The sequence below is a fragment of the Ranitomeya imitator genome, chromosome 6, assembly GCF_032444005.1.
Source record: "Ranitomeya imitator isolate aRanImi1 chromosome 6, aRanImi1.pri, whole genome shotgun sequence".
In the NCBI taxonomy this organism is placed as follows: domain Eukaryota; kingdom Metazoa; phylum Chordata; class Amphibia; order Anura; family Dendrobatidae; genus Ranitomeya; species Ranitomeya imitator.
This window is the reverse complement of record NC_091287.1, coordinates 314,190,177-314,334,355: the sequence shown is the minus strand read 5'-3', so window position 1 is coordinate 314,334,355 and position 144,179 is coordinate 314,190,177. Positions and strand designations below refer to the sequence as shown.

The following is a 144,179-nucleotide window of genomic DNA, read 5'->3' as shown; positions in this document are numbered from 1 at the left end:
GGAGTTTTTCGCCTGATTCTCCTGGAGTCCTTGAGCCGGTTGGCATTCTTAAGGAGGGGGTGATTCTTTCTGCTATCTCCCCTGACTTGCGGTGGGTGCTTCAGGAATTTCAGGCTGATAGGCCTGACCGCTGTCCAGTGGGGAAGCTGTTTGTTCCTGATAGATGGACAAGTAAGGTAATTTCTGAGGTTCATTGTTCAGTGTTGGCTGGTCATCCTGGGATTTTTGGTACCAGAGATTTGGTTGCTAGGTCCTTTTGGTGGCCTTCCTTGTCTCGCAATGTGCGTGCTTTTGTGCAGTCCTGTGGGACTTGCGCCCGGGCCAAGCCTTGCTGTTCCCGCGCTAGTGGGTTGCTTTTGCCTTTGCCGGTCCCTGAGAGGCCCTGGACGCATATTTCCATGGATTTTATTTCGGATCTTCCTGTTTCCCAGAAGATGTCTGTTATCTGGGTTGTTTGTGACCGGTTCTCTAAAATGGTCCATTTGGTACCTTTGCCTAAGTTGCCTTCCTCCTCAGATCTGGTTCCATTGTTTTTTCAGCATGTGGTTCGTTTGCATGGCATTCCGGAGAATATTGTGTCTGACAGAGGTTCTCAGTTTGTCTCTAGATTTTGGCGGGCCTTTTGTGCTAGGATGGGCATTGATTTGTCTTGTTCTTCGGCGTTTCATCCTCAGACTAATGGCCAAACTGAGCGAACTAATCAGACCTTGGAGACCTATTTGAGATGCTTTGTGTCTGCTGATCAGGATGATTGGGAGTCTTTCTTGCCGTTGGCCGAGTTTGCCCTTAATAATCGGGCTAGTTCGGCTACTTTGGTTTCACCTTTCTTTTGTAATTTTGGCTTTCATCCTCGTTTTTCTTCTGGGCAGGTTGAGCCTTCTGATTTTCCTGGTGTTGATTCTGTGGTGGACAGGCTGCAGCAGATTTGGACTCATGTGGTGGACAATTTGACGTCTCAGGAAAGGGCTCAACGTTTTGCTAACCGCCGTCGGCGTGTTGGTCCCCGCCTTCGTGTGGGGGATTTGGTTTGGTTGTCTTCTCGTCATGTTCCTATGAAGGTTTCTTCTCCTAAGTTTAAGCCTCGGTTTATTGGTCCTTATAAAATTTCTGAAATTATTAATCCGGTCTCTTTTCGTTTGGCTCTTCCAGCCTCTTTTGCCATTCATTATGTTTTCCATAGATCTTTGTTGCGGAGATATGTGGTGCCCGTTGTTCCCTCGGTTGACCCTCCTGCCCCGGTGTTGGTTGAGGGAGAGTTGGAGTATGAGGTTGAGAAGATTTTGGATTCTCGTTTTTCGAGGCGGAGGCTCCAGTATCTTGTCAAGTGGAAGGGTTATGGCCAGGAGGATAATTCTTGGGTTGTTGCCTCCAATGTCCATGCTACCGATTTGGTTCGTGCTTTTCACTTGGCTCGTCCTGATCGGCCTGGGGGCTCTGGTGAGGGTTCGGTGACCCCTCCTCAAGGGGGGGGTACTGTTGTGAATTCCGTTCTTGGGCTCCCTCCGGTGGTTGTAAATGGCACTTTTGTGAATTCTGGCCTTGGGCTCCCTCTGGTGGTTTTGAGTGGAACTGCTGCTCCTTGGCTTTAGCTTTAGCAGCTGCTTTCACTAATCGTCTCTCCTGGCTCTGCTATTTAACCTGGCTCTAGTCTTCAGCCTATGCCACTTGTCAATGTTCTCTGGCTGGATTCACATCTCTGCTTGGATTCTCTTGGTTTCCTGACCAGTTTTGCAAAGATAAGTTCTGGCTTTGCTCATTTCAGTCCACATGTTGTGGACTTATTGTTCTGTGCATTCTATTTTTGTCCAGCTTGTCATTATGGATTTTTTTCTGTTAGCTGGAGGCTCTGGGAAGCAGATTTACCCTCCACACCTTTAGTCAGGTGTGGAGATTTTGTAAACTCTGTGTGGATTGTTTTGTAGTTTTTATACTGACCGCACAGTATCCTTTCCTGTCCTATCTATCAAGCTAGACTGGCCTCCTATGCTAAAATCTGATTTCATCTCTGCGTATGTTATTTTCCCCTCCTCTCACATCAATATTTGTGGGGGGCTATCTTTCCTTTGGGGATTTTCTCCGAGGCAAGATAGGTTTCCTGTTTCCATCTTTAGGGGAAGTTAGATCTTAGGCTGTGCCGAGGGGTCTAGGGAGCGTCAGGTACCCCCCACGGCTATTTCTAGTTGCGCTGCTAGGTTCAGGGTCTGCGGTCAGTACAGATACCACCTCCTTCAGAGCTTGTCTCATGTTGTTCCTAAACCACCAGTTCATAACAGATTGTGGGAAGAAGAGATAAGAGGGGAGTAGAGAAGGAGATCTTGTGAGGATCGGAGGTTGCGTGCAGAAAAGTACCAGGAGACGAGGTCACAGATGTATGGAGGAGACAGGTTGTGGATGGCTTTGTATGTCATGGTTAGGCTTTTGTACTGGAGTCTCTGGGTAATGGGGAGCCAGTGAAGGGATTGACAGAGGGGAGAGGCCGGGGAATAGCAGGGGGACAGGTGGATTAGTTGGGCAGCAGAGTTTAGAATAGAATGGAGGGGTGCGAGAGTGTTAGAGGGGAGGCCACAGAGCAGGAGGTTACAGTAGTCGAGGCGGGAGATGATGAGGGCATGGACTAGGGTTTTTGCAGGTTCCTGGTTTAGGAATGTACGGATCCATGAAATATTTTTGAGTTGAAGGCGGCAGGAAGTGGAAAGGGCTTGGGTATGCAGTTTGAAGGAGAGATCAGTGTCAAGGATTATGCCGAGACAGCGAGCTTGTGGGACTGGGGAGAGTGGGCAGCCGTTTACTGTAATGGATAGGTTCGTTGGGGGGTTGCGTGAGATGGGGAAAGACAATGAATTCTGTTTTGTCCATGTTAAGTTTTAGAAATCTAGTGGAGAAGAAGGATGAAATAGTGGATAGACATTGAGAGATTCTGGTTAGTAGGGTGGTGATATCTGGTCCAGAGATGTAGATCTGTGTGTCATCAGCATAGAGATGATACTGAAAACCGTGAGATTCTATGAGCTGTCCCAGGCCAAAAGTGTAAATGGAGAAGAGCAGCGGCCCTAGAACTGAACCTTGCGGGACTCCGACAGATAGGGGGCAAGGTCAGGAGGTGGTGTGTGAATGGGAGACGCTGAATGTTCAGTAAGTTAGGTATGATGAGATCCAGGATAGGGCCAAGTCTGTGATGCCAAGGGATGAGAGGGTCTGTAGTAATAGGGAATGGTCCACTGTGTCAAAGGCAGGGGACAGATCCAGGAGGAGGAGGATAGAGTAGTGTCGCTTGCTCTTGGCGGTTAATAGGTCATTGGTGACTTTAGTTAGGGCAGTTTCAGTGGAGTGTGACCGGAAGCCTGATTGTAAGCGGTCGAAAAGGGAGCAGGAAGATAGATGGGATGACAGTTCAAGATGGACGTGTTGATCCAGTAGTTTTGAGGCATAGGGGAGAAGTGATATAGGGCGATAGCTAGATACAAAGGATGGGTCAAGAGAGGGCTTTTTGAGGATAGGTGTGATTGAGGCATGTTTAAAGCTTGAGGGGAAAACACCAGTTGTTAGTGACAGGTTAAAGAGATGGGTTAGAGTTGGGATGAAGACTGTGGCGAGGTTTGGGATGAAATGGGAAGGGATCGGGTCAAGTGCACAGGTGGTGAGATGCGATCTTGAGAGTAAAGTGGAGAGTCGATCTTCTGTAATGGTGGAGAAGTTGGTTTTTGAGGTGGAGGGCTGGGTAGTTGGGAGGAAGGGCTCTGGGGGTTGTCGACTAAAACTGTCTCTGATGTTCACAATCTTCTGCTTGAAAAATGAGGCAAAGTCTTCAGCTGAGATGAGTGGGGAGGGAGGAGGTGCTGGGGGACGGAGGAGAGAGTTGAAGGTTTTGAATAACTGTTTAGGGTTGTGAGACAGGGAGGATATGAGAGATGAGAAGTAGGTTTGTTTAGCTGTGGCGAGTGTGGTCTTGAAAGTAGTGAGGGACTGTTTGAATGCGACAAAGTGCTCGTTGGAGTGGGATCTTTTCCATCTCTGCTTTGCAGCCCTGGAAGCTCGCTTCAGTTCTTTGGTCAGGCTGGTGTGCCAGGGCTGTCTGTTGATTTTGCGAGCTTTGGTATGTGTGAGAGGGGCAAGAGATTCCAAAGCTGCAGCTATTGTGGTGTTATATAGAGCGGCAGCGTCATCCGCATTGTGTTGGGAACTTATGTCTGTGAGAGGGAGGAGGGATTCAGAGAGTGAATGTAGATCAAGGTGTTTTAGATTTCTGCGAGGGTGTGCAAGTTTGTGGGGTGGGGATTGTAGACAAGGAGTGGAGAGGAAAGAGAATGTGAGTAGATTGTGGACAGAGAGAGGAAGAGGTGAGATAGAGAGGTTAGATAGGGAGCAGAGGCGGGTGAAGATGAGGTCCATTGTGGGACCATTTTTGTGAGTGGCTGCAAAAGACCATTGAGTGAGGCCGAAGGAGGAAGTGAGAGATAGAAGTTTAGTGGCAGCTGAGAGGGAAGTGTCAATGGGTATGTTGAAGTCACCTATGATGATATTGGGGATGTCCGCAGAAAGGAAATGAAGTAGCCAGGTGGTGAAGTGGTCAAAGAAGGTGGTGGCTGGCCCTGGTGTCTGCCACTTAGGTCATTGGCAAATTCTCCTGCAATTCTTTTATTTTGCAGCTTATAGACATTCAGCCTCTTTGTAGTTGTAGGCGATGGTCAGTCCAGCAGTCTGCACCGCACATGGCCCTCGTCACTATAAGGCTGGGTTCACATTGCGTTGAACCCGCCCGTCTATTGGACTATGTTACACCGCAGCATAACGCGGTGCAAACGTAGTCCGTTAATGCCGCCATTGAATTCAATGTCGAACGCATCGCTAGCGCACGCCCACAATGGGCGTGCGGTCATTGAGTAACGGACCCCAAGATGCGGGCTGCAGCGTTTCCGGGTCCATCACCGCTAGCACAGATACAGCTAGCAGATGCTCTATCTTCGCTAGCGTGCTGCAATACCAGCACTTGCATTTACAGCAGCCCGTTAATGTATGTGTTGAACGGGCTGCTATAAACGCAATGTGAACCCGGCCTAAATTCCATCTCATTCCTTTTCCTGGCAATGATGTAATCAATGAGATGCCAATGCCTCGAGCGTGGGTGCATCCATGATGTTTTCTTGCATGTGGGTAAGCGGAATAGGGTGTTAATGATGACAAGGTCAAGTGTGGCACCTATCTTGAGGAGCAGCAGGCCATTACTGTTACACTTGCCAGTGTTGTGTCTCCCAATGACCCCTTCCCAGTTTTTATGGTCTGTACCCACTCTGGCATTAAAGTTTCGAAGTATAATGAGCTTGTCTGCCTGTGGGATTGTTGAAATAAGTGTGTCAAGTTCATCATAGAACTTATATTTAATGTCATCCGGATTAGTCATAGTGGGAGCATAGGCGCTGATCAGAGTTGCATGTTTCTTGTTTGTAAGTGGGAGATGAAATGTCATCAGACGGTTGTTGATGCCCTCCGGAAGCCTGGTAAGTTTACAAACAAGGTGGTCTAACTATATATTGAAGAAAACACAAGAATACTTGCTTGAATTGATATCTGACAACGTTGTTGTTTTGGTTCACCTGGTGAGGTGGTTTCATTGAGTTGTTGATCTGGATGAGCAGGCCAGAGTTGGTGCAGCAAAATACAGGGAAGCTGGATAAGCTTGATGGCCAGTGGAAGAGCAAAGCTGAATATGCAGGCACGTAGAGCAGTGTGGAACAATGGAGATGGCTTTGCTGGATGGCATGTGGGACAGCCTGGGACTGGACATGTGGAAGAGTAGATATATATATATGATTGACAACAAGGACAACATTATGTAACATTGGAGCTGGATATACCAGGTGGCACATAGAACAATCAAGCTGTAAGTGAGGACAAGCGCCTTAATATAGCAGAGCTCGGTGTGTGGACAGGCACTTTGGAACAGTAAAGCCAATTTCAGATGCGCACCTTGCATAGCAGACCCTAGGGTGCAGACAGGCAATTTGGAACAGTCGACCTGAGTGTGCACACTTTGCAAAAATGATAGGAGAACTCATTGAAAGCAGAGCTAGGTTTATCCTTTGACGAACACTAAATGCAAGCAATGTTGTAGTCAAAGAGAATACTGCAGCACCTGAATATAAAGTAGAGGTCTAAAAAGTCCTAAGGGAGTGACAATGGAAGTGTCTGCTTGTTTACCACGGTAACCTGACAGACACAAAAGCAGAGGGAGCTAACTGAGGAAGGAAGACATAAAGCCTTGCACTGCACTTGAGATAGATGAGTAACAATTGTGCACTTGATTAAAAAGAGTCTGCTCACCTTTCCTCTTTTGGAGTGCATGGCTACTCTGCCACCTGGTTTCCTACTTGTCGGAGGTCAGTGTTCTCCTGAACATTGACAGATCAGACCAACGGAATGAACTGAATGCTCTCCGATGCTGCTAACAGAGACAACTTTGTCTCTGCAGCATTGGAGAAGTATAGGGACCCTAAATCCAGCTGTTTGTCAGGCTTCAGGATGGCACTTGGAAGATGTGAAGACAACACTTGCAAACTCACGCTCCCTCACTATGAAAAAGCTAATTTGAGGAGAATGATAATGTAGGCAGTGAGCAGTAAACTATTAAATTAAAAATGTCTCCGTTCTTGAGAATGAAGAGGAGTCTAATAGCCAAGTAAATTACAATGTTGCTTGTTTTCACAAGCGCTTTGCAAATGTAACCATTAATGAGACATTTGTAATAAGACTATGGATAATAGATGTATACAGATTCATGTTGGTCATATTCACATAATCTAAAATTAGTGTACTTAGTTTTGACCAAAATAGCATTGCAAAGTACAACACTATTTAGACAGCTCAATAAAGTACTATTGTATACTAATTTGCAACACATATGTTTGAATAGATTGGTGGGAAAATGTCAGTCAGAGACCTCTTCAACCCAGACACAGAGGATAACTAAAACCCAAGGGGGTTCAATGTAATCAAAATGTCCAAAATGCATCATAGGGCGAACATTCCTGGGTCCATGGGAAAGCTAGATTCTACTTTATAAATTTATCTGATAAACTTATTTTAACACGTCTAGGAACGCATAACTGTTCTGTTGGTTAATATCTTTTCCAATTAAAAAGCCCATAATTGAAGTATTTTGAGATAATGAATCAAAGTGATCAAACATAAAACAAAATGAAACATTCCATGGAACAAAGTTAACATATTACTTGTACCACATTGCACATAAAGATTGTAAAATAAATAAACAAACAAAAAACTGTGGTGGAATTGTTGTTTTCATTTTACAAAAAATAAGCTATTATATATGTATGTAAATAGAAAAAAGTAGAATAGGAGAAAATTCAGATACATCAGAAACTGATATTTAAAAAGGTTACATATATGATGTAGATATGTAAGAACTGAAACAGGAAATGTACTGCGTAAGTAAAGTAATGGCTAAACAACTCTGCAGGAGATAAAGACAGGACCGCCGCCTCTCAGGGCTGGTTTACACTAGTCAACAGATCAACTGTTTCATTAAAATATCTAAAAAAAAGTTGTGCATGAGTTTATTTATTTTGGCAGTTTAAGTCAGGATAATGTTAAAAGTGGATGTAGTAATCTTGCCAGAGCAATGAGATCAGACCCATTAGGCAACACATGCCAATATTCACAGGGTGAGTGCAGATTTTCATTTTATCTCATGGCAAGCTAAAAATAAAAGTTATATATTTGAGCAGGAGGCCTGGTTATAATGAAATTATGCCCATGGGACCCATTATTTAATTACATTTTTATTAGAAGACGATGACAATGTAAATTATTAGCCTATATTCATTCTCCAGAAAATAAGTACATCTTAGTCTATTGTAATACACAGTAGAAAACAGTCACTTAATGCTTGTTCAGCAGTCAACTTTTTCCCATAACTTGAATATACGCAAGCATGTACATTTCAATGTACCCGCTACCTGACAACTTTGGCACCACATACATTATCTTGCAGACTGTAAAGCATCAGGCATTCTACAACTAAAAGTGCCCTATCCAAAAAATAGGAATTGCGCAGAAATGCTTCTGTGAAGTTCTTTCCGTTTATAAAATTGACTCTATGGGCTCATACTCACTTGCGAGAAACTCTGATGAGTCTTGCACGGCAATACCCGGCACTGCACCCGGCACTCAAGACCAGTATGTACAGTATAATCCTTTCTTGCATATTATGCTTTGCAATTACAGTCATGACTAGTGTAGAGCGATACCTTCCGATATCGGGAAATATTGGACGGATTGGTACGGACCGATACCCAAAAAATATCGGATATCGACGATTCCGATACCGGAAACCAATGCAAGTCAATGGGAAACAAATATCGGAATGAAAATAAACCATTTCTTTCCTTGTAGGTTATAAAAGATCTGCGGTTATGCTGTGAGAAATGCTGCAGATCGGGAGGGGGGAAGAGTGGGTGGGCGGAGTGTGGGCGGCGCGTGGGTGGAGACTGTGTGTGTGCGGGGAAGATATGTGTGTCTGTGTGGATCGCAGGGCTGCTGAGGGTCTGTGGCGGGCTGTCGGGGGTCTGTGCCAGGCTGTGGGGGGTCTGTGCCGGGCTGTGGAGGGTCTGTGCTGGGCTGTCGGGGGTCTGCGGTGGGCTGTTGAGGGTCTGCGGTGGGCTGTCGGGGGTCTGCGGCGGGCTGTGAGGGGTTTGTGCCAGGCTGTGGGGGGTATGTGCCGGGCTGCCGGGGGTTTGCAGCGGGCTGTGGGGGGTCTGTGCCGGGCTGTGCGGTGGTCTGTGCCAGGCAGTCGGGGGTCTGCGGCAGGCTGTGGGATCTGTGCCGGACTGTGGGGGAGGTCTGTGCCAGGCTGTGGGGGGTCTGTGCCGGGCTGTCGGGGTACTGCGGCAGGCTGTGGGGGGGTCTGTGCCAGGCTGTCGGGGGTCTGCGGCGGGCTGTGGGGGGTCTGTGCCGGGCTGTGGGGGGGTCTGTGCCAGGCTGTGGGGGGTCTGTACCGGGCTGACGGGGGTCTGCGGCAGGCTGTGGGGGGGTGTGCCGGGCTGTGGGGTGTCTGTGCTGGGCTGTGGGGGGTCTGTGCCAGGCTGTCGGGGGTCTGCGGCGGGCTGTCGGGGGTCTTCGGTGGGCAGTGGGGGGTCCTTGGCGGGGTGTGCGCATGCAGGCATCGTCCGATGGGACTACAAGTCCGATATGCTTTGCGCATGCAAGCATCATCCGATGGGACTACAAGTCCGATATGCCTACTACAGTGACAGTGATTGACACATTAGCCAAAGATGGGACAGTAGTAGTCCCATCATCCGGCTAATGTGTTGAATGTAAAAAAAAACAAAAAAACACGAACATACAACAGAACATACAACATTAAACATATGACAGAACATACAACATATAACACATGACAGTACATACAACATACAACATATGACAGAACTTACAACATATGACAGTACATACAACTTACAACATATGATAGTACATACAACATATGACAGAACATACAACATATGACAGAACATATAACATATGACAGTACATACAACATGCAACATATGACAGTGCATACAACATATGACAGTACATACAACATACCACATATGACAGAACATACAACATACAACATATGACAGTACATACAACATACAACATATGACAGAACATACAACATATGACAGTACATACAACATACAATATATGACAGTACATACAACATATGACAGTACATACAACATACAACATATGACAGTACATACAACATATGACAGTACATACAACACATGACAGTACATACAACATATGACAGTACATATAACATATGACAGAACATACAACATACATATGACATACATATAGACATACAATACATACAGTACATTCATACAATACATACATATAACATACAGTACATATAACATAGATTACATACTCACCATCACTTCTCACTTTGTTCCTCGAAGCCAGCGTCACCTGTAAAAAATATTAAAATAACAAACAATATACTCCCTGATCCGCAGAAATCCACGAGTGTCCCACGATGATCTCCCGTGGAGAGCAGCAGCATCAGCTGATGCGACCGCTCTCTAGGGGTACCAGGAATACAATGATGGGAGGAAGGTATCCTTCCGCACTGTATTCCTCCGCCACCGTAAAAAATAGTCCCTAGTCTCACTTTTGGCATTGCTGTGTGAGAAAGTTCCCATGTAGCAAATGCCATAAAGTGAAACCAGTGAACAACAGTAACCTCTCAGTGATGCACTGCAGGAGCCATTGTCTCCTGTCAGTGTGTCAATGGAGGTCCTATAGAGCAGTGACATCACCCGATGTCACTGTTCAATAGGGGAGATCGTCGTAGGACACTCGTTATTAATTGGACTGTGTCGGACAGGGAGTATACGGTTTATTATTTTACATTTTTTGCAGGCGCTGAAGTATAGTAAGTATGGTTAAATTAAGAATAATAAAATACTTTTTTCTGGCTGTGTCTTTATTTTGTTTTTAACTCTTTCACTACTCTAGGATTAATAATGGATAGGCGTCTTATTGACGCCTCTCCATTATTAACCATGCTTAATGTCACCTTACAATAGCAAGGTGACATTAACCCCTTAATACCCCATATCCCACTACTACTGGGGAGTGGGAAGAGAGGGGCTAAGTGCCGGAATTGGCGCATCTTACAGATGCGCCATTTCTGGGGCGGCTGCGGACTGGTATTTGTAGCCGGGGGGGGCAATATCCATGGTCCCTCTCTAGGGGCCAATCCCCTAGATTAGCCTCAGTTACGAGCCATCGTAACTGAGGCTAATCCGCAACGTGTGCACATAGCCTTAGGCTATGTGCACACGTTGTGGATTAGCCTTTGGACTTTCTGGTGCGGATTCTGCCTCTCCTGGCAGAAAACGCACCTGTGGATTTGTCGCGTTTTTTGTGCAGTTCCTCAGCGTTTTTGTGTGTTTTTGCTGCAGTTTTCTTGCAGATTTGCTGTATTTTTTACCCCTGCGGATTTCTATAATGGAATGGGTACAAAAACGCTGCAGATTCTCAAAAAAGAAGTGACATGCTACTTCTTTTAAACCGCAGCATTTCCGCAGCGGATTATCCGCAACGTGTGCACATCTTTTTTTTTCCTCATTGATTTACATTGTACTGTAAATCAATTGCGGATCTGCAGTGTTTCTGCACCGCAAAAAACACTGCGGATCCGCACAGAATCTGCAATGTGTGCACATAGCCTAAAAACTGCTTCAAAACTGCTTCAAAAACTGCATCGTAACTGCACCAAAAACTGCATCAAAACCATCCAAACTGCATCAAAAACCGCATCAAAAGCTGCACCAAAACTGCATCAAAACTGCTTCAAAAACTGCATCATAACTGCACCAAAAACTGCATCAAAACTGCACCAAAACTGCATCAAAACGCATCAAAACCGCTTCAAAACTGCACCAAAAACTGCATCAAAACTGCATCAAAAACCGCACCAAAAATGTATCAAAACTGCACCAAAAACTGCACCAAATCTGCATCAAAAACGCATCAAAATGGCACCAAAAACTGCATCAAAACCTGCATCAAAACTACTGCAGTTTTGATGCAGTTTGTGGTGCGTTTTTTTATGCGTTTTTGGTGCGGTTTTTGATGCAGTTTTGGTGCAATTTTGATGCAGTTTTTGGTGCAGTTTTGGTACACTTTTGGTGCGGTTTTTGATGCAGTTTTGGTACCGTTTTGATGCAGATTTTGGTGCAGTTGTGATGCAGTTTTTGGTCCGGTTTTGGTGCAGTTTTTGTTGTGGTTTTGGTGCAGTTTTTGGTGCAGTTATGATGCAGTTTTTGCTGTGGGTTTTGATACAGGTTTTGGTGCAGTTTTTGGTGCCTTTCCGATGCGTTTTTGATGCAGTTTGGTGCAGTTTTTTATGCGTTTTTAATGCAGCTTTGGTGCAATTTTTAATGCGCTTTTGATGCAGTTTTTGGTGCAGTTTTAATGCAGTTTTTGGTGCAGTTTTGATGCGTTTTTTGATGCAGTTTGTGGTGCGGTTTTTAATGCAGTTTTTGGTGCGGTTTTGATGCATTTTTGGTGCAGTTTTGATGCAGTTTTTGGTGCAGTTTTTGATGCAGTTTTGATGCAGTTTTGGGTGTGGTTTTGGTGCAGATTTTGGTGCACTTTTTAATGCGTTTTTTATGCAGTTTTTGGTGCAGCTTTGATGCGTTTTTGATGCAGTGTTGATGCAGTTTGTGGTGCGTTTTTGATGCAGTTTTGATGCAGTTTTGGTGCAGTTTTGATGCAGTTTTTGGTGCGGTTTTTGTGCGGTTATGATGCAGGTTTTGGAAATAAATAAATAAACCGAAAATGTGCATGACTTGAATGGAAACATGCATGAAAAAACGGATTCGGAGGCCGGATTCATCATTTCACATCTCAGTTTCATTTGTTTTTCGCCAGATCCATCGCTGTGCGTCCGGTGGAAACAGCTTTTTTGACAGATTCGGCAAAAAAAGGGGCACTTAGCCCCTTTCTTCCCACTCCCGAGTAGCGGTGGGATACGGGGTAATAAGGAGTTAATGTCACCTTGCTATTGTAAGGTGACAATAGGGCGGGTTAATAATGGAGAGGCGTCAATAAGACGCCTATCCATTATTAATCCTAGAGTAGTGAAAGAGTTAAAAACAAAATAAAGACACAGCCAGAAAAAAGTATTTTATTATTCTTAATTTAACCATATTTGCCATACTTCAGCACCTGTAAAAAGCATGGCTAAGTGCCAGAATAGGCGCATCTTACAGATGTGCCTTTTCTGGGGTGGCTGGAGGCAGATGTTATTAGCCAGGGGGGTCCATTAACCATGGTCCCTCTCTAGGCTATTAATATCTGTCCTCAGTCACTGGCTTTCCCACTCTGGCGGAGAAAATTGCGCGGGAGCCCACGCCAATTTTTTCCGGGATTTAACCCTTTCATTTAATAGCTAGAATCACCAAATTTGACACAAAGACACTTCTTACATTACTAAAGAGGAATATGTAATAAAAGGGATATGAGATGGTTTACTGTATGTAAACCATGTCTCATATCCTGTCGGGTTTGTGAAGGAGATAGGAAAAGCCGGCAATTGAATTACCAGCTTTTCTGCTATCTAGCACTGAATTAAATATAAATGTATATATACTAGATGGTGGCCCGATTCTAACGCATTGGGTATTCTAGAATATGCATGCCTATGTAGTATATTGCCCAGCCACGTAGTATATTGCCCAGTGACGTAGTATATTGCCCAGCCACGTAGTATATTGCCCAGTCACGTAGTATATTACCCAGTCACATAGTATATTGCCCAGCTATGTAGTATATTGCCCAGTCACGTAGTATATTACCCAGTCACATAGTATATTGCCCAGCTATGTAGTATATTGCACAGTCACGTAATATATTGCCCAGTCACGTAGTATATTGCCCAGTGACGTAGTATATTGCCCAGCCACGTAGTATTTTGCCCAGTTACGTAGTATATTGCACAGTCACGTAGTATATTGCCCAGTGACATAGTATATTGCCCAGCTATGTAGTATATTGCACCGTCACGTAGTATATTGCCAAGTTACGTAGTATATTGCCCAGACACGTAGCATATTTCCCAGTTACGTAGTATATTGCACAGTCACGTAGTATATTGCCCCGCCACGTAGTATATTGCCCAGTCAGTTAGTATATTACCCAGTCACATAGTATATTGCCCAGCTATGTAGTATATTGCAGTCACGTAGTATATTGCCCAGTCACGTAGTATATTGCACAGACACGTAGTATATTGCCCAGTCACGTAGTATATTGCCCAGTGACGTAGTATATTGCCCAGCCACGTAGTATATTGCCCAGTTACGTAGTATATTGCACAGTCACGTAGTATATTGCCCAGTGACATAGTATATTGCCCAGCTATGTAGTATATTGCACCGTCACGTAGTATATTGCCAAGTGACGTAGTATAATGCCCAGCCACATAGTATATTGCCCAGCCATGTAGTATATTGCCCAGTTATGTAGTATATTGCACAGTCACGTAGTATATTGCCCCGCCACGTAGTATATTGCCCAGTCACGTAGTATATTGCCCAGTCACATAGTATATTGCCCAGCTATGTAGTATATTGCACAGTCACGTAGTATATTGCCCAGTCACGTAGTATATTGCACAGACACGTAGTATATTGCCCAGTCACGTAGTATATTGCCCAGTGACGTAGTATATTGCCCAGCCACATAGTATATTGCCCAGTTACATAGTATATTGCACAGTCACATAGTATATTGCCCAGTGACATAGTATATTGCCCAGCTATGTAGTATATCGCAAAGTGACGTAGTATATTGCCCAGCCACGTAGTATATTTCCCAGCCACATAGTATATTTCCCAGCCATGTAGTATATTGCCCAGTGACGTAGTATATTGCCCAGTGACGTAGTATATTGCCCAACTACGTAGTATATTGCACATTCACATAGTATATTGCCCAGCCACATAGTATATTGCCCAGTTATGTAGTATATTGCACAGTCATGTAGTATATTGCCCAGCCACGTTGTATATTGCCCAGTCACATAGTATATGTATAATGGCCACACAGTGCTCCATACTGTATAATAGCCCCACATGATGCTGCGTATAGTATAATGGCCACACAAGATGCTCCATACTGTATAATGGCCACACATGATGCTCAATACTGTATAACGGCCACACAGTGCTCCATACTGTATAATGGCCACACATGATGCTCAATACTGTATAATGCCCACACAGTGCTCCATACTGTATAATGGCCACACAGTGCTCCATACTGTATAATGGCCCCACATTATGCTGCGTACAGTATAATGGCCACAAATGATGCTCCAAACTTTATAATGGCCCCACATGATGCTCAATACTGTATAATAGCCCCACATGATGCTCCATACTGTATAATGGCCACACAGTGCTCCATACTGTACAATGACCCCACATGATGCTGGGTACTGTATAATAGCTCCACATGATGCTCCATACTGTATAATGGCCACACAGTGCTCCATACTATATAATGGCCCCACATGATGCTCAATACTGTATAAAGGCTACACAGTGCTCCATACTGTATAATGGCCACACATGATGCTCAATACTGTATAATGGCCACACATGATGCTCCATGCTGTATAATGGCCACACAGTGCTCCATACTGTATAATGGCCCCACATGATGCTGGGTACTGTATAATAGCTCCACATGATGCTCCATACTGTATAATGGCCACACAGTGCTCCATACTATATAATGGCCCCACATGATGCTCAATACTGTATAAAGGCCACACAGTGCTCCATACTGTATAATGGCCACACATGATGCTCAATACTGTATAATGGCCACACATGATGCTCCATGCTGTATAATGGCCACACAGTGCTCCATACTGTGAACATGGTAGATAAAAAATAATAATAATAATTGTGGAATTGCAATTTTTTTTTTGCAATTTCTTAGCACTTGGAATATTTCCCATTTTCCAGTACACTATATGGTAATATCAATGGTGTATTTCAAAAGTACAACTCATCATGCAAAATACAAGCCCTCATATGGCTATAGATTGATGGAAAAAAAAAACTTATGGCTCTTGGAAGAAGGAGAGCAAAAAACAAAAAACGGAAAAATTGCCCGGGGGGGTGAAGGGGATACAAATGAAGGTGTTTTTTTGTTTTAAACATGCCTGTAAAAGTCTGATCATTTTTTTTATCTTTGCAACTCTGCAAATAAATACAATAAGAAGTGATGTATCTACCCCAAAATTGTGTGTGATACAAACATTACACAGCTTCATAAATTAAAAATGAAAGTGTCCCGAGTATCAGTAAAGTTTTGTATCACCCTAATCATACTAACCTGGAGAATCATGTTGTGTGGTCATTTTTGCCAGACAATGAACATCGTTAAAGGCATACCTCCCAACTTTTGAAGAAGGCAAAGAGGGACAAAGGCAGCGTCGCGCGCAGTAATTTTTATGCCACGCCCCTGACCACACCAATTTCACAACTAGTTACAACCATATCCATACCCCAACCACACCTATTTAGCACTGCTGATCACACTGCTTCATAAACAATAATTATAAACAGAAAAAAATGTATAATGGCCACAAATGATGCTCAATACTGTATAATGGCTACACAGTGCTCCATACTATATAATGGCCCCATATGATGCTCAAAACTGTATAATGGTCACACAGTGCTCCATACTGTATAATGGCCCCACATGATGCTCCATACTGTATAATGGCCACACATGATGCTCAATACTGTATAATGGCCACACAGTGCTCCATACTGTATAATGGCCCCACATGATGCTGCGTACAGTATAATGGCCACACATGATGCTCCATTCTGTATAATGGCCACACAGTGCTCCATACTTTATAATGGCCCCACATGATGCTCAATACTGTATAATAGCCACACAGTGCTCCATACTGTATAATGGCCCCACATGATGCTCAATACTATATAATGGCCACACAGTGCTCCATACTGTATAATGGCCCCACATGATGCTGCGTACAGTATAACTGCCACACATGATGCTCCATACTGTATAATGGCCACACCGTGCTCCATACTATATAATGGCCCCACATGATGCTCAATACTGTATAATGGCCCCACAGTGCTCCATACTGTATAATGGCCACACATGATTGTTGTGAATTCTGCTTTTGGGCTCCCTCCGGTGGTTGTAGGTGGTAATGCAGTTGTCTCTGGGCTGCAGTCCTGGACAGGTGTATCTACTGATTACAGTTCTGACTGGAGTTTTTAGGTTTGCAGGACTCATTAGTCCTTGCCAGTTGTCAATGTTTCTTGGGAAGTATTTGATCTCTGTCTGGCTTCTCCTGCTTAGCTGCCAATTCAGCAAAGATAAGTGTCTGTTTCTTTTTCTATGGCACACAAGCTGTTTGCTTATTTTTGATTGTATTCCTGCTCTGAGTTTAGTAGTCTCTGGAGTTGCAGATATACGTTCCACATCTTTAGTTAGATGGAAGAATTTTTGTATAATCTGCTGTGGATATTTTTGGAAGGGTTTTAATACTGACCGCACAGAACTCTGTCCTATCCTTTCCTATTTTAGCTAGAGCGGCCTCTTGTGCTAAATCCTGTTTTCTGACTGTGTATGTCTTTCCTCTCCTACTCACAGCCAATATTTGTGGGGGGCTGCCTATCCTTTGGGGTTCTGCTCTGAGGCAAGATAGTATTCCTATTTCCATCTTTAGGGGTATTTAGTCCTCCGGCTGTGACGAGGTGTCTAGGGCTTGTTAGGTACACCCCACGGCTACTTCTAGTTGCGGTGTTAAGATCAGGATATACGGTCAGTATAGTTACCACCTACTCCAGTGAAAGTTTTCATGCTGCTCCAAGGTCACCGGATCATAACACATGATGCTCAATACTGTATAATGGCCACATAGTGCTCCATATTGTATAATGGCCCCCATGATGCTGCATAAAGTATAATGGCCACACATGATGCTCCATACTGTATAATGGCCACACAGTGCTCCATACTGTATAATGGCCCCACATGATGCTTCAATACTGTATAATGGCCACACAGTGATCCATACTGTATAATGCCACACATTATGCTCAATACTGTATAATGGCCACACAGTGCTCCATACTGTAAAATGGCCACACAGTGCTCCATACTGAATAATGGCCCCACATGATACTCCATACTGTATAATGGCCACACAGTGCTCCACACTGCATAATGACCCCACATGATGCTCAATACTGTATAATAGCTACACATGATGCTCAATACTGTATAATGGCCACACAGTGCTCCATACTGTATAATGGCCACACAGTGCTCCATACTGTATTATGGCCCCACATGATGCTGCGTACAGTATAATGGCTACACATGATGCTCCATACTGTATAATGGCCACACAGAGCTCCATACTATATAATGGCCCCACATGATGCTCAATACTGTATAACGGCCACACAGTGCTCCATACTGTATTATGGCCACAAAGATGCTCCATACTGTATAATGGCCACACATGATGCTCAATACTGTATAACGGCCACACAGTGCTCCATACTGTGTAATAGCCCCACATTATGCTGCGTACAGTATAATAGCCACACATGATGCTCCAAATTTTATAATGGCCCCACATGATGCTCAATACTGTATAATAGCCCCACATGATGCTCCATACTGTATAATGGCCACACAGTGCTCCATACTGTATAATGGCCCCACATGATGCAGGGTACTGTATAATGGCCCCACATGATGCCCCATACTGTATAATGGCCACCAGTGCTCCATACTGTATAATGGCCCCACATGATGCTCAATACTGCATAACGGCCACACAGTGCTCCATACTGTATATTGCCCAGTGACGTAGTATATTGCCCAGCCACATAGTATATTGCACAGTCACATAGTATATTGCCCAGTGACATAGTATATTGCCCAGCTATGTAGTATATCGCAAAGTGACGTAGTATATTGCCCAGCCACGTAGTATATTTCCCAGCCACATAGTATATTTCCCAGCCATGTAGTATATTGCCCAGTGACGTAGTATATTGCCCAGTGACGTAGTATATTGCCCAACTACGTAGTATATTGCACATTCACGTAGTATATTGCCCAGCCACATAGTATATTGCCCAGTTATGTAGTATATTGCACAGTCATGTAGTATATTGCCCAGCCACGTTGTATATTGCCCAGTCACATAGTATATGTATAATGGCCACACAGTGCTCCATACTGTATAATAGCCCCACATGATGCTGCGTATAGTATAATGGCCACACAAGATGCTCCATACTGTATAATGGCCACACATGATGCTCAATACTGTATAACGGCCACACAGTGCTCCATACTGTATAATGGCCACACATGATGCTCAATACTGTATAATGCCCACACAGTGCTCCATACTGTATAATGGCCACACAGTGCTCCATACTGTATAATGGCCCCACATTATGCTGCGTACAGTATAATGGCCACAAATGATGCTCCAAACTTTATAATGGCCCCACATGATGCTCAATACTGTATAAAAGCCCCACATGATGCTCCATACTGTATAATGGCCACACAGTGCTCCATACTGTACAATGACCCCACATGATGCTGGGTACTGTATAATAGCTCCACATGATGCTCCATACTGTATAATGGCCACACAGTGCTCCATACTATATAATGGCCCCACATGATGCTCAATACTGTATAAAGGCTACACAGTGCTCCATACTGTATAATGGCCACACATGATGCTCAATACTGTATAATGGCCACACATGATGCTCCATGCTGTATAATGGCCACACAGTGCTCCATACTGTATAATGGCCCCAAATGATGCTGGGTACTGTATAATGGCCCCACATAATTCTGTGTACAGTATAATGGCCATAATGGTCACACATGATAATACCAGTGTACAGTCGGGGCTGTCGATGTGTCCCAGCAGCTCTGCTTACAATGCAGGCAAAGATTTCACCACATGTTGCTGTCCACACTGTTGCCTCACAGATCCTGCACATTGCAATGTAGCCCAGCTCTGCAAACTCTGCATACACTCAGACAACACCACTATCTACTGGCTCCACTCCATTACTGCTGTAAATAAAATAAAATAAATCTTTATTTTTATATAGCGCTAACATATTCCGCAGCGCTTTACAGTTTGAACACATTATCATCGCTGTCCCCAATGGGGCTCACAATCTAAATTCCCTATCAGTATGTCTTTGGAATGTGGGAGGAAACCGGAGTACCCGGAGGAAACCCACGCAAACACGGAGAGAACATACAAATTTTTTGCAGATGTTGTCTTGGGTGGGATTAGAACTCATGACTCCAGCGCTGCAAGGCTGCAGTGCTAACCACTGCGCCACCGTGCTGCCCATAGTATATGAAGGATATATATACAGTATATATATATATATATATTTTAGGCTGTGGGAAGTCTCCATGGCCAGAACGTGTTATCATCACTTGCAGTATCTCCAGCCTTGTCTCCCATTGAGTACATCTAGGACATCATTAAACGGCAAATGCAAAGAGAGCTGCCAGCTGCGGATCTTGATGATATGTACCCATGTGCATTCAGTGTTACAGCTAAATCTTCAGACAACCATAAATAACCTTAATGATAACATGCCAATGTGTGCAAGTGAATTTATTTCTGCGGGTTGTTCTTATACTTTATACTGAAAAATTGAGATGTTTTAAATATTTTATAAAGTACAGGGTGGGCCATTTATATGGATACACCTAAATAAAATGGGAATTGATGGTGATATCAACTTCCTGTTTGTGACACATTAGTAATATGGGAAATGGCCCCACATGATGCTCAGTACTGTATAATAGCCCCACATGATGCTCCATACTGTATAATGGCCACACAGTGCTCCATACTGTATAATGGTCCCACAGGATGCTGCGTTCTGTATAATGGCCCTACATGATGCTCCATACCATATAATAGCCATACAGTGCTCCATACTGTATAATGGTCCCACATGATGCTGCGTTCTGTATAATGGCCCTACATGATGCTCCATACTGTATAATAGCCACACAGTGCTCCATACTGTATAATGGTCCCACATGATGTTGCGTTCTGTATAATGGACCTACATGATGCTCCATACTGTATAATAGCCATACAGTGCTCCATACTGTATAATGGCCCCACATGATGCTGGGTACTGTACAATGGTCCCACATAATGCTGCGTACAGTATAATGGCCATAATAGCCACACATGATGATGCCAGTGTACAGTTGGGGCTGTAGATGTGTCCCAGCAGCTCTGCTTACAATGCAGGCAAAGATTTCACCACCTGTCGCTGTCCACACTGCTGCATCACAGATCCTGCACACTGCCATGTAGCCCAGCTCTGCAAACTCTGCATGCACTCAGACAACACCACTATCTACTGGCTCCACTCCATAACTGCTGTAGTATATAAAGGATACATATACAGTATATATATATTTAGGCTGTGGGCAGCCGCCATGGCCAGAACATGTTACCATGACTTGCAGCATCTCCAGCCTTGTCTCCCATTGAGTACATCTAGGATATCATTAAATGGCAAATTCAAAGAGAGCTGCCAGCTGCGTATCTTGATTATATGTACCCAAGTGCATTCAGTGTTACAGCTAATTCTCCAGACAAACATAAATAAGCTTAATGATATCATGCCAAGGTGTACAAGTGAATTAATTTCTGCGGGTTGTGCTTATACTTGATACTGAAAAAATTGAGATGTTTTAAAAATTTTATAAACTACAGGGTGGGCAATTTATATGGATACACCTAAAGATAATGGGAATTGTTGGTGATATCAATTTCTTGTTTGTGGCACATTAGTATATGGGAGGGGGAACATTTTTCAAGATGGATGGTGACCATGGTGGCCATTTTGAAGTCGGCCATTTAGGATTCAACTTTATTTTTTCAATGGGAAGAGAGTCAAGTGACACATCAAACTTATCGAGAATTTCACAAGATAAAACAATGGTGTGCTTGGTTTTAACACAACTTTATTCTTTCATGAGTTATTTACAAGTTTATGACCACTTATAAAATGTGTTCAAAGTGCTGCCCATTGTGTTGGATTGTCAGTGCAACCCTCTTTTCCCAGTCTTGACGCATTGATAGTCCAAACTTTTGGTCTGTACTGTATATATACTGTGCCTATGATTAACAAGCTGCACTGGATTGCTCTAACTGCTACCACTACTCCTGGTTATAATGCCTTGTACTGTAAGCACAGTAGGGCCAGCTGCAAGTATGTGTGCAGTACACACACACACATACCTCAGAATGTCCTCTCTCCCTCTTTGAACCACTGCCCCAGAAGCAGAAGATTACGGAGGGGGCATGGCCTAATACAAGGGGGCGTGTGAGCTGCTTTTCCTGCTGGCTGTGTGGGAGAAGTAGAGTCCTGTGCGGGACTGCGGGGCACATCCTCAAAATTGGGACAGTCCCGCAGTATGATGTGCAGCATAATGTGGAGACAGAGACCCCGATTACCGCGATTCATAACTTACTGGTCGGCTTTGTGTAGTTTTTATAAAATCACTGCTTTATCAGCAGGACATTATCATTAGAAGACTAGTAAATCTTATGTCAAGTAGTCTAACCACACACCGCCACCCACCAATTTTGATATGCAGCTTTCTGTCTACATTATACAGGGCCAGAAAGCTGCCAGTAGTGTGGGCGGCGTTATACAAAGCTCTACATTCAGAGAACTGCTAGATCTGCAGCAGATAAAACAGTGATTTTATCAAATCAACAGTAAACAACCCAGTAAGTGATACATTGCTGATATCAGGGTCTTAGAGCCTAGATCATGCTGCAAAAACCTTAAAGATTTCTTTTAAAGTGAAAACCCCAAAACAATTGTGGGATTGCAATTTTAAATTTTATTTTATTTTTTATTTTTGCAATTTCACCAAACTTGGAATTTTGTCCTCATTTTCCAGTAATATTGCATGGCAGAATGGATGGTGCCATTTAAAGGTACAACTTGTCCTGCAAAAAACAACACATCAGTGTAAAAAAAAAAACAAACTTATTATGGCCATTGTAAGAAGGGCAGAAAAAATACAACAGCACAACAATGTAAAAAAAATTACCTGCTCCTTAATGGGTTAAAGATCCCTTTCGGAAATATCTCAATGATATGTCAAAAGACTCCTAAAAAATGTCAAACACTTTTTGGTAGGGAGTACCTCCAGGCTATGTGCACACGTCAGGATTTCTTGCGGATTTTTCGTTTTTTTTTTTAGCATTTTCTCGCTATAAAAATGCTTAAAATACGCATACATATGCATCCCATCATTTAGAATGCATTCCGCAATTTTTGTGCATATATTGGACCCCACCAAACGCTAAGGAGATAAGGAAACAATCCTAGTTGGACCAATCATAGTTTGACCCCACCAATCACTAAGAAGATAAGGAAACAATCATAGTTAGACCAATTGTAGTTGGACTCCACCAAACGCTAGGGAGATAAGGAAACAATCATAGTCGGACCCCACCAAATGCTAAGGAGATAAGGAAACAATCATAGTTTGACCCCACCAATGGCTAAGAACATAAGGAAACAATCCTAGTTGGACCAATCCTAGTTGGACCCCACCAAGCGCTAAGGAGATAAGGAAACAATCATATTTGGACAAATTATAGTTAGACCCCACCAAACACTAAGGAGATAAGGAAACAATCATAGTTTGACCCCACCAATGGCTAAGGACATAAGGAAACAATCCTAGTTGGACCAATCATAGTTGGACCCCACCAAGCGCTAAGGAGATAAGGAAACAATCATATTTGGACAAATTATAGTTAGACCCCACCAAACACTAAGGAGATAAGGAAACAATCATAGTTGGACCCCACCAATCGCTAAGGAGATAAGGAAACAATCATAGTCGGACCCCACCAAACGCTAATGAGATAATGAAACAATCATAGTTGGACCCCACCAATCGCTAAGGGGTTAAGGAAACAGTCACAGTTGGACCCCACCATGACTTTTTATGGCTTAGTAAACTTTAGGAATTGTAATTTATTCACTTGCATATAGCAAGAGCATAAAGCATCTTTACCCAAGGATCACATGTGTATTTAGCGAAATCTACATTGCTTACTGTTATATTTTGACTGTAAAAAGAAAGTGCATTTTAGAAAATAACTTTATGATTGTCCCTACTACTCATGTGAATATCCAGCATCTAACACCTGTTCTGAATATAATGCTGGGAAAGCTTGACCTTTTCTAGACTTTACCATCTGGATCCCAGCGGATTCTTATTAGAACATCTTTTCCATGAGAATCCACTATGCCTTACAGGTATATTTATATTAAAATATTTGTCTGACTGGTGACATAAGGCTGGGTCCATCTTGAGAACATCTGACATCCTTAACTCCTGCTGTTTCCCATTCCCCTCCAGAAAATTATTCCAGATGAAATGGTGGGAGGTAGAACACAAAGGTAGAGTCAGGTGTCTGGACTTGCTGGGGGCTGATACTTGATGCCAGCGTACAGTATGTAACTCTGTGTCCAATGTATTTTTGCAGCTGAGAGCACAGTTTGCAGTCTTAGTTCAATTAGAGAAAAATGAATAGCCAAGGATGACCTTTACTGCCCCACAAAGGGAGATGGGAGGGGAAATGTGAAATGTTACAATTCAGAATATTACAAGTTCTCCAGGCAAGAACAAAGGTTAAGCAAGATCAGGAAGCAAGAAAATGAGTTACATCAAGATGTTATTACTATAACTAGACACATGGCAGTAAACATAGAAACACTGCAGAGAACACTGCCATGTCTACAGCGATTCATGGTGGCTCAGTAAAGTTTATTACCTTTACGAGAAATACAATGATAGTGGATGCAAAGTGACAATTACTAGCATAGATTCTGATTTCTAACACTTTATATTCAAATTTCAATTATAAATTAGCATTCTACAGAGTTCCATGTATATACTACACTGCTCAAAAAAATAAAGGGAACACTAAAATACCACATCCTAGATATCACCGAATGAAGTATTTCAGTTGCAAATCTTTATTCATTACATAGTGGAATTGGTTTAAAAAAATATAAAACATAAAAATGATCAATGTAAATCAAAATTAATATCCCATGGAGGTCTCGATTTGGAATTATATAAAAATCAAAGTGGAACTTCAGTGGAAATGCCTCAAGACCAGGAAATGATGTTCTGTTGTGTGTGTGGCCTCCGCGTGCCTCTATGACCTCCCTATAATGCCTGAGCATGCTCCTGATGAGGCAGTCGATAGTGTCCTGAGGGATCTCCTCCCAGACCTGGACTAAAGCATCCGCCAACTCCTGGATAGTCTGTGGTGCAACGTGACGTCGGTGGATGGTGCGAGACATGATGTCCCAGATGTGTTCAATCAGATTCAGGTCTGGGGAACGGGCGGGCCAGTCCAAAGCTTCAATGCCTTCATCTTGCAGGAACTGCTGACACACTCCAGCCACATGAGGTCTGGCATTGTCCTACATTAAGAGGAACCCAGGGCCAACCGCACCAGCATATGGTCTCACAAGAGGTCTGAGGATCTCATCTCGGTACCTAATGGCAGTCAGGTTACCTGTGGCAAGCACATGGAGGGCTGTGCGGCCCTCCAAAGAAATGCCACCCCGCACCATTACTGACCCACTGCCAAACCGGTCATGCTGAAGGATGTTGCAGGCAGCAAATCGCTCTCCACGGCGTCTCCAGACTCTGTCACATCTGTCACATGTGCTCAGTGTGAACCTGCTTTCATCTGTGAAGAACACAGGGCGCCAGTGGCAAATTTACCAATCCTGGTGTTCTGTGGCAAATCCCAAGCATCCTGCATGTTGTTGGGCTGTGAGCACAACCCCTACCTATGGACATTGGGCACTCAGACCATCCTCATGGAATCGTTTTCTAACCGTTTGTGCAGACACATGCACATTTGTGGCCTGCTGGAGGTTATTTTGCAGGACTCTGGCAGTGCTCCTCCTGTTCCTCCTTGCACAAAGGCTGAGGTAGCGGTCCTGCTGCTGGGTTGTTGCCCTCTTACAGCCCCCTCCACATCTCCTGGTGTACTGGCCTGTTTCCTGGTAGCGCCTCCAACCTCTGGATACTACGCTGACAGACACAGCAAACCTTCTTGCCACAGCTCACAATGATGTGCTATCCTGGATGAGCTGCACTACCTGAGCCACTTGTGTGGGTTGTAGAGTCCGTCTCATGCTACCACGAGTGTGAAAGCACAACCAACATTCAATAGTAACCAAAACATCAGCCAGAAAGCATTGGTACTGAGATGTGGTCTGTGGTCTCCACCTACAGAACCACTCCTTTATTGAGTGTGTCTTGATAATTGCCAATAATTTCCATCTGTTGTCTATTCCATTTGCACAACAGCATGTGAAATTGATTGTCAATCAGTGCTGCTTCCTAAGTGGACAGTTTGATTTCACAGAACTTTGATTTACTTGGAGTTATATTCTGTTGTGTAAGTGTATCCTTTATTTTTTTGAGCAGTGTATATTACTTTGTGTCTAGGAAGGGAAGCTGCATGTCTTAATTCCACACATAAGGACATAAATGGCGTATACAAGTATTATGGAATATCTTTTCTAAGGGGCTTTTTAACATAATGTAATAGTTTAAAGGTATCATCAAGTGTTGCGTTTTGCAGCATACAATATGCATTTTTGCTACATTTTTATGTGCGTATTTTACAGCGTTTTTACTTGTATTTTTCATTCATTCTTTGTATGCATGAAAAATGGTGCAAAAGAATTAACATGCTGCGTCTGGGCTAAAATTCAGCAGGGATCAATTACGAGTGGAATAAAAAACCACCGTGTGCATGAGATCTCAGAAATCTCATTGATTATGCTAGTACTGTAAAATGCGGTATACATGCTGCATAAAAGATGCAGCAAAAACGCCACGTGTGAACATACGCTTACTAAGCAAAAGTCCAGCATTCTGTTACAATTCAGTCTATTGGCGTACGCATACAGTCAGTGGGCACACAGGCACAGTCATATTGGAACAGGAAATGGTCTTCCCCAAACTAATGCCACAAAGTTGGAACTAAGAATACCATTACCTTAAATGTCTTTGTACTCCCCTAACATGTATAGCATGAAAATGGGGAACTGAGTGTTGCACCTTAAGGTATTCGTTTATTGATAAGCGACACATAAATATGTAAAGTTTCATTCATGACCTAAATTCCATTATGGAAACATCACAACACGATGAGTGCAGAGGTCTCTAAGTAGTTTTTACCTTAGTTATTTTACATTCTGGTAGGGAGCATTCTCTAGATAACTGACAAACCCAAATTTGTAAAGATCCATAATGAAACATGGTCCATCACTTCCATGGATGAATTTCCACAGCTCCAGTCTAGTTGCATGCTTAGCGCCTCTACAGTCGATTCTTGGTACTGCACATGGTGATCTGCGACGTGTGTGTACAGTAGCTACTGTCAGTTTTCTCACTTATGTGCATTTTGATGAAAATGCAGCAGACGATGCAGATGATACAAAACTATGTAAAGCAGTTAATACAAGAGAAGATAGTATTCTGCTACAGATGGATCTGGATAAGTTGGAAACTTGGGCTGAAAGGTGGCAGATGAGGTTTAACAATGATAAATGTAAGGTTATACACATGGGAAGAAGGAATCAATATCACCATTACACACTGAACGGGAAACCACTGGGTAAATCTGACAGGGAGAAGGACTTGGGGATCCTAGTTAATGATAAACTTACCTGGAGCAGCCAGTGCCAGGCAGCAGCTGCCAAGGCAAACAGGATCATGGGGTGCATTAAAAGAGGTCTGGATACACATGATGAGAGCATTATACTGCCTCTGTACAAATCCCTAGTTAGACCGCACATGGAGTACTGTGTCCAGTTTTGGGCACCGGTGCTCAGGAAGGATATAATGGAACTAGAGAGAGTACAAAGGACGGCAACAAAATTAATAAAGGGGATGGGAGATCTACAATACCCAGATAGATTAGCGAAATTAGGGTTATTTAGTCTAGAAAAAAGACGACTGAGGGGCGATCTAATAACCATGTATAAGTATATAAGGGGACAATACAAATATCTCGCTGAGGATCTGTTTATACCAAGGAAGGTGACGGGCACAAGGGGGCATTCTTTGCGTCTGGAGGAGAGAAGGTTTTTCCACCAACATAGAAGAGGATTCTTTACTGTTAGGGCAGTGAGAATCTGGAATTGCTTGCCTGAGGAGTTGGTGATGGCGAACTCAGTCGAGGGGTTCAAGAGAGGCCTGGATGTCTTCCTGGAGCAGAACAATATTGTATCATACAATTATTAGGTTCTGTAGAAGGACGTAGATCTGGGGATTTATTATGATGGAATATAGGCTGAACTGGATGGACAAATGTCTTTTTTCGGCCTTACTAACTATGTTACTATGTTACTAAACACGTAAGCAACTCATTAAAAGGCAATCTGTCACTAGGATTTTTCTTTCTCATCTGAGAGCTGCATGTTGTAGGGACAGAGACCTGATTCCAGTGATGTGCTACTTACTTGGCTGTGTGCTGTCTCATTGTTTTATCTACTGCCAATCTAGCAGTTCTGTCAATACTGAGCTCTGTATAACCCCGCCAAACTATATAGTCTTCTGTATACATTGTGCGTAAGCAGAAATCTGTCAACCAGTGATGGGGGTGGGGTTATACAGAGCTCATGAATATAGAGGACTACACTACATGGCATCACTAGTCTTCTAGTAATAATCTCCTGCTGATAAAAAAGTAATTCTATCAAAGCTACAATAAGCAGATCAGTAATTAAGACAACGCTGGAATCGGGGTATTTTTTCCTACACTATGCAGCTCTCTGATGAGGTAGCAAAAAAACTGGTGATAGATTATAGTGACAAGCGAACGTGCTTGGATAAGGTGTTATCTGAGCATGCTCATGTGCTGACCCAGTGTCTTCGGCGTGTTCCAATAATATATTATCCCAGCACATTTGCTCGTCACTAATCGATTCCCTTTAATAGTATAACACAATGTTCACAGAATACTTTGCGTTACCTTTTAAACAAAACCTGATAAATTGTATCCCTGCACCACTTGACCTTGTTGCCTTGTTCTCAGTAAGTATGGCAGGGAAACCTATGTAATCAGACAAAGATGGATAAAAAAAGATTCTGAGTGAGTCTATGAGGAAAAGACTTTGGTTGCCTTTGTGCAAATTCTGAGTCACACAAAGGTACAACATGGGTGCGTAGAAAAAGCATAGAATTCTATTGGTCTATCCCATAGATATGTCATACAGCCATGTGCATGAGGGCTCAGGTAATAAAGGGTACAGGTTGAACTAGATGGACTTATGTCTACCTTTAATCTTAAAAACTATGACACGACCCCATAACTGAATCTGTCATCACTAGCAAAATAATCCTTATGTACATAATAAGGTCCTATATTTTATCATTGATAAACAATATTAATGGAAATTTCTATTTTTAGTTAAATTAATATTGGTTATTATTAAAAATCCAAACAACATTTTCACGAAATAACAGCCAACGTCCAGCTTGGATCTATGTAGTTAGATCAATAATATCCTTAACATCCCCATTTTACATGATGCCTAAAAAAAATGAATAAAAAAGGAGTTAAAATTATTGACCATTAATTTTTTTTAAAGCCCTAGGTGCCTTGTCAGAGCTTTCTTTTTGCAATTGTAAAAGTACTTGGTGTGATGCAGAGTCCGTTATAACCGGTATACACTTACACCAGATGGAACTGGGGAGAGCCAAACATATTACAACCCGACTATAAACCCATTAGGTATACATGAGGTAACCTGACCATTATTTGCTTCAATTTCTCTTTATAAGTCTTATACTGTATATAGCCCCCGAATGAGAGAATATATTGCATAAAGGGAATATAAATGGCTTTATATTTTCAAAAAAGTCAGAAATCTATACGCACAATCTATCTTACATTTTCATTAATAAATGAATTGTACCTGGCATCCTGCAGCTGAACAAACTTACAATACACACGTTCTAATGACTTGATGCATTGTATAACCAGAGTGCCGTTATGAATAACGCTGAAGCTGCCAGCGCATTATTTCTCAGAAACAGTGCGCTTTGTATTCAGAGCAACACCATTATGCAGCAGCAAATCATATATTACATGTATGAAAATGTTATTTAGAAGTTGTTGTCCACTGATAGTTAGATTTTGGAGCAGGGGTCTCAGATTTCGCTAGGTAAAAGGATTGCACATAGAAGAAATGTGAGGCTTATAGGCCATATTCCTTGTGGGACGAGTTTACATTTTCAGTGATGCCATTTTTTTTCTATATGACTTCTTAAACACTTTTTATCCCATTTTGTATTCCAATTTTTTGTGTTAAGACAGCCGTCTGTCCTCCAGCGCTGTGCTCTGCTCTCCTCCTGTACTGGCTGTGAGCGTCGGTCAGCCGGAAAGCAGAGCGGTGACGTCACCGCTCTGCTTTCCGGCCGCTGTGCTCACAGCCAGACCAGAGAAGCAGAGCACAGCACTGGAGGACAGACGGCTGTAGGTAAGTATGTACTGTTTGTTTTTTTTTACTTTTAGGATGGTAACCAGGGTAAACATCGGGTTACTAAGCGCGGCCCTGCGCTTAGTTACCCGATGTTTACCCTGGTTACCGGCATCGTTGGTCGCTGGAGAGCGGTCTGTGTGACAGCTCTCCAGCGACCAAACAGCGATGCTGCAGCGATCCGGATCGTTGTCGGTATCGCTGCAGCGTCGCTTAATGTGAAGGGGCCTTTAATACAGCACATGACTGATAAACCACAGAGGTGCTGAGGCACATCATCCCTGACAGTGCGCAAACAAAGACCAGTGGGGGGCCCTTGCAGGAAAAGTGCTAATTCAGGAGGGTATTTAGAGGTGAGGATTTTAGAACATTTGCTGCTTGACTTTACAAACAATCAGAAAAGCCCTTTAACTGTTTAGAACATTTTGCAGGAATTAACATAAATGTAAGCATTACTTTTAATCCTTGAGAATCAGTTATAATCAGTGGGAGAAATTTATTGAGACAGTGCGCCAAAATTTTTGACAGGAAAAAACTTTTGTGCTATTCTTTCCACAAAATAGTTGGTGGGAAGGGACCTTTTATAAGTAACAAATTTAATATAATTTTACCACATTTTTAAATAGAAATTATATTTAAATTATTATTAATAAATAAATAATAAATTATTATTATAAATTTATTAGTTTTAATTTATGGTGTAAACCTATCTCATTCAACAACTAGCATAGATTTGACTTTCTGAATATCCAGGGATGTACACAATTTTGCTCTCTTGAGATGCTTGGCCTTTACTGCAGCAACTCTATTTTCAATTTGGTCTTCAGTAGGTGAAGTGCAGGAGCAACCAGGTTGAGAGAGGTGACTTAAAAGGGACCGGAAGCAAGGTCAAAAGTTGCCAGTTATTGTTCTTATTTTATTCCCGCTGCTAACCAGAGTAATCTAATTTTTGGTTTGTTTCTGTTTTTTTTTTATTCTTTAAACCTGCTGGATGGTTCCAGAGATATGGACCTTTTAAATTGCTGATTTTTATGGTCTCTATTAAGGGGGGGGGGTGTTCATAGAATTTTGGGGGGGCATGTCTCTAGGCTCCTGAGTATTATTACAGTATGAAGAAAGCCCCCTTGATAAGGCTGATAACCTACATTTAGACCAGTATTCCACACATCAGCCTGTGGCAGTTTTAATCACTGCAGGATTTATTTACCCATATAAATGTAGGAGAGGAAACACATAAGGTTTGGTCCCAAGCAAAGAAGATCACCTTGTCATGGCTGCTGGGCGTACATAAATTTGCCAATTTATGTGCTAAGTATATTAGTTTTTTCCCATTTTCTTGAGCAGTAATGAAATTCCAATTTCATGTGTTTCATGTTTCCATGGTACAGCGCTGCAGAGTGCAACTTTATATGTTAGTTTTGTATTTATTTTGTATTGATTCTGGAGTCTGTACTTTTAGTGTATGTGCACACATTGTGGATTTGGCTGCGGATCCGCAGCGGATTTGGCCCTGCGGATCCGCAGCAGTTTTCCATACATTGTACAGTACCATGTAAACCTATGGAAAATTAAATCCACAGTGCACATGCTGCGGAAAATTCTGAGCAGAAACGTAGCGGTTTATTTTCCGCAGCATATCAATTCTTTGTGCGGATTCCGCAGTGTTTTACACCTATTCCATAATAGGAATCCGCAGGTGTAAAAACGCAGGCAAATTCCGAACAAAATCTGCACAAAATATGCAGGGAATCCGCAACGGTGTGCACATACCCTTATTCTGGAGACTTCATTAATTTGGGAGAGTGCTGAATTACATAAATAATATCTGTGATTAAAACATAGTAGGTTATCAGTCTTTGGGGTATGGCTTATGTAGATCTAAACCTGATCCCACTAGTCAAAATTGGCTGTCCATCTAGTGGGATTCCTGCATGCTCAAGTCTAGCTGTGAACTATTGACTGGTTCCCCAGACTATACTGGACAATTAGCTCACTTGGTTAGGGTGTGGTGCTACCAATGTTGCGGGTGTGATCTTCCTGTGTGTCAGGTTCATCTGTCTCTGATGGGATACCATGACATTTTTGGCAAGTTTTACAACATGTTTTACCTGTATTTCCAGACCTTCTGCCTAGGAGTTATGATGATTTTTTTTATAGACCTGGACACATTACCTTGCTGCATGCATAGCACATTTAGTTAATCTTTTCTTGCTTACTTTGTGCTCCCTTTTCATGTGTGTTTATCACAAGGAATTTCAGAGTTTGGTGCCCATATGTGATGTCCCATACAGTAGTCTAGCTAGTGGGTGAGGAAATCAAGCTCCCCAACCTCCAGCAATTCGTTGCCTCTCCTTTGGAGCTCAGCTGGCACTGGAGTGGCAACTCATGTGGAAGCGAGAAGCAAGACAGACCCGCCACAAATTTTTTCGAGAGGTGGACTCCTATCCCTGACTTATTATGGCACTCTAGTCTAGAGCAATAAGAAAACAATTGTTGGGGCTCCACTATAGGAGCAAGAATATTCTAAGGCTTTCAATAAAAAGCAACAAAAGAGACTGGTGGGGCCTGAGCAGTTGAGTAACTCAACACCAGGGACTTGACTCTCAAATGTGCCCCCTGACCCCATTTTGGAAACTATACTCCTTGGGGAATTTATCTACAGATGCGGTGACAATTTTGACTCCATGGGTATTTTCCAGAAACAAGCATCAATGAATGTTGCCGAGTGAAAATTGCAAACTGCCGTTGTAGTGACCAGTATGCTGTAGTGACCATTTTGCTGCAGTCACCAGTACGTTGCAGTCGCCAGTACGTTATGCCCAGCCCGTGCTTCTGGAGGCATGCACCTGTAAGTTAGGTGGGTTCTCCTCACTTCAGAAATGCCAAACGTGGATGCTATATGTGGTTTAGGTACACTGTGGGGCTCAGAAGGGAGGGGGCATTTGGATTTGGGAATGGAGAATTTGCTGAATTTCTTTTGGCGGGTGAAGAGCCATTTCAATTTTCCAGAGCCTTTATACTATCAGTAACGTGGAAGCCCCCTATATCTCCGTTAACAGATGACAGATCTGAGTGGGCACTTGCTCTTTTTGTGGATTGAGTTGAAGCTTTTATTGGGAACATTTTAGATAATGTTTGGGATCACATTTATCTATGCTGAGCACTTACTTTGGGGTTTCCATCTAAATCTCTGAGTGACGTGATTCAGATGAAAGCCCCAATGGATCCATTCACTATGAGGCAGTAGAGTTACTCTGGACTCCGTCTGGCCTCTGTCTTTCTTTTCAGAAGTGCACAAAACGGCACTTCTGCAATCCTAAAAAGATGGACACCGCCTGATCACAGGTCAAACGGCGTCCACAGAGCCTTCATCTGCTTCATTATAGGGAATCTTCTGCCGGAGGTTCCATCTGAATCACGTATTTCAGAGATTTATATGGAAACCCCGGTGCAAGCACTCAGTACAGATTGCAGGATAAATGTGTGCCAAGCCTTACTGCCATCTTTGGGAAGCAGAATGAAAAAATCAACAGCAGGTGAAAAATTGGCTACATTTATTTTTAATGCCATTCCTTGTGCGGTATAAGTAATTAGATGACTTTATTCTTCGGATTGGTGTGATTACAGCAATACCAGATTTAAAATTCATAATTTTTCCATACTTTGGCCCATAGAGTCAAATGAGGGTTTGCTTTCTTCTGGATGAGTTGACGCTTTATCGCTTCCTATTCCGTTTTTTGGGGTGCAAAATGAACAAAAAACCGCAATTCACAATTTTTTTTTTTTTTTTTGGGGGGGGGGGTTATGCCGTTTTGAGTGTGGTAAAATTGATAAGGTGGTTTTATTCTTTGCGTCAGTAGGATTACAGCGATGCCACAATAATTTCTTTCTTTTTTTAATGTTTTGCTGCTTTTACATAATAAAAACTATTTTATGAAAAAAATGATTATGTTTTTATTATGCTTTATTATTATGCTTTATTCTGAGAGCTATAACTTTTTTATTTTTTCACTAATGGAGCTGTATGGTGGCTTGTTTTTTTGCGGGACAAGATGACGTTTTCAACGATATCATGTTTATTTATATATATTCTTGATCGTGTTTTATTCCACATTTTGTTTGACGGTATGATGGTAAAGCATTGTTTTTTTTTGTCTTGTATTTTATTTATTTTTTATGGTGTTCACTAAAGGGGTTAACTAGTGGGATAGCTTTATAGGTTGCAGATGCGGCGATACCAAATATGTGTACTTTTATTGTTTATATTTTTTCATACAAATATTTATTTATAGATACATTATCTTTTGATTTTTTTATCGATATTTTAGATTTTTTTACATTTTTACAATTTCATCTTTTTTTTTTACTTTGTCACACAGTGGATGTATAATATGGGGTGCAGCAGCATCCTCATTATTTGCAAACTGTCAGTTCTGCACTGACATAGAAAGTTGCTGATTATGCAGTGCCCATGATCAAGCAACTTTCCTAGCTCTGGTGACCCGGATGTCGTCATGATGACATCGGGTCACCATGGCAACATCAGAACCCCACATCACGCCCGGGGTCTCCGTTCCAAGGGCAGAGGGGGTGTCATCCCTCTGCCAGCTCCCAGAATGCTGTGATCATGTTCGATCGCAACATTTATTGCCAGGTGTTAGCTGTCAGAAATTCGGGCTTTGCGGGTGATTGCGATGACATAATAATCCATCCCTGGTCAATATGGCCCATGGCACTGGGACATATTATTATGCCAGATGTCAGAAGAGGTTAAAATATAATTTCATATGATATAAATGAGAGATAAGAGTCTAAAAGTTGTGACGCCATTGATAGGCCGGGGTCACACTTGCGAGTGCAATGCAAGAAACTCGCATGAGTCTCTCACATCAGCGCTCGGAACCAGAGCACTCAGCTGCATAGAAGTACATTCATCCGCATGCTCCAGTCCTGATTGCTGGCAGCAGTGCCGAGCATTGATGCGAGAGACTCGTGCAAGTTTCTCGCATTGCACTCGTAAGTGTGAGCTAGGCCTATAAGAGAGAGCAGCCAGGAAAGCAGTTCCATGGTTGAATCACTTGAGTGCAACATAGCTGCGTCCAAAGTTCACTGTTTATACACCAATCCCAAGGCCAAGGATCCTGAAATTTCCAGTAGGTGCTAGGTTAAAAAACAAAGGAGGCTAGGGTCTTCAATGCCAGTACACACCAGTCTATGCCATTTTGGAGTAATAATCAAAGGATGGGCAATGTAAACTAAAATTCACTGAAATCATGAAGATAGAAAATCATTAAAAGAGAGATGTTGTGCTGTATTAAAGTTGGCTTATTCTTTAACACTATTGGGAGCTCATTAGTAACTAGGAAAATATCAAAATGTTAGAGGTGTAGAGAAATAAATCCACCATGTCAGGAGCAGAAAGCGAAAACAATATAAGACAATCCAGATGTAGTTTTCAGAAACACTTTCCTTACTTGTCCAAAAACCTGAAAAATGAGTAAATGTGTTAAGTAAACAAGTTTTCACTAGTTATTAAGTATACTCTATGCCTGTATGCCCAACCAATAGACAAAGTGATAATTTTCTGTGTGATTTAATTATGATTTAACCCTTTAGCACTATTTGACTTATATATCCATCATGAGCACATGTCACATTGTTCTCTATGGCAGATAAGTATGTCATGTTGATTGCATGGTGCAACTTCTGTACCGGAGGACTCAACTGCAAGAGTCCAATTGATATTCACAGCCGGGTTACTGCTAGAACTGTTTTTGATGATCCCAGCAATGTACCCCTTCTTGTGCCCTTTCAATAGTGACAGCAACATATGAGGAGTTTAACAGATGGAGAGCATTCCCTTTTAATTGCATCGACACCTCACAATGCGATCATGGCTGCTGACGGGTTGCGATAGCAATTGAAGTAATAATATTGGCCTCTAGGACTGATATAATCCACAGCCCATCAGCCATCACTAAAAGGCTAGGTGTCAAGGATCCCGGGTGTAACTACTGCCGAGAGGCTACTCGTCGCAGTAAGGGAACCCAGAGCAGAACGGAGGAGAACTCACCAGGTAGCACCACACCTTGAGAAAGAAGCAAAAAACGTGTCGGTGGTGGTGAGGCACGTGTCCTGACTTTCTAACGCCATGGGTAAGCACGTATAGCAGTGTGGGGATTCGGGTTCCAACGGTATAGCGCGCATTACTATTATAGTCGTTAGTATGCAATGAACCTTATTCCCCTTAATTCCCCTGACTTGGGGGGTCGCTGTGGCACTCAAGCACTTTACCCATTGGAAATTATAGCGGTTTAAGTCAGGACACTGTTTTTGCCTTATTACCTGATCCTAGTCTGTTACTATGTGTGTGCAGTTACCTTTTCATGAATAAATGTATATTTTGTATACTTTTGGACTTTTTGCTCCAATTTTCTTATGTTTGATATCATGTTCAGGAGCGTCCTATAAGGTGCACCTTGGAGACAGTCACATAGGGCTTGGGTCTCTGTGGCACCTCTATACTAATGTTGCCCTGTATGGTTTATGTTTATCTCACCGGGTAGCAAGCAGGACCTGAACCATGTGACAGAGGGGGAGTGGCCAGGGGCAGAGCCAGGCGCCGGGGTGGAAAGGAGGTGAATGGCGCAAGCAAGTAATCAAACGTGCCGAGGTCAATAACCAGGACATAAGCAAGGTACTGGAGAGTGAGGCAGAAGGATAGTCTGGTGGAAGCAAAAGGTCAGAAAGCCAAGTGAATCAAACAGACCAGATCGAGCATGGAGAGCAAACAAACAAAACAGTATGCACACGCACACCAGTGAATCAGGTACACAGGCAGATAGACAGTATAACTGACAAAGAATCCTAGTCAAGCATGGGTATAAATATCCCTCCCAGATCCAAAAGGAGGTCACAACAATTAACCCTGAGAGGGCAGGGCATTAAACCTGTCCAAACCGTGACAGTACCCCCTCTTAATGGAGGGCCACTGGACCCCCAGGCTTCCCTGGATATCTGGCATGGAAGGCCCAAACCAGATGATCGGCGTGCACAGAACTGGCAGGGACCCATGACCAATCATCAAGAGAATACCCTTTCTAATGTATCAGATACTGAAGCTTCCGGCGCACTCACCGAAAGTCAATGATGCACCCCACCTCGTACTCCAGCTGTCCCTCTACCAATACTGGCATAGTATCGGATGAGGAATCTTCCCTAACCATTCCCACTGGCTTTAACAGGGAGCTGTGTAAGACATCAGATATTTTGAAGGAGGTGGGCAGCTGTAGTCTCTAGGCCACCGGATTGACTACCTCCACAATATTGTATGGACCAATAAACTTGGGGCCCAGCTTCATTGAGGGTATCTTAAGCTATATATTACAGGTGGAAAACCACACCTTCTCCCCTACTACAAACGCCAGACCTGGCCCCCTCCTCCTGTCTGCAAATCATTTGTACCTTTTCTGGGCTTTAGAGATGTTCGTCTGAACCTCCCTCCAAAAGTTCTCAAACGTTGTACCATGCATTTGGCTCCAGGACAACCTGAATCCATGAGAGAAAACTCACCAAAATGTGGGTCAAACCCATAGTTGACCTGAAAGGGAGACTTTCCAGTGGACTGACTCACACGAGAGTTGAATGCAAATTCTGCCATTGGCAATATCTCAAACCAGTCTTCCTGTCTGGAAGAGGCCAGGCATCTCAGAATTTGCTCAAAAGATTGATTCGTGCAGCATTCAGTCTGTCCATTAGATTCAGGGTGATAGGCAGAGGAGAAAGACAGCTTCTTACAAAAAGTCCTCCAAAACCTGGCCATGAACTGCACAGCTCTATCTGACACCACATTCACAGGCACTCCATGCAACCGAACAACATGCTGTATAAATAAGCGGGCCAAGGTTTCAGCAGATGGTAATGTGGGCAGAGGTACAAAGTGGGCTTGTTTGGAGAACTTATCCACCACCACCCATACCACTGAGTTGCCTCTGGAATGAGGTAGATTTGTGATAAAGTCCATGGACAAATCTGTCCACGGCCTATCTGGAATTGGCAAAGGCACCAATTCCCCGGCCGGGTATGAGAACTCTTGGAACAGGGGCACATCCCACATGCAGTCACAAACTTTTTAATATCTAACACCATAGTAGGCCCCCAGAAACCCCTAGCAACTGCCCCCAGTGTAGCTGCAATCCCAGGTAGGGCACTTAACACAGAATCGCGAAACTCCTGCAGGAGTCTTAGACGGAACCGTTCTGGTACAAACAATTTACCTGGAGGTTTACTACCAGGAGCCCGGGTTTGGGCCTCCAAAATCTCTCTGCAAATTGGATGAGATTTCAGCCACCACTTCTCCTGGCTGAAGAATGGAGAAGGGCGGTTCTGGAGGGGACACAGAAACAAAGCTTCAGGATAAAGCATCAGCCTTAATATTTTTAGATCCCGGGTGGAATGTGACGGTAAACTGAAATTGAGAAAAAAAAGTGCCATTTATATGATCCGTGATTACTGTAATACGTGGACGGCCCCCTCCAGGAAATGCCTCCATTCTTCAAAAGCCAACTTAAAAGCCAAACAATACTCTATTCCTGACATCATAATTTCTCTCGACCGGAGAGAATTTTATTTAGAAAAGATGGCGCATTGCTTCAGATTAGTGAGTGTGGAAGGACCCTGAGATAAAACTGCCCCCACCTCAGAAGCATGAACCTCCACAATAAAGGGTCTTGACGGATCTGGTTGTACCAACACAGGAGCTGAAGTAAAACATTTTTTCAGTGTCAGGAAAGAATTTTTTGCAGCCACGGACCAATTTTTCACATCAACTCCCTTGAGGGTGAGGTCCGTCAAAGGCTTTATCACCTGTGAAAAACCCTTAATGAACTTCCTATGGAAGTTAGCAAAGCCCAAGAATCGCCGCAACCCCTTCAATTCATGAGGCTGCGCCCAATCCGTAATGGCCTGGACCTTTTTAGGATCCATGCGGATCCCTCCCCTGACACAATTAAATCCAGAAAAGACAGTTCTTGCACAAAAAATGAGCATTTACAGTTTAGCATATAAATGATTCTCCCTGAGTCTCCTAAGAACCATACGCAGATGGGGCAAGTGGGTTTGACTGTCCGCAGAGAGCACTAAAATGTCATCCAGGTAGATGACCACATAACGCCCAATTAATTCAGAGAAAATAACATTAATGAAATTTTGAAAAACGGCAGGAGCGTTAGTGAGACCAAAGGGCATAACTAAATGTTCAAACAGCCCCTCAGTCATCAGGAACGCTGTTTTCGATTCAACCCCTTCCAGGACCCTTATAAGGTTATAAGACCCTCGTAAATCGAGCTTAGAGAACCATTTGGCCCCTGTGAGTTGGTTACATAAATCGAGGATCAGTGGAAAAGGGTACGTGTTTTTTACCGTAATTTTGTTTAGTTCCCTAAAGTCGAGGAACAGCCGCAAACCACCATCTTTCTTTTTTGTCAAAAAGAACCCCGCTGCCATGGGTGAAACAGAAGGCCGAATATGCCCCTTGCAGAGACTCTCTGTTATGTACCGCTTTATAGCTTGATGCTCAGGCCCGGACAAATTAAACAGGCGAGGACTAAGAACACTAGACGTGTTCAAAATGCGTTCAGTTACTTATGGCATTTCTCCCCCGATAATTACTGGGCTCATGTCCAGCAGCCGTTTCTCCTTTTTTGTTTTTAAAATTTTGAATTTTTGATTTTACTTTCGGAGCTGGATTTCTCCTCATTCCTGTTATGGCATTCAGCGTGTAGCAGAGACGCTTGTCCGTGCTCAGATCTTTTTCAAGGACTATGACAGCATCAAAAGGGGTGAGCTGAATTTTAATTTTTTCTCACACAGCTTGCTGCTCCATGGACAGCTTCTGCATAAATAGGGAGAGCTCATTAACCTGCTCCATGAGAGCCCATACCGGATCCATAAGGAACTCATACCTCACCATCAGGAAGAGACTGTATGGTCAGTTATAATGTCAAGGATCCCGAGTGTAACTACTGCTGGGAGGCTACTCGCCGCCTTAAGGGAGCCCAGAGCAGAATGGAGGAGAACTCACCGGGTAGCAAGCAGGACCTGAATCGTGTGACAGAGGGGGAGTAGCCAGGGGTGGAGCCAGGAGCCGGGGTGCAAATGAGGCGAATGGTGCCTGAGAGTAATCAAACGTGCCGAGGTCAATAACCGGGAGATAAGCGAGGTACTGGAGAGTGAGACAGAAGGATAGTCTGGTGGAAGCCAGAGGTCAGAAAGACGAGTGAATTAAACAGACCAGATCAAGAACGGAGAGCAAACAAACAACACAGTATGCATACGCACACCAGGGGCCCAGGCACACAGACAGAACAAAAGTATAACTGACAGAGAATCCTAGTCCAGTGTGGGTATAAATATCCCTCCCAGATCCAAAAGGAGGCCACAACAATTAGCCCTGAGAGGGCAGGACATTAACCATGTCCAAACCATGACACTAGGTAATGCACTCCACTACAAGAGAAGTGCAGTGAATTGCAAAAAAAGAGGCAAAAACACCCTATTTAATATCCAGTTTTCCAAATAAAAAAAAAATCTAATCTAGAAAACATAAATGTCAATAAAAAATGACACATACAGTGGGGCAAAAAAGTATTTAGTCAGTCAGCAATAGTGCAAGTTCCACCACTTAAAAAGATGAGAGGCGTCTGTAATTTACATCATAGGTAGACCTCAACTATGGGAGACAAACTGAGAAAAAAAAATCCAGAAAATCACATTGTCTGTTTTTTTAACATTTTATTTGCATATTATGGTGGAAAATAAGTATTTGGTCAGAAACAAACAATCAAGATTTCTGGCTCTCACAGACCTGTAACTTCTTCTTTAAGAGTCTCCTCTTTCCTCCACTCATTACCTGTAGTAATGGCACCTGTTTAAACTTGTTATCAGTATAAAAAGACACCTGTGCACACCCTCAAACAGTCTGACTCCAAACTCCACTATGGTGAAGACTAAAGAGCTGTCAAAGGACACCAGAAACAAAATTGTAGCCCTGCACCAGGCTGGGAAGACTGAATCTGCAATAGCCAACCAGCTTGGAGTGAAGAAATCAACAGTGGGGGCAATAATTAGAAAATGGAAGACATACAAGACCACTGATAATCTCCCTCGATCTGGGGCTCCATGCAAAATCCCACCCCGTGGGGTCAGAATGATCACAAGAACGGTGAGCAAAAATCCCAGAACCACGCGGGGGGACCTAGTGAATGAACTGCAGAGAGCTGGGACCAATGTAACAAGGCCTACCATAAGTAGCACACTACGCCACCATGGACTCAGATCCTGCAGTGCCAGACGTGTCCCACTGCTTAAGCCAGTACATGTCCGGGCCCGTCTGAAGTTTGCTAGAGAGCATTTGGATGATCCAGAGGAGTTTTGGGAGAATGTCCTATGGTCTGATGAAACCAAACTGGAACTGTTTGGTAGAAACACAACTTGTCGTGTTTGGAGGAAAAAGAATACTGAGTTGCATCCATCAAACACCATACCTACTGTAAAGCATGGTGGTGGAAACATCATGCTTTGGGACTGTTTCTCTGCAAAGGGGCCAGGACGACTGATCCGGGTACATGAAAGAATGAATGGGGCCATGTATCGTGAGATTTTGAGTGCAAACCTCCTTCCATCAGCAAGGGCATTGAAGATGAAACGTGGCTGGGTCTTTCAACATGACAATGATCCAAAGCACACCGCCAGGGCAACGAAGGAGTGGCTTCGTAAGAAGCATTTCAAGGTCCTGGAGTGGCCTAGCCAGTCTCCAGATCTCAACCCTATAGAAAACCTTTGGAGGGAGTTGAAAGTCCGTGTTGCCAAGCGAAAGGCCAAAAACATCACTGCTCTAGAGGAGATCTGCATGGAGGAATGGGCCAACATACCAACAACAGTGTGTGGCAACCTTGTGAAGACTTACAGAAAACGTTTGACCTCTGTCATTGCCAACAAAGGATATATTGCAAAGTGTTGAGATGAAATTTTGTTTCTGACCAAATACTTATTTTCCACCATAATATGCAAATAAAATGTTAAAAAAACAGACAATGTGATTTTCTGGATTTTTTTTTTCTCAGTTTGTCTCCAATAGTTGAAGTCTACCTATGATGTAAATTACAGACGCCTCTCATCTTTTTAAGTGGTGGAACTTGCACTATTGCTGACTGACTAAATACTTTTTTGCCCCACTGTATTTTGTATTGCCACATGTGGAACTACGTGTACTACAACACTACATTATTACTGCATTTATCTCACACAGTGGATGCTGCACAATAAAGTTGAAAAACACAGGGGCAGAAATGCTGTTCTTGTTCAGTCACCTCATAAAAAATATAAAAAGTGATTAAAAAGAAAGATGTGAGTATCTAAAAACTGCATTGATAAAAGTACCGCTTATTATACAAAAAAACAAGACCTCACACAGCACTTTAATGGGAAAATGAAAAGGTTATGGCTCTCAAAACATGATGGCAAAAATTATTTTCATTAAAAAGTAAATTTAATTGTGAAAAAATGCAAAATGTAAAATTGAACTTTAATTATACTGAACTATATAATAAAGTTTTTTCTTAACTCTGCAACGAGAAGGGTATAATAAAAAATGTAATGAGAACGGTTTGTAGGCAGCACAATTTTTTCTTGAGTGGATTAATCTAGACCCTGATACAAGGGGTCTTGTGTTTTCAGCTGCTGGGGTTCATTCTGTTACACAACTTTTTTATATTCAAGGATCGGTTAGGCATGTGAGCATAACTGGGACGCAATGCATTCCGGAGAATCACTAATGGCGCCCGAAGTGTGACGCGTCTGGGTCACTGACATCAGAGGAGGATGTCCTTGGACCCTGTGTCACATGGGTGGCCAGGAAGTGATGCAACTTTCGGCACTCACGCATGCACTGTATTATGCCTAATTAATCTACAGCTGTAGTGGTAAGATATAAAGCATACGCTGACACACAGCAGGTCACAGCCCCCGAGGAAGCCCACGCAAAACGCGCATTCCGGCTGCCAGTCTGGTGTCACACAGGGGAAATAAGGGTAAGAATGGTCTATCTGGGAATTTATATCATTAGTGTGACTGATATCTGGATTCATTGTTCACAATTGTATTGTGCAGGAGCAGTTAGCTGGAGTTACAGATACTTTAATTGTTTCTCCTTAGCTCCTGCATCTGTGATATTAGTCCAACTTTATAATATGTGATTGAAGCACTAGCGCTGTATTAGGTCCGGCTCTTGAGTACATATCTAGGAAAGTTTCTGTTCTCATAATATTGTGGGATAACAAACTGCATAGTCCACTTATTCGTGTTACCTTTTGAGAAAGTTACACATTTAGGGCAAAAGCAACATTTATGTTACAATAAAAAGACAATTTTCAATATGATGACTTAATGTTATCAAATTCGGTGCAGTACTTGTAGGATGACAACACTCACTATTCCACTGAATTAAATCCTTGAGGGGTGTAGTTTACAAAATGGAGTCAGTTGTGGGGGGTTCTGCTGTTTAGGCATCTTAGGGGCCCAGCAAATGCGGCATAGTACTCACAATCTATTTCAGCCCAATTTATGTTCCAAAATTCAAATGGTGATCCATTCCTTTTGAGCTTTGCCGTATATCCAAGCAAAGGTTTCTGACCACATGTGGGGGATCAGTGCGCTCAGAACAAATTGGGCAACAAATTGTGGGGTCCATTTTCTCATGCTTTTCCTTGTAATAGTGGAAAAAATTGGACTAAAAAAACATTTTAAAGCAAAATTACAATTTTTTTCTTTCTACTTTGCATTAATTCCTCTGTAGCACTTGAAGGGTTAAAAAAAATTCATAACAGCAGGATTGAGGGGGGGTGGTTTTTGACAAAGTCCATTTAAATCTGAATAGATCCCTAAAGAAACAGGTTTTGTAAATTCCTTGAAAAAAATTGAAATGACTGCTAAACGTTTAACCCTTTTAACATCCTAACAAAATAAAATGAAGTTTAGAACATGATGCAGATGTAAAATAGACATAAGGAAAATGTTAACTATTAATTATTTTGTATGGCATGACTAACTGGTTTAAAGATACAAAAATTGAAAGTTTTCACAAATAAATACAAAACATATAGACCTAAATTTAGCACTAACATGAAGTAAAATATGTCCTGAAAAAATAGTCTGGGAATTAGTGGGATATGTTGAAGCATTCTGGAGTTATTACCACATAAAGTGACAATGGTCAGAATAAAAAATTTGGCTTGGTCATGAAAGTCAAAATTGGCTCCGTCACTAAAGGGGTTTTACAGATTTTTTTAAATTATGCAAAATGTAGAGAATTTTATGAATCAAAGAAATAAGCATTACTCACGGTACTCTTTGAATCCCTCACAGCTCCAGTGATCACTGCTGGTATCAGAAGTGATGACATACTTCAATGGTGACGCTTTCTTGCACAACATGTAACTGCGCATTGATTTTCAACAACACTTGTTTATCTGCTTGTTTATACTGTATCTTTTTTTCAAAACATGTTTTATCATTTGCTCACAATTTCATAGAACTGATAATTGTCCTTTACTATCCAGTGTGATTCAATGATTGCAGGATGAAGGAGAGAAATAATTCATTTTGTTTGAAAAATTCATAACGCATTTCATTTTTACAACTTGTATATATTCTAGCTTGTATTGCTGCTTAGAAACGATGTGTGAAGTTGCTGAATTTCTTCTTTCTTCTGCCAATATTTTTGTATGAAAAAGATTAAGAAGTGCCTAAGATCCCGCTGACCCTTAATACCACATTTTTTTTTACTTGTTTGCTGCTGGGCCTTACATGAGGCTCTATATTTTGCCCTTGAGCTTTCGTGACACAAGTACCTGATCATAAATTTTTACAACCAAATTCCACCATGTATTTTATTTTCTTACATTTTTCTTTTACACAGTTATGAGATAATACTTTGCTTTCTTTAGGCTTATGCTTGTGGGATCTTTATTACATATGTTGGTGATATGTAAAGTCTTTTCAAAATAGCATAATTACTGTGTGGCGCGTAACTGAATCCCAGTTAGCTTTAGCTTTTTCAAATGCCTGTATTGCCTTAGTTTTTACTACTAAGCCAAGCTGTATAAGTAAACAGTGATACTTTACAATATATTTATGAAACAAATAAACAAGGCCTGCACTCACTACCCAGTAAGGAAAGGTGCAATATATGAAAGGTAAGTGCCAATAATACCGTATATACTCGAGTATAAGCCGAGATTTTCAGCCCAAAATTTTGGGCTGAAAGTGCCCCTCTCGGCTTATACTCGAGTCACGGTGGGCGGCAGGGTCGGCGGGTGAGGGGGAGAGGGCGCTGAGGCATACTCACCTAGTCCTGGCGGTCTTGACGCTCCCTCTGCAGTCCCATGGTCTTCGGTGCTGCAGCTCTTCCCCTGTTCAGGACCGCTGATTAGAGAAATGAATATGCGGCTCCACCTCCCATAGGGGTGGAGCCGCATATTCATTTCTCTAATCAGCGGTGCCGGTGACCGCTGTTAGAGGAAGAGGCTGCGGCACCGAAGACCGTGTGACAGGCAGAGGGAGCGGGACGCCGGGAGCAGGTAAGTATGTAATATTCACCTGTCCGCGTTCCACACGCCGGGCGCCGCTCCATCTTCCCGGTGCCGCTCTGTTTTCGCGTCCTCTTGCAGTGACTGTTCAGGTCAGAGGGCGCGATGACGCATATAGTGTGCGCGGCGCCCTCTGCCTGATCAGTCAGTGCAGAGAGACGCCGGGACCGGACGCTGGGAGCTGCAAGCAGCGATGTGGGTATGGCTTTTTTTTTTATTGCAGCAGCAATGGCACAGCTTTATGGGGCACAGCTATGGGGCAATAATGAACGGCGCAGAGTACTATATGGCACAGCTATGGGGCAATAATGAACGGCGCAGAGTACTATATGGCAGCTATGGGGCAATAATGAACGGTGCAGAGTACTATATGGCACAGCTATGGGGCAATAATGAAAACGGCGCAGAGTACTATATGGCAGCTATGGGGCAATAATGAACGGCGCAGAGCACTATATGGCACAGCTATGGGGCAATAATGAACGACGCAGAGTACTATATGGCACAGCTTTATATGGCACAGCTATGGGGCAATAATGAACGGTGCAGTGCACTATATGGCACAGCTATGGGGCAATAATGAACAGTGCAGAGCACTATATGGCACAGCTATGGGGCAATAATGACCGGCGCAGAGTACTATATGGCAGCTATGGGGCAATAATGAACGGCGCAGAGTACTATATGGCACAGCTATAGGGCAATAATGAACGATGCAGAGCACTATATGGCACAGCTATGGGGCAATAATGAACGGCGCAGAGTACTATATGGCACAGCTATGTGGCAAAAATGAACGGCGCAGAGTACTATATGGCACAGCTATGTGGCAATAATGAACGGCGCAGAGTACTATATGGCAGCTATGGGGCAATAATGAATGGCGCAGAGTACTATATGGCACAGCTATGGGGCAATAATGAATGGCGCAGAGTACTATATGGCACAGCTATGGGGCAATAATGAATGGCGCAGAGCACTATATGGCACAACTATGGGGCAATAATGAATGGCGCAGAGTACTATATGGCACAGCTATGGGGCAATAATGAACGACGCAGAGTACTATATGGCACAGCTTTATATGGCACAGCTATGGGGCAATAATGAACGGTGCAGAGCACTATATGGCACAGCTATGGGGCAATAATGAATGGTGCAGAGCACTATATGGCACAGCTATGGGGCAATAATGAATGGCGCAGAGTACTATATGGCAGCTATGGGGCAATAATGAACGGCGCAGAGCACTATATGGCACAGCTATGGGGCAATAATGAACGGCGCAGAGTACTATATGGCACAGCTATGGGGCAACAATGAACAGTGCAGAGCACTATATGGCACAGCTATGGGGCAATAATGAACGGCGCAGAGCACTATATGGCACAGCTATGGGGCAACAATGAACAGTGCAGAGCACTATATGGCACAGCTATGGGGCAATAATGAACGGCGCAGAGCATTATATGGCACATCTATGGGGCAATAATGAACAGCGCAGAGCATTATATGGCACATCTATGGGGCAATAATGAACGGTGCAGAGCACTATATGGCACATCTGTGGGGCAATAATGAACGGCGCAGAGCACTATATGGCACAGCTATGGGGCAATAATGAACGGTGCAGAGCACTATATGGCACAGCTATGGGGCAATAATGAATGGTGTAGAACACTATATGGCACAGCTTTCTATGGTACATCTATGCGGAAATAATGAACGGTGCAGAGCACTATGTGGCACAGCTATTGGGCCATAATGAACAGTATGGAGCATCTATTTTTATTTTTGAAATTCACTGGTAGCTGCTGCATTTTCCACTCTAGGCTTATACTCGAGTCAATAAGTTTTCCCAGTTTTTTGTGGCAAAATTAGGGGGGTCGGCTTATACTTGGGTCGGCTTATACTCGAGTATGTTGTGAATTCCCCTCTTGGGCTCCCTCCGGTGGTTGTTAGTAGCATTTTCGTGAGTTCTGCCCTTTGGCTCCCTCCTGTGGTTTTTAGTGGTATGGCTGCTTCTTGGATTTGGCTTCAGCAGCTGTTTTCACTGATCGTGTTTCTGGCTCGGCTATATTAGTCTGGCTTTATCCCTCATTCAATGCCAGTTGTCAATTGTTCCTGCCTGGAGTCATTGCTCTTAGGACTTTCCTGACACTCTGACCAGTTCATCTAAAGCTAAGTCCTTGCTTGTCCTTTTGCGGTTCTCTTGTTGTGGACTTGTTGTTCAGCACTTTCTTTGTTTTTGTTCATTTGTCCAGCTTTTCAGTATGGATCTATTCAGTTAAGCTGGAAGCTCTGGGCAGCGGAGTTTGCCCTCCACACCTTTAGTCAGGTGTGGAGATTTTTGCATTTCTCTGCGGTGGACTTTTTCTAGTTTTTTTTACTGACCGCACAGCGTTCTGTTCTGTAGTATTTCTATTTAGCTAGAAGTGGCCTCCTGTGCTAAATCTTGTTTCATACTAAGTATGTAATTTCCTTCTCCTCTCACAGTCATTATTTGTGGGGGGCTAATCTATCCTTTGGGGATTTTCTCTGAGGCAAGATAGTTTTCCTGCTTCTATCTTAAGGGGTAGTTAGCTCTTAGGCTGTGACGAGATGCCTAGGCCGAGTTAGGAGCATTCCACGGCTATTTCTAGTGTTGTGTTGAGCTTAGGGACTGCGGTCAGTATTGTTGCCACCTGCTCAGAGCTAGACGCATGTCGCTCCCTAATCACCAGATCATAACACGAGTATATACGGTAATTGAAAATCATATAAAAAGAAAGCACCACAAAAACCGAAATAATAAAAAATACAAAAGTTTATTAAATAATTATATAAAACGTAATGAACAAAAGAAACAACAAGGGATATGACAGGGTAGGCCAGAACCAGGTGGCACCTTAAGCAAAGACAGGAACATTCAGGTACAAAAAGATACAGAGTGGTTGCTCAAGACATACTACTTAATGATGTGCAAAACCGCATTCAGACCAAGTAAGCCAAAAGTGGCTGTATACCACACTTAGAGCCTGAGCAAAGAGGTCAAATGAAATGACCAGATAAACATTGTAAATTACCTGAATGTACACTGGAGCTCTCAGGTGCCACCATCCCCAACGCGCGTTTCGGCGCTTTTGCCTTCTTCCGGGGGATGGCATGCTTAGATTACCAGAACCTTAAATAGAGCAGACTGCCCAATCATGCATGTCAGATACAAAAAAATCACTGTGTAGAGGTGGCGCATGTGAACGCCGACATGCCCGGAAGTGGGGACAGACGAGGGCATCACCAGAAGGCCGGTCCGAGCCCAGAGCCTCGCCCACATGAGATCACGTGGACGGAGACCCGCGCGCAGCCACAGCCCAGCCAGGATAAGACGCCGTCATCCGTACCCAGCCGCCAGGGGCCGGCGCACATGCGCACAACAGTGAGTATGAGGGATAAGTGAATAAGTGAGCGACACACAGGAATAATGCAGATGCATTCATATAAATATGTAAACAGGCGCGAAGCCAAGTGAATAGAAACAGCATGATTGCTGTAAAACGTGATTTGACAAAACTCACCCAATATGGGTACATTTGCATAAAATGCAAATAGTGACAATAGCATAAAATGCACTAACAATAAAAAGGAGAGAAAACTCCCAAATGACACTAATAGTGACGAAACTGGATAAAAGATATCAGTTGTGAAAATAAGAAATAATAAACAAGCATAGAAATATAATGACAATTATACAGAAGAAAAACTCCAAAATGACACTGATGAAGAAATTAGATGGTGAGGATAATAAAATCCAGAGGGAGTTCACACGTAGTAGATCAACACATTGTTTCATCTGAAGCAAAACGGGCAGATATTCAGAATACTAATGAAAAAACTGAACAGAAAAAATTAATTAAAAAAATTAATAAATGATATATACACCAAATATTAAGATACCAAATTAAAATCAAGAATGGCGAAGCAAAGCAAGGGGATTATAAAAAAGGGGCAAAACTTAGGACCTCATTAAGACCCTGTGGGTGAACAGTATGGAGCCTCCAGATCCAATACGACTCCCTTTGTGCCAATAGGCGGCTTAAGTTACCCCCACGGAGATTAGAAACAATATGATCAATACCCTTCACATGGAACCCAGATGGATCACAAGAATGGAATTTTCTAAAATGGCGTGGAATAGTTTTCAAAGCCTCTATATTGTCCTCATTAGCCGCAGCTAAAATGTCTCGAACGTGTTCACGCGTTCGAACCTTCAATGCACGTTTGGTAATGCCCACATAGATTTTATTGCATGGACAGGACGCATAATACACAACCATTGTGGTGGTACAGGTGATAGTTTGCGTGATCACAAACATGCGGCCATCTGAGGAAGAGAAATCACTAGCCGGGACAATGTTGGGGCACGCCACACACCTACCACAGGGTTTGCAGCCCCAAACACTGGCCCGGGGGGCAGATTCTGAAGAAAAAATAGGCGATGGGGGACGAGGCACTAGATAACTCTTAACCAGGTGGTCACCCAAATTCTGGGATCTTCGGGCCGTGATAGAAGGTCTAATCGGAAGATATTGCTTTAAAACTGGATCCGCCAACAGAATCGGCCAATGTTTGGACACAATATCATACATATTCTTCCACTGAGAATGGTTTTGGGTGACCAATCTTACCTGTGAGCTTTCCTTGATCCCACCAGAAGAATACAAAGGTTGGTGCCTCCCGGTATTTCTAGCTCTGTTATATGCTCTTTTTAAACACCTCCTACTGTAGCCCCTTTCCAAAAAACGGTCTGTCATTTCCCTGGCTTGTACCTCAAAGTCTTCATTAGATGAACAAATCCTTTTAATACAGAGAAATTGGCCAATAGGAACAGAGTTAATCACATGGGGAGGGTGGGACGATGATGCATGCAGTACAGAATTGACCGCCGTATCCTTACGGAAGGCATCAGCAATCAAAATACCTTCAGCTTCTCCTCCAGTGACAATGACTTTTTGTTGGTACTTTTAAAGTTTTTGTTGACTCACAATTTCTTTTTATTTCATGGGTCCTTCTACCTCCAGATCCAGGGAACTGCAATGGGCGCGGCTTGTGCACCAGCTTATGCTAATTTGTTCCTGGGGCTGTGGGAGAAGGACCTATTCTCGTCAGATCGGGGTCTGTCAATGGAGCGGGTCATATTCTGGGCCCGCTACATTGACGACAATTTCCTGATCTGGCGAGGTACTTCTTTTGAGCGACAGACTTTCTTTTCTGAATTAAATAGTAATGATTTAAATATTCATCTGTCTTACAAATCTGATCCTAATTTAATTGATTTTTTGGATGTCACTGTGAGGAGAGGCGAGGATGGTATTTTGATTGCTGATGCCTTCCGTAAGGATACAGCGGTCAATTCTGTACTGCATGCATCATGCACCCTCCCCATGTGATTAACTCTGTTCCTAATGAGGACAATATAGAGGCTTTGAAAACTATTCCACGCCATTTTAGAAAATTCCATTCTTGTGATCCATCTGGGTTCCATGTGAAGGGTATTGATCGTATTGTTTCTAATCTCCGTGGGGGTAACTTAAGCCGCCTATTGGCACAAAGGGAGTCGTATTGGATCTGGAGGCTCCATACTGTTCACCCACAGGGTCTTAATGAGGTCCTAAGTTTTGCCCCTTTTTTATAATCCCCTTGCTTTGCTTCGCCATTCTTGATTTTAATTTGGCATCTTAATATTTGGTGTATATATCATTTATTAATTTTTTTAATTAATTAATTTTTTCTGTTTCAGTTTTTTCGTTAGTATTCTGAATATCTTCCCGTTTTGCTTCAGATGAAACAATGTGTCGATCTACTACGTGTGAACTCACTCTGGATTTTATTATCCTCACCATCTAATGTCTTCATCGGTGTCATTTTGGAGTTTTTCTTCTGTATAATTGTCATTATATTTCTATGCTTGTTTATTATTTCTTATTTTCACAACTGATATCTTTTATCCGGTTTCGTCACTATTAGTGTCATTTGGGAGTTTTCTCTCCTTTTTATTGTTAGTGCATTTTATGCTATTGTCACTATTTGCTTTTTATGCATATGTACCCATATTGGGTGAGTTTTGTCAAATCACGTTTTACAGCAATCATGCTGTTTCTATTCACTTGGCTTCGTGCCTGTTTACATATTTATATGAATGTATCTGCATTATTCCTGTGTGTCGCTCACTTATTCACTTATCCCTCATACTCACTGTTGTGCGCATGTGCGCCGGCCCCTGGCAGCTGGGTACGGATGACGGCGTCTTATCCTGGCTGGGCTGTGGCTGCGCACGGGTCTCCGTCCACGTGATCTCATGTGGGCGGGGCTTTGGGCTCGGACCGACCTTCTGGTGACGCCCTCGTCTGTCCCCACTACCGGGCATGTCGGCATTCACATGCGCCACCTCTACACAGTGATTTTTTTGTATCTGACATGCATGATTGGGCAGTCTGCTCTATTTAAAGGGAAGGTGCCGCGTTTTAATATTGTAAAAAAAAAAAAAAAAACTCTTTAATTCCTTATTTTCATAAGTTATTTTCAAGTGCATAGTATTTATTGTTTTTTTTTTATTCATTTTTTTTTCTGCCACTGGGCGCCGCCATTTTCATTTGCAGGACTGTAAGTGTAGCTGCACGACACTTACAGTCTTCACATACGGCTGCCCTGGACATAGGACTCAGCAGTCGGCGTCCGACCCCATAGCTACCATTATAAGCTTCTCTGCTCTGATGTGGCCACGCCCCCTGGGCGGTCTCCACATCACAGCAGAGGCAGGAGATCGGCGCCATCTTGCTTTAGCCCACAGTGGAGTGTACCTGTGAGCTCCACTGTAGAGCCGTGCTGTTGGAGGAGCAGCTCCATCTGTCTCCTCTCACACTCAGCGGCCATTCCCTGTCCTCTGCTGCCTGTAATCTCTAGAATCGCTAGAGAGGGTGAAGTGCTGTGGTCTGATGTCCTCTTATCAGGAGCTGCAGAGAGGTAACAGAGGGGGATGGGGGAGAATCTCTGTGCTGCTCGGACCTCACTGCAGCTCCTCACAGGACATCAGACCCTGCATCTATCACTATACTGTGCTGAGCAAAGTATCTAATCCTCTCCTGTGCTGACCTGTGTATCTAATCCTCTCCTGTGTGATACTGTCTGCTGAGCCGTGTATCTAATCCTCTCCTGTGTGATAGTGACTGCTGACCTGTGTATCTAATCCTCTCCTGTGTGATACTGTCTGCTGAGCCGTGTATCTAATCCTCTCCTGTGTGATAGTGACTGCTGAGCCGTGTATCTAATCCTATCCTGTGTGATACTGTCTGCTGAGCCGTGTATCTAATCCTCTCCTGTGTAATACTGTGTGCTGAGCTGTGTATCTAATCCTCTCCTGTGTGATAGTGACTGCTGAGCCGTGTATCTAATCCTCTCCTGTGTGATAGTGACTGCTGACCTGTGTATCTAATCCTCTCCTGTGTGATACTGTCTGCTGAGCCGTGTATCTAATCCTCTCCTGTGTGATAGTGACTGCTGAGCCGTGTATCTAATCCTCTCCTGTGTGATACTGTCTGCTGAGCCGTGTATCTAATCATCTCCTGTGTAATACTGTCTGCTGAGCCGTGTATCTAATCCTGTGCTGACCTGTGTATCTAATCCTGTGGAATACTGACTGCTGAGCCGTGTATCTAATCCTCTCCTGTGTGATACTGTCTGGTGAGCCATGTATCTAATCCTATCCTGTGCTGACCTGTGTATCTAATCCTCCTGTGTGATACTGTCTGCTGAGCCGTGTATCTAATCCTCTCCTGTGTAATACTGTCTGCTGAGCCGTGTATCTAATCCTATCCTGTGCTGACCTGTGTATCTAATCCTCCTGTGGAATACTGACTGCTGAGCCGTGTATCTAATCCTATCCTGTGCTGACCTGTGTATCTAATCCTCCTGTGTGATACTGTCTACTGAGCCGTGTATCTAATCCTCTCCTGTGTAATACTGTCTGCTGAGCCGTGTATCTAATCCTATCCTGTGCTGAGCCGTGTATCTAATCCTGTGGAATACTGACTGCTGAGCCGTGTATCTAATCCCCTCCAGTGTGATACTGTCTGGTGAGCCGTGTATCTAATCCTCTCCTGTGTGATACTGTCTGGTGAGCCGTGTATCTAATCCTCTCCTGTGTGATACTGTCTGCTGAGCCGTGTATCTAATCCTCTCCAGTGTGATACTGTCTGGTGAGCCATGTATCTAATCCTCTCCTGTGTGATACTGTCTGCTGAGCCGTGTATCTAATCCTATCCTGTGTGATACTGTCTGCTGAGCAGTTTATCGAATCCTCTCCTGTGTGATACTGTCTGCTGAGCCGTGTATCTAATCCTATCCTGTGTGATACTGTCTGCTGAGCCGTGTATCTAATCCTCTCCTGTGTGATACTGACTGCTGAGCCGTGTATCTAATCCTCTCCTGTGTGATACTGTCTGCTGAGCCGTGTATCTAATCCTCTCCAGTGTGATACTGTCTGGTGAGCCATGTATCTAATCCTCTCCAGTGTGATACTGTCTGGTGAGCCGTGTATCTAATCCTCTCCTGTGTGATACTGTCTGCTGAGCCGTGTATCTAATCCTCTCCTGTGTGATACTGTCTGCTGAGCCGTGTATCTAATCCTCTCCTGTGTGATACTGTCTGCTGAGCCGTGTATCTAATCCTCTCCTGTGTGATACTGTCTGCTGAGCCGTGTATCTAATCCTCTCCTGTGTGATACTGTCTGGTGAACCGTGTATCTAATCCTATCCTGTGCTGACCTGTGTATCTAAGGCTATGTGCACACGTCCGGATTTTTAGCGTTTTTTTTTTTTGCGGAATTTCGCCATAAAAACGCTATAAATCCACTAAAAAAACGCTAACATTATGCATCCTATCATTTAGAATGCATTCCGCATTTTTTGTGCAGATGTTAGCGTTTTTTTCCGCAAAAAAAACGCATACCGCAAAAAATCCGGACATGCTCTATCTTTTTGCGGATTTCCTATCAAAAAGGACATTCCGGAAAATAAAAAAAAAAAAGCAAAAAAAACCCAAAAAATCCGCGCAAAAAACGCGCAAATTCCGCAAGAAATCCGCGCAAAAAAAGCACGCGGATTTCTGGCAGAATTCTCAGGATTATGTCAGGAAAAAATCCTGACGTGTGCACATAGCCTAATCCTGTGAAATACTGACTGCTGAGCCGTGTATCTAATCCTCTCCTGTGTGATACTGTCTGGTGAACCGTGTATCTAATCCACTTCTATGCACTCCTCTCCCCCCTGCATATCTTTCCCCATTGCACACGCAACTCAATGTGTACGATAACAGGAGCTGCGAGCGTCATGCTGTATTATGGCATTATGTGAGATCTATATGACGGTATTATGTGATCTGTATGGTGGTATTATGCTTGATCAGTATTGTGAGAATTATATGGTGGTATTGTGTGTGATCTATATGGCGGTATTATGTGAGAACACTGGCAGCATTATGTGTGATCTATATGGCGGTATTATGTGAGAACACTATGGCAGTATTGTGTGATCTATATGGTGGTATGTGAGAACACTGGCAGTATTATGTGTGATCTATATGGTGGTATGTGAGAACACTGGCGGTATGTGTGATCTATATGGCGGTATTATGTGAGAACACTATGGCAGTATTATGTGTGATCTATATGGCGGTATGTGAGAACACTGGCGGTATTATGTGTGATCTATATGGCGGTATGTGAGAACACTGGCAGTATTATGTGTGATCTATATGGTGGTATCATGTGAGAACTGTATGACAGTATTGTGTGATCTATTTGATAGTATTGTGTGTGATCTATATGGCAGTATTATGTGTGATCTATATGGCGGTATGTGAGAACACTGGCGGTATTATGTGTGATCTATATGGCGGTATGTGAGAACACTGGCGGTATTATGTGTGATCTATATGGTGGTATTATGTGAGAACTGTATGACAGTATTGTGTGATCTATTTGATAGTATTGTGTGTGATCTATATGGCGGTATTATGTGAGAACACTATGGCAGTATTATGTGTGATCTATATGGCGGTATGTGAGAACACTGGCGGTATTATGTGTGATCTATATGGTGGTATTATGTGAGAACTGTATGACAGTATTGTGTGATCTATTTGATAGTAACATAGTAACATAGTAACATAGTTAGTAAGGCCGAAAAAAGACATTTGTCCATCCAGTTCAGCCTATATTCCATCATAATAAATCCCCAGATCTACGTCCTTCTACAGAACCTAATAATTGTATGATACAATATTGTTCTGCTCCAGGAAGACATCCAGGCCTCTCTTGAACCCCTCGACTGAGTTCGCCATCACCACCTCCTCAGGCAAGCAATTCCAGATTCTCACTGCCCTAACAGTAAAGAATCCTCTTCTATGTTGGTGGAAAAACCTTCTCTCCTCCAGACGCAAAGAATGCCCCCTTGTGCCCGTCACCTTCCTTGGTATAAACAGATCCTCAGCGAGATATTTGTATTGTCCCCTTATATACTTATACATGGTTATTAGATCGCCCCTCAGTCGTCTTTTTTCTAGACTAAATAATCCTAATTTCGCTAATCTATCTGGGTATTGTAGTTCTCCCATCCCCTTTATTAATTTTGTTGCCCTCCTTTGTACTCTCTCTAGTTCCATTATATCCTTCCTGAGCACCGGTGCCCAAAACTGGACACAGTACTCCATGTGCGGTCTAACTAGGGATTTGTACAGAGGCAGTATAATGCTCTCATCATGTGTATCCAGACCTCTTTTAATGTACCCCATGATCCTGTTTGCCTTGGCAGCTGCTGCCTGGCACTGGCTGCTCCAGGTAAGTTTATCATTAACTAGGATCCCCAAGTCCTTCTCCCTGTCAGATTTACCCAGTGGTTTCCCGTTCAGTGTGTAATGGTGATATTGATTCCCTCTTCCCATGTGTATAACCTTACATTTATCATTGTTAAACCTCATCTGCCACCTTTCAGCCCAAGTTTCCAACTTATCCAGATCCATCTGTAGCAGAATACTATCTTCTCTTGTATTAACTGCTTTACATAGTTTTGTATCATCTGCAAATATCGATATTTTACTGTGTAAACCTTCTACCAGATCATTAATGAATATGTTGAAGAGAACAGGTCCCAATACTGACCCCTGCGGTACCCCACTGGTCACAGCGACCCAGTTAGAGACTATACCATTTATAACCACCCTCTGCTTTCTATCACTAAGCCAGTTACTAACCCATTTACACACATTTTCCCCCAGACCAAGCATTCTCATTTTGTGTACCAACCTCTTGTGCGGCACGGTATCAAACGCTTTGGAAAAATCGAGATATACCACGTCCAATGACTCACCGTGGTCCAGTCTATAGCTTACCTCTTCATAAAAACTGATTAGATTGGTTTGACAGGAGCGATTTCTCATAAACCCATGCTGATATGGAGTTACACAGTTATTCTCATTGAGATAATCCAGAATAACATCCCTCAGAAACCCTTCAAATATTTTACCAACAATAGAGGTTAGACTTACTGGCCTATAATTTCCAGGTTCACTTTTAGAGCCCTTTTTGAATATTGGCACCACATTTGCTATGCGCCAGTCCTGCGGAACAGACCCTGTTGCTATAGAGTCACTAAAAATAAGAAATAATGGTTTATCTATTACATTACTTAGTTCTCTTAGTACTCGTGGGTGTATGCCATCCGGACCCGGAGATTTATCTATTTTAATCTTATTTAGCCGGTTTCGCACCTCTTCTTGGGTTAGATTGGTGACCCTTAATATAGGGTTTTCATTGTTTCTTGGGATTTCACCTAGCATTTCATTTTCCACCGTGAATACCGTGGAGAAGAAGGTGTTTAATATGTTAGCTTTTTCCTCGTCATCTACAACCATTCTTTCCTCACTATTTTTTAAGGGGCCTACATTTTCAGTTTTTATTCTTTTACTATTGATATAGTTGAAGAACAGTTTGGGATTAGTTTTACTCTCCTTAGCAATGTGCTTCTCTGTTTCCTTTTTGGCAGCTTTAATTAGTTTTTTTAGATAAAGTATTTTTCTCCCTATAGTTTTTTAGAGCTTCAATGGTGCCATCCTGCTTTAGTAGTGCAAATGCTTTCTTTTTACTGTTAATTGCCTGTCTTACTTCTTTGTTTAGCCACATTGGGTTTTTCCTATTTCTAGTCCTTTTATTCCCACAAGGTATAAACCGCTTACACTGCCTATTTAGGATGTTCTTAAACATTTCCCATTTATTATCTGTATTCTCATTTCTGAGGATATTGTCCCAGTCTACCAGATTAAGGGCATCTCTAAGCTGTTCAAACTTTGCCTTCCTAAAGTTCAATGTTTTTGTGACTCCCTGACAAGTCCCCCTAGTGAAAGACAGGTGAAACTGCACAATATTGTGGTCGCTATTTCCTAAATGCCCAACCACCTGCAGATTTGTTATTCTGTCAGGTCTATTAGATAGTATTAGGTCTAAAAGTGCTGCTCCTCTGGTTGGATTCTGCACCATTTGTGAGAGATAATTTTTCTTGGTTATTAGCAGAAACCTGTTGCCTTTATGGGTTTCACAGGTTTCTGTTTCCCAGTTAATATCCGGGTAGTTAAAGTCCCCCATAACCAGGACCTCATTATGGGTTGCAGCTTCATCTATCTGCTTTAGAAGTAGACTTTCCATGGTTTCTGTTATATTTGGGGGTTTGTAACAGACCCCAATGAGAATTTTGTTACCATTTTTCCCTCCATGAATTTCGACCCATATGGACTCGACATCCTCATTCCCTTCGCTAATATCCTCCCTTAAAGTGGACTTTAGACAAGACTTTACATAGAGACAAACCCCTCCTCCTCTCCGATTTTTACGATCCTTTCTAAACAGACTGTAACCCTGTAAGTTAACTGCCCAGTCATAGCTTTCATCTAACCATGTCTCGGTTATTCCCACTATGTCAAAGTTACCTGTAGATATTTCTGCTTCTAGTTCTTCCATCTTGTTTGTCAGGCTTCTGGCATTTGCGAGCATGCAGTTTAGAGGATTTTGTTTTGTTCCAATCTCCTCGCTGTGGATTGTTTTAGAAATGTTCTTACCTCCCTTCTGAGTATGTTTTCCTGGGTCGTCTTTGTTCGAGTCTAATGTTTTTCTTCCCGTCTTGTATTGTGTGTGATCTATATGGCGGTATTATGTGAGAACACTATGGCAGTATTATCTTCAGAAAGCGGACCCATTCTATGGTGGTTCTGGCTGAGCACCTGCACGCGGGTCTGGGGTAATAGAGGGGGCAGCATGACCTCCAGTTAGGTGCAGTCAGGGCTGGTGAGGCAGCTGAAGAGAGGGGTCTCATTTTTATTGTTACTATATGGCTACATTTCCTTCCCAGCGTCACCCCGGACTTCGCCTGTCACCTCGCTTTCACATATTGCCAGGACAGGATGGAGAAGACAGGATCTGAGGAGGGGAATGGGGTCTGCATGCAAAGTCTGGATCAGACCAGGCCATCAATCCGCAGAAATGTTTCCTGGATTTCTGTGGAGCAGACGGTCCATCCATGTGTATAAAAGACAGCGCTCTATGTACAATCCCTGGCTGCTCCGCGCACCAAACAGGGGGCCCCCATAGACCAGCACACTGCTCTCCTGAAATACTCTGTGCTGCTGTCACCATGCTCCCTCCACCACATATCTCCCAGAATCCTTGCTGCCTGCCATCCTCGGTGACTGTCTACTTGTCAGTATAAGGCTGCTTTCACACTAGCGTCGGTACGAGCCTTTCGCAGTGCGTCGTACCGACGTATGCTGTGAAAGAAATGTCCGATGTGGGCAGCAGAAGCAGTCTTACGACGCTTCCGCTGCCCCATTGTTAGGTCTGGGCATGAGGGGGCGGAGTTTCGGCCGTGCATACGCGGTCGAAAATGGTGGACTCGACGCACAAACGTTACATGTAACTTTTTTTGTGGCGGCGGTCCACCAAAACATGACGCAACCGTCGCACGACAGTTGTGACGTGTGGCAATACGTCGCAATGCGTCGGTAATGTTAGTCTATGGGGAAAAAACGCATCCTGCAGACAACTTTGCAGGATGCGTTTTTTCTCCTGAATGACGCATTGCAACGTACAGCCAACAACGCTAGTGTGAAAGTAGCCTAAGGCTGCCGTCCACTATCAGTATTTGGTCAGTATTTTACCTCAGTAAGCCAAAACCAGGAGTGGGTGATAAATGCAGAAGTGGTGCATATGTTTCTATTATACTTTTCCTCTAATTGTTCCACTCCTGGTTTTGGCTTACAAATACTGAGGTAAAATACTGACCAAATACTGATAGTGTGACGGCAGCCATACTCTGCAGTCACAAACAAAATGGCTGCTCACTGGGTTCCTGAATATCATCCTCTCTAATCCCTTAGCAAACACCCAGAAGGAGAGGAGACATCACACATGTCAGCAGACTCCGCCCATAATTACTGCAGTGCTGTAATGTGAGCTATTTCTACACTAGGTTTTTCTGAAATTTCAGCAGCTGCTCCCCCTAGTGTTGAAAAGTGGAAATTCCAAAACTTTTCAAATTATTTTTCATATTTTACTAAATTATAAACAAATGATAATATTTTTTAAGAAAATGTAATCATTAATTCTTTACATTTTTACAATTTCTGAAAAAAAATTTTTTTTGATGGCACCTTCCCTTTAAGGTTTTGGTAATCTAAGCATGCCATCATCATTCAGAAACGCTCGATCTATCAAAATCAATATACCTAATTTGGTTGTGTCCGTGTGTCTGTGCACAATGAGTCATCCACAGTTGGGCATAACCATGGATACCTAAGGAGAGGACCTCCCCCTGGTGGCGAGTTAAGGCATTAGCCTTTTTTGAATGTTAGCCTGTGAGGCAACACTGTGAGGCAAGATTGCAAAGATGGATCAAATTGAGCGCGCTGCTGCACATAGAGAAGCAAATTGCATACGGATGAGTAACCTGCGTCTTCTTGAAACAGAAGATGAACGAAATTGTGGAAGAACTGCTGATGCAGCCCGACAGAGGGCGGCCTGAGCAAGAGAAACTAATGAACTGAATCACTTAGAGCATCTAATGCTGCACAACAATGAGCAACACGCAATGCACAAAGTGACACACAAATTTCACAACAAAGAGAACAAGATAGAATACGTGTCCAAAATGCAAGAGCCACTTGACAACGGCAAGTTACATTTGCCGCTAGAAGACGTCTCAATCAAATTGATGAGACATTGAACAGCACTATGCTGGCGAACTGACATTTCAATGTCAGTTCTTCCAATCTAAAAATTTCAAAGACGAAATGACTCAGGACAAAACATTCCCTTCCTGCTGCAAGAGAAGGCGCATCCAATTACGTCCCATTCATATGGATGATCGATTAGTCAAGTTGATGAAAGGAGAGCATCAGCACTCCAATAACTTTATGGCTAAGGGTACTGTCACACAGTGGCATTTTGATCGCTACGATGGCACGATCCGTGACGCTCCAGCATCGTAACAATATTGCTTCAGCGTCGTAGACTGCTGTCACACTTTGCAATGTACGACGCTGGAGCGATAATTTCATGACGTATGTGCGATGTAGAAGCCGTTGGTTACTATGCGTACATCGTATACAATATCGTGCACACCTTTGTTACACCATGCGATCATACCGCCACAGCGGGACACTAGACGACGAAAGAAAGTTTCAAACGATCTGCTACGACGTACGATTCTCAGCGGGGTCCCTGATCGCAGGAGCGTGTCAGACACAGCGAGATCGCTGGAACGTCACGGATATATCGCTGGAACGTCACAAATCGTGCCGTCGTAGCGATCAAAATGCCACTGTGTGACGGTACCCTAATATAAGGCAATACAATAGCTTTGGCATCAATGGGCGCACAAGTAGTGCCACCTCCTGGGCATGGTCCATACTGTTTTCGAATTCATGGACAAATTTACCACAGAACTGCTTCATTGCATCCCGCTGTGGGTAGTACTCCCAAGTTTGCCCAGATTTATATCTTGGACAGCGAAGAAGCATTAAGTATAAGAAGTCAAGCAAATAAAAAGTGCCTCCCAGCACTGCTATCATCTCTTGGAGAGAAAATGAAAGCAATTGACCCACTCGCAAGAGCCTTCACAATGATGAGGGAATTTGGAATAGAGGAAGAGAGGATTGCTGAATTAGAAAATCGCGTTCCACTCGAAATAACAATGTCAATTATAAATGACTACAACAATGACCAGAGGCGCTACAATGCATCAAGGTGCAATGAAGTAGCTATAATTTATTAAAATGCAATGGGTGAACCCCCTTTTAATAGGGACATCAGAGTTCAACTCAAAAGTGAGAACCAAACTGTTCAAATCAGCTTTCTTCACAGACAGTGTGATGCAATGACATATCCACTTCTATTTCCATATGAGGACAGTGGATGGACAATAAATTTGACAGCTCCAATTGCCCTAAGTGTGCAACATCAAGGAATTGGTAACATTCATCTACCATCCATACCAGTGGATCAAGATCAACAAGAAAAAAATCACCCTGTTGCAGTACTATGCATACAAGAAAAGAGACAATGGGGGCACCACGGTCAGTGGGATTCAAACCCAGGCCTTGAAAAGTACCAGAGCGAGGTTAGTTGCTACACCCCTGTTAAGGTACCTTCACACTGACCAACTTCACAACGATATCGCTAGTGATCCGTGACGTTGCAGCGTCCTGGATAGCGATATCGTTGTGTTTGACACGCAGCAGTGATCTGGATCCTGCTGTGACATCGTTGGTCGGAGCAGAAAGTCCAGAACTTTATTTCGTCGCTGGATCTCCCGCAGACATCGCTGAATCGGCGTGTGTGAAGTCGATTCAGCGATGTCTTCACTGGTAACCAGGGTAAACATCGGGTTACTAAGCGCAGGGCCGCGCTTAGTAACCCGATGTTTACCCTGGTTACCAGTGTAAATGGAAAAAAAAACACTTCATACTTACATTCCGGTGTCTGTCGCGTCCCCCGGCGTTCTGCTTCCTGTTATGAACTGGTGGTTTAGGAACAACATGGGACGAGCTCTGAAGGAGGTGGTATCTGTACTGACCGCAGTCCCTAAGCTCAACACATCACTATAAGTAGCCGTGGGATGCTCCTGTCACTCCCTAGGCACCTCGTCACAGCCTGAGAACTAACTACCCCTAAAGATAGAAACAGGAAAACTATCTTGCCTCAGAGAAAATCCCCAAAGGATAGATAGCCCCCCACAAGTAATGACTGTGAGTGGAGAGGGAAAAGACATACGTAGAATGAAACCAGGATGTGGCACAGGAGGCCAGTCTAGCTAGATAGATAGGACAAGATGGAATACTGTGCGGTCAGTATTAGAAACTACAAAAATCCACACAGAGTTTACAAAAATCTCCACACCTGACTAAAGGTGTGGAGGGTAAATCTGCTTCCCAGAGCATCCAGCTTAACTGAAATTAATCCATATTGACAAGCTGGACAAAACATAGAATGCACAGAACGAATAAGTCCACAACATGTGGACAGAAAAGAGCAAAGAAAGAACTTATCTTTGCTGAACTGGTCAGGATATCAGGGAAATCCAAGAGAGATGTGAATCCAACCAGGAACTATTGACAAGTGGCACTGGCTGAAGGGAAGAGCCAGGCATAAATAGCTGAGCAGAAAGACAATCAGTGGAAGCAGCTGCAGACTGCTAAATCCAAGGAGCAGCCATTCCACTTAAAACCACCGGAGGGAGCCCAAGAGCAGAACTCACAAAAGTGCCACTTACAACCACCAGAGGAAGCCCAAGAGCGGAATTCACAACAGCTTCCCTGCACTGTCAGCGCCGGCCAGCCGTAAAGCAGATTACAGCAGTGACGTCACCGCTGTGCTTTACGGCCAGCCGGCGCTCACAGTCAGTGCAGGAAAGCACAGCGACGGGGGACAGACACCGGAATGTAAGTATGTTTTTTTTTACATTAGCACTGGTAACCAGGGTAAACATCGGGTTACTAAGCGCGGCCCTGCGCTTAGTAACCCGATGTTTACCCTGGTTACCAGGGGACTTCGCATAGTTGGTCGCTGGAGAGCTGTCTGTGTGACAACTCTCCAGCGACCACACAGCAACGCTGCAGCGATCGGGATCGTTGTCTAGATCGCTGCAGCGTCGCTATATGTGACGGTACCTTTAGTCTCCACCAACAGGCCAGGAATTTGTTCAGGTTACCATCTGGCATTCAGCCAACATAGGGCCTCAACTATTGCTTGTTATATCTCTTTATATATACCTTGTCGGTTTCTTTATACCTTTTTTCATGTACATTAAATGAACAATTTGATCATAACTGCTCTATGCGCCTATTGCGTATTTGGGTATAGCTTATTTTTTACATTCTTTAATTTTTTTTTTCATTTCTTTTGATTCATTTTTATTAGTTTTTCTTTTTTTCCTTTTTTTGGGGGAGTTCTCATACGGGTTTATCATCTTGTCCTTTGTATATTTAGTGCTTCTGGTGGAACTTCCAATTTACCTGTATTTTTTAGATAGTTTATTTTTCAGACAGTTTACTTTTTTATTTTTTTATTTTGTATTGTGTTTTTTTCTTTTCTACTCTTTATTTTAGGTGTTTTTCCTTACAGCATTTAGTGATCCATGTATCTGGGGGAACTTCTGCAGGGGTGCTATTTATGTGTCTATTATTTAAACTAGACATCTGGGTTTTAATATTTGGAATAGGGCTCCTAGCGCTGCTGGCTTGTTTCTAATGGGCTAATATATTTTTAGTGACCATTTTCTCAGAGTATACACTCGTTCTCATTCTTGGGCTTTATCTCCCTGTACGCGTGCGCACTGAGCCTGTTTCCCTGCCATCCTTTAAGTAGTTTAAACACCCGTTTGTGTTCATCCCTCCTTGGAATATTCTCTGCGCAAGCACATTTGCTACAGTGCGCGTGCTGCCATGGCGACCGTGAGCGGACTATACACTTCCGCTCTGGGACGCCGTCGCATGCGCACTGGATACACGCCGGGCCCGGCGGGTGCAATTGCCATTGCACTTACTCCATGCGGCGATTCTAGCTGCAGCACAGCTGTTCTCGGTAAGTAACCGATTATCTCATATTTAAGCGAGAGGCCAGCCATGCAGGCACTACCCCTGACGAAGCCACCAGTGCGTGGCGACACACGTTGGGTGTCTGCAGCCCGCACTCTCCACTTTTCAGGGTACACATGCCCTCTTGGTCCTGCCCATGACCGGTGTCCACGGGATTTGGCTAACCATGCACTTTATCTCTTTACTCTTTCTAGGCGCTTGGTCATAATTTTGGTGGGTATTGGACATCTTACTCATCTGTATTTGCATTCTCAGCCCTGTTTTTCTTATCCGCATGGCCAGTCCCACGTTCTTTGTACTATCGCTTTATTTGTGGACACCAGGGCACATTTATCATAGGGTGCAGTTAGGTCATGCTTGTCCCCAGGTTATCATGACGTCTGTTCATGTGAGTTATTAAATGGGGTTGGTTGGGCTGGCTATAGCTACTACATTTATTTGGCTACTACGCTGTCATTCCAGGCCATTTGTATTAGTGGGCATGTGTATTTCACTCTGTTTGGGTCTGTGCGGGTTTTTGGCCTTATTTTGGGCTTTTGTGTGTATGGGGTTATTTTATATCCCCTTGTTTTAGATGTTTTTAAGTGTGTTTTGCCTTTTGTATGTATATTTGTTTAATAAAGCTGTGATTTGTTATTTACTTGGTGGTGATTCACATTTATAAGGCCTACCTTTCTTCTCTTAGTTTATACGTAGTACTATGCATACAGGCTTGCCATTCATGACGAGTTCAATCCCCTTTTAAATACTGGGAAGTTGACGCAACAATTTATCATTGACAGTTACGTCAAAATTGAATCTGACAGGATCGAATATATAAAACAAAATCAAAAGGCATTACGCATCGACAGTTATGCCGGCATTATAAATCATAATTTTACCGTCCAATTTCATTGGAAGCCCAAGAGCTATGCAGCAAAATTACCAAGACGCCATGACAATTGTCCGAAAATTCAGAAAGCCAGATCTTTTTCTTACGATGACCTGTAACCCAAAGTGGAAAGAAATTACTGAAAACTTAGAACCATGGCAAAGGCCAGAGTTCAGACCAGATTTGGTTGCACGAGTATTTAAAATCAAACTCCAAGCCGTGCTTAACGAGATTTTGAAAAAACACATTTTTGGCCCTGTAGTTGCCTATGTGCATGTAATAGAATTTCAAAAGTGTGGACTACCAAACGCTCACACATGCTCTTAATCATCGGAGAGGAAGATAAACCGAGGGACAAAGAAATAATTGACAAATTGGTCTCTGCTGAAATCCCGAATGAGATGGCAAATCCAAAACTGCATGAGGCAGTGATGAAGCACATGATTCATGGCCCATGTGGCGAAGATCAACCTGGTGCTATACACATGACACATGGTCAATGCACAAAAAAATTCCCAAAGGTATTTAAAACAGAGATAAACCCCAATGTTGATGGTTATCTACAGTACCGTCGACGCAATACTGGGAAAACCAGACGAGGAACGCGAGAAATCGACAATAGATGGGTAGTTCCATACAACTGTTATTTATTACTCAAGTACACTTGCCATAACAATGTTGAGATATGTGCTTCAATAAAAAGTGTTAAATATCTTTTCAAATTTGTATAGAAAGGACATGACTCTGCCAATATCAAGTTTGATACATTAAACTGGAATGAACCAGCCATGTACCTAGATTCTCGGTATATAAGCGCCTCTGAGGGCATATGGAGAATCAGAAAAAAATAAAATGCATGATGCTTCACATACCATTAAAAAGCTTGCTGTTCACCTTGAAACCATGCAGAAAGTGTTTTTCGAAGATGGTAATGTGGATATGGTTATTTCAGACTCAAAAGCCTCCACTCTGCAGGCTTATTTTGAGCTAAACAGAGTTGACGCTTCCGCCCATCAGTATTTGCACTGTGAAATCCCTGAACACTATATCTGGGATAGAAAAGCTGTACTAGAAGGATGGAAAAAACAACGGGCTCAATTTGGGAAAACAGTTGCCCGAATGTATACAGTCTCTTTAACAGATGGTGAGCTGTATTACCTAAGACTCCTTTCACTTCACGTAAGAGGAGCAAAGTCTTATGCTGACTTAAGGACTGTCAATGGAGTCGTACATGGCACGTATAAAAATGCGTGCTTTGATCTTCATCTTTTGGAAGACGATTCCCAATGGGAAGACGGTATAACGGATGCAATCGCTTTCCAAATGCCCTACCAACTTCGCAAATTATTTGCTATAATTTGTGCGTTTGGAGGAAAAAAGGTTTAAGCATAATAACAGACGTGGATTCTTTACTGTAAGAGCAGTGAGACTATGGAACTCTCTGCCGTATGATGTTTTAATGAGTGATTCATTACCTAAATTTAAGAGGGGACTGGATACCTTTCTGGAAAAGTATAATGTTACAGGGTATATACACTAGATTCCTTGATAGGGCGTTGATCCAGGGAACTAGTCTGATTGCCGTATGTGGAGTCGGGAAGGAATTTTTTTCCCCAATGTGGAGCTTACTCTTTGCCACATGGTTTTTTTTTGCCTTCCTCTGGATCAACATGTTAGGGCATGTTAGGTTAGGCTATGGGTTGAACTAGATGGACTTATAGTCTTCCTTCGACCTTAATAACTATGTAACTATATGTAACTATATATGGGGAACCAGCTAAACAATTGGCATTGTGGCAAAAATATAAAACTGAATTTATGGAGGATTACACCAGGCCATATACTCCAGAAATTGCTGAGCAACTGGCTCTTCATGATATTAATAAAGTGATCTTAAGCAATAAAAAGTCCTGTGCTGACTACGGATTGCCAACTCCAGTAAATGTTCCAGATGAAATACTGGAACAACTGAATTATCCTGTAATAAAGCAGGAGGCTGAGCAATTGAAAGCTATGCTTAATGAAGCTCAGAAATCAGCTTTCGATGCAATTATGCAAGCAGTCAATGCTACATCACAGCCAGATGATACTAGCTCACACTGTTTTTTTCTGGACGGCCCAAGAGGCAGTGGGAAGACATTTTTGTACAACTGCTTGCACAAGACACTACAAGCAGAAAAAAAGTCTTTTTGCTCAGTAGCCTCCACTGGATTGGCGGCTACATTACTACAAAATGGGAACAGGAAACAGGAAACAGGAACTACAAAATGGTAGCACCTACCATTCCAAGTTTGGCCTTGGAATTACAACAAATGAGACTACAGTGTCAAAAATTAAGCCAACCTCACTTCAAGCAAAGGAGCTTAGGGAGTCATCTGTCATTATTTGGGATGAAGTAACAATGACTCCCTGTTTTAATATGAACGCTGTGGATAATTTGTTCCAAGACATATGAGGAAAAAAAGACCATTTGGTGGAAAAGTTTTAATAAACGGTGGTGACTTTCGTCAAACCCTACTAATAGTGGAAGGTGGAAAAAGAGCCCAAATTGTACAGTCTACCATTTAATACTCAATATCCTGGAATCAGTTTTCACGGTTCCAGTTACAACAGAATATGAGAACATTTCAGGATGAAGTTGAGTAAACTCATGGTTACTGAGACTTGGCAATGGAGAGTTGTCAAATGTATATGGTCTACCAGAAGACACAATTGAAATCCCGAATTCTTTTATTGAAGAGGGTGATTTAATTACACCTATTTTTGGCAACTCAATTGAGATTACCAATGCAACGGTAGAAGCAATTGCCAATAAAGCAATTCTTACGCCATTGAATGATGACGTTCATGCCTTGAATGACAAAATTCTTAGTCAAGTTCAAAGTGAACACTCAACATATCGCTCCGTCGACACAATTGCTGAAGAGGAGGGTGTGATTCTCACAGATTACCCTGTAGAGTTTCTGAACTTTTTGAATCCCACTGGGATGCCTCCTCATGAACTAAAGCTGAAACCAGGGGCTGTAATTATGCTCCTGCGTAATCTTAACAGAATGCGTGGCCTTTGTAATGGCACAGGGCTTTATGTGAAAAGCTTAAAAGCAAACGTTATTCATGCCGTTGCTTTAAATGGAAAAGCAAAGGGTCAGACAGTTGTTAAGGTACCATCACATTAAGCGACGCTGCAGCGATATAGACAATGAGCCGATCGTTGCAGCGTCGCTGTTTAGGTCGCTAGGAGACGTCAAACATGGCAACAGCAGAACGATGTAGGAGCGATCCAGTGACGTACTTATCGTTCTCGCTGGTTGTTAGCTCCATGAAAAAACATTGCAGGCATCGTTGCTTTTGCTGTCAAACATGACGAATCACGCCGACCTGACGACCAAATAAAGTTCCGGACTTCTAGCTACGACTAGCGATGTCACAGCGGGATCCTGATCGTTGCTGCGTGTCAAACACAACGAGATCGCTATCCAGGATGCTGCAACGTCACGGATCGTTGTCGTTCTCGTTGTAAAGTTGCTCAGTGTGAAGGTACCGTATTTCCCGGCGTATAAGACGACTTTTTGACCCCTAAAAATTGTCCCAAAAGTCAGGGGTCGTCTTATACGCCGGGTACGGCGTGTGCAGGGAGCGATCCTGCATTTCGGTGTGTGGTTCCCAGGGTCTGGAGGAGAGGAGACTCTCCTTCAGGCCCTGGGATCCATATTCATGTAAAAAATAAAGAATAAAAATAAAAAACATGGATATACTCACCCTCGGACGGGCCCTGGATCACAGCGCTGCTAGCGTCTCCCTCTGTTCCTTAGAATGCGGTGAGTGAAGGACCTTCAGTGACGTCGCGGTCACATGAGCGGTCAGGGACCTTCAGTGACGTCGCGGTCACATGAGCGGTCAGGTGACCGGTCACCTGACCGCTCATGTGACCACGACGTCACTGAAGGTCCTTCACTCACCGTATTCTAAGGAACAGAGGGAGACGCTAGCAGCGCTGTGATCCAGGGCCCGTCCGAGGGTGCGTATATCCATGTTTTTTATTTTTATTCTTTATTTTTAACATGAATATGGATCCCAGGGCCTGAAGTAGAGTCTCCTCTCCTCCAGACCCTGGGAACCACACGCCGTGTAAGATGACTGGGCGTATAAGATGATCCCCGTCTTATACGGCGGGCATATCCCAAATTCCATATTTTATATGGAAAAGTTGGGGGTCGTCTTATACGCCCAGTCGTCTTATACGCCAGAAAATACTGTACCTTTATTCCAAGTATTGACCTGATTTCCAAAGATAAAAACTTGCCAGTCCAGATGAGATGGAGTCAGTTTCCTGTCATGTTGGCTTTTGCAATGACCATCAATAAATCTCAGGGACAGTCCTTGGATATTGTAGGAATTTATTTGCCTCTCCCAGTATTTTCACATGGGCAGTTATATGTGGCTTTCTCCAGGAGAAGAAAAAGCCAACAAATAATAATAAAATATTTGCGACACAGAAGCAGGGTAAACTTATTCCTAATGTTGACTTACTGTCAACTGTGTGTACAAAGAAGTCTTTTATTAAGCTTTTTAACAATTGTAAAAGCCGAAAAATTTTGTTCACAAATGTGGAACTAACTCCTAGCCGCGGTCTACGGTCCAAACATTGGTCATGGGCAGGGCCTTGGGGGCAGATCCAAAGTGCGCTCAACCCTGTGAAATAGCTTACACTCAGGAACATTGAGGAATAGCGCTATTGGATAGCTCTACCCGTTCATTTCCTTTAGGAATAGGGCTATGGGATAGCTCTACCCATTCACTTTCTTCATGGATAGCGCTATCGGATAGCTCTACCCGAACAGTATTAACTATAGATCTTTTTCATACACAAGGTAGGAGTGGCAGGAGAGGTACACCAGGTATTTATGTTTGCTATTAGTCTGCACATGCACCAGTCTGGTGCGTGGGTACACCCCATTGCATGGTTCGTAATCATCGCACGCCCGAAGGGTGCGCAATCACTCATATAAACTAAATTAATCAGTTTACCGTTGGTAAACGGTATAATGACAAATCAAATCAAATCCCTAGAATAACGGTTTTTGGTCGATACAGAATTGCAATAAAGTGCAATAACAGGTGACTAAAACATTGTATCTACCTCAAAATGGTATCAATAGAACATCAGCTCAGCATGAAAAAAATAAGCCTCAGATTCTGAAAAATGGAGACAATACGGGTCTCGGAAAATGGTGCCACTTTTTTTGTTACAAAGTTTGCTTTTTTTTCACCACTTAAATAAAAAATAACCAGTACATGTTTGGTATCTGCAAACTCATAATGACCTGAAGAATTATACTGGCAGATCAATTGTAGCATTTAGTGGACATGTTAAGTAAAAAAAAACCCTAAAAACAATTGTGGAATTGCATTTTTTTTTGCAACTTCACCACACTTGGAATTTTTTCCCCCTTTTCCAGTACATTAAATGGTAAAATCAATAGTGTCGTTCAAAAATACAACTTGTCCTGTAAAAAAACAAGCAAAAAAAATGGCCATATTGACATAAATATAAGAAAATTATGGCTATGGGAAAAGGGGAAGCAAAAAACGAAAACAGAAAATTGCAAGGTCATGAACGGGTAAATAATAAGCCCTCGGAATAATTTTCATTGACCTTATTTTTCAGTCATTTTCATGTAGATACTTCTCAGGACATGACATGGGGTGCAACCTAACCTGCAAGGGTTAATTTATCTCCTCACACTCAACCTCTGTTCTAAGCTATAAAGTGGGCATAAATTACACCCCAACACAGTTTACACACCCCAGTTACACAACACGCTGCTACCAGTCATCAAACACATGGGGTGGTGAGTTCCTTAAAAATGCTACTCTATGGCAATAAAAAAAAGGTCACCCACACTCTGAATGGCTATGGATTCTTTAGAGTATATAATGATTAAAATAACCCCTTCACCCTGGGCCATTTTCCTTTTCCGTTTTTTGCTCCCCTTCTTCCCAGAGCCATAACGTTTTATTTTTCTGTCAATATGGCCACATGAGGGCTTGTTTTTTTCTGAACAAGTTGTACTTTTGAATGACAACATTGGTTTTACCATATCATGTACTGGAAAATGGGAACAAAATTCCAAGTGCGGTGAAATTGCAAAAAAAACTGCAATTCCACAATTGTTTTATGGGCTTTTTTTCCATGTTCACCAAATGCTAAAATTGAACTGCCATTATGATTCTCCATGTCATTACGAGTTTGAAGATATCAAACACGTATGGGTTCTTTTTTATTTAATTGGTGAAAAAAAATCCAAAGCTTGAACACGACGATACCAAATATGTGTATTCTTTTATTTTTTTTTATTGTTTAATTTTGAATGAGGTAAATGGGGAGTGATTTAAACTTTTATAACATTTTTATTTTTTAATTTTTTAAAAAACTTTTTTTTATTACTTTACACTTGCTAAATAGTCTTCATGGGAGACTAGAAGCTGCGATCATCCAATCAGTTATGCTACACAGAGCAGGGCTGCAGTCCTGCTCTATGTAGCAACAATGATCACTTGCTATGAGCGCCGACCGCTGGGCGGCGCACATAGCAATCCAGCAATGACAACCACAGAGGGCTGCTGCAGACCCCAGGTTGTCATGCCAACCCATCGCCGACCCGCAGTCATGTGACATGTTAGTGATTGACAGCGGCATTTAATATGTTAACAGCCGCGAGTGGATCGCAATTCCACCCGTGGCTGTTAAGGACACATGTCAGCTGTCAAATCAGCTGACATGTGCTGGAAAAGATGTGGGATTAGCGCCAAAGCCCACCCCAAAGGGAGAGACCCGACCAGCGCCGTACATGTATGGCGCAATGCTATAATGGCATTAATACAAAAATACATTGCTTAAAAGAAAATATATGAAAAGAAAAAGAAAATGACACACAAATATTCAAAAGAGTTGTAAAGTGACAAGGGAGAAATAACAGAAAATACCTAGTTGTTCTTCTGTTTCCTTAGGGGAGAGGAGATCAAAGGGGTAATGTTCCACCTTGTGGACAGCAACACGTCAAGCCTGAAATGCCGAGGTGAGGAGATTTTTAAGCCAAAATGCTTCTCTGGTAAAAATGCAACTTGTCTCTTCAGAGAGGAAGAGGACTAGAACTCTAGTGCCACATATAGGAAGTAGCAATCCTAAAAGTCGGTATCGACTCACTAACGAGCCTTGTCACATGACATAGGATAAAAGCCAAAATCAAAATCTTTGGGGGAGGAGAAAATGAATCATGGATCACAATCTGCATAGGCAGGCCTTCAAATGTGAACATCTTTCTTTTGTGCAGCCCAATTTTCATATGCTTGACCCTGGCTCTGGTTTTCAGGATGGCCTGAATTGGAGTATTTAAAAGTTACAGTTTGTGACTGGATGGTGGGCTAATTTAGGGGCCAGGGCCTTGCATTTCAAATATCTTGGGTCTCTGGCTACCCCCTCCATACAGTACATAGTAAATATTCAGCTTGCTATATTGACCATTTGCTACCCCCTTTGAAGCTCAGAGTGACCAGGGTGGGGTGTTGGGATTGAAACTTCTGTACTCATAGCAAGAAGACCCCTTGGTTCTGAGTTCTTGCAATAATGGTAAATCCAGTCTGTCCATTTGCCATAGGAGCAGTTTGCTTATGGCAGACTCAACCCCATGCAAATACATGTCCTTACACCTCATCCCTTTTTGAAAGTGCATGGGAGCTGGCTATTTGTTTGCTACCAAGCACACGTTCTCACCCCCTTTGGGGAGATAAACCAATTTTAATTTCCTATAGTCTATTCAATCCTGGGTGGTACAGTCCTTCTTCGGGACAAAAACTATAGGTGAGGACCAGGGGCGGATTATCAGAGGGTCAATATGGGCGGTAGCCCAGGGCCCAGTGGTCTGGGGGGGCCCTGGGCTGCCGCACAGATTGACCCTCCACTAATCGTCTGTGATTGAATGCCCACCACCGGGCCGGCATGTATGTGCCCCCGGATCCGGTGGGCAGAGAGAGGGGGCCCGCATTGGGCCCCTTCTCCTCTGCTCACCGGGCCCCTTCCGGCGCTGCGGCGGTTTCCTATTGATGTGCGGGCGCGCGCCCGCACATCAATAGTTAACAACAACAGCCGCCAGCCAATTGGAGGCTGGCAGCTGATGTCGGCCGCAGTGCACACGTCGCCGGCGTCTGACGTCATTGTCAGTCGCCGGCGAGTGTGCGCTGCTGGAAGGAGCTCGCCGCCTGGAGCGCGGACAGGTGAGGAGACTGTTTTTTTTTTTTTTTGTTTTTTTGATAAGCTAACGGTTACGGTGGACACACTGGGGGGCAATGCTGGAGGACACACTGGGGCAATGCTGGAGGACACACTGGGGCAATGCTGGAGGACACACTGGGGGCAATACTGGAGACACTGGGGCAGATTGCTGGAGGACACACTGGGGGCAATACTGGAGACACTGGGGCAGATTGCTGGAGGACACACTGGGGGCAATACTGGAGACACTGGGGCAGATTGCTGGAGGACACACTGGGGGCAATACTGGAGACACTGGGGCAGATTGCTGGAGGACACACTGGGGGCAATACTGGAGACACTGGGGCAGATTGCTGGAGGACACACTGGGGGCAATACTGGAGACACTGGGGCAGATTGCTGGAGGACACACTGGGGGCAATACTGGAGACACTGGGGCAGATTGCTGGAGGACACACTGGGGGCAATACTGGAGACACTGGGGCAGATTGCTGGAGGACACACTGGGGGCAATACTGGAGACACTGGGGCAGATTGCTGGAGGACACACTGGGGGCAATACTGGAGACACTGGGGCAGATTGCTGGAGGACACACTGGGGGCAATACTGGAGACACTGGGGCAGATTGCTGGAGGACACACTGGGGGCAATACTGGAGACACTGGGGCAGATTGCTGGAGGACACACTGGGGGCAATACTGGAGACACTGGGGCAGATTGATGGAGGACACACTGGGGGCAATACTGGAGACACTGGGGCAGATTGCTGGAGGACACACTGGGGGCAATACTGGAGACACTGGGGCAGATTGCTGGAGGACACACTGGGGGCAATACTGGAGACACTGGGGCAGATTGCTGGAGGACACACTGGTGGCAATACTGGAGACACTGGGGCAGATTGCTGGAGGACACACTGGGGGCAATACTGGAGACACTGGGGCAGATTGCTGGAGACACTGGGGCAGATTGCTGGAGACACTGGGGCAGATTGCTGGACACAGTTTCTGGGGGCAATGCTGGACACACTGGGGCAATATGCTGGACACACTGGGGGCAATATGCTGGACACACTGGGGGTAATATGCTGGACACACTTGGGGTAATATGCTGGACACATTGGGGGTAATATGCTGGACACACTGGGGGTAATATGCTGAACACACGGGGGTAATATGCTGAACACACTGGGGCAGATTGCTGGACACTGTCTGGGGCAATGCTGGACATACTGTGGCAGATTGCTGGACACACTGGGGGTAATATGCTGGACACACTGGGGGTAATATGCTGGACACACTGGGGGTAATATGCTGGACACACTGGGGGTAATATGCTGGACACTGGGGGTAATATGCTGGACACACTGGGGCAGATTGCTGGACACACTGGGGCAGATTGCTGGACACTGTCTGGGGGCAATGCTGGACACTGGGGCACATTGCTGGACACACTGGGGGCAATATGCTGGAGTCAGACACTGGGACAGATTGCTGGACACACTGGGGCAGATTGCTGGACACACTGGGGCAGATTGCTGGACACACTGTCTGGGGGCAATGCTGGACACTGGGGCAGATTGCTGGACACACTGTCTGGGGGCAATGCTGGACACACTGGGGCAATATGCTGGACATACTGGGGCAGATTGCTGGACACACTGGGGGTAATATGCTGGACACACTGGGGCAGATTGCTGGACACACTGGGGGTAATATGCTGGACACACTGGGGGTAATATGCTGGACACACTGGGGGTAATATGCTGGACACACTGGGGGTAATATGCTGGACACACTGGGGGTAATATGCTGGATACACTGGGGCAGATTGCTGGACGCTGTCTGGGGGCAATGCTGGACATACTGTGGCAGATTGCTGGACACACTGGGGGCAATACTGGAGACACTGGGACAGATTGCTGGACACACTGGAGCAATATGCTGGACATACTGGGGCAGATTGCTGGACACACTGGGGGTAATATGCTGGACACACTGGGGCAGATTGCTGGACACACTGGGGGCAGGACTGGAGGCATGGGCAGAATGTAGACACGTGGCATGATTGGAGACACGGGGCAGGATTGGATCATGGGGCAGGATGGATACGATGGAGACAGATGGGGCAGGATGGGGAGATCATATGGTGTAGAATGGATAGTCATGAGTGCAGGATGGGAGAACATATGGCTGGAGCCAGGAATGAGACACACGGGGCCAGGGTGGGGAATATTATTACCATAGGGGCTAATTAAGGGATATTATTACTGCAGTGATGTATTTATTTTATTTTTTTGAGTATACTGTTTTAAATGGGGGGGCGGTCCTGTTACTGTGCAGAGTGACACTGTCACCTTTTTTTCTTCGTGTTGTAATGTAGAAGTTGTGAAAAATTAAGTAATGTGTTCTGCAAGCGGAGCTAGAGATAACTGTGTTATTTCCTGCAGAAACGAGTCCTGGCTAGAAAAAATGGTGGCGTTCTTTGCTGGATGAAAGATGAAGGACTTCACCTAGAGACGTCACTGGTGAGTCAGTGTTACCTATACACTGACACTATACACTGTATACTATATACAGAGCTCCTGTGTACTATGTCACCAGTGATCACTGTATTCCATATACATTATATACAGAGCTCCTGTGTATAATACCACCAGTGATCTCTGTATTACCTCTACACAGACACTGCATACTAAGTACAGATCTCCTGTGAATACTGGCACTTATAGTGTTATAGTATTGTGTTTGTTTGTTTTTTGTTTTCTTTTTTATTACTGATCAGTATTGTAGTATTCAGTCACTATGTGGTCTGGAAATGGTGTTGTGGTATTTGTCCCTTGTATGTGCTATTTGGTCACCAAATGGTAATATGTGGTATTGACATGGTGCGGTGGTATTTGTTCCTTGTATGTGATATTATTCGATCACTGTGGTTGTAATTTGTGGTCTGGTTATGGTGCGGTGGTATTTGTTCCTTGTATGTGATATTATTCGATCACTGTGGTTGTAATTTGTGGTCTGGTCATGGTGCGGTGGTATTTGTTCCTTGTATGTGATATTATTCGATCACTGTGGTTGTAATTTGTGGTCTGGTCATGGTGCGGTGGTATTTGTTCCTTGTATGTGATATTATTGATCAAAATATACCTAAATTGTATTGCAGATTTTAACAAATATTTAATAGGTTACAGTAGAGTAGGGCCCGGCCATTTTTCTGGAATAATCTGGCTCGGGTATGGCACATGACCCCCGTCACATAACCCCCGTCACCCGTTACATGACCTCCGTCACATGACCCCCGTCACATGACCCGGGGGGCCCACAGTGTATGAACAGCCCGGGGCCCTGGCTACCCTTAATCCACCCCTGGTGAGGACCAGTAGTTTACCACGCTCTATCTGATCAAGGGTTATTGGAATGTACCTATTACGGAGTCGACAAAGGAAAAGACCGACTTCTTAACACCAGAGGGTCTATACCACTATGTCATCCCTCCCTTTAGACTACATGGGGCCCCAGACACATTCCAGAGGTTTATGGACATAGTGCTAGAACCCCAGAGGAAGTATGCGTCAGCGTACTTAGATGACATCATCATCTTTAGTACTGACTGGCATACCCACTTGTCCCGGGTACAAGCGGTAGTAGATTCGCTCAGAGGTTGACGGCGAATCCCAAGAAATGTGCGATAGGGCTCAAGGAAGGACGATATTTAGGATGCGTGTTCGGCCGAGGGGTTATCAAACCCCAAATTAATAAAATCAAGGCAATTCTAAACTGGCCCTGACCTGTTACCACTAAACAGGTGAAGTTTTTCTCGGAATCATTGGGTATTACGGGAGGTTTATACCTAATTTTTCAGGGAGACCAACACCCCTAACCGATCTCCTCAAGGGAAAGAAGTTGGTCATGGTTCGGTGGAACCCCCTGGCGGAGGAAGTGTACCAATTCATGAAGGTGGCACTGTGTGGACAGTCCATCCACATTAGCCCCAACTTCCAGAAATGCTTCATCGTGCAGACGGATGTCTCTAACATGGGACTAGGAGTGGTCCTGTTGCAGGAGGTGAACAGAGAGGAACATCTGGTCACCTACCTAAGTAGGAAACTCACATCGGCTGAAAAAAATTATAGCGCGGTGGAGAAAGAGTGCCTCACCATTAAGTGGGCCTTGGAGTCCCTACTCTATAATTTACTTGGTCGACCGTTTCACTTGGTGACAGATCATTTACCCTTGGTATGGATGAGAAATGCCAAGGAGAGGAATGCTCAGGTCCCCAGATGGTTTCTCTCTCTGCAGAACTTTAATTTCACTGTGGAACATTGGGCGGGGAAGTCACAGGGAAATGCGGATGCCCTGTCACGGGCCCCTGTATGGTGACAAATATTCAACTCCAATAGTATGTGAGGCAGCAACAGGTGTTATATGCGAGGATCGCCATGTGTCCCCAAAGATGTGCATAGAAGCATATTGAGGCCGCTGGAGTGCATTGCAGTCACAGGCATAGCAGTGGTTGCAGTGCAAAATAAAAGTAAGTTTGGTCTTGGGCAAGCAGATTTAAGAAAACCCGGCATGGGCTTTTATTTTTGGAGCGATCTACAGGATGGTAGTGGGGCAGTTTGCTCCCTACAGACCAGATCCAACAAGTGGCCCCTGGCCTCACATTTCATTTAAAAACCCTGCAGCAAAGGGTTAGGTGTGTCAGTCTTGTTTTGCAAACTTGCAGAGCAGGTGGCTCTGCAAGGCTCAGCCTGTGTGAAGTAACATAGCACAGTGATGCAGTCGCCCACCCCAAGCGGTCTCGGATACAGACTGTCTTGATTCTAGGCTGCGATCTGGAGAATACCATTTGTTTTCCAATTGTGAGTACGTTGTAGGGACTTTGTCTTTTAACTTTCCTGTGGTCACTGCCTGTCTGTCACACTGCGCTAACCCTGCTGCACTACATCTCTCATAACATTATCACCAGCCCAATCCATTTGTGGTGTGCCATTACATCATCATGGATGCCCTGACTGCACAATTGCAGCAACAACAACACACAACTTGCATTTTCCACTTCTCTGCAGTTTCTACTCCATCCTAATCAGTCATCTGAGCCCAAGGTAAAATTACCGGACTGTTTCTACAGGGTCCAAAGTGAGTTTTCCATCTTTTTTGCTTCATGTCAATTGCATTTTTGGCCCTGTCCTACCTCTCTCCGGGGGAGAGCATCAACACATGAGTATTGTTTTGGCGTTGCTTTGTGGAGATCCTCAGGCTTGGACATTTTTTCTCCTGCGGTTTCCTCTGTTGATGTTTTTTTCTCTGCTCTGGGTCCAATTTATGATGATCCAGATACAAATGCAATTGCGGAATCAATGATTTGTAGATTGGTACAGGGAAATTGTAAAGTAGGTAAAGTGGAGAACTATTGCTTTCAGTTTAGCTACTGAGCAGTGGAGACCTCCTCAAATGACCCAGATCTCCGCAGTCAATTCTGCCAAGGTTTCTCCAGTAAAATATATGATATGATGGTTTATAGTTCCTCTCCATTGTCCCTGGATAAAGCCATGCCTCTGGCTGTGTGCCTTGTCCGAAATCTTATGGATAAGGACATATTTGAGACTTCTGTGTTTAATTCCTCAACCTTTTGAGGCAGGTGAACCTATGCAAATTGGGGCCTGCAGAGAGTCTAAGGAGGAAGTGGTATGTGAAACACCTGCTGATTTACTGTGGTTGAATATGCCATGTTATGATTCAGTGTTTCAAATTCAACAATAAATTTATTAAAGAGGATATAAAAAACATTAAGATATAAGTACACTGATCCCAACAGTTTGAAGTGATCTCTTATGCATACTACTGGATGTGTTCTACAAGAATCTTTGGTTACCAAATCTAGAGTTATAAGTACCTCTGCATTTGTTGACAAAGGTTCCGCATTAGATCTTAATGACAGTTATCAAGTGTGGGTACACAGTTTCAATTCTCGGTCATCCTATTCAAGCATCAGCAATTGATAATTCCCTTCTGATCCAAAGTAATGTTAATTCTAAGGTTGACAATGTTTGCAAGGAAGTAGGAGTGTTAGGCATAGAATTTATGTCTTTCATGGTCTTTCCTTCATTTCCAGCTAAAGTTGTGTTGCATATCGCTGGTTGGTGAAAAGCAATCCTACCATCAATTGGAAGAGTCGCAAGGTTAAGTATTGAGGGAATTTTTGTTTTTCCAATTGATTGTCTAAATTCCTGGCATCCATGAGATCTCTTCTTCCATATTTTTTTCTGAATTTTGAGGATATTTTTTGAGGATGTTTTGAGGATGGTCATATCATTGTGCTATCAAATGTAAAACAGTGGCCATATTGCATTAATCCCGTTTAATTTCTCTCTTCCTGAAAGAGATGCCTTGAAAGAGTTCACTCTAAAGCATCTAAACAGTCTCTCCAAGGGTCACATAAGGCCTTCCACCTCACCAGTTGCCATGGGATTTGTATTTGTCTAGATAAATCACATCAGCCGCATTTCCAACATCATGATATAAATCTGATCACTAACGTCACAGCGGCATCATGTCCAATAGTCTTTGAGAAAATGGCTGCTATCCTGGCTAATACAGTTGCCCAGTTTGAGAGGATATAGTTTCCATGAATATCTTTCTCCCATTCTCTGGATATATACAATATTATATTTACTTCTTAGGTATATAAGGTTTCTGTATTATACTACTCTTGGCATAGTGTAATCTCTGAATTTTGATTATGGTTTACTGATCAGGATAGCTTGTTCTTTACCCTACTATATAATGACTAGATGGTGGCCCGATTCTAACACATCGGGTATTCTAGCATGTGTATGTATGTATGTATATAGCAGCCACATAGTATATAGCACAGGCCACGTAGTATATAGGAGCCATGTAGTATATAGCAGACACACAGTCTATAACACAGCCTGTTGTGAATTCGGCTCTTGGGCTCCCTCCGGTGGTTGTTGATGGTAATGCAGTTATTCCTGAGCAGCAGTCTTGGACAGGTGTTTCTACTAATTGCAATTCGGACTGGGGTATTTAGCAGTGCAGGACTCATTAGTCCTTGCCAGTAGTCAATGTTCCTTTGGAAGTGTTGGTCCTCTGCCTGGCCCCTCCTGCTTGCTGCCAATTCAGCTAAGATAAGTGTTTTCTTCTTTTTTTTTTAGACACACTGCTGTGTGTTTATTTTCTGTGCTTATCTTGTTTCTATTTTATTCCTGCTAGACTGTGCCTGATGTTTTTCTCAATCTAGTTGGACTCGCTGGAGTCGCAGATATACTCTCCACATCTTTAGTTAGGTGGTGGAGTTTTTGTATTTTTCTGCTGTGGATATTTTGTACTACTAATGTAGTAGTGTTTTATGCTGACCGCATAGTATCCTGTACTATCCTTTCCTATCTAGGTAGAAGTGGCCTCCTTTGCTTATCCCTGTTTCTGTCTGCATGTGTCTTTTCCTCTCCTACTCACAGTCATTATTTGTGGGGGGCTACCTATCCTTTGGGGTCTACTCTGAGGCAAGAGAGTTTTCCTATTTCCATCTTTAGGGATATTTAGACCTTAGGCTGTGTCGAGGTGTCTAGGTCTGGTTAGGCACACCCCACGGCTACTTCTAGTTGCGGTGATAGGATCAGGGATTGCGGTCAGTAAAGTTACCACTGCTCCAGCGAAGGTCATTTCATGCTGCTCCAAGGCCACCTGATCATAACAACAGCCCATGTAATATATAACATAGCCCACGCAGTATATAACACTGCCCACGTAGTATATAACACTGCCCACGTAGTATATAGCAGCCACGCAGTATATAACACAACCCACGTAATATATAGCACAGCCCATGCAGTATATAATACAGGCCACATAGTATATAACACAGCCCATGCAGTATATAACACTGGCCACGTAGTATAATGCAGCCACGCAGTATATAACACAGCCCACGTAGTATATAGCAGTGTGGGCACCATATCCCTGTTAAAAAAATAATTAAAATAAAAAATAGTTATATACTCACCCGCCGGCATCCAGCGAAGCTGTCCCGATGCGCGCGCTGCTGCCGCCAGCTTCCATTCCCAGCGATGCATTGCAAAATTACCCAGATGACTTAGCGGTCTCGCGAGAACACTAAGTCTTCTGGCTAATTTCGCAATGCATCTCTGGGAACGGAAACTGGCGGCAGCCGCGCGTGCATCGGCGGACGATGAAAGGTGAGAATAGCAGGTTTTTTAATTTTTTTTTATTTTTAACATTAGATCTTTTTACTATTGATGCTGCATAATCAATAGTAAAAAGTTGGTCACACAGGGTTAATAGCAGCGTTAACAGAGTGCGTTACCCGCGGCATAATGTGGTCTGTTAACGCTGCCATTAACCCTGTGTCAGGGCTGACTGGAGGGGAGTATGGAGCGGGCACCGGGCACTGATTGGACGAAAGTAGGGAGGGACTAATTCTCGGCCAGACTGTGCGTGTCGCTGATTGGTCGCGGCATTTTGGCCACGACCAATCAGCGATGCGGGATTTCCGTTACAGACAGAGACAGACAGACAGAAAGACAGACAGACGGAAGTACCCCTTAGACAATTATATAGTAGATATTACAGATTGTGCCTATAATGACTAAACTATTCTCTTTCACCTCTAGTAGGATGTAGAAATGCATCAAAGTATATCGTGCATTCATGTTCTTTATGTTTTTTTTTAAATAGTTTTTACTTTTGAGACTAATATGCTCCTAGGGGTTCAAACAGTCCCTCACTATTTTCAAGGCCACTCTCACTACAGCAAAACAAGCCTACCTCTCATGTCTCATATCCTCCTTGTCTCACAACCCTATATAGCTATTCAACACTTTAAATTCTCTCTTCCGTCATCAACTCCACTCAGACTTTGCCTCATTCTTCAAGTAGAAGATTGATAACATCAGAGAATGCTTTGACCTCCAACCCATTTGAGAATTCATGAGAATATCAATTAAATGTAGCTCCCTGACCCCACACAACTCATGTAACCCCACAAAAGGACACTGCCATCTCCATGTTTCACTGTAGGCACCATCCATAGCCCCTCCTCCTAACTACTCAGCCCTCCTAATCCAAAACCAACTTCTCCACCATTACAGAAGATCAACTTTCTGCTCTACTCTCAAAATCGAATCTCACCACCTGTGCACTAGACCCAATCCTGTCCTACCTCATCCCAAACCTCACCACAGTTTTCATCCCAACCCTAACCCATCTCTTCAACCTATCAGTAATGACTGGTGTTTTCCCCTCATGCTTTAAAGATGCCTCAATCACACGCATCCTCAAAAAGCCTTCTCTTGACACATCCTCTGTATCTAGTTACCGCCCATATAATTTCTTCCCTATGCCTCAAAACTACTGGAATAACATGTCGATTTTGAACGGTCCTCCGACCTCTCCTCCTGCTCCCTCTTGGACCACTTATAATATGGCTTCCAACCTTATCACTCCACTGAAACTGACAAAAAGAGTAATGAGTTTTTGGTGCACAGCTAATGACTCGATAAACAAATGCAAGGGTGCAGATCAGTGGTCATGAATAGTAATAAAAAAAAAGAGAAAGCAAGACCACTATATGAAGTGCACACCACCAATACATTTACCCTTCCTGATATATAGCATCACATACAGGCATTGGCCCATTGAGATAGCTGTGTACTGCTATTCCAGGATTGATTGATGCTAGATATAATTATTTACATGTGACCATATTGTATATTGATCTATCAACATATGGTTTATATTTATATACATGATTGCCTGCACTAGGTGTGGAAGCAGGGTTTATGCGGGGTGTTTGATTATTTTTTTAAATGTTTTTATTCATGTTGTCAATAAAGCTTTTTCCCTTTTATAATGTATTGGTGGTGTGCACTTCATATAGTGGTCTTGCTTTCTCTTTTTTTTGTCCACTGAAACTGCCCTGACTAATGTCACCAAATACCTACTAACCGCCAAAGCCAAGCGACGCTATGTCTTCCTCCTCCTGGACCTGTCCTCTGCCTTTGACACAGTGAACCATTCCTTATTACTACAGACCTTCTTATCTCTTGGCATCACAGACTGGGCCCTATCTTGGATCTCGTCATACCTAACAGACTGGACATTCAGACTGGACATTCAGCATCTCCCACTCACACACCACCTTCTCACCTCGCCCCCTATCTGTTAGAGTCACGCAATGTTCAGTCCTAAGGCCCCTGCTCTTCTCCATTTACACCTTCATCATGGGACAGCTCATAGAATCTCACAGCTTTCAGTATCATCTCTATGCTGATGAAACACAGATCTACCTCTTTGTACCTGATATTACCTCCCGACTAACCAGAATCCCACAATGTCTGTTTGCTATTTCATCCTTCTCTGCTAGATACAGTGGGGCAAAAAAGTATTTAGTCAGTCAGCAATAGTGCAAGTTCCACCACTTAAAAAGATGAGAGGCGTCTGTAATTTACATCATAGGTAGACCTCAACTATGGGAGACAAACTGAGAAAAAAAAATCCAGAAAATCACATTGTCTGTTTTTTTATCATTTTTTTTGCATATTATCGTGGAAAATAAGTATTTGGTCAGAAACAAACAATCAAGATTTCTGGCTCTCACAGACCTGTAACTTCTTCTTTAAGAGTCTCCTCTTTCCTCCACTCATTACCTGTAGTAATGGCACCTGTTTAAACTTGTTATCAGTATAAAAAGACACCTGTGCACACCCTCAAACAGTCTGACTCCAAACTCCACTATGGTGAAGACCAAAGAGCTGTCAAAGGACACCAGAAACAAAATTGTAGCCCTGCACCAGGCTGGGAAGACTGAATCTGCAATAGCCAACCAGCTTGGAGTGAAGAAATCAACAGTGGGAGCAATAATTAGAAAATGGAAGACATACAAGACCACTGATAATCTCCCTCGATCTGGGGCTCCACGCAAAATCCCACCCCGTGGGGTCAGAATGATCACAAGAGCGGTGAGCAAAAATCCCAGAACCACGCGGGGGGACCTAGTGAATGAACTGCAGAGAGCTGGGACCAATGTAACAAGGCCTACCATAAGTAACACACTACGCCACCATGGACTCAGATCCTGCAGTGCCAGACGTGTCCCACTGCTTAAGCCAGTACATGTTCGGGCCCGTCTGAAGTTTGCTAGAGAGCATTTGGATGATCCAGAGGAGTTTTGGGAGAATGTCCTATGGTCTGATGAAACCAAACTGGAACTGTTTGGTAGAAACACAACTTGTCGTGTTTGGAGGAAAAAGAATACTGAGTTGCATCCATCAAACACCATACCTACTGTAAAGCATGGTGGTGGAAGCATCATGCTTTGGGGCTGTTTCTCTGCAAAGAGGCCAGGACGACTGATCCGGGTACATGAAAGAATGAATGGGGCCATGTATCGTGAGATTTTGAGTGCAAACCTCCTTCCATCAGCAAGGGCATTGAAGATGAAACGTGGCTGGGTCTTTCAACATGACAATGATCCAAAGCACACCGCCAGGGCAACGAAGGAGTGGCTTCGTAAGAAGCATTTCAAGGTCCTGGAGTGGCCTAGCCAGTCTCCAGATCTCAACCCTATAGAAAACCTTTGGAGGGAGTTGAAAGTCTGTGGTGCCAAGCGAAAAGCCAAAAACATCACTGCTCTAGAGGAGATCTGCATGGAGGAACGAGCCAACATACCAACAACAGTGTGTGGCAACCTTGTGAAGACTTACAGAAAACGTTTGACCTCTGTCATTGCCAACAAAGGATATATTACAAAGTATTGAGATGAAATTTTGTTTCTGACCAAATACTTATTTTCCACCATAATATGCAAATAAAATGTTAAAAAAACAGACAATGTGATTTTCTGGATTTTTTTTTCTCAGTTTGTCTCCCATAGTTGAGGTCTACCTATGATGTAAATTACAGACGCCTCTCATCTTTTTAAGTGGTGGAACTTGCACTATTGCTGACTGACTAAATACTTTTTTGCCCCACTGTATCTACAACTCAAAATGGACAAAACAGAATTCATCATCTTTCCCCCTTTTCACTCAAGCCCTCCAACGGACCTATCCATTAAAGTAAATGGCCGCTCACTCTCCCCAGTCCCACAAGCTCCTTGCCTTGGGGTAATCCTTGATTGTGATCTCTCCTTCAAACCGTATATCCAAGCCTTTTCCACTTCCTGCTGACTTCAACTCAAAAAGATTTCTCGGATCCATACATTCCTCAATCAAGAATCTTCAAAAACACTAGTCCGTGCACTCATTATCTCCTGCCTTTGACTACTGCAACCTTCTGTTTTGTGGCATCTCTTTTAACACTCTCACACCCCTCCAATCTATTTTAAATTCTGCTGCCCAACTATTCCACTTATCCCCCACTATTCCACAGCCTCTCCTATCTGTTAATCCCTTCACTGTCTCTCCATTACCCTTAAGGTACCGTTACACTAAACGACTTACCAACGATCACGACCAGTGATACGACCTGGCCGTGATCGTTGGTAAGTCGTTGTGTGGTCGCTGGGGAGCTGTCACACAGACAGCTCTCTCCAGCGACCAACGATCAGGGGAACGACTTCAGCATCGTTGAAACTGTCTTCAACGATGCCGAAGTCCCCGGGTAACCAGGGTAAACATCGGGTTACTAAGTGCAGGGCCACGCTTAGTAACCCGATATTTATCCTGGTTACCATTGTAAAAGTAAAAAAACAAAAAAACACTACATACTCACATTCCGATGTCTGTCACGTCCCCCGCCGTCAGCTTCCCGCACTGACTGTGTCAGCGCCGGCCATAAAGCAGAGCACAGCGGTGACATCACCGCTGTGCTCTGCTTTACGGCCAGCGCTGACAGTCAGTGCAGGGAAGCTGACGGCGGGGGACGTGACAGACATCGGAATGTGAGTATGTACTGTTTTTTTTTTAACTTTTACAATGGCAACCAGGGTAAATATCGGGTTACTAAGCGCGGCCCTGCACTTAGTAACCCAATATTTACCCTGGTTACAAGTGAACACATCGTTGGATCGGCGTCACACACGCCGATCCAGCGATGACAGCAGGTGATCAGCGACCAAAAAAAGGTCCTGATCATTCCCCAATGACCAACGATCTCCCAGCAGGGGCCTGATCGTTGGTCGCTGTCACACATAACGAGATCGTTAGCGGGATCGTTGCTACGTCACAAAAAGCGTGACATTGCAACGATATCGTTAATTAAATTGTTATGTGTGAAGGTACCTTTAGACTCCAGTTCAAAACTCTAACCATGACATACAAAGCCATTCACAACCTGTCTCCTCCCTATATCTGCGATCGTCTCCTGGTACTTACCTGCATGCAACCTCCGATCCTCACAAGAGATCCTTCTCTACTCCCCTCTTGTGTGCTGTTCCCACAATCGCATACAAGATTTCTCCTGCGCATCACCCCTACTCTGGAACTCTCTATCACAACATTTCAGACTCGCGCCTACCATGGAAACCTTCAAAAGGAACCTGAAGACCTACCTCTTCCAACAAGCCTACAACCTGCAGTTACCACCAAACCGCTACACGACCAGCTCTACCCTCACCTACTGTATCCTTACCCATCCCTTGTAGATTGTGAGCCCTCACGGGCAGGGTCGTCTCTCCTCCTGTACCAGTCGTGACTTGTATTGTTAAGATTATTGTACTTGTTTTTTATTATGTATACCCTTTTCACATGTAAGGTGCCATGGAATAAATGGCGCAATAATAATAATAATGCTGATTAATGAATGAAAAAGATCGAGGGTCAATGAGATCCCAAGTGCCCCTTTTACTGACATATTTTCAGGCGCTCCCATTCCTGTGACTACCTCATTTTGCAGCCAAGTGAACCCATCTACCACATTCTCCAATAGGCAAATTATCATCTTTTAAGTTAAAGGGGTTGTCTGGTATAAAAAAAATGAAAAGTCTGCAGTCACTTTGTGTAACTGCAGATTTGTGAAACCTTCCAGTGCACAGACCATGTGCTGCGAGGATTCGCCATTCTCTGCCCGGGGATCAGAGGTCAGGTATACGATATGCATACTCCCAGGCAAAACCCATCTAGTGGACGTGGTCTTGCTCAATACAAGTAGGTGTGGCCATCTAGTGGGCGTCGCCTTGCCAATACGAGTGTATGGAGCGAGGCTCTGCCCATTAGATGGGTTCTGCCTGGCAGGATGCATATCACATAGATTACCTCTGTTTCTGGGGCTTGCAATGGTGAATCCTTGCAGCGCACAGTGCATGCGCTGGGAGGACTCAGAAGTCTGCAGTCACACAGAGTGCAGACTTTTCATTTCAGACTGGACAACCCCTTTAAGACTTGAAGGTTCCTGTTTTAAATACAGCAGGTCACTAAACAACTTGTAGAAAATACGCAAGTTCTATTGAAATGAAATCCTCATGGATCTGCAGCTCTGGCCCCTCAAGACTGATATTAAAAGTGCATTTTGTTTGTGCTTTAATATAGACATTAGTATAACTGTATATATATATATGTTCTTCATTTTGCACAGTTTATATTTCATTATGTCTACATAAAAATATAAAGCATTGCCTGAAAAAACAGCAGGGGTATGGTATCTGGAAAAAGGAGCCGACCTTTATTTCAGACTCTTCTTATTAAATCTTCATTTCAGCAATGCATTTATTACTCAACATTATGCACTTGGAGAAAGTAAAAATGCATAGCTTATTCATGTTGTATGAAAAAATGTTATTTTAGAAAGTGCTAAAAAGCTGGTTTTAAGCTTTAAAACCTGACAAGCATGATATCCATAGCATAGTTGAGCCCACTGTGTTTTCGGGTGAGCCAAATCCATTACAGACAGAGCGGTGATATATAACAGGTCACTACGCGGTTTCCATGACAATGCTGTGCTGTTCTAAGTAACACATTTACTGGATATCAATTTCTCCTGCAGACTATTTTTCATTAGGATGCATGTTATATTTCATTAGAAAGTACCATGCCACACTGTGGAACTTTAACTTAAAGACACTTTTGCAGTAAGATTCATACTTTGTTTCTATGGGAACGCTGTGTATTTTGGCAAACTTCAGTATTCTAACAAGTAGCTAAAATAGTAATACGACCTCCCCAAACCATGGCTACATTTAAACGTCTAATATTGCAAATCCAAACAGTGAAGTGTGCCCAGGAATATTGGAGGGCATTACATGTTAAAATACTTGTGGTGCTAGACCTCAGAGAAATAAAAAAAAAAAAAAAAAAAAAAAGATACATCAACAATTATAGATAAACTCTCTTTTTAGATTTTCTAATATATTTGATAACAGACATATTTAGCCATTATTATTACTGGTTATAATTTGTGCATGGTGATAAATGGACAGTACAAAATTTCATCCTAAATGCATATGTACATTTTGAACTGGTGCAATTGTAGTAGGGCTTAGGCTACTTTCACACTGGCGTTTTTTTTAATACGTCGCAATGCGTCGTTTAGGGGAAAAAATGCATCTTGCAAAGTTGTTTGCAGGATGCATTTTTGCCCCATAGAGTAACATTACCGACGCATTGTGACGTATTGACACACGTCGCAACCGTCGTGCGCCGGTTGCGCCGTGTTGTGGCGGACCGCCGGGAGCAAAAAACGTTAAATGTAACGTTTTTTGCTGCATACGGACCGCTTTTTTCCGACCCCGCATGCGCGGCCGGAACTCCGCCCCCACCTCCCCGCACCTCATAATGGGGCAGCGGATGCGCCGGAGAAATGCATCCGCTGCACCCGTTGTGCGGCACATCAAACGCTAGCGTCGCAATCTCGGCCCGACGCAATGCGACGGGCCGAATCGGACGCTAGTGTGAAAGTAGCCTTATTGTCATAATAAAATAGCAAAATACTTGGTTGATGCTGCCAAGAGTATTTTGTTAGGGCCACAAGTTCCCTTACCCTAGAATGCTTTAGGGCTCATTCATATGTCCGTTTATTGCTTATGAGTGCTATCCATGTTTTTGATGGATAGCACTGTGACCTGTGATAGTGAATGGGGCAGTTCACATGTCTGAGACTTTTTGTGCATAATCAACGAGATATGTTCAATTTTGATCCATGTGTCCAATAAAAATTGGCAATGCAAGTCTTTAGTCCATGAAAAAAAAAAATCAGCACTCAGATTATTGCAGAATCATTGCACCCTTGAGAAAGCTGGTTGCGAAACGCGCGTCAGGTAAGAAGGGAGTCACAGCATTCATGTGGAGAAGCACCGCAGCTTACACTGATCCATATTATTCCTGTTAACTGTTCATTGCATGTAACTATTTTTCAGGGAGACATCACTTGCACTTCACATGATAGTCAGTTGTTGCTATTGTTGCATAATTGACTTAATATCAAAGGTATGTATTGCACTTTATATTAGACATACATTCTACTTTTGATTTATTATTTATTCTATTGGCTATAACACCTGTACTGTATATGGGATGCAATAACATCTCTCCATTTGCAAAGTTTTTGCTACTATTTAATTTGGGATAAAAAATGAAATAAGGATTACATTTTGGGTGTGTATCCAATTATGTGTTTTTGGATTACATGAACACTATTGCTGTTATATATTTCCAATACAAATTACCGTATTATCTTTCACAATTGTGCAGAATCCAACCAGAGGAGCAGCACTTTTAGACCTAATACTATCTAATAGACCTGACAGAATAACAAATCTGCAGGTGGTCGGGCATCTAGGAAATAGCGACCACAATATTGTACAGTTTCACCTGTCTTTCACTAGGGGGACTTGTCAGGGAGTCACAAAAACACTGAACTTTAGGAAGGCAAAGTTTGACCAGCTTAGAGATGCCCTTAATCTGGTAGACTGGGACAATATCCTCAGAAATAAGAATACAGATAATAAATGGAACATTTTTAAGAACATCCTAAATTGGCAGTGTAAGCGGTTTATACCTTGTGGGAATAAAAGGACTAGAAATAGGAAAAACCCAATGTGGCTAAACAAAGAAGTAAGAAAGGCAATTAACAGTAAAAAGAAAGCATATGCACTACTAAAGCAGGATGGCACCATTGAAGCTCTAAAAAACTATAGGGAGAAAAATACTTTAGCTAAAAAACTAATTAAAGCTGCCAAAAAGGAAACAGAGAAGCACATTGCTAAGGAGAGTAAAACTAATCCCAAACTGTTCTTCAACTATATCAATAGTAAAAGAATAAAAACTGAAAATGTAGGCCCCTTAAAAAATAGTGAGGAAAGAATGGTTGTAGATGACGAGGAAAAAGCTAACATATTAAACACCTTCTTCTCCACGGTATTCACGGTGGAAAATGAAATGCTAGGTGAAATCCCAAGAAACAATGAAAACCCTATATTAAGGGTCACCAATCTAACCCAAGAAGAGGTGCGAAACCGGCTAAATAAGATTAAAATAGATAAATCTCCGGGTCCGGATGGCATACACCCACGAGTACTAAGAGAACTAAGTAATGTAATAGATAAACCATTATTTCTTATTTTTAGGGACTCTATAGCGACAGGGTCTGTTCCGCAGGACTGGCGCATAGCAAATGTGGTGCCAATATTCAAAAAGGGCTCTAAAAGTGAACCTGGAAATTATAGGCCAGTAAGTCTAACCTCTATTGTTGGTAAAATATTTGAAGGGTTTCTGAGGGATGTTATTCTGGATTATCTCAATGAGAATAACTGTTTAACTCCATATCAGCATGGGTTTATGAGGAATTGCTCCTGTCAAACCAATCTAATCAGTTTTTATGAAGAGGTAAGCTATAGGCTGGACCACGGTGAGTCATTGGACGTGGTATATCTCGATTTTTCCAAAGCGTTTGATACCGTGCTGCACAAGAGGTTGGTACACAAAATGAGAATGCTTGGTCTGGGGGAAAATGTGTGTAAATGGGTTAGTAACTGGCTTAGTGATAGAAAGCAGAGGGTGGTTATAAATGGTATAGTCTCTAACTGGGTCGCTGTGACCAGTGGGGTACCGCAGGGGTCAGTATTGGGACCTGTTCTCTTCAACATATTCATTAATGATCTGGTAGAAGGTTTACACAGTAAAATATCGATATTTGCAGATGATACAAAACTATGTAAAGCAGTTAATACAAGAGAAGATAGTATTCTGCTACAGATGGATCTGGATAAGTTGGAAACTTGGGCTGAAAGGTGGCAGATGAGGTTTAACAATGATAAATGTAAGGTTATACACATGGGAAGAAGGAATCAATATCACCATTACACACTGAATAGGAAACCACTGGGTAAATCTGACAGGGAGAAGGACTTGGGGATCCTAGTTAATGATAAACTTACCTGGAGCAGCCAGTGCCAGGCAGCAGCTGCCAAGGCAAACAGGATCATGGGGTGCATTAAAAGAGGTCTGGATACACATGATGAGAGCATTATACTGCCTCTGTACAAATCCCTAGTTAGACCGCACATGGAGTACTGTGTCCAGTTTTGGGCACCGGTGCTCAGGAAGGATATAATGGAACTAGAGAGAGTACAAAGGAGGGCAACAAAATTAATAAAGGGGATGGGAGAACTACAATACCCAGATAGATTAGCGAAATTAGGATTATTTAGTCTAGAAAAAAGACGACTGAGGGGCGATCTAATAACCATGTATAAGTATATAAGGGGACAATACAAATATCTCGCTGAGGATCTGTTTATACCAAGGAAGGTGACGGGCACAAGGGGGCATTCTTTGCGTCTGGAGGAGAGAAGGTTTTTCCACCAACATAGAAGAGGATTCTTTACTGTTAGGGCAGTGAGAATCTGGAATTGCTTGCCTGAGGAGGTGGTGATGGCGAACTCAGTCGAGGGGTTCAAGAGAGGCCTGGATGTCTTCCTGGAGCAGAACAATATTGTATCATACAATTATTAGGTTCTGTAGAAGGACGTAGATCTGGGGATTTATTATGATGGAATATAGGCTGAACTGGATGGACAAATGTCTTTTTTCGGCCTTACTAACTATGTTACTATGTTACTATGTATTTATTTATTGAGGTAATTTAAATTTTTGCTACGTCAACAATTTCCTTTTTCTTTGTTTTGGTCCTCATAGACCTTATTATTTTCTAATTTTTTGTAACCATATTCTAATAAAAATTATATTTTTATGCTAATTTGTGGGTGGTCTCTGTTTCTCTATTTGACCTTTTATATGCATTCATATTGTTATGGGAGTATTTCACCCAGTTAACATATTGTGTATATTGATGGGGGAATTTTTCCAAAGTTACGTTCCTGGCCGAGAAAAACAAGTTGTGCTTTGCCTATGCAATATTAAATGGGAAACTTTTTTTGTTTCTCATCTGAGAAAAACTGATGAAATTCAACTCTGATGGTAAAAACTGACACACTGACCAAACTGAGATGAAAAAAATCAATGATGAAACTCAGACCAATTTTCTCGTATAAGAAAATCACTGAGGTCTGAACGAGCCTTTATAAGAAGAATATTCATCTGTGTTAGGGTCATATACATCATATTACAGTTAATATCCTGATAGTTTCTATACACAGCAACTTTACAAATACAACATATTACTTTTCTACATATCTTGTGCTAAGTCTCAGGGACAGAATTATAACGAATTCTCAGGCATGATGGAATTTACAATTTTCTGATCACCTAATAACCACATTATTTGACTGTGCAGAGTTTGCTTTGAGAATTTGATACAGGGAAAAGTAGCCTTTAATTATCCATGATAAGCAAAAAATAATTGCTTTCTTTAAAAACAGAAAACACGCCTGTCTACAGGTTGTACATGGTATTGTATCTCTGACCCATTTCCTGCAATATAGCTAACCAACCTGCAGGAACCCACAGAAAAGTGTGACACTGACGAAAGCATCAAAATCCTGTACAACCCATTTAAAATCAAAAGCTGTACAGTTATCAAATGTGCAGAAAGCATTTAAACACCCCCTGGTAGTGTATACCTTTTCTAGTTATTTTGATAATGCCAATATGTTTCAATGCAGCTAAAAATAGTGCATAAAAAAATAAAAAAAATTATAATTTAGTGACAATTAAATTGTTTCATATTCCAATAATAACGCTGTGCTTTCATATTTACGAATACATTTGAATCATGTTTCTGATATATATTTATCTAAAGAGAATTATGGACAAGCCAGATTCAAGACTTGGGCAATCAGTTGTTAAAATCCATTATTTATTGGTGATTAAAACATGGTGATACAGTGTACAGGAGATACCAACGCCTTTCAAATGTGACAACAATCTTAGTCTCATTTTTATTGCACTATTATGTAATCAAACAGTTATAATCCTGGTCATTTACTGCATGTATTTACAAATATATTTTTGTACATCAGACCTTTTACAAAAAGGGAATACAGGATAACTGTGTAGTTTCAGTATTATACATTGTGTATGATTGTGGTAATGTAACAGATTTATATTTTTATATCATATACTGAGTGTGCCATTAAAATACATTTACCTATCACAAGACTCTGTGATTCATGCAACAGTTTTCACTAGAGGAAAAAATAATGACGTGTCACTTTGCCAGTCTGCTAGAAATGTCTAATCTTACCACTGGGAAAATAAAACGGTACAATAAAAATATTTCACTTTAAACTTTTTTTATCTTGTTTCTGATTGATTAGCTGAAAAAAATCTCAACATTATATCAAAATAATAGCTAATTAATTGCTGGTAATTCAAGAAAACATAAATCAACTAAATCAGGCCAACACCCAGTATAATCTTTTTATACAGTCACATATTTTAACAACAATCTGCAATTAAACATTATTGATATAAACATTGTATTCTAAAATATGAGATTGCTGTTTAAAGTTTAAAAATAGTCTTAAAGGCTGTTTATACTTACAGAACCAAATTTGCTTTAATTAATTTAATACATCCTGTGTATTCTCATAAATTTTTTTGCCTTTAACTCATATGGTGGAAGACATATTCATTACTATGGTAACAGACAACGAACTCACCCTGTGTAGTCTGATTTTGCAGTCATACTCCCTTTTACTGTGTGTATCATGTATATCTTATTAATCTACATCTCGTTGGAAAGCAAGAAATAGTAGTGGAGAGCACGAATGTAAGATCTTATTGGATCTGTTTGATACCATGCAGATATATACACACAACAGTTAGCTTCACTGGGACAACAAAATTATAGTTTGTGAAAGTGCATATAGACCAAAATGTCTCTTAAGGAGAAAAGGCTGGCTAACCTCAGTAACTAGGCAGCTGGAAACAACTGTATAAAGATGCTCATATTTATTGGTAAAATATAGGTCAAATTATAGAGTCATCCATGAACATTTGGCAGGAAAAAAAATGCCTGGAAAACATGAAAATTACTACTTTCATGTTTCAGAAATTCCTCCTAGATAATAATAAAAAATGCTTAAAAGGAATCTGTCAGCAGTTTTTTCCTATTTAGTGTGATGTAGACGCAGAGAACCTCATTTCAGGGATGTGTCATTTACTAGGCCGTGTGTTGTAGTTTTAATACAATCTGGGTTTTTTTTTTATCAGTAGGAGACTACTACTAGAGGACTAGGTCTCACGTGCAGGTCAGTCAATCTAATCTCACCCCACCATTGATTGGCAGCTTGCTGATAATGCAGTGTACACAGGAAGCTGACAATCAGTGGAGTGGACGGGGTTATAAAGATCTCAGCATTCAGAGAACTGTATCTACCACAAAGAAAACATTAATGATATCAAAACTGCACAAAGCAGTCTAGTAAGTTATACATCTCTGGAATCAGGCTCTGCCCCTACAACAAGCTGTCAGATTTCATAGCAAAAACCTTCTGACAGATTCCCTTTAAATGGAAAGCTGCCATAAATGGTATAAGCTAAAATGTAATTTTACTGTTACATTAACCCCTTTACCCCCAAGGGTGGTTTGCACGTCAATGACCAGGCCAATTTTTACAATTCTGACCATTGTCCCTTTATAAGGTTATAACTCTGAAACGCTTCAACGGATTCTGGTCATTCTGACATTGTTTTCTCGTGACATATTGTACTTCATGATAGTGGTAAAATTTATTTGATATTACCTGCGTTTATTTATGAAAAAAATGAAAAGTTGGCGAAATTTTGGAAAATTTTGCAATTTTCCAACTTTGAATTTTTATGCAATTAAATCACAGAGATATATCACACAAAATACTTAATAAGTAACATATCCCACATGTCTACTTTACATCAGCACAATTTTGGAACCAAAATTTTTTTTTGTTAGGGAGTTATAAGGGTTAAAAGTTGACCAGCAATTTCTCAGTTTTACAACACCATTTTTTTTAGGGACCACATCTCATTTGAAGTCATTTTGAGGGGTCTATATGATAGAAAATACCCAAGTATGACACCATTCTAAAAACTGCACCCCTCAAGGTGCTCAAAACCACATTCAAGAAGTTTATTAACCCTTCAGGTGTTTCACAGGAATTTTTGGAATGTTTAACCCCTTCATGACCAGGGGATTTTTCGTTTTTCCGTGTTCGTTTTTCGCTCCCCTCCTTCCCAGAGCCATAACTTTTTTATTTTTCCGTCAATTTGGCCATGTGAGGGCTTATTTTTTGCGGGACGAGTTGTACTTTTGAACGACATCATTGGTTTTAGCATGTCGTGTACTAGAAAACGGGAAAAAAATTCCAAGTGCGGTGAAATTGCAAAAAAAGTGCAATCCCACATTGGTTTTTTGTTTGGCTTTTTTGCTAGGTTCACTAAATGCTAAAAATGACCTGCCATTATGATTCTCCAGGTCATTACGAGTTCATAGACACCAAACATGACTAGGTTATTTTTTATCTAAGTGGTGAAAAAAAATTCCAAACTTTGCTAAAAAAAAAAAAAAAAATTGTGCCATTTTCCGATACTCGTAGCGTCTCCATTTTTCGTGATCTGGGGTCGGTTGAGGGCTTATTTTTTGCGTGCTGAGATGACGTTTTTAATGATAGCATTTCGGTGCAGATACGTTCTTTTGATCGCCCGTTATTGCATTTTAATGCAATGTCGCGGCGACCAAGAAAACGTAATTCTGGCGTTTCGAGTTTTTTTCCCGCTACGCTGTTTAGCGATCAGGTTAATACTTTTTTTTATTTGATAGATCGGGCAATTCTGAGCGCGGCGATACCAAATATGCGTAGATTTGATATTTTTTTTATTGATTTATTTTGATTGGGGCGAAAGGGGGGTGATTTAAACTTTTATGTTTTTTTTATTTTTTTCACATTTTTTTAAACTTTTTTTTTTAACTTTTGCCATGCTTCAATAGCCTCCATGGGAGGCTAGAAGCAGGGACAGCACGATCGGCTCTGCTACATAGCAGCGATCTGCTGATCGCTGCTATGTAGCAGAATTGCACGTGTGCTGTGAGCGCCGACCACAGGGTGGCGCTCACAGCGACTGGCAATCAGTAACCATAGAGGTCTCAAGGACCTCTATGGCTACAATGGAGACGCATCGCCGACCCCCGGACATGTGACGGGGGTCGGCGATGACGTCATTTCCGGCCGCCCGGCCGGAAGCGGTAGTTAAATGCCGCTGTCTGCGTTTGACAGCGGCATTTAACTAGTTAATAGGTGCGGGCAGATCGCGATTCTGCCCGCGCCTATTACGGGCACATGTCAGCTGTTCAAAACAGCTGACATGTCCCGGCTTTGGTGCGGGCTCACCGCGGAGCCCTGCATCAAAGCAGGGGAGCCGGCATCGGACGGTATAGTACGTCCGATGCCGGTAAGGGGTTAAATAAAAATGAACATTTTACTTTTTTTCACAAAAAATTTACTTCAGCTCCAATTTGTTTTATCTTACCAAGGGTAACAGGAGAAAATAGACCGCAAATGTTGTTGTACAATTTGTCCTGAGTACGCCGATACCCCACATGTGGGGGTAAACCACTGTTTGGGCGCATGACAGAGCTCGGAAGTGAAGGAGCGCCATTTGACTTTTCAATGCAAAATTGACAGGAATTGAGACAGGACGCCATGTTGCGTTTGGAGAGCCACTGATGTGCCTAAACATTGAAACCCCCCACAAGTGACACCATTTTGGAAAGTAGACCCCCTAAGGAACTTATCTAGAGGTGTGGTGAGCACTTTGACCCACCAAGTGCTTCACAGAAGTTTATAATGCAGAACCGTAAAAAAAAAAATCATATTTTTTCACAAAAATCATTTTTTTGCCCCCAATTTGTTATTTTCCCAAGGGTAAGTGAAGAAATTGGACCCCAAAAGTTGTTGTACAATTTGTCCTGAGTACGCTGATACCCCATATATGGGGGTAAACCACTGTTTGGGCGCATAGGAGAGCTCGGAAGGGAAGGAGCGCCGTTTGACTTTTCAATGCAAAATTGACAGGAATTGAGATGGGACACTGTTATGAACAGGTAATTCAGAACCACAATGGACCTTGAAGTTCAGAGCACACAAAGTGATCTGACATTTACCAAAAACATAGGACGAGCTCTGAGACGTGGAAACTCTGCTGACCGCAATCCCTAATCCTATCACACCACACTAGAGGTAGCCGTGGATTGCGCCTAATGCTCCCTATGCAACTCAGCACAGCCTGAGAAACTAACTAGCCCTGAAGATAGAAAAATAAGCCTACCTTGCCTCAGAGAAATTCCCCAAAGGAAAAGGCAGCCCTCCACATATAATGACTGTGAGTAAAGATTAAATACAAACACAGAGATGAAATAGATTTAGCAAAGTGAGGCCCGACTTACTGAATAGACCGAGGATAGGAAAGATAGCTTTGCGGTCAACACAAAAACCTACAAACAACCACGCAGAGGGCGCAAAAAGACCCTCCGCACCGACTAACGGTACGGAGGTGCTCCCTCTGCGTCTCAGAGCTTCCAGCAAGCAAGAAAAACCAATATAGCAAGCTGGACAGAAAATATAGCAAACAAAAATAACACAAGCAGAACTTAGCTTATGCAGGATAGAAAGGCCACAGGAACGATCCGGGAGGAAGCAAGACCAATACTAGAACATTGACTGGAGGCCAGGATCAAAGCACCAGGTGGAGTTAAATAGAGCAGCACCTAACGACTTAACCTCATCACCTGAGGAAGGAAACTCAGAAGCCGCAGTACCACTCTCATCCACCAAAGGAAGCTTATAGACAGAACCAGCCGCAGTACCACTCACGACCACAGGAGGGAGCTTGGCCACAGAATTCACAACAGTACCCCCCCTTGAGGAGGGGTCACCGAACCCTCACCAGAGCCCCCAGGCCGACCAGGATGAGCCACATGAAAGGCACGAACCAGATCGGCAGCATGGACATCAGAGGCAAAGACCCAGGAATTATCTTCCTGACCATAACCTTTCCACTTAACCAGATACTGAAGTTTCCGTCTCGAAACACGAGAATCCAAAATCTTCTCCACAATATACTCCAATTCCCCTTCAACCAAAACCGGAGCAGGAGGATCAATAGATGGAACCACAGGTGCCACGTATCTCCGCAACAATGACCTATGGAACACGTTATGGATGGAAAAAGAAGCCGGAAGAGTCAAACGAAAAGACACAGGATTAAGAACCTCAGAAATCCTATATGGACCAATGAAACGAGGCTTAAATTTAGGAGAGGAAACCTTCATAGGAATATAACGAGATGACAACCAAACCAAATCCCCAACACGAAGTCGGGTACCCACACAGCGCCTGTGGTTAGCAAAACGTTGAGCCTTCTCCTGGGACAAAGTCAAATTGTCCACTACATGAGTCCAAATCTGCTGCAACCTATCCACCACAGTATCCACACCAGGACAGTCCGAAGACTCAACCTACCCTAAAGAGAAACGAGGGTGGAACCCAGAATTGCAGAAAAACGGCAAAACCAAAGTAGACGAGCTGGCCCGATTATTAAGGGCGAACTCAGCCAAAGGCAAAAAGGACACCCAATCATCCTGATCAGCAGAAACAAAACATCTCAGATATGTTTCCAAGGTCTGAATGGTTCGTTCAGTCTGGCCATTTGTCTGAGGATGGAAAGCCGAGGAAAAAGACAAATCAATGCCCATCCTAGCACAAAAGGCTCTCCAAAACCTCGAAACAAACTGGGAACCTCTGTCAGAAACGATGTTCTCTGGAATGCCATGTAAACGAACCACATGCTGAAAAAACAATGGCACCAAATCAGAGGAGGAAGGCAATTTAGACAAGGGCACCATCTTAGAGAAGCGATCACAAACCACCCAAATGACCGACATTCTTTGAGAGACGGGGAGATCCGAAATAAAATCCATAGAGATATGTGTCCAAGGCCTCTTCGGGACCGGCAAGGGCAAAAGCAACCCACTGGCACGAGAACAGCAGGGCTTAGCCCGAGCACAAATCCCACAGGACTGCACAAAAGTACGCACATCCCGCGACAGAGACGGCCACCAAAAGGATCTAGCCACCAAATCTCTGGTACCAAAGATTCCAGGATGACCAGCCAACACCGAACAATGAACCTCAGAGATAACATTATTCGTCCACCTATCAGGGACAAACAGTTTCTCCGCTGGGCAACGGTCAGGTCTATTAGCCTGAAATTTTTGCAGCACCCGCCGCAAATCAGGGGAGATGGCAGATAAAATTACCCCCTCTTTGAGAATACCCGCCGGCTCAGACAAACCCGGAGAATCGGGCACAAAACTCCTAGACAGGGCATCCGCCTTCACATTTTTAGAGCCCGGAAGGTACGAAACCACAAAGTCAAAACGGGAGAAAAACAGCGACCAACGAGCCTGTCTAGGATTCAACCGTTTGGCAGACTCGAGATAAGTCAAGTTTTTGTGATCAGTCAAGACCACCACGCGATGCTTAGCTCCTTCAAGCCAATGACGCCACTCCCCGAATGCCCACTTCATGGCTAGCAACTCTCGATTGCCAACATCATAATTTCGCTCAGCAGGCGAAAATTTCCTGGAAAAGAAGGTGCATGGTTTCATCGCCGAGCAATCAGAACTTCTCTGCGACAAAACAGCCCCTGCTCCAATTTCAGAAGCATCAACCTCGACCTGGAACGGAAGCGAACCATCTGGTTGGCACAACACAGGGGCAGAAGAAAAACGACGCTTCAACTCCTGAAAAGCTTCCACAGCAGCAGAAGACCAATTGACCACATCAGCACCCTTCTTGGTTAACTCAGTCAACGGTTTAGCAATACTAGAAAAATTATTGATGAAGCGACGATAAAAATTAGCAAAGCCCAGGAACTTCTGCAGACTCTTCAGGGATGTTGGCTGAGTCCAATCAAAAATGGCCTGAACTTTAACAGGGTCCATCTCGATAGTAGAAGGAGAAAAAATGAACCCCAAAAATGAAACCTTCTGAACACCAAAGAGACACTTTGACCCCTTCACAAACAAAGAATTAGCACGCAGGACCTGGAACACCATTCCGACCTGCTTCACATGAGACTCCCAATCATCCGAGAAGACCAAAATGTCATCCAAGTATACAATCAGGAATTTATCCAGGTACTCTCGGAAGATGTCATGCATAAAGGACTGAAACACTGATGGAGCATTAGAAAGCCCGAATGGCATAACCAGGTACTCAAAATGGCCTTCGGGCGTATTAAATGCTGTTTTCCATTCATCGCCCCGTTTAATACGCACAAGATTGTACGCACCACGAAGATCTATCTTGGTGAACCAATTAGCCCCCTTAATCCGAGCAAACAAATCAGACAGCAGCGGCAAGGGGTACTGAAATTTGACCGTAATTTTATTTAGAAGGCGGTAATCAATACAAGGTCTCAGCGAACCATCCTTCTTGGCCACAAAAAAGAACCCCGCTCCCAATGGCGACGATGACGGGCGAATATGACCCTTCTCCAAAGACTCCTTCACGTAACTCCGCATAGCGGCGTGCTCAGGTACAGATAAATTAAACAGTCGACCCTTAGGAAACTTACTACCAGGAATCAAATCGATAGCACAATCACAATCCCTATGCGGAGGTAGGGCATTGGACTTGGGCTCATCGAATACATCCCGGTAATCAGACAAGAACTCTGGGACCTCAGAAGGGGTGGATGATGAGATAGACAGAAATGGAACATCTCATGAAGAAAAGAAAAAATCGTTCCAGCTCCAAATAGTAAAATCCAAATTCCAACTTTATTAAGCCAATATTAAAACAACGGTGGACATATGCTCTACATGTGCATATCAGGACACGAGCGACGCGTTTCGATCCTACACGGATCTTTATCAAAGCTACATATGAAATGGTCATCAACCAATATATAGACCCTATACACCAATGGCATTCAAATGAACGGTCACATGATCGTATGGGCGGTCCTTCATGAATACACATAGTAATGAAAAAAAAGAAGGAAAAAAAGAAAAAAAGGAGAAAAAAAAGGAAAAAAAAAAAAGTAATAAAAAAAAAAAAAACACACTATGATAAAAACAAATCTGTGATAAACCACATAGCAACAACATATATAAACACATTCTAATAATGAAACATTAATTCGTTACGTCTATTCAAACCTGTGGGAGATCGAGTGCTGAGATGGTAAATCCAAAAGGCCTCACGGGTATGGAGGCAACGAATAGTGTCTCCACCCCGTAGAGGTTTATTAACACGTTCAATCCCGTATGCCCGAAAGAATTTGGTGCTGCGAGCATGAGCAGTTACAAAGTGTCTGGAAGCCGCTGATAAGGTACGTGTAGATTCACCTGAATAACCTATAACATAAAGATGTTCATTGATACGAATTTTCAACTTTCGTGACGTACATCCAACATAGGACAACTGACATGCAGTACAATCAATTTTGTAAATAACACATTTAGTATTGCAGTTAATATACTGCTTGATATTAAAACATTGTGTGTTATTATAATTAGAAAATTTTTTGGTAATAACAGCATGTGCGCATGTTCTACAGTTATTAGTACCGCATTTGAAAAAACCATTGCACTCTAGCCATGTTTTATTTCTTTTTTTATCTGTGCAGAAAAAACTCGGTGAGACTCTGTTGCCTATAGACGGTGCTTTTCTTGCAACAACATTGACACCAGTTTTCAAAATTTCTGCTAAATTTGCATCCTCATATAATATGGGAAGGAATTTATTTATGATCCCTTTAATTTGGTAAAATTGTCGACTAAATTGAAAGCACACATAGGGCTTTCTGTATGTGGGAGATGTCGATGTTGATATTTTCTTCTCTTTCCGTGCAATAAGATCATCACGATTTTTATTATCAAGAATCTTTTTAGCTCTTTTGAGCGTCCAATCTGGATAGTTACGACGTTTCAATTTGCTAGAGACCAAATCTATCTCCGCATTTAAATCACCCTGATCGCTACAATTACGTTTAATTCTAACAAATTCACCAACCGGCACAGACCGGATGGTGTGTCTGGGGTGGTCGCTGCTGGCATGTAGTATAGTGTTTCCACTTAACGACTTATGGTAGGTGCTAGTAGAAATGAAACAATTATTTATACCTTTTAATTTTAAATCCAAAAATTGAATATGAGCCGGATCTTGCCTGTATGTGAAACGAATGTTGTATTGATTGGAATTCAAATATTCAATGAATTTAGATATGGCAGATATATCGGACCCCCAAATAATTAGTAGGTCATCAATATATCTACCATACCATATCAAACACGACAGAAAAGGATTGGATGCTGAAAAAATAAATTCGTACTCCCAAAAGGCCATTACAAGGTTAGCTAGAGATGGTGAGAATTTAGCGCCCATAGCCACGCCTGATTTTTGCAAAAAAAAAATTACCATTAAACGAAAAAAAATTATGTGTCATCAGAAAAATGAAATTTTTTAAATCAAACGAATAATTACTGAAATGATCCAAATGAAATTGAATAGCATGCATAGCCAATATGTGTGGGATACATGTGTATAATGAGATGACATCGCAGCATAGCCATGAATAGTTAGGCAACCATAATTTGTCAGAGAAGACTTTTAATACCTCTTTGGAATCTCTCAAATAACCAGGAATTCTACGTACCAGAGGCTGCAATACTGAGTCTACCCATTCACACAGGTGCTCATTTGCTGAGCCAATGCCTGACACTATTGGCCTCATGGGTGGAATCACATCGCTTTTATGGACTTTGGGGAGACCATGAAGGATTGGGCACACAGGATTGTCCACAATCATATACTCTTTTTGTTTCACAGATAATACACCAATGCTGTGCCCTTCCTCAATAATTTTGTCCACCTTAATAAACCTCTACGGGGTGGAGACACTATTCGTTGCCTCCATACCCGTGAGGCCTTTTGGATTTACCATCTCAGCACTCGATCTCCCACAGGTTTGAATAGACGTAACGAATTAATGTTTCATTATTACAATGTGTTTATATATGTTGTTGCTATGTGGTTTATCACAGATTTGTTTTTATCATAGTGTGTTTTTTTTTTTTTTTTGTTTCCTTTTTTTTTTTCCCCTTTTTTTTTATTACTTTTTTTTTTTTCCTTTTTTTTCTCCTTTTTTTCTTTTTTTCCTTCTTTTTTTTCATTACTATGTGTATTCATGAAGGACCGCCCATACGATCATGTGACCGTTCATTTGAATGCCATTGGTGTATAGGGTCTATATATTGGTTGATGACCATTTCATATGTAGCTTTGATAAAGATCCGTGTAGGATCGAAACGCGTCGCTCGTGTCCTGATATGCACATGTAGAGCATATGTCCACCGTTGTTTTAATATTGGCTTAATAAAGTTGGAATTTGGATTTTACTATTTGGAGCTGGGACGATTTTTTCTTTTCTTCATGAGATGACCGCGTGGATCAGCGTTGGGTTCCGTGCTCTTGCGGTGGCAACTTGGTGAGCTGGCTTTTTTTCTTCTTTGCTATTTCTAGAAATGGAACATCACCATGTACCCCCTGACAACCCCAGCTGGACACAGACATTGATTTCCAATCTAATACTGGGTTATGGACTTGTAGCCATGGCAACCCCAACACGACCACATCATGCAGATTATGCAACTCCAGAAAGCGAATATCCTCCTGGTGCGCAGGAGCCATGCACATGGTCAGCTGGGTCCAATACTGAGGCTTATTCTTGGCCAAAGGCGTAGCATCAATTCCTCTCAATGGAATAAGACACTGCAAGGGCTCCAAGACAAACCCACAGCGCCTAGCAAACTCCAAGTCCATCAAATTCAGAGCAGCGCCTGAATCCACAAATGCCATGACAGAATAGGAAGACAAAGAGCAGATCAAAGTAACGGACAAAAGAAATTTCGACTGTACCATACTAATGGTGGCGGACCTAGCGAACCGCTTAGTGTGCTTAGGACAATCGGAGATAGCATGAGTGGAATCACCACAGTAGAAACACAGCCCATTCTGATGTCTGTGTTCTTGCCTTTCAGCTCTGGTCAAAGTCCTATTGCACTGCATAGGCTCAGGTTTATGCTCAGATAATACCGCCAAATGGTGCACAGATTTACACTCACGCAAGCGTCGACCGATCTGAATGGCCAAAGACATAGACTCATTCAGACCAGCAGGCATAGGAAATCCCACCATGACATCCTTAAGGGCTTCAGAGAGACCCTTTCTGAAAATAGCTGCCAGCGCACATTCATTCCATTGAGTGAGCACGGACCACTTTCTAAACTTCTGACAATAAATCTCTATCTCATCCTGACCCTGACACAGAGCCAGCAAATTTTTCTCTGCCTGATCCACTGAATTAGGTTCGTTGTACAGCAATCCGAGCGCCAGAAAAAACGCATCAATATTACATAATGCAGGATCTCCTGGCGCAAGGGAAAATGCCCAGTCTTGAGGGTCGCCACGTAATAAAGAAATAATGATTTTAACTTGTTGAACTGGGTCACCAGAGGAGCGGGGTTTCAAAGCCAGAAATAGTTTACAATTATTTTTAAAATTCAAAAACTTAGCTCTATCTCCAGAAAACAACTCAGGAATAGAAATTCTAGGCTCCAACACAGGATTCCGAACCACTAAATCTTGAATGCTCTGTACTCTTATAGTGAGATTATCCATCAAAGAGGACAGACCCTGAATGCCCATGTCCACACCTGTGTTCTGAACCACCCTGATGTAAAGGGGAAAAGAAAGACAGAACACAGTGCAAAGAAAAAAAAATGGTCTCAGAACTTCTCTTTTCCCTCTATTGAGAAGCATTAGTACTTTGGGCCTCCAGTACTGTTATGAACAGGTAATTCAGAACCACAATGGACCTTGAAGTTCAGAGCACACAAAGTGACCTGACATTTACCAAAAACATAGGACGAGCTCTGAGACGTGGAAACTCTGCTGACCGCAATCCCTAATCCTATCACACCACACTAGAGGTAGCCGTGGATTGCGCCTAACGCTCCCTATGCAACTCGGCACAGCCTGAGAAACTAACTAGCCCTGAAGATAGAAAAATAAGCCTACCTTGCCTCAGAGAAATTCCCCAAAGGAAAAGGCAGCCCCCCACATATAATGACTGTGAGTAAAGATGAAATACAAACACAGAGATTAAATAGATTTAGCAAAGTGAGGCCCGACTTACTGAATAGACCGAGGATAGGAAAGATAGCTTTGCGGTCAACACAAAAACCTACAAACAACCACGCAGAGGGGCAAAAAGACCCTCCGCACCGACTAACGGTACGGAGGTGCTCCCTCTGCGTCTCAGAGCTTCCAGCAAGCAAGAAAAACCAATATAGCAAGCTGGACAGAAAATATAGCTAACAAAAATAACACAAGCAGAACTTAGCTTATGCAGGATAGAAAGGCCACAGGAACGATCCAGGAGGAAGCAAGACCAATACTAGAACATTGACTGGAGGCCAGGATCAAAGCACCAGGTGGAGTTAAATAGAGCAGCACCTAACGACTTAACCTCATCACCTGAGGAAGGAAACTCAGAAGCCGCAGTACCACTCTCATCCACCAAAGGAAGCTTATAGACAGAACCAGCCGCAGTACCACTCACGACCACAGGAGGGAGCTTGGCCACAGAATTCACAACAGGACACAATGTTGCATTTGGAGAGCCACTGATGTGCCTAAGCATTGAAACCTCCCACAAGTGACACCATTTTGGAAAGTAGACCCCCTAAGGAACTTATCTGGATGTGTGGTGAGCACTTTGACCCACCAAGGGCTTCACAGAAGTTTATAATGCAGAGCCGTAAAAATAAAACAAAAATTTTTTCCCACAAAAATTATTTTTTAGCCCGCAGTTTTGTATTTTCCCAAGGGTAACAGGTGAAATTGGACCACAAAAGTTGTTGTCCAATTTGTTCTGAGTAAGCTGATACCCCATATGTGGGGGGAACCACCGTTTGAGCGCATGGCAGAGCTCGGAAAGGAAGGAGCATCATTTGGAATGCAGACTTAGATGGATTGGTCTGCAGGCATCACATTGCATTTGCAGAGCCCCTAATGTACCTAAACAGTAGAAACCCCCCACAAGTGACCCCATATTGGAAACTAGACCCCCCAAGGAACTTATCTAGATGTGTTGTGAGAACTTTGAACCCCCAAGTGTTTCACTACAGTTTATAACGCAGAGCCGAGAAAATAAAAAATCCTTTTTTTCCCACAAAAATTATTTTTAGCCCCCAGTTTTGTATTTTCCCAAGGGTAACGGGAGAAATTGGACCCCAAAAGTTGTTGTGCAATTTGTCCTGAGTACGCTGATACCCCATATGTTGGGGTAAACCCCTGTTTGGGCACACGGGAGAGCTCGGAAGGGAAGGAGCACTGTTTTACTTTTTCAACGCAGAATTGGCTGGAATTGAGATCGGTCGCGTTTGGCGAGCCCCTGATGTGCCTAAACAGTGGAAACCCCCCAATTATAACCCTAATCCAAACAGACCCCTAACCCTAATCCCAACCCTATTCCCAACCGTAAATGAAATCCTAACCCTAACTTTAGCCCCAACCCTAACCCTAACTTTAGACCCAACCATAACTGTAGCCTTAACCCTAATAATAGCCCTAACCCTAGCCCTAACCCTAGCCCTAAGCCTAGCCCTAACCCTAATGGGAAAATGGAAATGAATACATTTTTTTATTTTTTTTACTTTTCCCTAACTACGGGGGTGATGAAGGGGGGTTTGATTTACTTTTATAGCGGGTTTTTTAGCAGATTTTTATGATTGGCAGCCGTCACACACTGAAAGACGCTTTTTATTGCAAAAAATACTTTTTGCATTACCACATTTTGAGAGCTATAATTTTTCCATATTTGAGTCCACAGAGTCATGTAAGGTCTTCTTTTTTGCGGGACGAGTTGATGTTTTTATTGGTAACATTTTCGGGCACGTGACATTTTTTGATCGCTTTTTATTCCGATTTTTGAGAGGCAGAATGACCGAAAACCAGCTATTCATCAACTTCTTTTGGGGGAGGCGTTTATACCGTTGCGCGTTTGGTAAAATGGATAAAGCAGTTTTATTCTTCGGGTCAGTACGATTACAGCGATACCTCATTTATATCTTTTTTTATGTTTTGGCGCTTTTATACGATAAAAACTATTTTACAGAAAAAATAATTATTTTTGCATCGCTTTATTCTGAGAACTTTTTTATTTTTTCGCTGATAATGCTGTGTGGCAGCTCGATTTTTGCGGGACAAGATGACGTTTTCAGCGATACCATGGTTAATTATATCCGTCTTTTTGATCGCGTGTTATTCCACTTTTTGTTCGGTTGTATGATAATAAAGCGTTGTTTTTTGCCTTTTTTTTTTTTTTTACGGTGTTCACTGAAGGGGTTAACTAGTGATATAATTTTATAGGTGGGGTCGTTACGGACGTGGCGATACTAAATATGTGTACTTTTATTGTTTTGTTTTTTTTTTATTTAGATAAAGAAATGTATTTATGGGAATAATATTTTTTTTTAATTATTTAGGATTTCTTTTATTTTTTTTTTTTACACATTTGGAAACATTTTTTTTTAAACTTTTTTACTTTGTCCCAGGGGGGGACATCACAGATCGGTGATCTGACAGTTTGCACAGCACTCTGTCAGATCACCAATCTGTCTCAGAGCACTGCAGCCTTACCAAGCGCCTGCTCTGAGCAGGCACTTGGTAAGCCACCTCCCTCCCTGCAGAATCCGGATGCCGCGGCCATCTTGGATCCGGGCCTGGAGCAGGAAGGGAGGTAGGGAGACCCTCGCAGCAACGCAATCACATCGCGTTGCTGCGGGGGGCTCAGGGAAGCCCGCAGGGAGCCCCCTCCCTGCGCGATGCTTCCCTATACCGCCGGCATAGGGAAGGTATGCCGGGGGTTAATGAGCCGGGAGCGGTCCGTGACCGCTCCTGGCACATTGTGCCGGATGTTAGCTGCGATAGGCAGCTGACACCCGACCGCGATCGGCCGCGCTCCCCCGAGAGCGCAGCCGATCGCTATGACGTACTATCCCGTCGAGGGTCAGATAGGCCCAGGGCACCTCGACGGGATAGTACGTCTAAGGTCAGAGAGGAGTTAAACAAGGCAAAGTTTGAGCTAAAGCATTGTATAGTAAGAATATTACAACAGTAGCTAAATGACCGCAAATGAAATGTCTACATTAAATCAGTTATTTAAGCCAAAATGTCTCAATGTAAATGAGAAAGACTAATGTAAAATATCTTAACAATTTAATTGCAAAGGTGGTAAAAGTTCCATTTGTTACCATTACAATTTTTAAAGATTACAAGAGTTTCACCATGACAAATTTACTGGGATTAGAACAAGATGTTCATCAGTGAAAAACGTTTTTACAGCACCATATAAAATGCATTAAAAGGAGTTGTCCAATACTTCTTAAAAGGAATCCGTCAGGTTTTCCCCATATAAAGTGCGACCAGCACATGTAATCCCTCTGTTACAGCATTCTAATATGCTGTATATACAGTGGGGGAAATATGTATTTGATCCCTTGCTGATTTTGTAAATTGCCCACTGTCAAAGGCATGAACAGTCTATAATTTTAAGGGTAGGCTAATTTTAACATTAAGAGATAGAATATCAAAAATAAAGTCCAGAAAATCACATTGCATAAATTATATCAATTTATTTGCATTTTGCAGTGAGAAATAGATATTTGATCCCCTACCAACCATTAAGAGTTCTGGCTCCTACAGACCAGTTCCTAATCAACTCGTTACCTGCATTAAAGACAGCTGTCTTACATAGTCACCTTTATAAAAGACTCATGTCCACAGACTCATTTAATCCGTCAGAGTCTAACCTTTACAACATGGGCAAGAACAAAGAGCTATATAAGGATGTCAGGAACAAGATCATAGAGCTGCAAAAAGCTGGAATGGGCTACAAAACCATAAGTAAGATGCTGGGTGAGAAGGAGACAGCTGTTGGTGCAATAGTAAGAAAATGGATGAAATACAAAATTACTGTCAATCGACATTGATCTGGGGCACCATGCAAAATCTCACCTTGTGGAGTATCCTTGATCATGAGGAAGGTGAGAGATCAGCTTAAAACTACACAGTGGGAACTTGTTAATTATCTCAAGGCAGCTGGGACACAGTCACCAAGAAAACCATTGGTAACACATTACACCGTAAAGGTTTAAAATCCTGCAGTGCCCACAAGGTCCCCCTGCTCAAGAATACATTTCAAAAGACTGACCGTCACATCCAAACATAGACTAAGTGTGAACAGGTGCTGAACCTAGAGTCGCTAACTCATATGTAGTCAAGTAAATAAGGCAGCACACTGCAGCGCTAAAACATGCAAACATGAAACACGAAAATTGAACTGCATTACTGCACTAGAAATATGAAAAATGAAAGCGTTTAGTGCATAAAAATGGCCAATTTTATGTGTACCTGGTAGCCACTTTACGGCATCTCTCTTATACCAGGCGACTCTATGTTCAGCACCTGTTCACACTTAGTTTATGTTTGGATGTTGGTGACTCTAGGTTCAGCACCTGTTCACACTTAGTCTATCTTTGGATGTGACCTGGTATAAGAGAGATGCCGTAAAGTGGCTACCAGGTACCCATAAAATTGGCCATTTTTATGCGCTAAACGCTCTCATTTTTCATATTTCTAGTGCAGTAATGCAGTTCAATTTTCGTGTTTCATGTTTGCATGTTTTAGCGCTGCAGTGTGCTGCCTTATTCCCCTGCTCAAGAAGGCACATGTACAGGTCCGTCTGAAGCTTGCCAATGAACACCTGGATGATTCTGTGAGTGATTGAGTGATTGGGAGAAAGTGCTGTGGTCAGATGAGACAAAAAATGAGGTTTTGGCATTAACGCAACACGCCGTGTTTGGAAGAAGAGAAATACTGCTTATGACCCAAAGAACACCATCCACCCTGTCAAGCATGGAGGTGGAACATTATGTTTTGGGGGTGTTTCTCTGCTAAGGGCACAGGACTACTTCACCACATCAATGGGAGAATGGACTGAGCCATGTACTGCAAAATCCTGAGTGACAACCTCCTTCCCTCCTCCAAGACATTAAAATTGGGTTTTGGCTGTGTCTTCCAGCAAGACAATGACCCAAAACACACAGCCAAGACAACAAAGGAGTGGCTCAAAAAGAAGCACATTAAAGTCATGGAGTGGCCTAGCTATTCTCCAGACCTTAATCAAATAGAAAACTTATGGACGGAGTTGAAGCTCCGAGTTGCCAAACAGCCTCAAAATCTTAATGATTTAGGGTATGTTCACATTTGCGTTGTTGTGTGTTGTGTCGGCGACGCAACGCACAACGCATGCAAAAACACATGGTTTTGTGACGCATGCGTCCATTTTTGGCTTGCTTTTGGACGCAAAAAAAATGCAACTTGCTGCATCCTCTGCGCCCTGACGCTTGCGCCAAAAAAGACGCATGCGTCACAAAACGCAAGACAACGCATGTCCATGCACCCCCATGTTAAATATAGGGGCACATGACGCATGCGTCGCCGCGGCTGCGCCGACGCAACGCTAATGTGAACGTAGCCTTAGAGATGATCTGCAAAGAGGAGTGGACCAAAATGCCTCCTGACATGTGCGCAAACCTCATCATCAACTACAAAAAATGTCTGACTGCTGAGCTTCCCCAACAAGGGTTTTGCCACCAATATTAAGTCTTGTTTGCCAGAGGGATCAAATACTTATTTCTCACGGCAAAATGCAAATAAATGTATATAATTTATACAATGTGATTTTCTGGATTTTATTTTTGATATTCTATCTCTCAATGTTAAAATTAACCTACCCTTAAAATTATAGACTGTTCATGTCTTTGTCAGTGGGCAAACTTAAAACATCAGCAAGAGATGAAATACTTTTTTCCCCCCACTGTAATGTCTCAAATCCGCTCTGAAGAACACACAAAACAATACCTTTTATTATACACATGCTTAATAGACGGCATGGTTCGTTGGGCGTCACAAGTCTTGCTTGGCGCCTCCTCTCTTCTTGTGATCGCTGTACTCCTTCCCTTACTAGTACAGGCCATACTTTTATGAGGAAAACCTGGTAATAGGTTCCTTTTAAATGCCACTCAAGTAAAATAGGGAAAGCTTATAGCCACTTTGCGCATCAACACCATTCCTGCAATATCGGCACAGGTTACGAGAGTGCTGCAGCCAATCAGCAGTGACTGAGCAGATCCTCCTTTATTATTTCATCAGTGTGGATGTCCACTCTGACAGAATGTTAGCGAACAACAGATGATCACTGATTGATGATTGACTGTACATGTGGCAATCTAGGAAAGTTTGTGGATACAGCTTACCCTTCAAATATATGTATGTTGTTCAATCTGGTTCCTGGGCAATTCATTCCATTGTGTATCAATCGCCTTTGTTTGAAGTGATGAAAAAGGGTTTTTCAATCTAGTAAAGCGAAATAAAAGCAAAAATTCTTCATTGTGACTACCTTAAAACATCAAGTATCATGGGCGCAAAAATGGTGGATATGACAATGAAATTGTTAGGAGACCCTGCACTGACATTGCAGGAACGGTGTTGGTGCGAGTGGTTAGAGTAAACTTTTCTTAGTTTACTTGGAGGACTCAGGTTTTTAAGAAATTCATCCAAGTAGAGGACATCCTCTTAAAATTATCAGCTTCTTACTTTTGCTTCAATTGTTTGTTTGTTTTTTTAAATACCATAGTATGTCAGGATAATTTCAAGTCCATAATGGGCAATTGTGTTATCTAGTTCTTTTGATTGATTATATGTATTGCACCCTATAAATCTACGTATAAGATTCTGTTACATCCCACAAGTCGACTTCTACAAAAACTTGTAGCTTTATGGTGTTCTGCTCAATATTGTATTAAATGGTTGGATAAACATTTGAGTCTCTCTCAAACCATTAGTGAAACAACTAGCAGAAAATATACTGTCGTCTGTGGGGTCTGTAACAGTGTATGAGAACTGGCACAGATCAGACTATGGCTTTCTGTCAGAGCTCAAGATTGATTACCCTGCCTATGGATCCAACTTTCTGTTCATGTCTCACCATAATGGTTACAGGAATAGAATTTCTGTCTGGGTTTAGTTAATTCTCCAATCATGTTCATTGCTCCAGTGTCGTGGGTGCTAATCTTGCTGTGAACTGGAGTGATAATTTGTTTTAAAGAAACCCAGAACTCCATGAATCACCTCTGCACAAATCTGCTATTCTTTAATAGGGGAAATATGCCTTTTTTCTGTCTGGTGGTAAAAGAAGTTCAAAATAGCTGATGCTCTTATGCCAAATATCTCAAAGACAGCAACAAACTTTCCATATTTTTTTCCCCTTTTCTCTCCTTTCCTTTATTTTTTTACTTGTCTCTGCTCAGATTATTACTAATGTGAGTAGTGCCTTATCTGTACAGACTCAAATTCTGAAAACTGATCTCCGGTTTTTATTTTTGTCATTAATGCATATATTTTATTATGTACTGTATCACTTTGATTTTATACCAAAATGTTTTAAAATATATTTCTGGATTTTTATTAAGTTACCATTACATTTAGGACAACATACCAGCAATGATAGAAATTATATTTTAATGAATACAATTAACTATTCAAATAATCAAGGAATAATCACAAAAATGGTTTATAAATGGAATTAAAAGAAAATACTTGGAAAAGTACATTATTTCTTAGCAAATAAAGAAGAATGTTTTTCGTCTCAAGCAAAAGGTTTTTAAAATAACTGTTACATTTTGATTTTTTCATGAAAATTCCTAGAAAACCGCTTATGTATCAAAGTTTCACTTCTGTGAAATAAGCGTAGGGTCCTGTGTAGAGTCTGCCACATGCGAATATGTGTTCGTGATGTGGCACAACACCGCAGCTTGTTCTCCAATTTTTTGTCTTTTTGTATTTTGTGCACAGGGAAGACTGTCAATCACATTGTGTAGATCATGGAAAGCAGGTCTCAAAACTTTTCTCCTTAAGTCCTTCCCACCACAGGCCTTTCTTTCTATATTTTTCAGCTCCATCTTCCAGTATATGTAATTTTTTATACACTTTTTTCATTTATACAGTAATATAAGAACTTGTTTTTAACTACATTAGTTGTAGTCTTTATTGGTAAGAAAAAAAATATTCTTTGTGGGGTGGAATTAAAAAAAAATGTTGCTCTGGTTTAATTTTTACATAGTTCAATGTGCTGTAAAAGTGTCATAATCACTACATACTGCATTGTAGTAGGATACCAAATTTATATAGTTTTTGTTTTAATAACTTGAAAAAAAACATTTAAAGGGAGTCTGTCATCACAAAATGACAAACAAACCAAACACCTTGTATTGGATATAGTCCTAATAAAAATCATACATCTATCGTCACAAACTGCCGCCACATTTGCCAGAAATAGTTCTTTATTCAAATAGCTATTAGTAATATTTGTAGAGTGAGAACCCTCGTGGGCAGGGTCTTCTCTCCTCCTGTACTAGTTGGTAACTTGTATTGTTCATGATTATTTTACTTGTTTTTTATTATGTATACCCCTCCTCACATGCTAAGCGCCATGGAATAAATGGCACTATAATAAATAATAATAATTTGGTAACTATAGGACTGCATTACCGTGCTTAGAAAAAATCATCTTATTGCCTTCTTTTTTTGTCAGATTTATTTATCGCATTTGTAATATTTTTTTATGGGGACTAACACATACTCAACGCGTTTCCTCTTAAAGATTCATCAGGGGAGTTAAGGAATTAGTGTAGTTCCTCATACCACACTTAAAACAGGCTGCCAATTCTGAAAGTGTGATCAGAGCTGCTTTGTCGGGAGATGGGTCATAAAGGAACCTTAGCTACTGTATGGTGGACATTGACACGTGGATGAGCCACAGGTAATGCCTGAGACCGTTCCGTTTATTTTAGATGGCAGAATCCAGGTTCTCAATTTAGGCTTCTGTACTTGCAGTAATCATCAGATAAGACACTGTACTATCTATCACTATCTATTACTATGCACATGTTTAATTGAGCTAAGCTCTATCGCTCAGTCCATATTATAAAGCTATGCTTTAGTTATACAGCAGATGATTAATTCTTTAGGTGGACATGATATACCAATACGGTAACTGTCTTAGAAATTTCAAAGGCCCTATAATGTATGCAATTAAAAGTCTTTTGTATCTGAAGAGAAATAAGTGTGCACTCTCTGTATAAGTGAGTTTTGACTAAGTGAGTAAGACATACTACCCATCGAAGGATCATAAACTTGCCTTGTACTGATCTCCATGATATTTGAAGTATCTTAATGTAGTATCTAGCTGTTGTGAATTCTGTGATCAAGCTCCCTCCTGTGGTCACGAGTGGTACTGCGGCTTCTGAGTTTCCTTCCTCAGGTGATGAGGTTAAGTCGTTAAGTGCTGCTCTATTTAACTCCACCTAGTGCTTTGATCCTGGCTTCCAGTCAATGTTCTAGTATTGGTCTTGCTTCCTCCTGGATCGTTCCTGTGGCCTGTCTGCTCATCATAAGCTAAGTTCTGCTTGTGTCCTTTTGTTGCTATATTTTCTGTCCAGCTTGCTTTTTTGGTTCTGCTTGCTTGCTGGAAGCTCTGAGACGCAGAGGGAGCACCTCCGTACCGTTAGTCGGTGCGGAGGGTCTTTTTGCCCCTCTGCGTGGTTGTTTGTAGGTTTTTGTGTTGACCGCAAAGCTATCTTTCCTATCCTCGGTCTATTCAGTCAGTCGGGCCTCACTTTGCTAAATCTATTTCATCTCTGTGTTTGTATTTTCATCTTAACTCACAGTCATTATATGTGGGGGGCTGCCTTTTCCTTTGGGGAATTTCTCTGAGGCAAGGTAGGCTTATTTTTCTATCTTCAGGACTAGCTAGTTTCTCAGGCTGTGCCGAGTTGCATAGGGAGCGTTAGGCGCAATCCACGGCTACCTCTAGTGTGGTTTGATAGGTTTAGGGATTGCGGTCAGCAGAGTTTCCACGTCTCAGAGCTCGTCCTATGTTTTGTGGTTTTTGTCAGGTCACTTGTGTGCTCTGAACTTCAAGATCCATTGTGGTTCTGAATTACCTATTCATAACAGTACTGGAGGCCCAAAGTACTATGCTTCTCAATAGAGGGAAAAAAGAAGTTCTGAGACCATTTTTTTTTCTTTGCACTGTGTTTTGCCTTTTTTTTCCCCTAGACATTTGGGTGGTTCAGGACACAGGTGTGGTGATGGACATTAAAGGTCTGTCTTCATGTGTGGATCTTCTCACTGCAAGAGTACAAAATATTCAAGACTTTGTGGCTCAGAATTCTATGTTTGAACCTAGAATTCCTATTCCTGATTTGTTTTCTGGAGATAGAGCTAAATTTCTGAGTTTCAAAAATAATTGCAAACTGTTTCTGGCGTTGAAACCTCGCTCCTCTGGTGACCCAGTTCAACAAGTTAAGATTATTATTTCTTTATTACGTGGCGACCCTCAAGACTGGTCATTTTCCCTTGCGCCAGGAGATCCTGCATTATGTAATATTGATGCGTTTTTTCTGGCGCTTGGATTACTGTACGATGAACCTAATTCAGTGGATCAGGCAGAGAAAAATTTGCTGGCTCTGTGTCAGGGTCAGGATGAGATAGAGATTTATTGTCAGAAGTTTAGAAAGTGGTCTGTGCTCACTCAATGGAATGAATGTGCTTTGGCAGCAATCTTCAGAAAGGGTCTCTCTGAAGCCCTTAAGGATGTCATGGTGGGATTTCCTATACCTGCTGGTCTGAATGAGTCTATGTCTTTGGCCATTCAGATCGGTCGACACTTGCGTGAGCGTAAATCTGTGCACCATTTGGCGGTATTATCTGAGCATGAACCTGAGCCTATGCAGTGCGATAGGACTTTGACCAGAGCTGAAAGGCAAGAACACAGACGTCAGAATGGGCTGTGTTTCTACTGTGGTGATTCCACTCATGCTATCTCCGATTGTCCTAAGCGCACTAAGCGGTTCGCTAAGTCTGCCACCATTGGTACGGTACAGTCGAAATTTCTTTTGTCCGTTACTTTGATCTGCTCTTTGTCTTCCTATTCTGTCATGGCATTTGTGGATTCAGGCACTGCCCTGAATTTGATGGACTTGGAGTTTGCTAGGCGCTGTGGGTTTGTCTTGGAGCCCTTGCAGTGTCTTATTCCATTGAGAGGAATTGATGCTACGCCTTTGGCCAAGAATAAGCCTCAGTATTGGACCCAGCTGACCATGTGCATGGCTCCTGCGCACCAGGAGGATATTCGCTTTCTGGTGTTGCAAAATCTGCATGATGTGGTCGTGTTGGGGTTGCCATGGCTACAAGTCCATAACCCAGTATTAGATTGGAAATCTATGTCTGTGTCCAGCTGGGGTTGTCAGGGGGTACATGGTGATGTTCCATTTCTGTCTATCTCATCATCCACCCCTTCTGAGGTCCCAGAGTTCTTGTCTGATTACCGGGATGTATTCGATGAGCCCAAGTCCAATGCCCTACCTCCGCATAGGGATTGTGATTGTGCTATCGAGTTGATTCCTGGTAGTAAGTTTCCTAAGGGTCGACTGTTTAATTTATCTGTACCTGAGCACGCCGCTATGCGGAGTTACGTAAAAGAATCCTTGGAGAAGGGTCATATTCGGCCGTCGTCGTCGCCATTGGGAGCAGGGTTCTTTTTTGTGGCCAAGAAGGATGGTTCGCTGAGACCTTGTATTGATTACCGCCTTCTAAATAAAATCACGGTCAAATTTCAGTACCCCTTGCCGCTGCTATCTGATTTGTTTGCTCGGATTAAGGGGGCTAGTTGGTTCACCAAGATAGATCTTCGTGGTGCATATAATCTTGTGCGTATTAAACGGGGCGATGAATGGAAAACTGCATTTAATACGCCCGAGGGCCATTTTGAGTACCTAGTTATGCCATTCGGACTTGCCAATGCTCCATCAGTATTTCAGTCCTTTATCCATGACATCTTCCGAGAGTACCTGGATAAATTCCTGATTGTATACTTGGATGATATTTTGGTCTTCTCGGATGATTGGGAGTCTCATGTGAAGCAGGTCAGAATGGTGTTCCAGGTCCTGCGTGCTAATTCTTTGTTTGTGAAGGGATCAAAGTGTCTCTTTGGTGTGCAGAAGGTTTCATTTTTGGGGTTCATTTTTTCCCCTTCTACCATCGAGATGGACCCTGTTAAGGTCCAGGCCATTTATGATTGGACTCAGCCGACATCTCTGAAGAGTCTGCAAAAGTTCCTTGGCTTTGCTAATTTTTATCGTCTCTTCATCTGTAATTTTTCTAGTATTGCTAAACCATTGACCGATTTGACCAAGAAGGGTGCTGATGTGGTCAATTGGTCTTCTGCTGCTGTGGAAGCTTTTCAAAAGTTAAAGCGTCGTTTTTCTTCTGCCCCTGTGTTGTGTCAACCAGATGTTTTGCTTCCGTTCCAGGTTGAGGTTGATGCTTCTGAAATTGGAGCGGGGGCTGTTTTGTCGCAAAGAGGTGCTGATTGCTCGGTGATGAAGCCATGCGCCTTCTTTTCCAGGAAGTTTTCGCCTGCTGAGCGAAATTATGATGTTGGCAATCGAGAGTTGCTGGCCATGAAGTGGGCATTCAAGGAGTGGCGTCATTGGCTTGAAGGAGCTAAGCATCGCGTGGTGGTCTTGACTGATCACAAGAACTTGACTTATCTCGAGTCTGCCAAACGGTTGAATCCTAGACAGGCTCGTTGGTCGCTGTTTTTCTCCCGTTTTGACTTTGTGGTTTCGTACCTTCCGGGCTCTAAAAATGTGAAGGCGGATGCCCTGTTGAGGAGTTTTGTGCCCGATTCTCCGGGTTTGCCTGAGCCGGCGGGTATTCTCAAAGAGGGAGTAATATTGTCTGCCATCTCCCCTGATTTGCGGCGGGTGCTGCAAAGATTTCAGGCTAATAAACCTGATCGTTGCCCAGCAGAGAAACTGTTTGTCCCTGATAGGTGGACGAATAAAGTTATCTCTGAGGTTCATTGTTCGGTGTTGGCTGGTCATCCTGGAATCTTTGGTACCAGAGATTTGGTGGCTAGATCCTTTTGGTGGCCGTCTCTGTCGCGGGATGTGCGTTCTTTAGTGCAGTCCTGTGGGATTTGTGCTCGGGCTAAACCCTGCTGTTCTCGTGCCAGTGGGTTGCTTTTGCCCTTGCGGATCACAAAGAGGCCTTGGACACATATCTCTATGGATTTTATTTCGGATCTCCCCATCTCTCAAAAAATGTCGGTCATTTGGGTAGTTTGTGATCGCTTCTCTAAGATGATCCATTTGGTACTCTTGTCTAAATTACCTTCCTCCTCTGATTTGGTGCCATTGTTCTTCCAGCATGTGGTTCGTTTACATGGCATTCCAGAGAACATCGTTTCTGACAGAGGTTCCCAGTTTGTTTCGAGGTTTTGGCGAGCCTTTTGTGCTAGGATGGGCATTGATTTGTCTTTTTCTTCGGCTTTCCATCCTCAGACAAATGGCCAGACTGAACGAACCAATCAGACCTTGGAAACATATCTTAGATGTTTTGTTTCTGCTGATCAGGATGATTGGGTGTCCTTTTTGCCGTTGGCTGAGTTTGCTCTTAATAATCGGGCCAGCTCGGCTACCTTGGTTTCACCGTTTTTCTGCAATTCTGGGTTCCATCCTCGTTTCTCTTCAGGGCAGGTTGAGTCTTCGGACTGTCCTGGTGTGGATACTGTGGTGGACAGGTTGCAGCGGATTTGGACTCCTGTAGTGGCCAATTTGACCTTGTCCCAGGAGAAGGCTCAACGTTTCGCTAATCGCAGACGCTGTGTGGGTCCCCGACTTCGTGTTGGGGATTTGGTTTGGTTGTCATCTCGTTATATTCCTGTGAAGGTTTCCTCTCCTAAGTTTAAGCCTCGTTTCATTGGCCCGTATAAGATTTCTGAGGTTCTTAATCCTGTGTCTTTTCGTTTGACCCTTCCAGATTCTTTTTCCATCCATAACGTATTCCATAGGTCATTGTTGCGGAGATACGTGGCACCTATGGTTCCATCTGTTGATCCTCCTGCCCCGGTTTTGGTGGAGGGGGAGTTGGAGTATATAGTGGAGAAGATTTTGGATTCTCGTGTTTCGAGACGGAAACTCCAGTATCTGGTTAAGTGGAAGGGTTATGGTCAGGAAGATAATTCCTGGGTCTTTGCCTCTGATGTCCATGCTGCCGATTTTGTTCGTGCCTTTCATATGGCTCATTCTGGTCGGCCTGGGGGCTCTGGTGAGGGTTCGGTGACCCCTCCTCAAGGGGGGGGTACTGTTGTGAATTCTGTGATCAAGCTCCCTCCTGTGGTCACGAGTGGTACTGCGGCTTCTGAGTTTCCTTCCTCAGGTGATGAGGTTAAGTCGTTAGGTGCTGCTCTATTTAACTCCACCTAGTGCTTTGATCCTGGCCTCCAGTCAATGTTCTAGTATTGGTCTTGCTTCCTCCTGGATCGTTCCTGTGGCCTGTCTGCTCATCATAAGCTAAGTTCTGCTTGTGTCCTTTTGTTGCTATATTTTCTGTCCAGCTTGCTTTTTTGGTTCTGCTTGCTTGCTGGAAGCTCTGAGACGCAGAGGGAGCACCTCCGTACCGTTAGTCGGTGCGGAGGGTCTTTTTGCCCCTCTGCGTGGTTGTTTGTAGGTTTTTGTGTTGACCGCAAAGCTATCTTTCCTATCCTCGGTCTATTCAGTAAGTCGGGCCTCACTTTGCTAAATCTATTTCATCTCTGTGTTTGTATTTTCATCTTAACTCACAGTCATTATATGTGGGGGGCTGCCTTTTCCTTTGGGGAATTTCTCTGAGGCAAGGTAGGCTTATTTTTCTATCTTCAGGACTAGCTAGTTTCTCAGGCTGTGCCGAGTTGCATAGGGAGCGTTAGGCGCAATCCACGGCTACCTCTAGTGTGGTTTGATAGGTTTAGGGATTGCGGTCAGCAGAGTTTCCACGTCTCAGAGCTCGTCCTATGTTTTGTGGTTTTTGTCAGGTCACTTGTGTGCTCTGAACTTCAAGATCCATTGTGGTTCTGAATTACCTATTCATAACATCTAGCCTTGTCTTTGGTGCTACGAATATATTACAATTTAAGTCTCTGCATCTGAGGAGAAATAAGTATGTACTCTCCATATTAGTGATCTTCGAGTGTTATCTCTAATAAGGATCATGGTGTCTAGTGACTAATCCTTAGGGAGTAAGACATACTCCATCAGCGGATCATAAGCCTGATACAAATACAGTAATTGATCTGCATGATATACAGTACAGACCAAAAGTTTGGACACACCTTCTCATTTAAAGATTTTTCTGTATTTTCATGACTATGAAAATTGTACATTCACACTGAAGGCATCAAAACTATGAATTAACACATGTGTAATTATATACTTAACAAAAGAGTGTGAAACAACTTAAATTATGTCTTATATGCTAGGTTCTTTAAAGTAGCTACTTTTTGCTTTGATGACTGCTTTGCACACTCTTGGCATTCTCTTGATGAGCTTCAAGAGGTAGTCACCAGGAATGGTTTTCACTTCACAGGTGTGCCCTGTCAGGTTTAATAAGTGGGATTTCTTGCCTAATAAATGGGGCTGGGACCATCAGTTGTGTTGTGCAGAAGTCTGGTGGATACACAGCTGAATAGACTGTTAGAATTTGTATTATGGCAAGAAAATAGCAGCTAAGTAAATAAAAACGAGTGGCCATCATTACTTTAAGAAATGAAGGTCAGTCAGTCTGAAAAATTGGAAAAACCTTTAAAGTGTCCCCAAGTGCAGTGGCAAAAGCCATCAAGCACTACAAAGAAACTGGCTCACATGAGGACTGCCCCCGGAAAGGAAGACCAAGAGTCACCTCTGCTTCTAAGGATAAGTTTATCCGAGTCACCAGCCTCAGAAATCGCAGGTTAACAGCAGCTCAGATTAGAGACCAGGTAAATGCTACACAGAGTTCTAGCAGCAGACACATCTCTACAACGACTGTTAAGAGGAGACTTTTTGCAGAATGCATTCATGGTAAAATAGCTGCTAGGAAACCACTGCTAAGGACATGCAACAAGCAGAAGAGACTTATTTGGGCTAAAGAACACAAGGAATGGACATTAGACCAGTGGAAATCTGTGCTTTGGTCTGATGAGTCCAAATTTGAAATCTTTGGTTCCAACCACCGTGTCTTTGTGCGATGCAGAAAAGGTGAACGGATGAACTCTACATGCCTGGTTCCCACCGTGAAGCATTGAGGAGGAGGTGTGATGGTGCTTTGCTGGTGACACTGTTGGGGATTTATTCAAAATTGAAGGCATACTGAACCAGCATGTCTACCACAGCATCTTGCAGCGGCATGCTATTCCATCCGGTTTGCGTTTAGTTGGACCATCATTTATTTTTCAACAGGACAATGACCCTAAACAGACCTGCAGGCTGTTTAAGGGCTATTTGACGAAGAAGGAGAGTGATGGGGTGCTACGCCAGATGACCTTGCCTCCACAGTCACCAGACCTTAACCCAATCAAGATGTTTGGGGTGAGCTGGACCAGAGTGAAGCAAAAGGGCCAACAAGTGCTAAGTATCTCTGGGAACTCCTTCAAGATTGTTGGAAGACCATTCCCGGTGACTACCTCTTGAAGCTCATCAAGAGAATGCCAAGAGTGTGCAAAGCAGTCATCAAAGCAAAAGGTGGCTACTTTGAAGAACCTAGAATATAAGACATAATTTCAGTTGTTTTACACTTTTTTGTTAAGTATATAATTCCACATGTGTTAATTCATAGTTTTGATGCCTTCAGTGTGAATGTACAATTTTCATAGTCATGAAAATACAGAAAAATCGTTAAATGAGAAGGTGTGTCCAAACGTTTGGTCTGTACTGTATGAAGCAACATAATTATAGTACCCAGCCTGGTTTTTGGCACTGTTATGCAATATTATTTTTAATGATTATATCACTCACTTTGTAAGTGGTATTTTTAGAGTAAGTGAATAAAAGTTATTTTTTATCCTTCCATTTCTGCTAAATAATAATAATAAATCAATTAGAGGCTACATTTCCTTTCTAACAAATATTGCATATATAATACTGTCATCTGAACAGCCTTACTGAATTATATTGGTCCAAGTGCAGTGTGATTTATATTCGGAGAGCACACACCCGTACATTACGCTGAACGTGCCCTTACACTAAACCTAAGCTTTGATGGTTATCCATTGGCAGAGCGGACAGAAACAGTGTGTAGCACCTTTGTTATGATCACATATTGCTCCCTTTAATCTTACAAACAGTGATATAGCATGGCCTCCTCATCCCTAGACTTGTATGCATGGCTCTTCATCCCTATCCTTGTATGCTTGGCTCTTCATCCCTATCCTGGTCTGCATGGCTCCTCATCACCATCCTGGTCTGCATGGCTCTTCATCCCCATCCTGGTCTGAAAGGTTCTTCATCCTCCTTCTGGTCTGCATGTCTCTTCATCCCTATCCTGGTCTGCATGGATCCTCATCCCTATCCTTGTATGCATGTCCCCCATCAAAAAAGTTATAAAACATCCTACTTACCTTCCCTACGCTCACTCACAGAGTCTTGCTCCAGTGCAAGCAGCTGACTTATGCTTGTAAGCAGCGCATGGCAGGGATGTCATGCGCTGATTACAAGCAGACCACAGTTGCCAGAATACTCACTGCTCTCCACGACGGGACTATGTGCATGGAGGGAAGTGAGTATTCATTGCTATTTAGTAGCACGCACAGTGTCAGTCACAGCACTGGCAGTGAATACTCATTTCTCTGTAATAGCGGGTACAGTAGTCGCAGCCGCCGGCTTCCCGCAGGGGTCGGACGGTCACGTGTGCCCGCTACTTAAGAGAAGTGAATATTCATTTCTCTTAAGTAGGGGGCACACGTGACCGACCAGCCTCTGCAGGAAGCCGGTGGCTGCGACTACTGTGCCTGCTATTACAGAGAAATGAATATTCACTGCCAGCGCAGTAAATATTAATTTCTCTTTAGCAGCGGGCACAGGCTTTAGCCACAACAGTCGGCTCCTGACTCCTGTAACCCGCTGCTCCATCACTGCCACTCTCCCTCCATCTTCTTGGACCCTCACTCGAGCATAAGCCGAGGGGCGTGTTTTCAGCACACAAAAAATGTGTTGAAAAACTCGGCTTATACTCGAGTATATACGGTATACCAGGATGGGGGAAATACTCACAGACCTGTTAGTTTTTCTTTAAGAAGCCCTCCAACTCTATACTAATTACAGTGCATTAATTGCACCTGTTTTAACTTATTACCTGTATAAAAGACACCTGCTCACACACTCAATCAATCACACAAATTCTCCACCATGGCCAAGACCAAAGAGCTATCTAAGGACACACACCAGGGACAAAATTGTAGACCTGCACAAGGCTTGGATGAGTTACAGGACAATAGGCAAGGAACTTGGTGAGAAGGCAACAGCTGTTGGAGCAATTGGTAGAAAATGGAAGAAACCCAAGATGCCAGTCAATCCTCCTCCAAGATGCCTGTCTGGGGCTCCATGCAACATCTTGTCTCGTGGGGTAAGGATGATTTTGAGAAAGGTCAGGAATCAGCCCAGAACTAAACAGGATGACCTGGTTAATGACCTGAAGAGAGATTACCGTTAGTAACACACTACACCGTTATGGATTAAAATCCTGCAGGGCATGCAAGGTCCCCCTGCTCATGCCAGTACATGTCCAGGCCCGTTTGATGTTTGCCGCTGACCGTCTGGATGATCCAGAGGCAGCATGGGAGAATGTCATGTGGTCAGACGGGACCAAAATAGAATTTTCCTGTATCAACTTTACTCGCAGTGTTTGGAGGAAGAAGAAGGATGAGAACAACCCAAAGATGAACAACCCCAAGAACACAGTCTGAACCATGAAGCAGGGTGAGGGAAATATCATACTTTGGGGGTGCTTTTCTACAAAGGGGACAGTGCAACTGCATCATATTGAAGGGAGGATGGACAAGGTCATGTATCACACGATTTTGGCCAAAAATGTCCTTACCTCAGTAAGACCATTGAAGATAGGTCGTGGCTGGATCTTTCAGCATGACAATGACCAGCAACAGACAGGGCAACTAAGGGGTGGCTTTGAAGCATTTCAAAGTCTTGGAGTGGCCTAGCCAGCCTCCAGACCTGAACTAAATAGAAAATCTTTTGATAGAACTGAAACTCAATCTTGCCGAGTGACTGTCCCAAAACCTGACAAATCTGGAGAATATCTGTAGGGAGGAGTGGGTCAAAATCCCTGCTGTAGTGTGTGCAAACTTGGTCAAGAACTACATAAAACGTCTGACTTCTCTAATTGCAAACAAAAGTTTCCATACCAAATATTAAGTTCTGGTTTTCTATTGCATCAAATACTTATTTCATGCAATAAAATTCAAGCTAACTAATTACGATAAAAAATTACAGACCTCTCCTTTCTTTGTTGGTGGGGAAACTTGCAAAATCAAAATCAGCAATGTCTCAAATACCTCTTCGCCCCTTGTATAAACCAGTATGAGGCCCAAAATAAGGGGCATACAGTATACCAGGATGGAGGGCATATATATAATATCATTTTAATTATCATTTTAATTATAAAATTTACTCAGGAAGGGAGGGCCCAGTCCAAATCTTGCACCAGGGCTCACCAGACTCTAATGACGCATCTTGTTACAAATACAAACGTTCAGAAGAAAAATATGTTATTTAATAAAATAAATGTTTCCATAAAATGTCTCTATAATATTCTGTATTTGCTTACAGTTAATCACTAAGCTGGTCAGCCTTGCCATATAGTTTTCTTTTCTAAGTGGAATTAGCCATTGATTTTTATAACATTCTCCTTTGGTAAACCAAAATAAAGCAGCTAAAGAAATATATATAAAACCGAAGATCAGAAAATTATTAATATTGCACTTTTTTTCAGAAATTGTTATTAAATGTTTGCTAACACACACACACGTTTGTTAAAACCTGGCAAGCATGGGCACCAGATGTGTCCAATTATATCTATATATGTGGTCTTCAAGTACAGTATGCCAGCAGCAGGGACTAGCTCTTTGTTTCAAAGCTTGCAGGAATCGGCTGCCACACTTTTGAGTCAAGCCAAACCACACCACATGGAAATTTACTGAATGGAGTGGCCAGAGTAAAACAGGAAAACTAGTTGAGCTGTTCATAAAGTCTGATTACAGTAATGATGAATTAAGTACTGACCAATTACAGTTTTTTTTTCTTCTTTATTTACACAGCCAATGGAAATTAGAAACAATAAGGTAAGAGGGTCAAAAGACAACCATTTTTTAAAAGCAACAGACATAATTCCTACTGTAGCATGGCTAAAGGGTGTGTAGTCGATGGGAGGTATGTGCCACATAAGTGCCTTGTTGCTGTAATGTAGCCCGGAATATTGCGTTGTTTTATATAACCATATGTTTGTGTTTCAGGACCTGTGGTGATGTCAGACCACATGGCTAATCATGTGATAGATTACTGGGTGTGGTTAGTCCTATATAAGACTGGCTAATCCTTTACACAGCAGATATGTGTGGAGGTAAAACCCTCCTGAGTGTGTTCGGCTTCAGGACTGAGCCGGATGAACTGGACACTTGTTTTCCTTTGCCTGAACCAAAGGCTATTTTGCTTTCTGTTGTTTTGCCACATGGTTTATGAAGCAATAAACCCAGTGAACTTTAAAGGAACACGTCTCCTGAGTGTCAGCCGTCGCAGCTGAGTGAGTGAAATCGCTACAATTGGTGGAGACCTGCGAGCAGCGTTCCCAGCGGAGACGTGAGTTTATTTTTGAATGTCCTGGGTCAAGGCTGTTGCAAGCCAGCAAGCATTGCCGGAGAAAATGGAGGACCTGCTGAAACACTTGGTCCAGCAGGAGCAAAGGCAGCAAGAGACCAACAGGCTGTTGATGCAGCAGATACAACAGAGCCAGCAGCAGATACAACAGAGCCAGCAGGAGCAACGGCAGCAGATGCAGCAAAGCCAGCAGGAGCAACGGCAGCAGTTACAACAGAGCCAGCAGGAGCATCAGCAGCAGATGCAGCTTCTGGCAACCGCCATCCAGGGCAAGGCGAGCGCCCCAACCCCAGGTTTGGCTGATGACACCCACGTCCGGAAGACGGTAAGACGTGCATTGCAGAAAATGACTCCCGGGGATGATGTTGAGGCCTTCCTGACAGTGTTTGAGAGGGTCGCTGAGAGGGAAAAACTTCCGCCAAAGCAGTGGGCAGAGGTACTTGCGCCATACCTGACGGGAGAACCCCAGAAGGCGTACTATGATTTGACCTTGCAGGATGCCAAAGAGTATCACAAATTGAAAGCCGAGATTCTCGCACGTCTGGGGGTGACACTGACTGTCAGGGCACAGCGAGTTCACTCCTGGGGCTATCACCGGGACAAACCACCTCGTTCCCAAATGTTTGATCTGTTGCACCTGGTCCAGAAATGGCTGCAGCCAGAGTCCTCTGCGCCTGCACAGATGGTAGAACGGGTGATGATGGATCGGTTTGTCCATTCCCTCCCGAGGCCTATACAGTCTTGGGTTGCCCAGGGTGATCCCCAGAATGCCGACGAGCTGATCGGACTGGTTGAGAGATACCAAGGGTTGGAAGGCTCCTTCGGGAGGCAGCCCATGCCGTACTGGGGGTCCCAGAGGGCAGCTGAGTCCCAAAAAGGGGTGGTGCGTCCAAGGTCACAAAGGGCGGGGGAGGTGGTGCCCAAGGTCCCCACGGGTGATGTTATTTGTTGGAGGTGCCACAAGCCAGGACATATAGCTGCCCGTTGTTCCCAAGCCACTGAGCAGATGGACTGCAGCATGGGACGCCGTTGTTCATACTATGCGTATCCAGTCTGTAGTGTGAACTCTCCATCCAACGAGGGACCTCAAGCGTGTCCCGTAAAGGTGAACGGTCGAGCAGTAACGGCACTGTTAGACTCGGGGAGCCTAGTGACCCTGGTGAGGGCCACTTTTCCTCTTCATCTGCTCCCAGGAAAGAAGGTCGTAGTGCGGTGCATACATGGTGATGCAAAGGACTACCCTATGGCCAGGGTGGACATTGAAACGGCATGTGGCACTGAATCCCACATAGTCGGCGTAGTTCAGGACTTGTTGCACCCTATAATTATTGGCCGGGATTTCTGTTTGTTTTGGGATTTGTGGGGAAAGGGTTCTGAGCTCCCTGGCAGGGAACCAGTGAACCCTGGAACGGTATCGCCACACCCAGAGGCAGACAGCTTTCCTTTTTGTGTTCTGGTTGGGGATGAGGAGGAAGATTCCCCTACATCTGACATTCTGGAGTTAGAGGTTACCGGTGAAAATTTTGGGACTGCCCAACATAGGGACCCCACTCTGAGGGAAGCCTTTAATAATGTCACAGTTATTGACGGGGTGGTACAGGAGCCGGGGGCAGACAAAAGATTTCCCCATTTTCTGTTGAGGGGGGAATTGTTGTACCGGGTCACGAAAATAAGGGAGGAGTTGGTAGAGCAGTTGATAGTGCCGGGTCCGTATAGACGGAAAGTGTTGGACATGGCCCATTCACACATCTTGGGTGGACACCTAGGGGTGGAAAAAACGCAGGAACGGGTTGTGCAGAGGTTCTATTGGCCTGGGTGTCACCGGGAAATAGTGAACTATTGCAGGTCCTGCCCTACATGTCAGCTAACTGCTCCTACTCCTCATTTCCGGAACCCCCTTGTGCCACTGCCCATTATTGAGGTACCGTTTGAGAGAATTGCCATGGACTTGGTCGGTCCCTTAGTTAAATCAGCTCGGGGCCATCAGTATATATTAGTCATCCTGGACTATGCCACACGCTATCCTGAGGCAATTCCCTTGAGGAATTCTTCCTCAAAGAGCATAGCCCGCGAGTTGGTCCATGTCTTTTCCTGGACAGGTCTGCCAAAGGAGATCCTGACTGACCAGGGTACACCTTTCATGAGCAAGGTGATGAGGGAGTTATGCAAAGCCCTGAAGATCTCCCAGTTGAGGACCTCGGTGTACCATCCCCAGTCAGATGGTCTTGTTGAGAGGTTTAACAAGACTCTAAAGAGCATGCTGAGAAAAGCTATAGAGAAAGACGGTAGAGACTGGGATTGTCTCTTACCCTATCTGATGTTTTCCATTCGTGAAGTTCCACAGGCCTCCACAGGGTTCTCACCGTTTGAGCTTCTATATGGCCGACATCCACGAGGACTCCTGGATATAGCCAAGGAAACCTGGGAAGCCGAAGTCACGCCCCACAGAAGCGTCATTGAGCATGTGGCCCTGATGCAGCAGAGGATTGCAAAGGTGATGCCTATCGTGAAAGAACACCTTCTCCAAGCACAAGAAGCTCAAGCCAGGGTCTACAACCGGTCTGCAAGAGTGAGGCAGTTCAATTCGGGAGACCGAGTTCTGGTGTTAGTTCCAACGGTGGAAAGCAAGTTCTTGGCCAAATGGCAAGGGCCATATGAGGTTGTCGAGAAACTTGGTGAGGTAAATTATAAAATTCACCAACCAGGAAGACGGAAACCATTCCAAGTTTACCATGTCAACCTCATCAAGCCATGGCAAGATAGAGAGCCGACAGTTACTCCGTCATTGTTAAGCAACCCAGAAGGTGAGGTTGGAGCGGTTACTATAGCAGAGACGCTATCGAAAACCCAGAAACAGCAGTGCCGGGAGTTACTCCAGAAAAACAGGGACCTGTTTTCAGAATTGCCAGGATACACGAAGGTCATAGAGCACGAGGTCCTAACAGAGCCCCATGTGCGGGTGAATGTGAAACCTTATCGTATTCCTGAGGCTCGTCGAGAAGTTATCTCCAAGGAAGTGGAGCGTATGTTGAGGCTTGGAGTCATTGAGGAATCCAAGAGCGGTTGGTCAAGCCCAATTGTCCTGGTCCCAAAACCTGATGGAGAGTGGAGGTTTTGCAACGACTATCGGAAGTTGAATGAGGTCTCCAAGTTCGACACTTATCCCATGCCCCGTATTGATGAGCTCATCGAAAGGCTTAGGCACGCCAGATATATATCCACCTTGGATCTGACAAAGGGGTATTGGCAGATCCCCATGGCGCAGGAAGCCAAGGAGAAGACAGCCTTTTCGACACCTGATGGATGCTTCCAGTATGCCCGGATGCCGTTTGGCCTACAGGGAGCTCCGGCGACCTTCCAGAGGGCTATGGATAGAGTTCTTGCACCCCATAAGGCCTACGCTGCTGCGTACCTAGATGATATCGTCATCTTTAGCCCGGACTGGGAGAGTCATCTGGAGAAAGTCCAAGCGGTGTTGGATGCTATAAGAGAGGCCGGATTTACTATAAACCCAAAGAAGTGTGCCTTGGGTAAAGAAGAAGCTAAGTACCTTGGATACATAGTGGGTCACGGAGAAATAAAACCCCAAATCAGTAAAGTGGAGGCAATTCAAACGTGGCCAAAACCAGTTTCCAAGAAGCAAGTTAAAGCCTTCCTGGGAATCGTGGGATATTACAGGAGGTTCATCCCAAACTTCGCCACGATGGCTGCGCCTCTGACTGACCTGCTAAAAGGGACAAAACCAGTAATGGTTAAGTGGTCCGAAGAAACAGAGTCAGCCTTCCAAGAAATGAAAAACGCTTTGTGTAAGCAACCCGTTCTGATGGCCCCAAACTTGAAGAAAGAGTTTATTCTTCAGACAGATGCCTCAGATGTTGGGGTGGGAGCAGTCCTTTCCCAAGAACTACATGGGGAGGAGCATCCTGTTCTCTATCTGAGTAGGAAGCTGTCCTCATCTGAAAAGAACTACTCAGTCGTTGAGAAGGAGTGCTTGGCCATAAAATGGGCAGTGGACACATTACGGTACTATCTGCTGGGACGTAAATTTAGACTGATATCTGACCATGCCCCACTTAGGTGGATGAGGGAAACGAAGGGTAGAAATGCTAGGGTCACCCGTTGGTTCTTATCCCTGCAGGACTTCAGTTTCCATGTGGAACATCGGGCCGGAAAGCTGCACGGTAATGCGGATGCCCTATCAAGAATCCCTTGTTTAGTGGGAGAAAGTGCCAAGCCCCACGGCTTTAGGCAGAGGGGGGAGGTATGTAGCATGGCTAAAGGATGTGTAGTCGATGGGAGGTATGTGCCACATAAGTGCCTTGTTGCTGTAATGTAGCCCGGAATATTGCGTTGTTTTATATAACCATATGTTTGTGTTTCAGGACCTGTGGTGATGTCAGACCACATGGCTAATCATGTGATAGATTACTGGGTGTGGTTAGTCCTATATAAGACTGGCTAATCCTTTACACAGCAGATATGTGTGGAGGTGAAACCCTCCTGAGTGTGTTCGGCTTCAGGACTGAGCCGGATGAACTGGACACTTGTTTTCCTTTGCCTGAACCAAAGGCTATTTTGCTTTCTGTTGTTTTGCCACATGGTTTATGAAGCAATAAACCAAGTGAACTTTAAAGGAACACGTCTCCTGAGTGTCAGCCGTCGCAGCTGAGTGAGTGAAATCGCTACACTACATTAACCATTTCAAGACCGGATATTTTCCAATGTCCATTATGTGCTCTTTTAGGTTAAGTTCCCACGATGAGTTATTGATACTGCATATTTTTACTGCACAAAAAAGCAGCCTTCTACAGTTCTAGCAAAGTGAATGGGATTAATAGAAATCTCATTCCCCTTTGCTTTTTTTTTCTTTATTACACTGTGTAAACTGACCTTCAGTGCCTTTTAAATCCGCAACATGTCAGTTGCTCCTTCAGATATGCTGAGTTTTATGTGTAAAAAAAAAAAACACATAAAAGCACAAGTAAAAAAAAAAAACGCAACAAATTTTACATTGCGCTTTTCCTGTCATGAAACATGTTTTTGGTGTTGAGATGTCTGCTGCAAATACATGGTGGTTTCCATACCTTATAGGCATCAGAATTGTGTGCTCACATCTACAGACTGCGGATATGCAACAAAGCCACTTTGAGGCTATGTGCACACGTTGCGGATTAGTGTGGGGATTTTTCCGCACCGATTTTGCAAAATCCGCAGGTAAAACGCATTGCGGATTTACTGCGGAATTCCTGCGTTTTTTTGTGCGGATTTCACACCTGCAGATTCCTATTGAGGAGCTGGTGTAAAACGCTGCAGAATCCGCACAAAAAATTGACATGCTGCAGAAAATACAACTCAGTGTTTCCGCTCAGTATTTTTCGCACCATGGGCACAGCGGATTTGGTTTTCCATAGGTTTACATGGTACTGTAAACAGCATGAAAAACAGCTGCAGATCCACAGTGGCCAATCCACTGCGGATCCGCAGCCAAATCCGCAAAGTGTGCACATACCCCAACATGTAATAAAATACATCAATTGATATGGTGTGGATTTCCGCTGGATTTTTTCCACCGTAAGTGGATGGGATTTAGTAAAATATCTTCCCCTTACCTGCTACTGTAACACACTGCCAATTTTCCATCTAAAAACCTGGACAGAAAATCTGCAAAAACTGCAAAGAGAAAACCCCACTCAAAAATGCCTTAATTTCGGGGCGCATGCGCGGACTTTGATGGAGCAGGACGTGCTCTGCTGAGCTCCGCAGCCCGGTGCCTGATTATACCCTCGCTGCTGGCCAGCCGGTGTGTCGCCCAATATCAGAACTCTTGGCGGGCAGCGGCGCTGGTAAAATGGCCGCCGCATCTATCCTCGCTCCCACCCCGTCCTCACAGCTCAGTGCGGGAGCTGGTGAGGAGGATTCAGATAATGGAGGAGACGCTGTCATTGCCACTGCAGCGTTAACTAAAACCCTCCAGGAGACTTTCCGCTCTGAGCTCACCACCGCTATGCAGTCCATAACAGCTCAGCTGCAAGACATTATCCAGTGCACAACACACCTTGAAGAGAAGATGGACGCCACTGCAGAGGCTTTGGAGGAGGATCAGGAGACCCTCAAGCATCATGCGGACCGCATAATGGACTTTGAATTAAGGAGTGAGGACTTAGAGAACAGGTCACGCAGAGGAAATATCGGGGTACGTGGTCTGCCAGAGTCTTTTACAGCATTAAAAGAAACAATTGCCACACTGTTCACAGCTCTTTTACCAGATGTGGACCCCTCTCTAATGCACATCACAAGAATTCATAGATCTCTAGGCAGGCCGAGAGCCCCAGACATTCCCAGAGATGTAGTCCTCAAAATGCAACATGAGGAGACCAGGGACCTCATCTTGAACGCTGCGAGGCCGCTTTCCACACTACCTGGCCTACCAGACTCTGTGCGTCTTTTCTCAGACATTGCTCCAGCCTCGCTGTTTCGCAGGAGAGCCCTAAAGCCAGTCACTACAGCATTGCAAACGGCACAAGTCAAATACCGTTGGGGCTTTCCATTTTCTCTATCCTTCACTCTTGGAAATGAGCTACACATATGCCGTTCGCTAGAAGAAGGCAAAAAGGCCCTTGAACAAGCTGGATTGCCATTCACTGACTCCCTGCCACCACAATCGCAAAGAAAACCACGTCCGGCCAGGGACTGGCAAACTGCTCCTACAACTAGGAGCCAACGCACACGAATTACATGACTGGTGTCTGATGGCTAACTGAACACTTGATTTGGTTTTGATACCACACTACAGCCTACTGCTAGATATGCCACGCTACGTGGGCTTGTCTGTTTCATACAGTAACAACATCGATTATCCTTCCGGTTCCGTATTTATTTAGATAGGCCCGACCTACCTAAACCCTACCCACCTTATATCTTTCCCCCCCCCCCTTTTTTTTTTTTTTCTCTCCACCCCCTATTTACAACCCCCCCCCCACCTCCACCATCATAACTTAGAAGGGTCTTGTATTATAATGGGTTAGGCCTCGGGTCTACCACATGTTGCCTAATTTTGGTGTTTTCTGGTTGGCTTTCTATTATGGCTTTCCGGATCGCCATGCATTTTGGGCCTAAAGCCCAAATTCACTTGTTCACATTGTTTTATATGTTTGTCCTCCCCTGTATTGTCCCTTTCCTACTGTTTTCCCTTAGACCTGCTCATCGCTGTCAGTTCCGTTACCCTCAACGGCGGCGCCTTCACTGGCTGAGATGGACCAGCGCCCATCTCAACGGGTCTATAAGCGGTAAATATATGCCTAATCATGTGTAGAGTTATCTCCCACAATGTGAGAGGGTTGAACTCACCTATTAAATGAAAAAAAGCCTTTTTGGACTACCATAAGCATAAACCTGACATTCTGTGCCTACAAGAAACCCACTTCTCCACTACTTCCTCACCCAAGTATTTTGACTCCAAATACACTCGCTACTATTTAGCCTCCTGGGACCGTAAAACTAGGGATGTGGCCATATTCCTCAAAAACTCCTTTCCCTTTCATTTAACCAACTCATATTCTGACCCAGAGGGCAGGTTCATAATTTTACAAGGGACTCTACAGGGTAAAAACCTCTGTATTGTAAATAGTTATCTCCCCGCTACTACCCAACTGTCGGTATTTAAAATGATAATATCAAAAATATCCCTATTCTCATACCACTACCTAGTTTGGTGCGGAGACTTTAATTTGACTTTGAACCCGAGCCTGGACAGCAGTTCGATACGCAGATCTGACATCTCCAAGACTGACAGGAAAAATTTTTTGCATATGATGAGTGAGAACAGATTGGTAGACATATGGAGGGAACTAAATGGGCCTACGAGGGGCTACACGTTTTTCTCACCAGTCCATAAATCATATTCACGAATCGATCTACAAATAACGACAGCGAATTCACTCACAACGGTCCTTTACTCCCGCCATGTCCCGTCGACCTGGTCAGATCACGACCTCGTCCTATCTGTTTTTAAATTTGACATCACCACCTCCAACCTTTTTAAATGGAGATTAAATGAATCCCTGATTACAGATCCCACAATATCCTCTCAAATAACTGAGGAATTAAAGCTTTTTTGCCAAACTAACGCAAACAATGACTCTACACCAGGGAACATTTGGATGGCCCATAAAAAGTTCATCACCGGCTCTCTAATTAAAATAGCTTCCCACCGTAAAAAAAGCAGAACTGACCTCCAGAATAATCTAGAAACCAAATTATTTAAGTTGGAACAGGCAAACCAACTGTCTACATCCCGCTACCTAATAAAGCAAATTCACGACGTTAAAAGGCAGTTGGATGCTATCCTCACTAATAGAACGGAAAAAGCCCTGTCATGGACCAGAGCCACCTTCTACAGGCAGGCAAACAAGCCCTCTAGAATGTTAGCACGTCAATTGCGAGCGAGAGAATTTATAAACACCATCCCCTCCATCAAAGATAATACAGGACATATCTCAGCTCACCCCGAGACCATTTACAAAGTATTTCAAAAATACTACCAGAAACTATACTCCTCCCCTCCAGCTCCCCCCACAAACCTTTTAAATTCTTTCCTACAGGACATAAACCTCCCCAAAATTACAGAACCGGAGGCGCAGCAGCTTCAGTCAGAAATTTTGCCAGAAGAGATCAACTTGATAATTAAAAAACTAAAAGCGGGTAAAGCCCCTGGACCAGACGGCCTTTCAGCCCTTTACTATAAAAAATTTGGAAACCTCCTCATGCCCCACATCAAAAACTTTTGTAACGCTCTCCTTTTGGGCTCCCAAATGCCTCCCGAGTTCTATGTCGCGCATGTTGCCGTTATACCTGTTATGACCTGGTGGTCAGGACAATAATGGACCTGGTGGTTAAGAGCACACGGAATGACCTGATAGTTACTGATAATAAAGGACGAGCTCTGGGACGTGGGAACTCTGCTGACCGCAATCCCTAATCCTATCAAACACACTAGAAATAGCCGTGGATTGTGCCTAACGCTCCCTAAGCAACTCGGCACAGCCTAAGGAACTAGCTAGCCCTGAAGAAAGAAAAATAAAGCCTACCTTGCCTCAGAGAAATTCCCCAAAGGAAAAGGCAGCCCCCCACATATAATGACTGTGAGTAAAGATGAAAATACAAACACAGAGATTAAATAGATTTAGCAAAGTGAGGCCCGACTTACTGAACAGACCGAGGATAGGAAAGGTTACTTTGCGGTCAGCACAAAAACCTACAAAAAGACCACGCAGAGGGCGCAAAAAGACCCTCCGCACCGACTCACGGTGCGGAGGCGCTCCCTCTGCGTCCCAGAGCTTCCAGCAAGCAAGACCACAATAAAAATAGCAAGCTGGACAGAAAAATAGCAAACCAAAGAAATACAAGCTGGAACATAGCTTCTGCTGGGAAGACAGGTCACAAGAACGATCCAGGAGTGAACTAGACCAATACTGGAACATTGACAGGTGGCATGGAGCAAAGATCTAAGTGGAGTTAAATAGAGCAGCCTGCTAACGACATAACCTCGTCACCTGTGGAAGGAACCTCAGAAACACCCACCAGAGGAAGTCCATGGACAGAACCAGCCGAAGTATCATTCATGACCACAGGAGGGAGCCCGACAACAGAATTCACAAAAGTACCCCCCCACCCTTGAGGAGGGGTCACCGAACCCTCACCAGAGCCCCCAGGCCGACCATGATGAGCCAAATGAAAGGCACGAACCAGATCGGCAGCATGAACATCAGAGGCAAAAACCCAGGAATTATTTTCCTGACCATAACCCTTCCACTTGACCAGGTACTGGAGTTTCCGTCTCGAAACACGAGAATCCAAAATCTTCTCCACCACATACTCCAACTCCCCCTCAACCAACAACGGGGCAGGAGGATCAACGGAACCACAGGCGCCACGTATCTCCGCAATAACGACCTATGGAACACATTATGGATGGCAAAAGAAGCAGGAAGGGCCAAACGAAATGACACAGGATTGATAACCTCAGAAATCTTATACGGACCAATGAAACGAGGCTTAAACTTAGGAGAGGAAACCTTCATAGGAACATAACGAGACGACAACCAAACCAAATCCCCAACACGAAGTCGGGGACCCACACAGCACCGGCGGTTAGCGAAACGTTGAGCCTTCTCCTGGGACAATGTCAAATTGTCCACCACATGAGTCCAAATCTGCTGCAACCTATCCACCACAGTATCTACACCAGGACAGTCCGAAGACTCAACCTGCCCTGAAGAGAAACGAGGATGGAAACCAGAATTGCAGAAAAACGGCGAAACCAAAGTAGCCGAGCTGGCCCGATTATTAAGGGCGAACTCAGCCAAAGGCAAAAAGGACACCCAATCATCCTGATCAGCAGAAACAAAGCATCTCAGATATGTTTCCAAAGTTTGATTAGTTCGTTCGGTTTGGCCATTTGTCTGAGGATGGAAAGCCGAGGAAAAAGACAAATCAATGCCCATCCTTGCACAAAAGGATCGCCAAAACCTCGAAACAAACTGGGAACCTCTGTCAGAAACGATGTTCTCCGGGATACCATGTAAACGAACCACATGCTGGAAAAATAATGGCACCAAATCAGAGGAGGAAGGCAATTTAGACAAAGGTACCAAATGGACCATCTTAGAAAAGCGATCACAAACCACCCAAATGACCGACATCTTTTGAGAGACGGGGAGATCCAAAATAAAATCCATAGAAATATGCGTCCAGGGCCTCTTCGGGACCGGCAAGGGCAAAAGCAACCCACTGGCACGAGAACAGCAGGGCTTAGCCCGAGCACAAGTCCCACAGGACTGCACAAAAGAACGCACATCCCGTGACAAAGACGGCCACCAAAAGGATCTAGCCACCAAATCTCTGGTACCAAAGATTCCAGGATGCCCAGCCAACACTGAACAATGAATCTCAGAGATAACTCTACTAGTCCATCTATCAGGGACAAACAGTTTCTCCGCTGGGCAACGGTCAGGTCTATCAGCCTGAAATTTTTGCAGCACCCGCCGCAAATCAGGGGAGATGGCAGACAAAATTACCCCCTCTTTGAGAATACCCACCGGCTCAGGAACACCCGGAGAGTCAGACACAAAACTCCTTGACAGGGCATCAGCCTTCACATTCTTAGAGCCCGGAAGGTACGAAACCACAAAATCAAAACGGGAGAAAAATAACGACCATCGAGCCTGTCTCGGATTCAACCGTTTGGCAGACTCAAGATAAGTCAAATTCTTGTGATCTGTCAAGACCACCACGCGATGCTTGGCTCCTTCAAGCCAATGACGCCACTCCTCGAATGCCCACTTCATGGCCGACAACTCACGATTACCAACATCATATTTACGCTCAGCAGGCGAAAACTTTCTAGAAAAGAAAGCACATGGCTTCATCACCGAGCTTTCAGAACTTCTTTGCGACAAAACAGCCCCTGCTCCAATCTCAGAAGCATCAACCTCAACTTGAAACGGGAGCGAAACATCTGTCTGGCACAACACAGGGGCAGAAGAAAAACGACGCTTCAACTCCTGAAAAGCCTCTACAGCTGCAGAAGACCAATTGACCACATCAGCACCCCTCTTGGTCAAATCAGTCAACGGTTTAGCAACAGTAGAAAAATTAGCGATGAAGCGCCGATAAAAAATAGCAAAGCCCAGGAACTTTTGCAGGCTCTTCACAGATATCGGCTGAGTCTAATCGTAAATGGCCTGGACTTTAACAGGGTCCATCTCGATAGTAGAAGGGGAAAAAATGAACCCCAAAAACGAAACCTTCTGAACTCCAAAGAGACACTTTGACCCCTTCACAAACAAGGAATTCGTACGAAGGACCTGGAACACCATTCTGACCTGCTTCACATGAGACTCCCAATCATCCGAAAAGACCAAAATATCATCCAAATACACAATCAGGAATTTATCCAGGTATTCTCGGAAGATGTCATGCATAAAGGACTGAAATACTGATGGAGCATTGGAAAGCCCGAATGGCATAACCAGGTACTCAAAATGGCCCTCGGGCGTATTAAATGCTGTTTTCCATTCATCGCCTTGTTTAATACGCACAAGATTATACGTCCCTCGAAGATCTATCTTGGTGAACCAACTAGCCCCTTTAATACGAGCAAACAAATCAGACAGCAACGCAAAGGATACTGAAATTTGACTGTAATTTTATTAAGAAGGCGGTAATCAATACAAGGTCTCAAAGAACCATCCTTCTTGGCCACAAAAAAGAACCCTGCTCCTAACAGTGATGACGACGGGCGAATATGGCCTTTCTCCAAGGATTCCTTTATATAACTCCGCATAGCGGCGTGTTCTGGCACAGATAAATTGAACAATCGGCCCTTAGGAAACTTACTACCAGGAATCAAATTAATTGCACAATCGCAATCCCTATGAGGAGGTAGGGCACTGGATTTGGGCTCATCAAATACATCCCGGTAATCCGACAAAAACTCCGGGACTTCAGAAGGGGTGGATGACGAAATAGACAAAAATGGAACATCACCATGTACCCCCTGACAACCCCAGCTGGACACAGACATAGATTTCCAATCCAATACTGGATTATGGACCTGTAGCCATGGCAACCCCAAAACGACCACATCATGCAGATTATGCAATACCAAAAAGCGAATATCCTCCTGATGTGCAGGAGCCATGCACATGGTCAATTGGGTCCAGTACTGGGGCTTATTCTTGGCCAAAGGCGTAGCATCAATTCCTCTCAATGGAATAGGATACTGCAAGGGCTCCAAGAAAAAACCACAGCGCCTAGCAAACTCCAAGTCCATCAAATTCAGGGCAGCGCCTGAATCCACAAATGCCATAACAGAATAGGATGACAAAGAGCAAATCAGAGTAACGGACAAAAGAAATTTCGACTGTACCGCACCAATGGTGGCAGACCTAGCGAAATGCCTAGTGCGCCTAGGACAATCGGAGATAGCATGAGTGGAATCACCACAGTAAAAACACAGCCCATTCCGACGTCTGTGTTCTTGCCGTTCAGCTCTGGTCAAAGTCCTATCACATTGCATAGGCTCAGGCCCATGCTCAGATAGTACCGCCAAATGGTTCACAGCTTTACGCTCACGCAAGCGTCGATCGATCCGAATGGCCAAGGACATAGACTCATTCAGACCAGCAGGCATGGGAAATCCCACCATGACATCCTTAAGGGCTTCAGAGAGACCCTTTCTGAAGATTGCTGCCAGGGCACATTCATTCCACTGAGTGAGCACAGACCACTTTCTAAACTTCTGACAATATATCTCCGCTTCATCCTGACCCTGACACAGAGCCAGCAAGATTTTCTCTGCCTGATCCACTGAATTAGGTTTGTCATAAAGCAATCCAAGCGCCAGGAAAAACGCATCAACATCACGCAATGCCACATCTCCTGGCGCAAGGGAAAATGCCCAGTCTTGAGGGTCACCACGTAACAAAGAAATAATGATCTTTACTTGTTGAACAGGGTCACCTGAGGAGCGAGGTTTCAAGGCAAGAAACAATTTACAATTATTTTTGAAATTCAAGAACTTAGATCTATCACCAAAAAACAAATCAGAAATTGGAATCCTAGGCTCTGACATCGGATTCTGAACCACAAAATCTTGAATGTTTTGTACCCTTGTAGTGAGATTATCCATCCAAGAGGACAGACCTTGAATGTCCATGTTTACACCTGTGTCCTGAACCACCCAGAGATAAAGGGGAAAAGAGAGACAAAACACACTGCAAAGAAAAAAAAATGGTCTCAGAACTTCTCCTAACCCTCTATTGAGATGCATTAGTACTTTGGGCCACCTGTACTGTTATGACCTGGTGGTCAGGACAATAATGGACCTGGTGGTTAAGAGCACACGGAATGACCTGATAGTTACTGATAATAAAGGACGAGCTCTGGGACGTGGGAACTCTGCTGACCGCAATCCCTAATCCTATCAAACACACTAGAAATAGCCGTGGATTGCGCCTAACGCTCCCTATGCAACTCGACACAGCCTAAGGAACTAGCTAGCCCTGAAGATAGAAAAATAAAGCCTACCTTGCCTCAGAGAAATTCCCCAAAGGAAAAGGCAGCCTCCCACATATAATGATTGTGAGTAAAGATGAAAATACAAACACAGAGATGAAATAGATTTAGCAAAGTGAGGCCCGACTTACTGAACAGACCGAGGATAGGAAAGGTTACTTTGCGGTCAGCACAAAAACCTACAAAAGGACCACGCAGAGGGCGCAAAAAAGACCCTCCGCACCGACTCACGGTGCGGAGGCGCTCCCTCTGCGTCCCAGAGCTTCCAGCAAGCAAGACAACAATAAAAATAGCAAGCTGGACAGAAAAATAGCAAACCAAAGAAATACAAGCTGGAACTTAGCTTCTGCTGGGAAGACAGGTCACAAGAACGATCCAGGAGAGAACTAGACCAATACTGGAACATTGACAGGTGGCATGGAGCAAAGATCTAAGTGGAGTTAAATAGAGCAGCCTGCTAACGAATTAACCACGTCACCTGTGGAAGGAAACTCAGAAACACCCACCAGAGGAAGTCCATGGACAGAACCAGCCAAAGTACCATTCATGACCACAGGAGGGAGCCCGACAACAGAATTCACAACATATACCCAAGCCAAAACGAGACCACTTATCAGTTAAAAACTACCGGCCCATATCTTTGCTAAACGTTGATCTAAAAATATTTACATCACTCATCACAGATAGACTTAACAAAATTCTCCCTTCATTAATTCATCAGGACCAAGTGGGCTTTATCCCTATGAGACAGGGCCCTGATAATTGTTATGAAAGGCAATTCGGTATCACAATGGACATGGAGGTCAGAGCACATACAGTGATCTGACAATAACCCAAAATAATAGAACGAGCTCTGAGACGTGGGAACTCTGCAGATCGCAATCCCTGATCCTCTCCAAACACAACTAGAGGCAGCCGTGGATTGCGCCTAACGCTACCTATGCAACTCGGCACAGCCTGAGAAACTAACTAGCCTGAAGATAGAAAAAACAAGCCTATACCTTGCCTCAGAGAAATACCCCAAAGGAAAAGGCAGCCCCCCACATATAATGACTGTGAGTAAAATGAAAAGACAAACGTAGGGATGAAATAGATTCAGCAAAGTGAGGCCCGATATTCTAGACAGAACGAGGATAGGAAAGATAACTTTGCGGTCTACACAAAACCCTAAAGAAAACCACGCAAAGGGGCAAAAAGACCCTCCGTACCGAACTAACGGCACGGAGGTACACCCTTTGCGTCCCAGAGCTTCCAGCAAAACAAAATGGACAAGCTGGACAGAAAAAATAGCAACAAATAGCAAAGAAGCACTTAGCTATGCAGAGCAGCAGGCCACAGGAATCATCCAGAGAAACACAAGTCCAACACTGGAACATTGACAGGAAGCATGAATCAAAGCATTAGGTGGGGTTAAGTAGAGAAGCACCTAACGACCTCACCAGATCACCTGAGGGAGGAAACTCAGAAGCAGCAGTACCAGTTTCCTCCACAAACGGAAGCTCCCAGAGAGAATCAGCCGAAGTACCACTTGTGACCACAGGAGGGAGCTCTGCCACAGAATTCACAACAGATAATATACGAAGAAACCTCAATGTCATTCATTCAGCAAATAGTACCCATAAACCACTTATGGTCTTAGCTTTAGATATTGAAAAAGCTTTTGATACAGTTACATGGCCCTACCTCTTTACAGTACTGGCTAAATTTGGCTTTTCCCAAAAATTAATTTCTTGCCTCCAATTAATATATGACAAGCCAACTGCGTACCTTAAACTCCCTTTAACCAAACCTACCCCTATAGACATACAGCGAGGCACAAGACAGGGATGCCCGTTGTCTCCCGTGCTATTTGCACTAGCCATGGAACCACTGGCCGCGGCTATAAGAAATAATCCTAACATTTTAGGCCCCACAGGTCTAGGGGAACAATATAAGGTTAGTCTTTTCGCGGACGACCTTCTCCTGACTCTAACTAACCCATATTCCACCCTACCAAACTTGTTTTCTCTCCTCCGCACATTTGAAAAAATATCAGGCCTTAAAATTAATGTGGATAAATCGGAGGCTCTATTCATCAACACTCCCAGAGGAGATCAGGAAAATTTAGTTTCGCAATTTGGCTTCACAGAGAAGGAACACTTCCTGACTTACCTGGGAATTAATCTTACAACCCATAAATCCTCTCTTTTTAAATGGAACTACTCCCCCTTAATTAGAAATTTCCAAGCGGATATAATCAGGTGGTCACGTTTGACACTATCTTGGTTAGGCCGTCTACATACAATAAAGATGATTTCCCTCCCAAGATTTTTATATCTGTTTAGGTCACTTCCTGTTGCCATACCATCAAAAAGCCTCCGAGATGTCCAGTCAACTATTTCTAGGTTCATCTGGAATGGTAAGAGACCCCGCATCAAGCAAAACGTCATGAATCTTCATAGAAAAATGGGAGGTCTATCTCTACCCAATTTCGTACTATATTTTAAGTCCGCCCAAATAGCCCAAATGGCCAAACTTAACTCTAATCACCACAGTCCCAGGTGGGTACAACTAGAATCTCACCTCTTACGACCACACTCACTCCGCGGCCTTCTATGGTCTACCGAAAAACT

General features: G+C 43.3%; 1 pseudogene; it reads left to right on the top strand.

Moving 5' to 3' along the window:
• The first annotated feature begins 61,249 nt into the window (after nucleotides 1–61,249).
• On the top strand, nucleotides 61,250–125,567 carry LOC138643374 (uncharacterized; annotated as a pseudogene).
• The last annotated feature ends 18,612 nt before the right edge of the window (nucleotides 125,568–144,179 follow it).